General features: G+C 41.8%; 1 protein-coding gene and 1 long non-coding RNA gene across 3 annotated transcripts; one reads left to right on the top strand and one right to left on the bottom strand.

Moving 5' to 3' along the window:
* Positions 1–36,234: 36,234 nt before the first annotated feature.
* On the top strand, positions 36,235–140,291 carry SDC2 (syndecan 2). Of its 2 annotated transcripts, none has more exons than XM_037892238.2 (5): positions 36,235–36,714; positions 118,947–119,058; positions 134,384–134,517; positions 137,438–137,582; positions 139,083–140,291. In XM_037892238.2, exons 1-5 carry the CDS (start codon positions 36,655–36,657, stop codon positions 139,244–139,246), a joined length of 615 nt encoding a protein of 204 aa, XP_037748166.1. In that variant the 5' UTR covers positions 36,235–36,654; the 3' UTR covers positions 139,247–140,291. The 2 variants fall into 2 exon arrangements, with proteins under 2 accessions (XP_037748166.1, XP_037748165.1); XM_037892237.2 differs by lacking the exon at positions 36,235–36,714 and adding an exon at positions 36,778–37,177.
* Positions 94,883–98,880, bottom strand: LOC122464426. Its single transcript, XR_006288424.1, has 3 exons — positions 98,864–98,880; positions 96,392–96,502; positions 94,883–94,905 (listed from the first exon to the last, which is right to left on the bottom strand). It is a non-coding gene; the product is annotated as an uncharacterized LOC122464426 (long non-coding RNA).
* Positions 140,292–144,179: the final 3,888 nt, after the last annotated feature.

Raw genomic sequence — 144,179 nt, 5'->3', positions numbered from 1 at the left:
TTAGTGGCCCCTAGTTCTTGTGGTCCGAGAAAGGATTAAATAAGACTTCCTTATTTATTTTTTCCACACCAGTCATGATTTTATAGACCTCTATCATATCCCCCCTTAGTTGTCTCTTTTCCAAGCTGAAAAGTCCAAATCTTATTAATCTCTCCTCATATGGAAGTCATTCCATATCCCTAATCATTTTTGTTGCCCTTTTCTGAACCTTTTCCAATTCCAGTATATCTTTTTTGAGATGGGGCAACCACATCTGCATGCAGTATTCAAGATGTGGGCTTAGCATGGATTTATATAGAGGCAATATGGTATTTTCTGTCTTATCTATCCCTTTCTTAATGATTCCCAACATTCTGTTTGCTTTTTTGACTGCTGCTGCACATTGAGTGGATGTTTTCAAAGAACTATCCACAATGACTCCAAGATCTCTTTCTTGAGTGGTAACAGCCAATTTAGACCCTATCATTTTATATGTATAGTTGGTATTATGTTTTCCAATGTGCATTACTTTGCATTTATCAACATTAAATTTCATCTGCCTTTTTGTTGTCCAGTCACCCGGTTTTGAGAGATCCTTTTGTAGCTCTTCGCAGTCTGCCTGGGACTTAACTATCTTGAACAATTTTGTATCATATGCAAATTTTGCCACCTCACTGTTTACGCCGTTTTCCAGATCATTTATGAATATGTTGAATAGTTTCGGTCCCAATACAGACCTCCGGGGGACAGCACTATTTACCTCTCTCCATTCTGAAAACTGACCATTTAATCCTACCCTTTGTTTCCTATCTTTTAAGCAGTTACCAGTCCATGAGAGGACCTTCCCTCTTATCCCATGACAGCTGTAGACAGATCACTAAAAAGAAAGTGAGGTCAAGAAGAGCTGATGGGAATTCACTATGCTATGTTGCCAGCTGATTCAGAGAATAGCACTAGAGTCTGTTTTCTGAAGAAGCTACTGGTATACCAGAGGGTTCCCTATTATGGTCTGCAGAAAACTTGTTAGTGAACTGATCCCATGGTGCTGTTTCTCCTTCCTTGTTTCCAGTTGCTACATTGCATTAGAAGAGAGCTGAAAATACATAAATATTTCCTAATATTACTCTTCCATGTAAGTAATTGCAGTAGCTGCTAGTGGAATTCTACTGGACTGCCAATTAGAGGGAAAGTGATCCATTGGGCAATCTCTCTAGCAAGATATAGTCCACTCTATGAAAAGCTTTGAGAACCCCTAAGTATTCAACAAGCCTGCTCTGTTGGGTTAAGGTTAAATTAGCCTCATCCTCTAGGAAGGGAAAAATGAAACCCCCAAATGAGGTCACTAACAATAAACAAACTAAACTGGAAAGGTACAGTGTTAATTTCAAGTAATAAAAATATTAATTTCACAGTACGATGCTAAAATTGTTGTGTAATGTACAGAATCTCTCTAAATCACAGAAAAGTCAAATTAGGCTTCATTGCATCTGAAAACCCACCACCCATTTCACATGATGTAATTAGTGAAACAACTCTGGGCAAGTGGCAAGGCATGTTTAAGTAAACAACTAGAACAATGCAGTCTCAAAGATTTCTGGCTTGTAGGGCGGGGAATTGCCTAAATAGAGTGTAACTTTTAAAGTGAAAAAATATATTTGGCATGACTTGTGGGGAAGCAGGAACTGAGAATTGTAGCTAATCAAGCATTTTTATGATTATTTGGCTAGACTCCGGAGAAGAAGGAAAATTTATGTAACTTAGTAGAGCAAAGACCAGCATATGGAGACTAAGAATAAAATCATTGAATTTAGTCTAGAAGTAAGCACAATAGAAATCAGGCAAGTAACCTAAAGGTGATTATGGGTAAAATAATACCAGATCCATTGGTCCAAGTTTTGCAAGCAATCGAAAAACAACAACAGGGCTTTTTAGGTATGTATGGGAAGAGGTTCTACTATATAGGCTTGGCTAGAATTTCTGACACTACAGGAGATACTGTGAGCTAGATCCTCACTGGAGTAAATCGTCATATAGTTCCATTGACTAGCTGTGGCACTGGCTCTGCATATTGTGACGGGGCAAGGCCAGATGGCTATAGAAAAGTAGTGGGAGATAGATATATTAGCTCCAGGCTAAACAAATCTCTGGTACCAGGATAAGTTAAACGGAAGCTGCTCCAGATCAATTAAAACACCTGGGGCCAATTAAGAACTTTCCAGAAGGCAGGGAGAATGCTAGGTTGATTGGGACACCTGAAGCCAATCAGGGACTGGCTGAAACTAGTTAAAAGCCTCCCAGTTAGTCAGGTGGGGGTGGATGTCAGGAGCTGTGGGAGGAAGTTGCGCTGTTGGAGAGACCGAGCAGTACACACCATATCAGGCACAAGGAAGGAGGCCCTGAGGTAAGCGTGAAGTGGAGTTTGAGGAAGTGGGGGCTGCTGTGGGGAAGTAGCCCAGGAAATTGTACGTGTCATGTTTCTAAAAGGTCAGCTACCATAGCTAATACTATTAGGGTCCCTGGGCTGGAGCCCAGAGTAGAGGGCGGGCCCTGGCTCCCCCCTTTGCCCTCCCCCTGATTAATCACTGAGACTGGGAGACAACAGAGACTGTGCAAAGGAGGATAGCTTCTCCTCACCTCCCTTGCTGGCTTATGATGAAAATGGCTCAGTAGACTGTGACCCTTGTCTCTCTAGAGATAAGGGTTATGTGGAGGGTCACAGTGAGCCTCTGAGGCTAGCAAAATCTGCCAGGAAATGCAGGACCCATGGAGACAAGGACAGAGCTTTGTCACAATATGTACAACTTTGGTCACTTTGTTTTCAAAAAGAAAATTGCATAGATTGAAAAGATGCAGCAAATGACCATGGAGGATTTGCAACTACATACCTGGGATTATTAGCCAGACTTGGCCTATAATTCTAATACATTTCATAGAGGTTTAGAAGATAAGCAAAAGGAAACCATGAATTCCTGACAATGGGTGGATTGTCATTTTACTTATTCAAAAATGAAAGGTCAAAGACTGAAGTTAAAAAGGGAAGTAAACTAGAAATCAGTCAGGGGGACTGCATCAATATATTTGTGGTGCTATTCCATCTTTGACTGCATGTAACTTTCATGAATGTTAGAGATGCTAGGGCTGATTCTCCTCTCATGAACACCAATTTTACAGTTGCTTGCAATGGATTTATTCCTGATTTACAACAGTGTAACGGAGAACAGAATCTGGCTCACGAACACAAAGACTTATAGAAGTGCTGCATGTTCAAAATGCTTAGTTAATACACACGTATCTCTGGGAGAAGAGTTCTAAGAGAGGTTGAAATATAGAACAACTGCTGAAAATAATATGAGCAAGTAGTATAAATCAGTCCAAGAGAGGGGCTGCTGTATTACTTTTCAAGAAAATATGAACTGCCACTACGTAGATTTTTGGGGATTACAGAGAAAGAATAACAGGTTTCAGAGTAGCAGCTGTGCATAGTGTGTTTTCACTTCTGTTATAATACTAAATAATAATGCTTACATTCAATGAAAGGCTCTCAAAGCACTTCAGGAACATTAATGAATTAATATCAGTGATCTCTCTAGGAGGTTCCACAGTAGCAGTATTGCCATTTTATGGATAAGAAACTGTGGCACAAAGAAATTCAGTGACTTGCTTAAGGTCACACTGCACATCATTGTCAGTGCAGGTAATTTAACCCCCAGCTCTTATTCCTAGTTCTCGACTTTAACCATTAGAACGTGCTTCCTGCTTTGTAACAAATGGAATGGGACAAATTCTGTTCTCTTATACCCATGCAAACCAACTGAATTCAGGAGAGTTACTGAATGGCAAGTGAGAGCAGATCTTGTCTCCATGACATTATAAAACGTTCCCTCCCTCCTCCCTAAAAGGCTCTTGTTGATACTGTGATGGAAGTCAGCTGGTTCTAACCTACATTAAACCCCTGTTTAATTCATCATGGTCTATTAGACTGAAGTAGAAGAGTCCTACAAGGAAAGTGGTGGATGAATTGTCACCTTAGACAATTGAGCTAGACTAGAAAAAACTCGGGTTATCAAGCGATTAAAAAATTAATTGTGCGATTAATCGCACTGTTAAACAATAATAAAATACCATTTATTTAAATATTTTTGCATGGTTTTTCTACATTTTCAAATATATTGATTTCAATTACAACATAGAATACAAAGTGTCGAGTGCTCACTTTATATTTATTTCTGATTACAAATATTTGCACTGTAAAAACCAAAAGAAATAGTATTTTTCAATTCACCTAATACAAGTACTGTAGTGCAATCCCTTTATCATGAAAGTTGAACTTACAAATGTAGAATTATGTATAAAAAATAACTGCATTCAAAAAGAAAACAATGTAAAATTTTAGAGCCTACAAGTCCACTCAGTCCTACTTCTTGTTCAGCCAATCGCTCAGACAAACAAGTTTGTTTACATTTGCAGGAGATAGTGCTGCCTGCTTCTTGTTCACAATGTCAGCTGAAAGTGAGAATAGGCATTCACATGGCACTGTTGCAGCCGATGTCATAACATATTTACATGCCAGAAGTGCTAAAGATTCATATATCCCTTCATGCTTCAACCATCATTCCAGAGGACATGTGTCCATGCTGATGATGGGTTCTGCTCAATAATGATCCAAAGCTGTGCAGACTGATGCATGTTCATTTTCAACATCTGAGTTAGGTGCCACTAGCAGAAGGTTCACAAAAAGAAAAGGAGTACTTGTGGCAACAGGAGAGTGGGTTTGTGGGCGGGGGGGGAGAAAACCTGGATTTGTGCTGGAAATGGCCCACCTTGATTATCATACACATTGTAAGGAGAGTGATCACTTTAGATAAGCTATTACCAACAGGAGAGTGGGTTTGTTTGCGGGGGGAAGGGGGAGAAAACCTGGATTTGTGCTGGAAATGGCCCACCTTGATTATCATACACATTGTAAGGAGAGTGATCACTTTACATAAGCTATTACCAGCAGGAGAGTGGGGTGGGGGGAGAGAAAACCTTTTGTAGTGATAAACACCCATTTTTTCATGATTTGTGTGTATAAAAACATCTTCTGTATTTTCCACAGTATGCATCCGATGAAGTGAGCTGTAGCTCATGAAAGCTTATGCTCAAATAAATTGGTTAGTCGCTAAGGTGCCACAAGTACTCCTTTTCTTTTTGCGAATACAGACTAACACGGCTGCTACTCTGAAACCAGCAGAAGGTTTGATTTTCTTTTTTGGTGGTTCGGGTTCTGTAGTTTCCGCATTGGAGTGTTGCTCTTTTAAGACTTCTGAAAGCATGCTCCACAACTCATCCCTCTCAGATTTTGGAAGGCACTTCAGATTCTTAAACCTTGGGTCAAGTGCTGTAGCTATCTTTAGAAATCTCACATTGGTACCTTCTTTGCATTTTGCCAAATCTGCAGCGAAAATGTTCTTAAAATGAACAACGTGCTGAGTCATCATCTGAGACTGCTATAACATGCAATATATGGCAGAATGTGGGTAAAACAGAGCAGGGGACATACAATTCTCCCCCAAGGAGTTCAGTCACAAATTTAATTAACGCATTATTTTTTAAACGAGCATCATCAACGTGGAAGCATGTCCTCTGGAATGGTGGCCAAAGCATGAAGGGGCACACAAATGTTTAGCATATCTGGCACGTAAATACCTTGAAATGCCGGCTACACAAGTGCCATGCAAACACCTGTTCTCACTTTCTGGAAACATTGTAAATAAGAAGTGGGCAGCATTTTCTCCCATAAATGTAAACAAATTTGTTTGGCTGAGCGAGAAGTAGGACTGAATGGATTTGTAGGCTTTAAAGTTTTGCATTGTTTTTGAGTGCAGTTATGTAACAAAAAAAACTCAACATTTGTAAATTGCACTTTCACGATAAAGAGATTGCACTACAGTACTTGTATGAGGGAAATTGAAAAATACTATTTCTTTTGATTTATCACTTTTACAGTGCAAATATTTGCAATTAAAAATAATATAAAGTGACCACTGAACACTTGTATTCTGTGTTGTAATAGAAATCAAAACATGCATAAATATTTAATAGACTACCAATTGAAATTTATTGTTTAACAGTGCAATTAAAATTGAGATTCATGGTTTTAATCGTGATTAATTTTTTTTTAGTTAATCACATGAGTTAATCGACAGCCCTAGAAAAAACAGTGGAAAACATATAAATGGGAAGAATCCAGGACTTGCAGAAGTAGAGGTATTATTCAGAGAATGTGTACTTCACTGTGCACTTCCATAACTGAATTGTCTGGTATCAGTATCCCTCTTTTTGGAAATATAGTGTGGATAAATATTCCTTATTTCCTTTCAGGGCTTTTGCTGATGGTAATAGCCTGGTTTTAAATGGGATAATACATTTTCCCTCTTATTATCTAAGATCTTCAGAGCACCATAGATTCATGAATTAAGGCAGAAGGAGTAATTTGATCCTATCACGCTGTCTAAATATTATTTGATCTGGAACACAGACATTAAGAAACTCCAAGAAATAAAAATGCAGCTTTTTGACTTGGTATGGCTAGAACTACTGGTTGTTAACAGCAGTAAATTAAGGGCTCCTTCAGAGAATTGACACTGTCATTGGTTATGTTAAACGTTTTTCAGACTATGCACAAGGTTGCAAAATATATTTTCATAGCGAAAGCATAGTATTTGCACAAGGTTAATATTTTCTCTGTGTCTTTGTATGTACTACAGAGACTCACAAAAAGTTGCTAAATAGTAAAAGAACCCTAGATGTTTGAATAAAAGCACTGTGTTTGATTTGCTATATCTCTGTGGGATTATATTATTGGATTTGGACAACTGCTTGTTGTCCAAAGTTTCCTGAATTTTAGCACTAACGTTTCTTTTAAACAAAAGTGCATTGGTTGTTCTGTGCTATTTTCTACTGGGTTTTCTCTTTTTAAAATACTTCAATCATCTAATCAGGGAGCAGAAACCACAAAACAGGAATAAGGAATAGTGGATGAAGCAAACAACTTGTGAACAGCTAATCTATAATCTGAAAAATATTTGCCCAAACAATTCAGTGAACACATATGAATAGCAAATACATTTTAACAAAATCAGCATTGGTTTGTGAATGATCCAAAAATAAGGCTAAATACTAACCAATATATTAAGGCTAGTTGTAGTATATGGCATTATATACAAGCCAAATTATTTCACCTAGAAAATAATAATTGGTAATGACCCCTTTATTTTGGTTGCCTAACACCTCTCTTTGTAAAAGACTCTTGATATCTTTTTCTGAGAAGCTCTAACACCTCCATTGTACCCAGAGTGACAAATCCCATGCCTGCAGTCCAGAGCAGTTCTGGTGGTGTCTTTCCATGTGGAACAAAGGTTGCCCATAATAAAGATGACTGCCACTACCATTGTTTTCAGTGTGACTGAAGTCAGGTTCTCTGCAGCGAAGACAGCTCGCCCTGATCTTTGATTAGGGGTCTGGCCAGGAAACTATGAAGACGCAGGAATGAGGCCTCGGGAAGGCAACTGAGACAGGTACAGGAGGGATACTGAGGGCTTGTAAGAGAGATGGAATTCAGGGTTAGGCTGGAGAGGGTGCTGGGGATTCAACCCACTTAAGTGGTTCAATGGAACTACTCATAAGAGTAAATTATTTGCACAAGTAAGGGTTGGAGCTTCAAGACAAACTTCAGACTATGGAAACCTCTCCTTTGTTCATCAATATGTTTTATGTACTGTCTGTTAAAAATACAAGTTAGGAGGGCTTGAACAGAAGGGATGTGGAGCTTCTGAATATATGTTTTTCATCAAACACTGTATGCCAGAAATAGACTTTTTTCCTTGTTGGTTTCCACTTTTTATAAGAAAATAAAGTTTAAGTGATTGCTGAAGACAAAGTATAGTGAATGGTACAAGACTAGGATATTGTGTGGAAGGTAAATGGCAGGTCTGGCTTGAAAAACAGCATAAATGTGGACTGCGTAGTACCTTAGGGATCTGAAAAAGTACAATCAATGTCCACACATCACATACTTTCCACTTTCCCAACGGAAAAAAAAGTGCTATTTTCTCTTTGAAATCCTTGGAAAGTCTGCTAAAACACATTTCCTAACCCTGTGTGAACAAGTGTGATTTTTATAATCTTGGTGTTTGCTGTGAGTTGCATTACAAACCTCCATATACTTTCACTTGGAAAAAGGCTTGTGATTCAAATGCATCAAATAGCTAAATACAAATATTATTTACTTTTCTGATTAGATTAACAGCAATTCATTTCAAGTGCTTGCGAAATCAAGAACATCTCATTAATGCACTGAATAGCTACATAGAGTGCATAGTTTTAGGACCTTGAGAAACTGGTCTCTAGCAACCATGTTAATTTGGGTACAAGAAGAAGAGTGTGTATAAAAGACTCAGGAAATTGGATCTTCCATGAGGGGAAAAAAACATATTGTATGGAAAAGAGGTACTTGGGTATTAAATATTTCATTGTTTTAAATTTTTAAATGGCCAGATGTTCCCATGAAGCATATTGTACGTAGTCCTAAATTAAACTCTTCACTATAAGGTGTTTAATAGAGTGACCAAACTACCCTGAGGCAATAGGATAAAAACTTCACATACCCCTTTGGAATTAACAGTGCAGCAAGTTCCTGTAATCTCCTGACTCAGTATGTGGAAAGAGCTCACACAAATTACTCAGTGAACACATTTACAGTGTGTCACTTTTGGTTTTGTCAGTCTGTGCAAATGTTTGGCAAACCCAGTTTTTTGAAAATGTATTTCTAGTAGAAAGTACTGTTTACAAAACTACATTTCCCATCTCTTTCTGTCATTTTCCCTCACCTGCTTTGCTTGACATGACTGTAACATCGGTATAGTTCTATGACCACGAAGAAATAAATGCAAAAGACCTTTGGTTTTATATAGCACCTTGAATGTGAAAGGTATCTCAAACAGCTTTGCAAACCTATCGGATGCCAGTAGCAGAGTGACTCTGTAGTGCAGGTAAATAGCACCCATTATTACATGTTTCACCTTGTTTTACTGAGAGGGTACGTCTTTACTACCGAAAAAGGTGTCTGCTCAAACTGGCATCGAACTCAAGCTGCTAATCTCAGTTAAAAGCTGAGTTGCTGTGTCTTTACTGCAATGTTATCCTGAGTTAGTTAACCTGAGTTGAGAACACGTTTATTTTTTGTCTCACTGAAGACATACCCAGAAAAGGAATCTTGACCATATTACTGGGATTAGGAATTGACTATTCTTTCAGTAGTGCCATGGGATTGAATTTTGACCTGGAGAGCTACACAGAGACCTCAGCCTATAACCTCATTTTATGCAAAGAATCTACCTAAGTAACTGTCAGTGCAACTGCTTACCAGCACTAAGTTGTAGTGTGAGCACAGGGTGTAAGCTCGAAGCCAGGTGTGACACTTGATTTTTAGTTGACAAGACAGCTAACAATTAAGCCAGTCTTCAGTAATTTCCTGTAGTTGAACCAATCCAGGGGTCCTCTGTGACTGGGTATGTACCCTACACAGGCCCTGAATGGGCTAATGGGGGCCTGAGAGGCCTTTTATGCTACTTGGCTGCAGCTGGAGGATGGGCTAAACTTAACTGGGGAAGGAGCTGGGAGCTTACTATAAAGGCAGACTATCTGTAGTGGAAAGTTGCTGCAGGGAGGGGAAGAAGGAATTCTATGCTCACTGCCTGGGACTAGGGCAGTTGTGAGACAAAAGCCTTGGGGCAGAGTGCGGCTGGGATCCTTGCCTGAGTAGAAAAGGCTGGCGAATGGCTAGGGCAGAGACAGTGGCTAGCTGAGGAGTGAGCTGCTCTACATGCAGCATTGCCAACCCCAAATGCTCAAAAATCATGAGGCAGGCTCACCAAAAACCATGGGATTGGCTTTAAAATCATGAGATTATGTAAAAGTAATAGATTTGGTGTTCTCTTTATTTGCCTTCTGCTTTTTGAGCTTTTAGGGTGCACTGGGGTCACATTTTGAAGCTTTCTCGACAGCCACAAGGGCTACAGAAACTTACATTTTCTTTAAGAAACGAAGGTTGAAATCATCCCATATCCACATGACTCCAGGAGTTGGGGCTTTAAGGAAAAGAAAAATAATTCTCATGAGACTCATGAAAGTTGGCAACACTGTAACATGCCATGACTGGCAAGGCAGCAGCGCTCCCACAGTGTGGCCACTCTTCTCCATCCTTAAACGCATTTCCCACCCCCCTCCTTTTATCATTTAGGGCCAGATTTATGAATGTCACGAAGCTTGTTCTCTGCTCCAGTGCCAGTGGAATCTGTCCCTAAAGCCAGTGTAAGTGGCTCAAGCATGATTACCCGAGTGCTCCTTCAGTGATGTGGAGCCATTGTAAGCCACGTATGCCACTCCCCCTCCATGCTGCTGACAAAGGGGGGGCATGGCTGGAGGAAAGGGGACTGGCTTCAGACACCACTGAACTGTAGCAGCAGTGGTTGGGGCCCCTTGGGGTCATTATAGCTGGTGTAAGTAAAAGCAGCCTTTAGATTGCTCCAGCCCTAAGCAGAGGGACCAGACCTGCATGGCAGCAGCACCAGGAATGGCAGCAAAGTGTAAAAGTGGTCTTAAAATGATGGTTGCATGTGCATTCCTGAACTGCACATGGACCCCCCCCCCGCTGCTGTCTGAGAGGGGAACGGGGAGGGGTTAGGCACCTCTATGGCCCTTTCCCTGACCCCAGCAGGGTCTGTGCTGGAGCGTGGGGGTGGACATCAATGGCCCTGGCCTTCTATGAATCCCTTTATTTGGGGTGGGCCCTGCATTCATTTCCATGGAAGGACAAACTGCATCTTCTCCAATGGGATGCTATGGGGAATCCCTTGCAGGAGGATCCTCACAGAGATCTCTCCCTGGGAGCGCCCTCCAGCAGACTTTACCAAGGAGAGAGTGATCTGTGCCAGGATCGCACCATGAGCATCTAGTCCAAGTCCACAGAAGTTCCTGACTTTCGGAATTACTATCAGACCACTGTCCTGATTATTAGTTTATTGAGCAACTTCTCCAAGCTAATGTGTGATTAAGCTCCCCAATGTAATGCTGTGGCCAAAAGAGCTAATGAGATTCTAGGATGCATAAACATAGGAATCTCGAGTGGTTGTCTTACCTCTGTAACTGGCATGGGTGCAATCACTGCTGGAATACTGTGTCCAGGTCTGGTGCCCACAAATTCAAGAAGGATGTTGATCAGTTGGACAGGATTCACAAAAGAATCATGAGATTGATTAAAGGCTTAGAAAACGTGCCTTATAGTGAGACTCACGGAGCTCAATCTATTTAGCTTATCAAAGAGAAGGCTAAGGGATGACTTGATTACAGTCTATAAATATCTACACAGGGAACCAATATTTAATCATGGGCTCTTCAATCTACTAGACAAAGATGTAACATGATCCAAGGGCTGGAAGATGAAATGAGGCAAATTCAGGATGCAAATAAGGGGTACATTTTTGACAGCCACAGTAACTAACCATTGGAACAATTTACCAAGGGTGATGGTGGATTCTTCATCACTGACCATCTTTAAATCAAGAGTGGATGTTTTTCTAAGAGATGCTCTAGGAATTATTTGGGGGGAAGTTCAATAGCCTGTGTTATACAGGAGGTTGGACTAGATGATCACAATGTTCCCTTCTGGGTTTGGAATATGCTGAAATATTACTTATTTTATTAGGATAGTTATTGCCAGGCTGCTGTAGACTGGAACTTCAACCCACTAGGTCATAACTTTGATGAAAATCCTATAATCCATTCTACCTCTTCCCCCCCGCCCCACTTCCTGCCCAGCACTCTTAGAATGTTTGCAGCCCATTTGGGATTAATCTCAGAACCCCATTAAAAAGACCTACTGCCTATCAGGTATGTTTTTGCCATCTGGTACATCTTACTAATTCTTCAAAGAGCAGGTCTTGACTTGAAATATATAACTTTTGAAGTATAGTACATAAAATGCTTTGGAGCAGTTTCACCAGGGGATTCATATACTTGACTTGTAATTTTTCACTTTTTATTATTTAATTTTTTTATTGTGACCGTAAAAACTTGTAAATTCATACAACCAGTGATAGTTTACAGGCAATGTTACATCATTCACAGTACATAGAAAGCATTCATTCCACAACAGCAGGTTCAGACAGATGGCGTGAGGCCCAACCACAAAGACCATATTTTCATATTATTATGCACCCTGGCAAGAGCAATTCACAGGCTGTCACAATATCAATAGCACAGTAACAAAGGCAACCAAACACACTTTACAGTATCTAGCCAGTATGTGAATGTGAGTGCGTGGAATGTAGTTACATTCCATCTTTACAGAAAGAGAGACGGCTTTCCTGTTTGTTCACAGATTTCCTTGGGGAACGACAAATCTTATGGTGTTAGAGGTTTTATGAATCCCTTAAACTTTATTTGGGAGTGAGTGAGTCACAGGTGTGGGGGTCACAAAACTCAGTGGGGTTCACCAACTTTTCCCCCTGTAATTTTAACGCAATGCTCTTTTCTCGATGGTAATTCAAATTTAAGACAACCATGTTTTCTAGAAAAAGGGAATCCTCCCTCAACAACTCATCTGGCCTACCCATATAAAGGCCATCTATAGCAAGTCAGTTGGTATAAACTGGGGTAGCCAACATACATCACTGAGGAACTGGTCCAATGTACTTACTGTTTTATTAGCACTTTCTTTACCCCCACGCTGCTTCTTTTTTTTGAGGGAAGAGTGGGCCTCAGTTTCCCTACCCCAAAGGTTCTGTGGCAGGGAGGGTGAGTTCTGGGACAGTGTGGTGATCCTTCTAAGAAGTCAATAATTATAGCAAAATCAGGTGAGCATCTCCCAGGTTGCAATGCCACTCACTTAAATTTGGCCCAGCCGCCCCTCCGTTGGGGGCTCACAGCGGCTCACAGTCCTGCACTCATTAAAGTTAATGGCAACTTCTATTATCTTCACGGGTTGCAGGGTCAGAGCCCTTTATTTAGCTAAAGGCTCATTAACAATGGAGATGGTGGCATCCATATATCATAACCTGAGCAGGAGATTGATGGGATGTAACATTTATTATTAGCACTCAAATGTGGCCTTCTCGCTATTGTGAGTTGAAAACCCCTGTCCTATAGTCCCCTTGCAGCAGGGTGGTGTAAGCCTCAGGGAAAGGAGCAAAAACTATGGAACACAGCACAGGGCTGAAAGCCTGTTATGTGGTCACTCTGGGTGTTCATCTGGACTCTTTGTTACTGTAAAAAGGGGCATCACTGAAAGGTGACCAGGCTGGAGGGCTACAATGTGGAAGATGCTGACTGCAGTAGAATTAAAACAGCAATCAACAGATTAGTGGGGACCCCTGCAATGCACTGACCTAGAACCATGGGGAGCCATGCTGATGTGGGCAACTGATTAAAGTGATCTCCTGTTTGCTATTCCATTCCCAATATCTGTAAAATGGGGGTATTAATGTTTCTCCATTTTTGCAAAGTGTTTTGAGGCTGTTTGATGTAAGTTCTACAGGTACAAAGTAGTAATATTAATACACATACTGAATTATATTGTCACCAGGTAAAAACACTGACATGCAGAAAATCAAATTTAATTTCTTGTCAACATTCGTTCTGATTTTTGTAATGTTTTAGCCATGAGGAAAAATAAGAGTCTTGAGAACCCAGTCAAGTGCAATGAACTGAGATTCTCTGGTTCCCCAGTTGAGTGGAGGTAAATCCCTAAATACCTCTCAAAAGAAACCAGTCTTAGAGCTGAAGCTATTCCGAACCTTTGCAAGTATGGGACTGTATGTTGGAAACAGTGCTCTTCTTCTACTCCTACAGAGAGTTCCATGTTCTCCCTGGCTGGTGGAAAATGTCACTGTTGCCTAGTTCTTTGGTGCCCTATCTAAGTGGGCTGGGGATATCAGTCCAGTTCCCAGTAAGAATGCATCTATCTCACAAAAATCATAATTGCTGGCCATTTTGGCAGTGCCACCATAGACTGGGGACTAAATGAGTATGTAGTTAAAATGGCTGTGTATTTATATCATGATCAACCTCCGTACTTCCCTGCATACCTCCATGCTTAACATCACAAAGAGAAAATTCAGTGTTTTAAGCAGATAACACATCAAATGATGGACTTAGCAAACACTGAAATGAATCCCCTGGAATATGAAGTAATATTCAGAATATCCTTAATATGGGCTCTTGTAGGGTCCAATGAATGTGCATGATTTCTTGAAACAGATAAAAATATTTGAATCCTTCAGGAAGGGAGATTCTGGAAACTGTAATAATTTATTTGGTTGAGTGTTCCTAGAAAAGTGGCTGTGTGAGCGAATAAGGGATTGAACTATGGCAGATGGTGCTATTCTGGAGAAGAAATTAGGTCTTAATACAGATTGTAATAGTGTGAACCAGATGCTCATCTCACACTTTATCTTTGAAAAGACTTGGGAGTATGCCAAGCAGATCCATGTATGCATCATGCATCTGGAAAAAACATACAGCTTGATCCTGAGAGGCTTATTAAGGGAGGAGTAGCTTTTGCAAGCCACTGAGCTCTTAATTAAAAAAGAGAAACCTGTTAAGATGTGACACTCTGTCAGGAGCTCCCTTTTGTCATTTACGTGGATGGAGAAACATTCCCAGCAGAGCAAGGGCTGCAGTAATCTAGGTGTCTAGTATAGTATCTAGTATAGACAAGATAAATTGACCGCTGAGCGCTCTCCGGTACTCCATCAGAACGAGAAGCGTAAGTGGAGTCGACAGGAGAGCGTCAGCTGTCAACTTACCGCAATGAAGACACCACAGTAAGTATATCTAAGTACGTCGACTTCAGCTATGCTATTCATGTAGCTGAAGTTGCATATTTTAGATCGACCCCATGCGGTAGTGTAGACAAGCCCCTACTGTCTCAGCTTCCACCACAATAGACGAGGGAGCCACCAGGTATAATATTTTACTCCTTGCAAATGGTACAAAATCACCAGTTCTACTGCATGGTCTCACCTGATGCAGCTAGCACCCTCCCCGTGACTATCTTAGGCACTTATGTGGCCCCCATTCCATAGAATATGAGCACCACGCAATCTCCAGTGAAATGTGTGAGGCTGGGAAGTGCTATTTATCCCCATGTTACACATGGGGAACTGTGGCACAGACTAAAGCCCCGATCATCCAAGGTATTGAGGTGCTAAACTTCCATTGAAATCAGTGGAAGTCAGGAGCTTAAATACCTTTGAGGTTTTGGAGCCACGTGACTTACCCAGGGCACTTTTGGCAAAGCAGGGAACTGAATGCCAGTCTCGCAAGACTTAGGTGAGTGCCCTAATCATTGGCCCATCCTTACAAGCCTTCTGGCACCTTTAAAAAGTAGTTTAAAAAAAAATCTTTTAACCATCTCAGGCCTGATTCTCCTTTTCAGTGAAGTTTGTGCAGTTACTTACACCAGTGCAATGGAGGTGTAACTGCTGTCCCATTCTGATGTGGTAGCATTTTACACCCACTTTGCCCTGCATGCTTTCTGCATGCTTGCTGCCTGGGGAGCACAGTTTGAGGCACCATCTTGCACCCAATTCTCTTGCATACCCATGCTAAAGACAGGGATTCTCTGGCCCATACTCTGTTCATTTGTGTCTCTATGATTGTAATTAATTATTGTAGTTGAGCTTTTTTCCCTTTTCATGTAGTCAATGAGAACTTGATTCTAATGACGTTCTCTGGGTTTAATATTGTTTTACCTAATAAAACAGGGGGTGCGTGTGAGAGAGAGTCCGAGACCGTGTCTATTCATAGCATATGCAGCTGTAAAAATGTCAGAGGGTCAAAATATTGGAAACACACTATGCAGGGCAATGTTGGCACAATACTAGAGTCAATATCCTAAGAACATGTTTACAAACACAAAAAGGCCCTAGGTGGAGGTGCTTCCTATGAGTCTCATCTGAGGTGATAATTGGCTGGTGTAAAAATGTTATTTGCTCAGTATGCTAAAGTCCAGTGCAATCTGAATAGTCTGTTGTGCTCGTCATTTGCAGACAATTAATTTTGACCTTGTTTATCTAAAATAATTATTGACATAGAAATTATTAAGCTAGATTTTTTTCACAAGATTGAAAAAGCTTTACCCATCTTGCTGGGTTTCATTGCCCATTGTTAAGTCAGCAGTCAGACACCGCTGGATTGTGTCTGAGTATATGGATTCCTCTGAGGGAGAGTCAGAGCTTCCCTGTTGTTCTCCCTCTGTAACTTCTCTGACCTTTATTCAGTCCCTGATCTCCTGGCCTCCCATCCTGATTTGCCATTTTCAAACTACCTCATGAAACAAATATATTAAGTGCATGTAAGACTACATGACTGCTATGAACCTGTGCTTTGGAGACCACATCACTGTAATCCTATGGGGTATGAAGCTATCAAGCGGTGATGATGCCTTTTGTTTTGTGTGTACTACACCTTTATATTTCTAGGTACTATCTGTGTGGGTAGAATTCAGCAGCCATTTTTATTACCAGAGATCTGGGTGGACTGTTAGAGGAGGCAGGGGTTTTGCCTAAACACAAAAGCTGCACCAGTTTCACTAAAATAAATGTTTAAATCCATCTTATTAAATGGTGCGAACACTGTCTGGAGACACTTAAACTGGTTTACAGGTGGCTTATATTGATCGATTTCAACTAAATTGGACTAAAACTCTAGCATGGGTAGTGGCAAAGGCCTAACAATAGAATTGTTAAATGTTGAAGATTAGCTGTCTAATGACACAGAAGTGGCTGCTGCCCCAGGGCAAACCAGTTTGGCAAGTCTGAATTCAGGGGGAGGTTACCTTGGCAACTGTCAGGTGGCAAAGGTCCATGATAACCTGGGGAGGCTGATCAGGATGTCACCTGACAAAGGAAACTGGAAGTTATAAAAGGGCGGGAGCTGCTCAGGGGCCATTTTTCTGTAGCTGAAGAGGAAACATAGAATCATAGAATCATAGAATATCAGGGTTGGAAGGGACCTCAGGAGGTCATCTAGTCCAACCTCCTGCTCAAAGCAGGACCAATCCCCAATCAAATCATCCCAGCCAGGGCTTTGTCAAGCCTGACCTTAAAAACTTCCAAAGAAGATGATTCTACCACCTCCCTAGGTAACGCATTCCAGTGTTTCACCACCCTCCTAGTGAAAAAGTTTTTCCTAATATCCAACCTAAACCTCCCCCACTGCAACTTGAGACCATTACTCCTTGTCCTATCCTCTTCTACCACTAGAACCATCCTCTCTGGAACCACCTCTCAGGTAGTTGAAAGCAGCTATCAAATCCCCCCTCATTCTTCTCTTCCGCAGACTAAACAATCCCAGTTCCCTCAGCCTTTCCTCATAAGTCATGTTTTCCAGAACCCTAATCGTTTTTGTTGCCCTTCGCTGGACTCTCTCCAATTTATCCACATTTTTCTTGTAGTGTGGGGCCCAAAACTGGACACAGTACTCCAGATGAGGCCTCACCAATGTCGAATAGAGGGGAACGATCACGTCCCTTGATCTGCTCGCTATGCCCCTACTTATACATCCCAAAATGCCATTGGCCTTCTTGGCAACAAGGGCACACTGCTGACTCATATCCAGCTTCTAGTCCACTGTCACCCCTAGGTCCTTTTCCGCAAAACTGCTGCCTAGCCATTCGGTCCCTAGTCTGTAGCTGTGCATTGGGTTCTTCCGTCCTAAGTACAGGACCCTGCACTTATCCTTACTGAACCTCATCAGGTTTCTTTTGGCCCAATCCTCCAATTTGTCTAGGTCCCTCTGTATCCTATCCCTGCCCTCCAGCGTATCTACCACTCCTACCAGTTTAGCATCATCCGCAAATTTGCTGAGGGTGCAATCCACACCATCCTCCAGATCATTTATGAAGATATTGAACAAAACCGGCCCCAGGACCGACCCCTGGGGCACTCCACTTGACACCGGCTGCCAACTAGACATGGAGCCATTGATCACTACCCGTTGAGCCCGACAATCTAGCCAACTTTCTACCCACCTTATAGTGCATTCATCCAGCCCATACTTCTTTAACTTGCTGACAAGAATACTGTGGGAGACCGTGTCAAAAGCTTTGCTAAAGTCAAGAAACAATACATCCACTGCTTTCCCTTCATCCACAGAATCAGTAATCTCATCATAGAAGACGATTAGATTAGTCAGGCATGACCTACCCTTGGTGAATCCATGCTGACTGTTCCTGATCACTTTCCTCTCGTGTAAGTGCTTCAGGATTGATTCCTTGAGGACCTGCTCCATGATTTTTCCGGGGACTGAGGTGAGGCTGACTGGCCTGTAGTTCCCAGGATCCTCCTTCTTCCCTTTTTTAAAGATTGGCACTACAATGAGGAGATGAGGGAGAAGCAGCCCAGCATGTGGGACCCTCCCTGCCTACCTACCTGAACCCAGATGCCATGCCCAGGGGAAGGGCAAGCCAGCATGAAGAGAAATATTTGTAGGGTTTTTTATTATTTGTGTAGATCTGTGTAATCTCATGTAATTAAGAGCAAATAATGTATTAAACTGGGCAAAGCGACTGTGTGTGTTATATGCTTTACAACTAACACATGCCTCCTGTCACCTAGAAGGCTCACACCTCCAGTGGGAGTCTGGCAGAGCGTATCTTTAAGCTACTAGATCTCGGGGCCTAAGGCAGGTAGGCTGAGGGGCTCCATTTCTGTGCAGGTGAAACAGACTAAGGCTATGTCTACACTCGAGAGCTTACAATGGCACAGCTGCATTGGTACAGCTATGCTGCTGTAAGCTCTCTAGTGTAGCCACTCTATGCGGACAAGAGAGAGCTCTCCCATTGACATAATTAATCCACCCCACAATGAGCAGCAGCAGCAGCTATGTCAGGGGGCGAAGCTCTCCCTCCAACGTAGCACTGTCCACACCAGTGCTTATGTCAGTGTAACTTATGTTGCTCAGGGGGGTGGTTTATTCACCCACCTGAGCGACATACGTTATACCAACATAAATAGTAGTGTAGACATAGCCTAAGAGTCGATGCCTAGGAAATGTGCCAGAGAGGCCAAAGAAGGAAACCATGCTGCAGCTTGCTGAGACAGGAAGCTTAAAACCCCAAGGATTATAGGCTTGTATTCTCCTCACAGCAGTCTGGAGAGTGCTCAAGCAGAGCTGTGACAACTGGTGTATATAAAAGATTGATTTACAAACTGACTTGAATTAAGTCTATTGTGTGGAGACAAGGCCCACCCTTGGAAGAGACATGGGCACTCTCAGAGAGACTATATATTTATGTCATCTTGTTTTGTTCTCTGAATCTAAAATAAAAGTTTTTCTCCTTTTTCAAATATGTAAGAGCCTTTTCCATGGCTTCCCAGACACTTTTCAATAGAATGGAGGCTAAGCAATTATAACCTAGGTAGGAATTACCTCCTTGGGCAAACTATATTTAGAGGTGTCACTGAAAGCCATTAAAAGCACTTAAGTCAATGACCTATATGAGTCATGCTGAAACTTCTGCTCTGCTAAATTCTCCTTCTGGAAGCAGAAACTAATGCTTTAAAATTTTTGTCTCCTTTTACAGAAAAGAATGGGGGGGGGGAAATGTCATATCACATTAGTTTAGAAATTAGGATGAGAAGTGTAGAATTTATTGAATTGCAGCTACAGAAGCCATTTATATATAGGTGGGATGTTAAAATTCCAGCTCTCATGTTCTATTGCCAGGGTGCCAAGGCTGCTATTGCAGAGCTAACTTGAGTATTGTGAAGAGTCCCATGGGATCACTAATGACCACAAATGGTTGGGATCTCAGTCTTAAGTGCCACCTGAAAGATAGCACATCATGGAATCCCCTAGCAAAATGGGGACATTGGTTCATTCCTGACCCAGAAGAGGAGAGATGCTACCTTGAACTCAGAAAAGTGGTCTGTCAGTTTCTGGTTTTTTTTAAACAAGAAAAACAAATTAATCCCTCAACTACCTATGACTAATTGTTAGCATGGGAAAGAATCAACCTATTACAGTATGTGAATTAAAAATGTTTGGAACTAACAAGACACAATGTTCTTCACTGCTTATTCATGCTAGTTTTTGTTGCCTACCTTTTCCATCCCTGAGTTCATATGATGTCTATCAAATTGTGAACTCCACAGAGCAGGACAGTGTCTTTTTACTGGTTCATAAAGTACCTAGCACATTTTATGATGAATAAATAAAATAATATAAATATTAACGGTTTTCTCAGGTATTTAAAAATGTTGCTTGTAACTTTCAGTTTACTTTGCTCTGTGTTCTATTGAAGCAGTCTGCAGCTCTGTTCAGTGTCTATGCCACCATTTTAATATAACATTGGTAGGTAGCTATGCATGTAAGTAACATTACTTGCAGATACAATCCCATTGATGGCAATGGAACACCTCGTGTGAACACATGGGTGAGTGTTTGCACGATTAGGCCCTTAGCAATAAACACTGCTTTGTGTGATGACATTTATGACAATGCTTATCACCCAATCTGAAGAAAGAGGGGGAGGAAGAAAGAACACCATTTCGTCTTTTAAGTTGCAGGAGACCTTTCCCGCTCCATCACATGTCACTCTTTTTTATTTATTTATTTATTTATAATTCCCACACTACTATCCTCCCATTTCCTTCCGCTACTACAAAGCTCTTCAAAGATCAAAGTCATCATTGGCCATGAGTTTGCACAGCATTTCTATTCTGACACTGGATGGGGGCCAGCTGGCATCTGTTAAAACCATCATCAGAATATGCTTAATTAATGCTCCCAATTCAGCAGTTTAATAAAACACTGGAACTGACATGATGCTGACTGGCTGATGCCCAGTGACGGGACACTGCAAAAGTGCAGCCATGACTTTGACGTTAGCAGCTGTTTTAATTTTTCCACTGTTAATCTCCCTATTGTCCATTTAAAGATGCCCTTGTACACACAATGAAAATAAACTTTTGACAATTTCTCTCTTCATTTATTATTAAAAAATCACACAGAATGCCCTATACATTTACATGGTGCTTTACAAGCAAATAACAAGACATGTTCCCTTCCCCAAATTGCTTATAGATAAATTCTGCCCTGACTTGTACCCAAACACTCCCACTGACCTCAGTGGGATCATGCATGGTGTAACTAAGGACAGAATTCATCCCTTGTAGTCTGAGGCTGCATGCAGAAAGCAACTTCTTACAGTGCAGTTAACTGGTTAGTGGTACAGCTGGCTAAAAGCACAGGTCATTGTCACACTGCAAACCTAATAATTTGCAGCCAGTGACTTAGTCCTATGCCACTTCTGCTACCGGCCTCATCTGGCACACAGTTATTTTACAGTATGGACTGGCACCCCTACCCATGTCATTGTAAAAGATCAAGTCCTTTCCCCTCCCCTAATTGTGCAGTTGGGCAACCTACAGTGTACTTTCCCATGTGCTTTGTGCCTGACCCTGGTGACTCTATCCCCCATGCATAAGCTAACCCAGAGGGCTTACATAGCTTGATGAGGTCTTGACAGTGGTGACTCACCAGTCAACCACATCTGAACAATGGAGAAGCAAAGACATGGTTTGGGTGGAAGATCAAGACTGCTGCTGGAGTCACATGATGAGCTCTTTCCTTTGAACTCATTTTTCTGCAATGACTACCACAAGTAGAACATTCAAAAGATGGGGGGGGGGAGGGGAGGCAGACAAGCAACACATTATCCATGTAAATTAATTGATTGACTATATAATTAGATCAGGGTAGCCAGCATTGTAGTTAGTTGTTTCTGGGCAGTCCCTCCTGGGCTTGGAGTACCAGAATTGTAGCCAACTACCGCGTAGCTCCTTATTTTTGGTTCTCAGTGTTGTAACTGATGTACAATTAGCAAGGAAAGGATGAGTGCTCAGTGGACAAGCAGAAGACAACTCAGGCTGCAAGGAGGCTGCATGGAATCGTAGAAAGATTGGGCTGGAAGGGACCTCGAGAGATCAGCTAGTGCAGTTCCCTGCGCTGAGGTAGGACCAGGGGTGAAAGTAAGTCAAGTGACTTACCAGTACGCTAGGGCCAGCTCTGGCCCCTGGAAGGGGCGGGGCCTAGCACGGAAGGGGCGGGACTGAGGGGGTCAGAGCCAGCCCCAGCCTACCCTGTAAGGTAAGTGCCCCTGCCCTCCACCGGGGTAGCAGCAGCAGCAGCCCGGGGCTCCAGGGGCTATTTAAAGGGCCGGGGCTCCCCTGCTTCTACCACCCCAGTCCTTTAAATAGCCCCCAGAGCCCTGGGGAAGCAGCGGGGCTCCAGCAGCTATTTAAAGGGCCAGGGCGGTAGAAGCTGGGGAGCCCCGGGCCCTTTAAATAGCCGCCGGAGCCCCACAGCCACTACCCCAGGGCTCCAGCAGCGGGGCTCTGGAGGCAATTTAAAGGACCTGGGGCTCCAGCCACTGCTGGGAGCCCCAGTCCCTTTAAGTTGCCCCCTGGGGAAGCCAGGCTGCCCCAGTACGGTGCACCGGCTCTTGCTGGTACGCCGTACCAGGGCATACTGGCTTACTTTCACCTCTGGGTGGGACCAAGTAAACCTAGACCATCACTGACGGGTGTTTGTGGAATTCCCGTCATTGGAGGTTTAAGAACAGGTTAGACAATCTCCCTTGGAAGCCTATTCCAGTGCTTAAGTACCCTAATATTTAACCTAAATCTCCCTTGTTGAAGATTAAGCCCATAACTTCTTGTCCTACCAGCAGTGGACATGGAGAACAATTGATCACCATCCTCTTTATAACAGCCTTAACATATTTGAAGATTGTTATAAGGTCCTCCCTCAGTCTTTTTTCTCAAGACTAAACATGACCAGGGTTTTGTTTTGTTTTAACCTTTCCTTTAGGTCAGGTTTTCTAAACCTCTTTAGAATTTGAGCTGTAGCTCACTTCAGCTTATGCTCAAATAAATTGGTTAGTCTCTAAGGTGCCACAAGTCCTCCTTTTCCTTTTGCGGATACAGACTAACACGGCTGCTACTCTGAAACCTTTAGAATTTTTGTTGCTCTCTTCTGGGCCCCCTCTAATTTGTCCACATCTTTCTTATCAGATCTGGACGCAGTACTCCAGCCTAACCCAGTGCTGACTAGAGCATGACAATTACTTCCCCTGTCTCACATACAACACTCCTGTTAATACACCTCAGAACAATATTAGCCTTTTTTTTTGCCACTGCATCACATTGTTGACTCCTGTTCAATTTGTGATCCACTATAACCTTGAGACCCTATTCAGCGGTACTACTGCCTACGTAGATATTCCCCATTTTGTAGCTGTGCATTGACTTTTTTTTGTTCGTAGTGTAGAACTTTGCACACCTTTATTGAATTTCATCATGACCATCTCCAATGTGTCAAGATCTTTTTGAATTCTAATCTTGTCTGCCAAAGTGCTATCAACCCCTCCCCACTTGTCATCTGCAAATTTTATAGGCATACTCTCCGCTCCATTATAAAAAGTCATTAATGTAAGTATTGAATAGTACCAGACCCAGGAAAAAACATTTTATATTCAAAACTTTGAGTAATTTTCATGGTCACCCTTGCCCCCCAGTGATTTCTCTGATATTCTCTCTTGTGTATTACTCAGCCTTCCATGCCCTGGGGATGGGTGTAATGATGAGAAAATTTCTAGAGGCTCTTTAGCATTGGTTTGAATAAGCATCAAAGCTTCAAACGCTTGGTGAATCCTATCCAAACTTCTGGGATCTGCAAAACTGGGAAAGAAATATTGTAAGAATATGGGTGAAATCCTGGTTTCATTACAGATCAATGGGACTTCAGTGGAGCCAACATTTCATTTTCATGCCAGAATTTTTTTGCAAAATTTCCAGTACTTCCTGTTGCTGATCCAATTGAAAACACTGTCCAAGAAGCTGTACTAATGGTAAATAGGTTTTTCTTCTTTGGACCCAGTCATACCTGGGATGTGAAAGGAAAGAAGAGGAGTAAAGTAAACTTTTCCAAAACTTAAAAAATGGGGTTGGCTTGGATTCAGTATGAGATGGACTAAGGTTCAGGTGATTTATTTTAGGTGATTAGTTCTGCCTCTCTGGATGTAGCGTATGGGGCTCATTCCCAGAGAAATTGGACCTTCTGAAATATAGGCTTACAGAATGCTCATCCATTTAGCTATACTTCAGTATTTGCCTTCTCTGTATTCACAAATGTGGAACTAATTCCCTGTATGATAGGGTATTTAATGAGCTTGTCTCCTGGATCCTGCAAAGAACTTAAAACCCTTATGATGGCATTTTCATTTTAGCAATTAAAGTCTTATCATTGAGCTTTTCTGAGAACAATGGGCCTGATTTTCCTCTTACACCATTTTACATCAGTGAACTGTACTGATTTCAATGGAATTACTCCTGGTCTACACAGTGAGAGGAGAATTATGACTGTAACTTCTATCACTATTTAATTATATACCTTGAACTCATTTTGTCTGTCCTTTGCTTGGAGTATTTCACATAATTAAGTAATGCCCACGTTACTGTCAGTAAAGAATTGGTCAGTGTCAGGAATGTCTTCAGCATTCTTTCATTTCAAAATGTCTGTATAGAGTGGAATTTGCTACCAGTCACTTTCTTCAACTTTGTGGTCTTGATATCATATTGTCATTGATGCTTTTCTAATGTTTATCTTCCTCTTCTGTCTTGTTGCTGATAGTGTTGGTTAAAGTCTTTCATTATCTCAAGTTTAGGTCTACAATTCTGTTTCTCAAATTTAGATGTGTAACCTGTTTATTAGTTGTCCCATCAAAACTCTACAGGTATTAAGATTTCCTCTAACTTTAAACTCAGAATTAAGAGATTAACTTTGACTATTGATGAAGGGTTCTCTCTCTTCCTTAGTATTAAAAAGAAGTTCTCAAACTATCAGGTTTGCAGGCAATGGATGCCCCTTTCCAGCAAACTCCAATTAGTTCTACCATATCTCTAAGTAGATACAGTATCTTTTTTTGTTCCCTTCTCCCCTATAGAACTCTGAGTTGATGAGTTCATTTTTCTAATACCAGAATTTTCCAAACTTTTTTACATCCGTCAACAGTTTTAGGAGTCTCTCCTCTCTTCTCTTCTTCTCTCCTCTCCTCTACCTTGCTGTGATAATTCTAGGAGCAACTAGGAGATCAGTGATCAGTTCTTTATGGCTTTCATACAACAAGAGTTTTCAGGCATATTAATAAAAGTCCTATGGGGTTATTGACAGCTGACACCTGGTTATCATCCTTATGGACTCTCCAATGGCTTTCCAAAATGCCTTATTTGGGGGGGCATGTCCACCATATATGAAGAAATCCTCCCATTTGATTTCCTTCTCTCCAGAATTTGCCCATCCTTATACCATACATCTGTGTAATTTTAACCATTGTTAAAGAACCTTAATGTAGTTTTATTAATGGTTTTTATTGAGGTATGAGGACCATTGCTCCATATATTTTCCCATTCCTTAAGTCTATGCCTATGTCAACTTTCTGTTTATGAACATAATTATTTCCTCTAAATAACAGTTAGAGATTATTTTGTATAGTGGCAGGTAAGCCTTTGTGTTTCATGGATATACTCAGTAGTTTCTCAGATTACATCAATTTTCTGCTTAGGTTTGCCTTTTCGCCGGGGTGTCTTGAAAAATGTTTCAATTGTAGGTATTAGTATCCTGGAATTTTGATGTCTTTTGCAAGTTGTTGTTTTCCATGAAGTGATCTAAATGGATGGTCTCTAAACAGTTGGCCAAATGTTGATAAACCTGTACGTTCCCAAATGTCTAAACATCTCAGGCTTATTGTGGGGTTAAAAATTCTATATTCTTTACTGTAGACCTGAGAAGTGCTAGGTATGGGCTTAGCTTTCTGAATAAATTATTCCAAATTTCTATTGTTCCTTTCATAAAAGGATGATTTATATTAATGATGACCTCTAAGATTTCTTTATCCAGGGGATCATGTGGAATTTGATTACACGACAATAACTTTGTTCTATCTCTACCCAATGCTTAATAGGGTTTGGCGTTAATCAGTACATCAAATCTCTAATCTGACTAGTTTGTAATAGTGCTAAATGATAGGTACAGCCAATCCTTACATAAGAACATACGAATGGCCATACTGGGTCAGACCAAAGGTCTATCTAGCCCAGTATCCTGTCTTCTGACAGTGGCCAATGCCAGGTGCCCCAGAGGGAATGAACAAGTGATCCATCACCTGTAGTCCGTTCCCAGCTTCTGGCAAACAGAGGCTAGGGACACCATCCCTGCCCAAACTGGCTTATAGCTATTGATGGACCTACCCTCCAGGAACTTATCTAGCTCTTTTTTGAACCCTATTATAGTCTTGGCCTTTACAACATCCTCTGGCAAGGAGTTCCACAGGTTGACTGTGTGTTGTGTGAAAATCCTTCCTTTTGCTTCATACAGTCTTTAATTACATGATCATTCTATATTTTCCTCCGGATCCCCTGCTTCATTTAGTGAATGGGTAGTTATTCAATATATATTTTTATCCTCCTCATTCAATCGGTGGACTTCAAGCCTCATTTACTGTATGCCAGCCAAACCCTGCATTGAATACAAATTAATAAATTTCCTCATGAGCAATTTTTAGGCTGTCATCACTAGAGTATTTGAGTGCTTCACAACCATGAATGCATTTATTTTCATAGTCCCTCTCTGAGGTGAGGTCATAGGTGCTGGAACTAGGGAAGCGGGGTTACAGTAGCACCCCCTGGCTTGAAGTGGTTTCCATCATATACAGAGTTTACAATTTGGTTCAATGGCTCTCAGCACCCCATTATGCAAATTGCTCCAGCACCGCTGGGTGAGGTGATATTATTATTTATGTATTTATTATTAGTAAAACTACCATCCTTCTGCTCCAATCCATGCCCCTCCACTGGATGCTGTCCACCTTCTAGCACCTGAAAGCCCCCTATCCCTGCGTTCTAACCAGACTACCTCTTCCTCCTCTCACTGCCTGGGCACCATCAGTGGAAGCACTGAGATAACAGGAGAGACAGTCTCCCTGCTCTAGTTCCTGTGCCCAGCTCCACAGCACCCCTCAGCTGCCAAGAGGAGCAGTTTCCGGTTAAAGTACTGTTCTATCCCTGCAGCTCTCGACCGAAGCATGCTCAATGAAGTTAGAATCTTTGGACAATTTAGCTGCCAAATTTTAACAAGTCTCTACTGGGGATTTATGAGCTGTGACTTTTGTTTTGTTTTGTTTTGAGAATTATAATTTAGCCAAATAAGGATGAAGTTTAACAGGGATGGCAAAAGGCACATTCCCAATGCCAGGGCCACCCTCCCTGCTGAATTTCAAATCCCTTCTCCAAAGCCTGAAGGTGTTAAAACTTCTGAAAGTGGCTGGAAGAATATACATTGTTTTGCCCATATTAATTTTTTTTCCCTAATCTCATTCTTGGTCACAGCGGATCCATTTTAGCTGAAACTCTGAAGAAAAAGAAATCAGCCTAATGAACTTTAGCCTGAATGGTTAAAGTTTGGCAAAATTAAAAGCAACTGATAATAGGGTCTTTTAATGCGAACTATCTGGCAACTTTAACTATTGGCAGCCTTATCAATTCCACCTATAATTTGTGAATCCGACACTTCTTAGAGTGAATGGGAATTACTTATGTTCATCAGGAATTGTGAATAGATAGCTCTGTTATTACTTCCATTATTGAGTTAGACCTACATTTGACTGCTGTAGCTAATTGATTTTCATTAATTTCAGCAGTGCACCTGAAAGAAAAGGTCTTTCAGCCAAGCCCTCCTGTATTTTCTTTGATGTGCTACAGGCAAACAATATCCATGATACAATCTTCCATAATAATAAGCTGAACAAACAATGTTTCATTTGTAGGGATTGTCGTGTATGAGGAGGTATGCTAATTTCTTAGCAAACATTGAGCAGTGGTTCTAAATTAAATGTTCAGACACAAAGAATTCTCTTGTATTTTAAGGGAACATTTTGTGGTTATAAAAATTAAAGCCTAATAGCATTGGTTCTACCCAGGCAGAATGGGTAAAATTTACTCTGTTTGGAAGATAAACTGAACTGATGCATTTAAGTCCTGTGGTATTGACTATCCAGTTTCATAGTCTGGAAGATAAAGTTTACTTTCTATGCTTCATGATTTTTGGTAACTATGGCCACCGGGATACTACTTTCACTATTTCTGTTTTATTTTACTAGAGTCTCCAGTGGAACACTTAGGCCCTGATTTAGCAAAACACTTACGTATGTGCTTAATTGAAATATATTTAAATGTTTTTCCTAATCAGAATGGAATTAAGCATGGTTTGCAAATAGGGGTTTTAGTGCGATCTTTGTATCTGGATTAGTGAATAGTTTTGATGCCACCCTCATTACAGGCCCAACAACTTTCTAATCTTCCTAATGCCCTGAGAATATGTATTCATGACCCTTCTGCTGCATATAGGACAGTATTTTCAAAATTTCAGTTATATCACTTGAAGCATTAGCTTCCCCAACTTTGTTCCCGGTCTAACAAAACACTTAAGTATGTGGTTTCTTTAGTCAATAGGACTATTCACATACCTAAAAGTAAATACATGATGACAAACACTTAAGCAACATCTTTGTTCTTAAGTAGACCTGAATTTGCTGATCTTCAAGGCATGCTGCCAAAACCATCTATCTGAGGAGGACTGAGGGCATGGGGCTTTGGGTTGTGGGGGTGGGATGGGATGGGCATATTCTGTTGTATTTACTAGCTGGTATGTTAATTCTCTTTGCATTTTGCAACTGGATCACCCTTCTCTACCACATCAAACACAAACTATTCATCTTCATTTAAGGTTCTTCATAGCCTAAACCCACCCTACTTTTCTCTCGTACACTACTGAGACGTTGACTCTTGCCTCTGCTCTGCCATTGATGCTGGCCTTCATAGTTTAATTTTTAAATTTCATAGGAGCACCTCTGAGTTTTCTCCCATGTTGCCCCCCTAAGCATGAGAGGAGCTCCCTGTAAAAACAAAACCACCTCATAGTCTTCCTTGAAACTCTCTTTTGCCATGATGCCTTTAAAAAAATGGACAGTTAGGCAGCTGGTCTGAAGTGACCACTGCTTTTCATGCTGTCAGGTTTTGTCTGATTGTTTCCTTGTGCCTTCCCCCCGCAGTCTGCTTATTGTATCCATCTGTTGTCTTTTTTTCCCCCTGATACTTAGGTTCAGTGATGAGCTGCCAAAATCTTAACAACTGGTTCCCTATAAAAAGTTCTGATTTAAGGGATGTGCCACAGTATGTATTTTTTGTACCAGTAGGGTTACCATACGTCTGTATTTTCCCGGGAGGAAATTTTAAAATTTAAAAATTCCTCCCGGACGGTGATTTAAGAACCAAAGAGTATGACATGTCCGGGAAAATACGGACGTATGTTAACCCTACCTAAAGTTCTTTTTTAAAAAGATGGGCCTGAAATAGAAATGAGCTCCATTTCACATGTGTGGGTCCCCACCACTCCCTGGGGGTGTGCTAGGGTGACCAGATGTCCTGATTTTGGGATCTTTTTCTTATATAGGCGTCTATTACCCCCCACCCCCGTCCTGATTTTTCACACTTGTTGTTTGGTCACCCTAGGGTGTGCACATGTGTGGGTCCCAGCTGCTTCCTGTCCCCCTCATTGGAGCAGGTGTGCGGGGTTACTGCCCTGGGAACTGCAGGGCACCAGTGGACGTAGGGCCAGTTGCAGTCAGGGGTGTGGGGCAGGGCTAGCTGGAGGCAGAAGGTGTGGGGCTGGCTGCGGGCAGGGCAGCGGGTGCGGAGCTGGCTGGAGACAGGAGGGTGCAGGGTTGGCTGGAGGCAAGGGGGTGTGGGGCTGGCTGGAGGCAGGGCAGGGGCTGACTGGAGGTACGGGCTGGATGCAGGCAGGGCATGAGGGTGTGGGGCTGGCTGGAGACAGGGGGTGTGGGGCTGGCTGGCTTTGGGCAGGGCTGCAGGGGTGTGTGGCAGGGGTTGGCTGGAGATGGGGGGTGTGGAGCTGGCTAGCTTCGGGCAGGGGGGTGCGTGCGGCAGGGGTTGGCTGGAGACCGGGCAGGGGGTGTGTGCGGCAGGGGTTGGCTGGATACAGGGCAGGGGGTGTGGCAGGGGCTGGCTGCGGGCAGGGGGTGCGGGGCTGGCTGGAGACAGGGCAGGGCAGGCGGTGCGTGCGGCAGGAGTTGGCTGCAGACAGGGCAGGGCAGGGGGTGCGGCAGGGGCTGGCTGCGGGCAGGGGGTGAGGGGCTGGCTGGAGACAGGGCAGGGGTTGCGTGCGGCAGGGGTTGGCTGGAGACAGGGCAGGGGGTGCGGCAGGGGCTGGCTGCAGCCGGGGGTGTGGGGGTGGCTGGAGGCAGGGGCTGGCTGCGGGCAGGGTGGTGGGTGCTCACGGGGAGAATGGCTCGGAGCGGCCCGAGCAGCAGGACGCAGCCCAAGCCCAGCAGAGCAGCCGGGGACCCATCAGGCAGCAACGGGAGCCCCAGGGCCAGGGGTCAGGGGAGCAGCAGCAGCACCAGGGCTCGCGTCCAGGGCCAGGCGGCAGCCCACATGGCTCCCGCAGCGCAGCGCCCCCAGCGGCCGGACGAGGAATTACATCACTTCTCCGCCGGAGCCTATCAAAGCCTTGGTGCCCCCTGCAGGGACGCAGGTTAATAACCGGTTCTAAAACTGCTTCAAAATTTAAAAACCAGTTCGTGCGAATCGGTGTGAACCGGCTCCAGCTCACCACTGCTTAGGTTTCATGCTTATAAGGAAGCCAAAAGAACATTATAGTCCTTTCAGAGTAACAGCCGTGTTAGTCTGTATTCACAAAAAGAAAAGGAGTACTTGTGGCACCTTAGAGACTAACCAATTTATTTGAGCATAAGCTTTCGTGAGCTACAGCTCACTTCATCGGTCCTTGAACACCTTTAGCGTTATTCATATGTTCACAGAGAAGGACTATTTTTGTGGTCTTATAATAAAAGCATGGGACTGGGTAAATTTCACAATGTTATACTAATTCCTGGGTTGTACTGAATTCTGTTATAATAATTCTTGGATTGTATTGAGAAGTTCCACTCACGGAGGGTCACATAACAGCAGGGGTATTTTTAATCAGTTTACTTCAGATAATTAATTACCCACATTGGCTCAAAAAAAATCATCTACTTTGTTTCTTGTCTCATACTTTATTCCTCTTTGTATAAGTTATCCAGGAGAACTTATGACCTCTTATTACTTTTAATGTGATGCCAACTCTTTTCCATTCCCAGCGGAAGTAAAGGCACCGATCATTTATACAACAAATGTTGGCTACAACCAACTACTCTGCACCGCCTCTTTTATTGCTGCTCTGAGGCTTTCAGATCTGCTCTCTATACTTCTCCAGATGCTTTCAACCTGGCATTCTCCAGCTTTTTTATAGCGATGGCTACATCTTAATAGACAGATTGCACTGTTGGCAGTTCCTTTCACATTCAGACTTGTACGGATCTCCTCCCCTCCCATTTATAATTGTATAACACACCTGTGGCAACTGCAGCAGTTGACCACATGAAAAATTAATATTAGGAGAGTACTTAGTGACTTTTTAAAGCTATATTTAAATGTGATTCAGCAGCTGAAGCTATGCCAGAACCAGGTAACCAGATAGCTGTCTGCGGAGTCCTAGCAAGTGTTACAATTTGGGAACCATTGATCTAAGTCTTTCACCAACTTCCTCCAAAGTCTTGTGTGTCTTTTCACAGTCCCACTCTTTATGCCATCTGTCTCTAACCATGACTATTCACTGAAATACAAGAGAAACCACTTTACATCCTAAAGGAAAAGTTCTTCAAGCCCATGTCTACACTATCAAACAACTGCACTTTAGCTTGGTTTAGGCAGATTAGTAGTTGCTTTGGTTGTACCATATTTTGACTGGCCAATGTGAATGATTCCAAGCCATGAATCCAGGGTTCATGGCCAAACTTTCCCCAAATTCAGGGGTTTGTTCCCCATATATATATGAGAGAGAGAGAGAGAGATCTCCACCCACCCAAACAATGAAGTTCAGATTCAGATCTTCGTAAGGGTTGGTGTATGTTTGGCTTCCAGTTTGGCCTTATCTCTAGTCTACAATCAGATTTGAAAACACCTTGCTGTAGTCTACCTGGGCTAAAGCACATTTTAAAAATGTCTTTAACATGATTTGCCCTTGTCCCTATTAGCCATCCAAACCATGTTATAATAACCTGGTTTGACCATTACCCTTGCTACGATAATACAGATGCTAAGGGGCCTAAAAGAGGAGTGGGTGAACTGTTTTTAACACAAAGGCAACACAGTGATTAATGACTGAGGTTTGGATCCCAAGTGTCCCAGGCCTGCAGCTTTTTCTTGGCAGCTCTGTTATGTTGCCTGTCTCTGGTTACTCTCCCATTGTAGTTCTTATTACACACTTCCTTTGGGTGAAAAACACTTTGTTTCTGCTTCGTGCTGGGCCTCCCTCTTGCCTCTGTCCCTATAAAATCAGGGCGACAACAGGAGCAGGTGCAGGCACAATTGGCTATGATTATGTAGCACAGCTGTTGTGGAATAGGGCCACACATATAAATGTTTTTGTTGCAATATGGATGGAGCTCTGGACAGGATAATGTTAGGCATGCTAGAAGGCAGCAAGTGACTCTCAGGACATATTTTTGCTACGCCTGTGACTCAAAAGGACTATTTCTTTTCTTTTTATTTACAGTCACTTTTACCCCCCTTTCATTTTTTTACAAAATTATATCTGCAACCTTGAGCCCCAATCCTGCAAACACTTATGCACATGTTTCACTTTATGCTTGACTTCAGTGGGATTACACGTGTGTGTAAATTTAAGCATATGCATAAATGTTTGCAGATTTGGGGCCACAAATGCTAGGTGTTAGGCCCCAAATCTGTACTAGACTCTATTGATAGACACTTGGAGCCAAGGAGGAGCCCCATTACTGCAGGGATCTGCCATGAGGAGCTCCTTGCAAGATAAAGGCCTTAGTCAACAGTAGCCTTTGTTTTGGTCTGGAGTGGATTTTAGAACAGAGTAGGTAAATCCCTGAGCAAGAAGGATTGGAACAAAAATGCAAATGAAGGTTTTTTTATGTTTAAAACATATGCACATGAAGGCTAAAATAGCCCACCATAGTAACGTTTTTTGTTTTTTTTTAAACAATACTCAGATTCCTTATGGCACTTCCTGCACATGGGTTTTCTTTCTTGCTCTTCCCTCTATGTTGTTTTTGTTTTTAATGTTGTATACTGTTTTTACCATTTAAACATAATGTACATCCATTACTAAGGAACCAGAGAAAATACCTAACAGTCCTGTACTTTAATTGTAGCTCCTCTTTCATCTTGTGCAAATCATTCAGGCCTCGATCCTGCAAGCTGATCCGTGCCGATGGACATTTGCTGCACCATCAATGGAACTCTGCGTAGGTGTATGGGTCTGGCTGTGTGGATCAGCTCGCAGGATGGGAGCCTTAAACCTTCTGCCTCACTTTCCTCAATTGTAAAGGATAATACTGACCTACCTCACAGGGTTGTTGAAATTATTAATAGTTATACCGCAGTCCAGCCAAGAACTCTGAGTGGACCCCTCCATCTGTACAGAACCCATTGGCTTCATGCAGTTGCAGGGGCCTGCCCACCCACATTACATCACCAGATCAGGGCCTTAATGTTTACCATGTTCTTTGAAGATGAAGTGATATATTATGCAATCAGTTTTTATTCAGAACTCTCCATTGATTGGTTAATGATTGTACAGCGCAAAGCTCTGAAGATGTAAAAAAAAATAAAAAAGGCCAAAGTGGATTTCAGAAGGGAGTGCTATGTAAAAAGTGATGACAAGATATGTTCTGAAAATCAGTATTTAGATGAGTATTATTACTATTATGTTCTCTCAGGATCATATCCACACACATGGAGGGGGGGCACTCAAGACAGTTGCTCTGCTCTGTTGGTATGGAAGGGAGTCGCCCACAGCCCAATTGCCTCAGTTCCTGCCACAGGGGCTCCTCTGTGGATCTATGTGTGAGGAAGGGTTAATAGGGATTTGGTGGGGGAGGGGCAGCGGTTACATTTGTACTGTGTGAACTTTTGCGCTGGTAGGGGATATGCTCGAGGAAAGCCATGAGACCAGGGAGTAGTGACTCAGTTGAACTGGGCTCCAAGACTTGATTCTTCAGGGGTTTTGTTGCAGTGTAGACACGGAACCATCCACCACAGGAACCGAGACAAGCGTTGCAGGAAATGTGGCTACTCCAACGAGACCCTGCCCCATGTCCTGTGCAGCTGCAAGCCCCACTCCAGAGCCTGGCAGCTGCGCCACAATGCCATCCAGAACCGCCTGGTGAAAGCCATTGCACCGTGCCTGGGGGAGATCACTGTGAACTGCGCCATCCCTGGTACTGACAGACAGTTGCGACCTGACGTGGTAGTCACCGATGAGGCCCAGAAAAAGATCATCCTCGTCGACGTCACGGTCTCCTTTGAGAACAGGACCCCGGCCTTCCGCGAAGCCCAAGCTCGTAAGCTGGAAAAATACTCCCCCCGGCCGACACCCTGAGAGCAAAGGGCTACGAGGTGCAGATGGATGCCCTGATCATCGGAGCCCTGGGCGCTTGGGACCCCTGCAACGAGCGTGTGCTGCGGACCTGTGGGATCGGTCGATGCTACGCATGGCTCATGCAGCGCCTCATGGTCTTGGACACCATCCGATGGTCCAGGGACGTCTACATCGAACACTTCACCGGCCACTGACAGTACCAGGAGGTGTGAGCCGATATGACATCGTGCATCCACTACGAGAAAGGGACGGAGAGACTTTTTCCATTTAACCATATGAACTGGAACCATAAACTCACTGAACATTAAATCTCACCAAATGAAGGTAAATCCATCCTCATCATCGTATCCACGCATTATACTCCACACCTGAACATAGCCATTGTATGAACAACATGCCCCCATATCTCAATGTCTGTATTTTGACCGGTTAACCTTTTACCCCCAATTGGGGATATTACAGATTATGTATTCCTAATGCCACCCGTTCCTAAACCGAACTTCGCACCCCTTGATAATCTGTACCTTATTCCCTGATAACCAGAAACTTCTATGCTTAAACTCTGTACCGTTTTCTTTTTATTTTAACATCATCTTAATAAAATTATTATACCTCAGCGTCCAAGCCATAGAGTGTGGGGAGGAGACACAGGATTTGTGGAAAACTCTGAAACCTCACTGAGCTTCCTTCTCCACCATTCTGAGTCTTTAGAGATTTTTAAGGCAGAAGGGATCATTATGATCAGATAATCTGACCTCCTGCTAATACAGGCCCCAGAATGTCAACCATTAGTTCCTGAATTAAGTCACATGGGGCAATTTGTAGAAGGGGGTGAAACCGTGTGCTTTCCCAGTTGGTATCCAAATTACATTCCATTACATTTACAGGTATCCCATTACAATTACAGGTCCATTACAGTTCATGGATACTGTCTAGTCAAAGTATGTATTCATAGGGTGCCAGGTGTTGCAATATTTATGGTGGGGCTCACTGTACTATTTGTCCTTTTTAAAGCTCAAGCTCCTGGATTTTGTATGATTACACCTGAAGCTCAGATTTCATTTTTGTTAAAGTAAATTTCTAGCCCTCAGTCATACAGAAAAGCTTGACAATCTGAACCCCAAAGAGCAAATAAAACGACCTCTAAATGCTAGTCTTCAACAATCTTGGGTTTTTTAGCCAGTCTCATGATGTTGGAATGGAGTTGGCAATACTGCATGCCATTATGTTAACATACTGTAACATGTAATGAGGGATGGGGTGAGGGAGATCATCACTCCAAACAAGGATCTGAAAGCATTAAAAAAAAGTCAGATTGCAGAGTTATAAAAAAAAAACTTTCCAAGTTTATTCTTTAATATCGGCCCAATTCTCACGCTTCAAAGCAAAAACGTGCTTAACATTTCCCCCTCGGTTGCCCCGTGGCGTTGCAAATGCTTTTCATTTGTATTAAAGGGGGCAAAAAAATAGAAGGGGGGGGCACCAAAACCAAAAGTTGCTTGGATGTGTGTAAGGAGAAAAGAGAGCTGCTGCAAATCCGCCCTCCTCCCACTGGCTGCCTGAGCTGCCAATCGGTGCTGTAATCCTGCAGGAATTTCTCCTGGGTTTAACTAGGAGTCGCACTGCTGCCTCCTCTCGCACGCAGAGGCGGAGGCAGACTCTGGACTGAGGGAGAAGGGAGCAGACAGAGACCTGCACAGAGCTCTGCTCTCCCAGCCGCTGCCTCCGCGCTCCCAAACTTTTGCTCCCTCATTTATTGATGCAGCTGAAACGGTGTCAGGGAAAATAAAATCCTCCCCGGGCTGGAGGGAGACCGACCAACTCCGCCCCGGGTCCAGTGGGGTTCCTGCCCGCAGGCAGCCAACAAGTGAGAAGCGGCGGCGCCAGAGGCGGCTGCGGGAGGGAGGGAGCGGAGCGCAGCGCCCGGGGTCCCTGCTGCTGGTGCTGCGGGCTCTGGTGGTGGCGAAGCAGCCGGGGATCGCTCGGCGGCTGGGTTTTGCCTGAAGCGGCAGCTGCCTCGCCTGCACCCCGGGAATAATGCGGAGCGCGTGGATACTGCTCACTTGTGGCTTGGTGGCCTACGTGTCCGGGGAGTCGGTAAGTTGGGTGGGAGTGGGGGACGGGGTTCCCCTGCGGGTGGCAGCACCAGCCCTGCGTGGCTTTCCTGGGAAAGCTGCAGATAAACAAGCCTGTATCCCAGCCGGGCACAGTGTAGTTTCGAGAAGGGCAGGAGTTACTTTGCCGATGTGCAGCGATTCCCCGCTGCTGTTGAGTCTTTGCCGTGACTAGACAAAGTCCTGGGGGAGAGGGAGATTGTGCAATCACACCCCTCCCCATTCTGGTGGGAGACTTTTGGTGGGGGGTGTGGAGACAGAGCAGCCTCAAGGTTGCCTTGGGGAGAAACCCGCTTCTTCCATACTGTCTCAGGAAAGGGGCGGCAGGACGAGCTGCTGCTACCTCTGCTGGGCAGGAGGCTGCCGAAGTCACTTCGATGATCTGTCCCAGGGGGTGTTTTCCCCCTTTGCGCGGGGCTGTACGTTATGATTCCGACAGACATCTGGTGGGAGCTGGAGACTTTTTTTTCTTAACAACAAAAACACAGCCTGGGCCAGCCCGTGGCGGGGAGGGGGATAGAGTGTGTGTGAGAGACTTGACTCTTCTTGGTGTGACCGTCGCACCCTAGAAGATAAAGTTTGGTGTTTTTGCGGGCTCTGCTGCCGCAGCGTTGTTGGCCGACTGGAGGCGAACGTGGTGGGACGGGGCTCAGAATTCACACAGCCTTGCACTAAAAATAAGTTTGAAAATCGTCTTGCATTTAGATTAACCTCGCTGTGTATAATGATAGGACAGTACTTTCTCTCAGAAGCTATATTTTTGGAGGTTTGTGACTTGCAAAAATTATTGCCTTCTCCTGGTTAATACATTTTGGTGGCGCGGAGAGGGGCATTTGTTGGCACAGTTAGAATGTAGAAAATATGTCTGGCTTGTGCTCTTTCCTGCTTGTTTCCCAGTCACTAACAGCTTTTCAGCTGTAGAAACCACCAGGGATTCCTCTGGGCTGTAACAATGGTGCTCAGGGCAGTGGCAGACTTTTGGTCTTTAAGTGGTTGCACTGCTGTCTCCTGCTTTTCCTCCCTCCTTCTCCCACCCAAGTAGTAGGAGTTTGGTACTCAGTTGACTCCTGTGCTCTGGTTTAAGAACGGTATGTGTTTTCTGATTTGCTCTCCAATAGCCTGTCCTGCCTCTCATTCTTTCCTCTGCAGTGAAGGGAATTGTTGCCTTACAAAATAACTCAAATCCCTGTTCCTGAAAATGCCCTTGTGAGTTGACGGATTCAGCTACAGCACTTACTTGCCCAAGAAGGCTGCATTTTGTATCTCCACTATCTACCATATGACCTAATTAAGTTATAACTTTTGAGGTAAAAGAAGACTACAAAAAATGCTCCCATGAGGCATGTTTGTGTTCTCTCCTCCCTCCCCCCTTACTTTGAGGCTAGAAGTAATGTTCTCGAGTCTGTGAAATTTGGAGTCAACATGACTCCCTGGAGGGATTTGCTTGCATTCTGTATTCCCTGTGCAGCTTTCTGTGTAACACTTGCATCACAACTACTGGGAAAAAAAAATCAATAGCTCAGAAAAGTTGAGGTCTTTTACCCTCATTTCTCTAGCACATAAAGTGATGTTGTTAATCTCAGCTTGCCTCATTTCATTTAAGGATTTTTTAAATAAAATTGAGAATTTGAGCTTGTCAGACTATTTTATACTTTGAAAAAAGAGCTTCCTAGTGCAGACCGAGTATTTACCCTTGAGAAACATTCCAGGCAATCTGGTATCTAAAATCACAGTCAGGGAAAACAAGAGCTCCTCTGTGAGAGAAACATACAAGTGGAGCCTCCTCAAAACATGGAGAGATTTAAGGATGACTCTTCCGCTGATAACGCTTTACAGATGTTTTTCTCTGAGAAGCTTAGTCTAATGTTGCTGTGTATGCTTTCAAAAATCACAAATGTATTTTCACTAACTTTGGCCCTCTAGTTAATTAAGTCAGCTGCAACGATTTGAATCCCTTGTAGGGAAAGAGTCACTTACCTTCTGTGTCTTACTTTCTTTCTCCATAAAATGGGGATAATAATACCTTACTAGCATTTGAGGCTTTTTCACTAATGCTTGTAAAGTGCTTTGAAATTCTCTGAGGGAAGGTGACTCAGGATTTTTAGGGTCTTTAACATTTCTCAATATGAAATTAAAGTACCCTGACAATTTAATTCAATTACAATGAACTGCTGCTCCACTCTGGTTAACAATCTTACTCACGTGCAATATCTTTTGAAAGTGTTTTAGATATTATTTAAATATGAACACAATAAAGGATCTCTTGTTTAGTGGTCAGCTGGTTGTTCATGAAAGCCATTTAAGGCTAATACTTTTTTAAAATAACTAAAAAATACAATCCAGCATAACTAGTGATTTTAGTTTGTATTATGAAAAATAAAAATTTGACTCAGTTCATTATAGCAAGTCTTTAATGAGGTACAGTATATTTTAATACTTTCTATTTAAATTTTACAGCTATAATTGCTTCTAGAAGTTCCATAACTGTGAAGTTCTGTGATGGTGTGGTAACCATTAAAATGCCACAGCAATTAGTAAAGTATTAAGTTTTATGTTTTGCCTTAGGACTATTGCCTTCTTCCGCTGTGAGCCATGAGGCCAGTTTGTGGGAATGTATCAGTGCTGCTTGGTTTATGGGTTAATGGAAGCGCAGCATAAAGTATCTAGGGGAGCAGTGCTGGCTGCTTGCCTTTAGTGTAGTGCCTTTGCAGCTGGAGGAAAGTTGTGAAACTATTGTATAAGTAAAGGAGGACTAATTGCTCTTTCACTGTGTTTCTAGTATCTGGCTGTAAGTATGTACTGTCCTCTCTAGTTAAGTTTTCTTAGAGCTATCTTTAGGAAAAGATAGAGGAGGATTTTATAAACATTGTTCTTAATAAAATAAAGGAATCTTGGAGATAAGAGGAATTTATATGGATGTTTAAAAGTCTATCAATTCTCAGGGGGCACTGTCAAGTAGTTGTTTGTAAGTCTTATTCTAGTAGCTTTCTGAAAAAAAAGAGACAAGAATACACAAGAACCTCTAGCATTCCTTTTTTATGGAGATAAATTTAAAAAGGAGTGATTCTGTTTGCTCTTCACAAGAAATTAACAGTATGTTTTGAATCTGTGCCCTGTGGTTTATTACAAAAAGCCCAACGATGCACATGATTAGTCTCTAGTTTTTAGTACAAAATAACACTGTACAATGATATATCAACATGAATTTAGTAATCTCTGCAGTGTGTTTTCCCTCTTTCTAGTCTGATTGCTGTGAAGTAGACATACAGCACAGACTTTGACACAGTGTGTTTCAGCCATTAAAAGGACAAATATCAGGGCAGTATCCAGTATCATTTGAAAAATATTTGACCTTTTAAGAGCTTGAATCTAAAATCTTTTCCTGTATTGACTTGTGTCCTGGTTGCCCACGAGTTTTGGGCTGTTTGGTATTGAATTGAGAAGAAGGAATGATATGGACTTTGGAGACAGATATCTGAGTGAGAGGGGAGAGGAAAAAATGAAGTAATGAGTCACATGTTAGGTTTATCTGGAGAGTGTCCATTTTCAGTAAATTTAGTTTAATCTGGGCTACTCGGAGTGTCTCACTGCATTTCTGAACAAAGGTTACTTTTAAATTTTGCTTTTCCCAATGTACATACATAGACTGTAAAGACACATTGGGTGGACCATATTTACTCCAAACCGGAGGCTGGGGTATTTACTTATAGTGTCTTGTTAAGTATCTGTTGCATGCTAACATAGTGTGTCAAAGCTGCTCCTTCTTACTTTAGCTACATTTCTGACTAGACCCATCCCAGTCCTTCATCCATGTATGTTTAACAAGGTATTTTAAATATCTGAAATTATTGAACCACTTTGATACTGGCTATGCTTTGACAGACTTATGCTGGTGTGTATTTTTAATATATTTTTAGCACCGTCATGTACTTGGAAATATTTTCATTTGTCAGAGGGTAGTTTGGGCTGAGCTAAACCTCCAGGCTTTCCTAGTTCAATACATGGTTTTTAAACTTAAAATATTGAAACCAGTTGACTATTTGGCCTTTGGTCATAAACCAATTTCCATTTTGAACATGGTAGCCATGAAGCCAGCAGTGCATCTGATTTAAAACTTGGAAGTCCTTAGGGGCTGAGACATTGTCTTTTATGTCTCTCTAAACTGTAGTCACTGAATAGATAATTATTAGAAAGTAGATGAGAGCCTAATATTCAGGGACAGATTAAGATAAACTCCTTGGTGTTTTGGGATCTGGTCCCACAATTGGATGATGCTTGGACATAGAGGCAGAGGTGTTACTGCGGCATGGCTGCCTGCTGTGGTGGGTTTGGGCTGGCTAGTTGCTTCAAATGGTGTGATGAAGATGGACTTTGACTTGCATGGATCTTCCTCGCACCACTGAAGAGCAAATCTGCCTTGTGTGGAGCTAGACCTCATAATGATGGCCATAGTGGGTCAGACCAAAGATCCATCTAGCCCATTATCCTGTCTTCTGACCGTGGCCAATGCCAGGTGCTTCAGAGGAATGAACAGAACAGGTAGTCATCAAGTGATCCATCCCTATCGCCCATTCCCAGCTTCTGACAAACAGAGGCTAGGGACACCATCCCTGCCCATCCTGGCTAGTAGCTATTGATGGACCTATCCTCCATGAATGTATCTAGTTCTTTTTTGAACTCTGCTACAGTCCTGGCCCCCACAACATCCTCCAGCAAGGAGTTCCACAGGTTAACTGTGTGTTGTGTGAAGAAATACTTCCTTTTGTTCATTTTAAACCTGCTGCCTATTAATTTCATTGGTGACCCCTAGTTCTTGTGTTATGAGAAGGAGTCAATAAGACTTCCTTATTTACTTTCTCCACACCTGTCGTGATTGTATAGATCTCTATCATAACCCCCCAGTTAGTTGTCTCTTTTCAAAGCTGAAAAGTCCGAGTCTTATTAATCTCTTCTCATATGACAGCTGTTCCATACCCCTAATCATTTTGTTGCCCTTTTCTGAACCTTTTCCAATTCCAATATATCTTTTTTGAGATGGGGCAACCACATCTTCATGCAATATTCAAGATGTGGGTGTACCATGGATTTATATAACACTTCCTGCCTTTCCCCGCAGTTATACATGTATATCACTAAAACTCAAGATGACCAAAACAAGGCCAGACTGGATAGTAGAGGTGTGGATTTTTAAAATCCCCAGCTTGTGTTTTGCATGCTGTTTTCCTGTGGTTTTTAGTGTCTCTGAACATTGGATATTTCTCACTTTTTAACAGTCCATTAAACATAAATCTAATAGCATTGCCTTTTAATGCCCTGCCTGGCTCCTGACAGATTCCTTCTTGATTAGAGATAATTTCTTTATACTGATCAGCAAGGACCTCCTCCAGCTAATTAAGAGGAGAGACATCTGAGGGATTCAAAAGACATCCATGATCCAGTCCTTCATCGGAAGAGGATTGCTACCTTAAATGTTGTGTGTAACTTGTAAAGCAGGGAATCTTGGGCATGCAGAGGAGCCTCTTAAAGGGACAAGCAGGAGACCTTAGGAACTAACTGATACATTGAATGGATTTTTTGTATGCCTCTCTCTCTTCATCACCAATTGTCTTAAAACAGCAGCAGTGGCATATGGATGGCATTTATTAATCAGATCATCCTTTCAAATTGACTTTTGCCATTCATTCACTAGTTCAAACATTTTCCTTATGGCAAAGAATTACTAGCTTTATTGAGGCTCAGACTTTGAACAAAGAGTGCTTGTCTAGTTCTGGAAAAGCACCTTTTTGTAATCCTACTAGATCTGACTGACTATATTTTTTTAACAGAGAGATGTTATTTTTTGAGAATGGAAAGCTTATTCTAGACCCCTGTAAGACATTGCTTGTATCTAAGCCATAAAGACGTCTTTTATGCTGTGCCTCTTGTCTTAACTGCAGCAAGCAATAAGTGAGCAATTTGGTCTTGGTTCAAGTCACATTACTAGAGTGGCATGACATGGTTTCCTGTTTGTAGCAAATATGGGAGAATTACTTTAGGCTGTTCTGTGAACAGATTTTGTTTAGTTGTCTTTAATTCATGCTTACAAAACAAGTGGTAATCTTTACAGATCTGGTAATTTATGCATAGATTACATTGCATGACTGATCTGAGAACATGATTTCTCTTGTTCAGATTGAAACATGATTTGAAGTCTTTTGAATAAAGAGAGTGCATTAATGACGAACCCTGTAACAATAACCATCTCTATTTTGAGTGGTTTCATTTATTTATTTTTTTGAATAGCATGGTCCTGAGAGATAATATCAAAAGATATTACAGGCAGCAACCTGAAATGTGTGTGCTCTGCAACAGCAGTGGGAAAACCATTGCACTGGAGGACATACTTATACTGGGTGAATTATTTTTGTCTGGATCTGGAGCAGTGGGTTCATTTAGAGTGAAATAATGACTAATAGTGCAGTGATGAATCTGTGGAATTTGTCCTTGTCAGGAAATAAGCTATTATAATGCCACATAAGCAATGTTTAACTCAAGTGTGAGTTGGGCATTTCATTCTAAATCCCTATTTTAGTGCTATACACAATTTACTCAAATTTCCCTTTTAGGCTAAATTGTTTCAGCCCAAAGGTGAATTTATTTTGGGAAGTTTAGATAAAATCTGTTGTTCTATCTTTTGCATTATGTGCATGAAAACAAATAAACACTCTGTACTCTCTAAAGGCGCAGCACGATTAAGTGATTTGCCCAAGATAAAACCAAAGTTCTGTGGTAGAGCCAGGAATTGAACCAAAATATCCATGAGCATTCCAATCCACTAACCACAAGTCTAGTACCATCTGTATTTTAAATATTATGTGATGTGTCAAACGTTCTTGTTGCTATTATTTCATAGTTTCATAGGTTTGTGAAAAAAATTTTCTGGAGGAGTATGTATATGATTGAGGGTTGCTTGTAGTCTTTCAGATCTTTTCGTGTATCTAATAACTATCCTTAACTTCTCACTTGCAAGACAATTCAGAAATGTTAAGCTTATGGGCTAATGTAATTTAAAAAATACTGCCAATGGATAAATTATGGGAGTTGTAGCCCTTTTCAGAGAGCATCTGGATGCTTGACCAGCCTGGCTTTAAGGGCATCGGCATCCTAAGTGAAGAATACTTTTGGTACCCTCCCCAAACCTGTATCTGCAAACGAGTCAACAAAGTGGGTCCTTCATCAGTGTAAGAACAGTTTTCCAGAGATCTTTTTCAATCTTCCTCTCCTTCCATGGGGAAACTGTTTTGTAGGTCAGTCTGCCTCCTTCTGCTGCCTGAGTTTTAGTGACGGGTAGGTGTTCAGATTTGACAGTGGTGAGCATGGTATAAATGCCTAGCTAGATGAATAGGTAACTTCTGGCTGAATGGAACACCTCAGTCGAGGTTTGTGCTGGTCTGAATGTGCTTTATCTCATCCGACTTTAAAAGCTGAGCTTGGTTGGGCTTGATCAGTATTCAGATGGGAGACTGTAGAGGCAAATTACAAGAGAGTGCTTGCAGGCCTGTGGACTGTCATTCAAAGTGTAGATTTTCCTTTTGCTCAGTTAAGCAATCCTACTCCTTTTGGATGGAGAGTTCCCTGGTTCAGAGTGTTCCGTAAATTGTTTCCAAACCATAAACATCCCCTTTCATTTAATGTCAAACCATTTTTGGTACGTTTCCATATTGTGTGATCCCACAGTCAAATATGGAGTTATAAATACATCAGTTTGATGGGTTTTTCTGGTATTTAAAAAACAAAAAATCCTTCAAAGAAGGTATAGGAAAAAATTAATTCAGTGTAATGTAAACATACCATAAGTCAGGAATCCAAAATTTAAGCTTCTCACACTAACATTAAATCTGCCACACTGCACATGCATTTTGAGGCACACATTTAGCATCATAAACAGTAATGCAAAATACTTTGTATGCCTCAATGGGCCAAGCTAACATTGCTGGGTGTACATTACACTTTGTGAATTTCCTGTGGATTAGGGACATGAAACATATTCTATGATTTTGTTGAAGTGGGAATACATATGGGTCTCTTGTATCAATGGTGAAAGTTATCAGTGTAAATTTTTGTGCAGCAAGGAGAGGAAGAGTCCAGGAATAGGATGTATGCATATAAAAAACTAGTGACATGAATAGATTGCTTACATAAAGTTGATGGTAAAAAGTTCTCCAAAAATGCAGTCGCAGCAGATAATGTGTATGGAGAATACATTTAAAAGGGGAGAGAGGGAATAGAAGAAAACATTGTCTGTCCCAAGGTAGATTAGTACAGAATGTTGGGGATGAGGTTGGGTGTTGCTGCTGCTTTATTAACTCAGTGAACGTTTTATATCTGTCTATTGTATTAAAATGCCATATGCAGCTTCCAGTCTCTGGTCTTCAGTGGGATTGTTTACAATTTCCTCAGCATGTTATTTGGTTATTTCTCAGCAATAAAGCTATGTTTTTTGACTGTAACATTGAGTGGTTTAAAATGAAGCTGCCATGTTTCTGTAGAAATGATATATTCCAGAGAGTGTTTTATATTGTTGAGTGTTGAACTGGCTGTTTGTTACACTCCCACTTGTGGCTCAAAGTTGGAAGCTGTTTTTGTTTTTAGAAATGTAGTAGATCTTTAAAGTACCACAGAAATCCCCCACAGAACATTGGAAAGACAGCTAGTTAAATAAGCCTGGAAAAAACCTGCTTTAAAAAAATTGCTTTTGGTCTTCAAAACTCTTACCTCTAGCATTCCTGGAAGTTAGAGACAGCATGAGCATCTTTCCTTTAATTCCACAAGCTAAATATACTATACACAGAGGGTAATTTCTGAGAATCTTTTTTGACATATTTTTAAAGTTTTGATTAAATTACAATATATATTAAAAAGTCCTATTTAATTGTATGTTTAAAATGTTATCCAGTCCTGTCGAGTTCATGCTTCTTCTCTTAGGGCAGGTCTACACTACTGTTTAAGTCCATCTAACTTGCATTACTTAGGGGTGTGAAAAAGACAACCCCTGATCGATACAAGTTACAGCAACCTAAGCGCTACCTACCCTGGCACTATGTCGGCAGGAGAGCCTCTCGCGGAGGTGGAGTAAGTATGCCGATGGGAGAGTGCTTTCGTGTCAGCATAGAGCATCTTCACCAGACGCACTACAGCGGTGCAGCTGTGCCAATGTAGTGCTTCTAGTGTAGACCTGCTCTAGAGTTACCCCCTTCTTCAGCATCACCTCTGCCCTTCTGAACTGTAGTGACAGGATAAGTGTTTCAATTACACACTGGTGAACATGGTATCAATGCCTAGGTATATAAATAGGTGAACCTCTGGCTAACGAAACACCTCAGAATCACGTTTAGAGTGTAGGTTCTTATGGCTGTACTCACTGCCTGGTTGATTGAAAAAGCATAACTGGACTCTGCTGGTCTGATCGCTCTGATCTAACTAGGTACATCCTGTACCTAATCTCCAACTTACTCTATAATATTTGGATCCTCCCTGGGAACTGTTGAAGACTCTGCAGGGATTGAGGTTAAAGGAGAAGCAATGAGAGCTTCATACAATGGGTACCATTTTAAAAACTAAACACGATCACCACAGTACTCCATTCACAGGACCGTGTCACCTAAGAATAGTAATGTACTAGGGTTACTGTGGGCACCTGGGTCTGTACCAGTGGAGTAGGGCTGGGTAAATCACACAGTGTGTCTTACTGGTTGTTGTTTGAGACCATTGACAATACATATTTCAAGGACAATACTGTTTTCCACAATGTAAGATACTTCTACATATGGCGTCACTAAGGCTCAGATCCTGTACTGACATGTTCATGGGCAAACCGCTGCACTTATGCCAATCTCCACTGACGTACATGAAGCTCTGCCTGTGTGAATGCCACTGTAGAATCAGGGCCTAAATGATATGTGAGATCACTCTGTTCTACACTACTGCCAAGCTGAAAATATCACTTACCCCCACAGTAATGCTCTGGGGGTATGACCATCTTTTGTTGCTGTGGTTCAAATGCAGAAAATCTTCTTGTATCCTTGGCTGCTGCTGGATTCCCAGATATCACTCTTAACTAATACTGCTGTTCTGCCCCCACCCCTCCCGTCTGGCTAGGAGATCATGATCTTTCTTTTCTGGTGATGAATATCTGTAGCTGGAAAACTGGATTATAATTTTGAATTATACTTCTCAAACTTCATCAGGAAGCTGCAATGACTGCATAGGGTCAGATTCTTGTACGCTTACTGATGGAGCACCTTATTTCATGAATAGTCCCATTCAATTCAGTGGAGTAAGTTAATGAACACAAGTGTGTCAGACCCTGGCCTTTAGTGAACGCAGCCACTCTCAGTACCTTCTTTATAAGATGTTGAAGTATCTTTTCTGAGGTTAAAGTACACTCGTGCCTGTGAACATCTTGAGCTGGTACAGTGACCATACTCTGCCACCTTCCCATCATCAGCTGGTTTTATTTTTTAAGCTCCCCATAACCACTTTGGACCTTTGTAGTCTATGGCTGTGCACATCTAACTTGGAGACTTCTTAACTTAGTACTTCTCCAGTTTTACAAGAAGAGTATTGAAACTAGGAGGACTAATTGAATGCATAAATGACTCAGTGCTCAGTATGATATTCCTTTACCACACCAACCTTCACCCTTTCTTGTAAGTGTTAGAATTTTATATATTGATATACTAGCTGTGCATGTAGTGACATTTGGTGCATGGAATCTCAAAGAAGAGTGAGAAATGGCCACTTTCAGGAAATGCTGTTTGTTCAGCCAGGAATTTGTAAAGTACATCTTTCTGCAGACTGTGGCTGTAAAGAAGGCTGGAGTTGGCACAACTACTATATGATTTAAGAGTAACACATTCCAGTTTTTGTGGTCCCTGAGATGAAACTGTTCTGAGATAGGGTTGTTCAGTAGTTTGTTTTTGTTTCCTCAGGATTTCTCTGTGGATCTGTACAGCCTAAATAAATAAATAAAAATGTAAAAGCTTTATTTCTGCTGAGTTAGCTTAATCAAGTTAGCTAACACAATTGAATTGGGAACCCAACCTAAAACCCCTACAGCTGTGTTAGCCGGTAGCGCTAGGGGATGTGCCAAAAAACAAAACAAAAACAAACCCAAAGGATGGTCGGTAACCAGTGGTAGACCTTGTATGCGTAGAAATAGCTAAAGTTCTCTTGGTGAATTTAACTGTGATTTTCCTACTTTAAAAATCAGAATTCTAAGAAATTTTAGATCTTAATTCTGAATAGCTTGACTTTGTAATGATTGTTTTTATAAAACAATTCTAATATAAATTATACTTTGCTCTAAAAACACTTTTTTCTACAATCATAATCCCTGTTAAAAACCCACCTGTTTTGTCTGTCTGTCGGTATGATTTATTTATTAACTGTTGTTGGTGTATTTGGGGCAAAGAATTAATGAAAGCTGTCCATAGCTATTCTGTGCAGACGTGCATCTCTATGCATGGATATTGGGAGGAATGAAGACCAAGGTCTATCACTTGAAGGTTAAGACTAATGGCTGTGATCCTGATCTTGTAAACGCTTGTGTATGTGCACAGGTCAGAGGGACGACTTGTTTATGTGAGGTTAAGCATGTGTGCATTTGTCGTATTGGGGTCTGTAATGCATGAGTGGAACAAGGTAATTGGAATATATGGCCTATTGTCCATACTTGTTAGTGGTTGGCATGAAGGATGAGGCTTAGTTGGGAAGATGATGTAATATATAACGTGGTGCTTTAGGTATCTGGGAACAGACCTAAATTGGGCTACTGAAGTGTGCTTTATGTGGGGATATCCTTGAAGATTACTCAGAACAGAATTTTGACACTGAATGAAGAAGGGATTCTCCAAATCCCAGTTTTTTTCACTTGATACTTTTCCAAACTGTGTGGTAAGTGAGGCAGGGATCCTGCAGAAATAATAGGATTTGATCATATAATTAAAGACTGTGCACAGGGAGCAGAGATAAGGTGACATGTGTATCTTTAATTTTGACATTTCCTGGCTTTGAACTATTTACCACAATCTTGATGTGTAGTTTTTTTTAGCGTATATAAGTATATGTAACATACATATTCTTCTCTCACATATATAGAGGGCATTTAACTAATTTTCCAGTTTTTCTGTGGTAGGTTTCACTCACTCTTTTAACTGAAATGCTGCTTCTTGAATTATGTTTTTTCCCCCTTTGTTCGAATCTGAAATAAATACTACTCTTTGATCCAGTGACTTATTCTGGGGAACTTAGAAAATAGGCCATTTAATTGTCCACAGGTGGAGAAGCAGGCAGCAATATATAATACTAGTAATAATTAGTGGTATATAAATTCACCTCTTAAACTGTTAGTTCTAATCCACTAAAAGGTATTTGATCTGAAGTCTGGTATAGTCTTCAAATGGACCCATTCAAAGCAGTCCTGACCTAGTTTTGTTGAGGAAGTGCGGAAGCCTGCCTTGTCCTGCTAATTTGTTGCAAAAGTTTTTGATGGTAGATTCTTCATTTCTTACACCCCCCGCACCCCCGCAGAGCATTTGAACAGAAGCAGCCATTACAAAGCTAGTGTTAAATATAGCATACAGCTTAACAGGAATGACCTTCAATTAAGTAGAGGCAGTCTCTTATTTTGTACTCTGCAGTTGTCAATTAGCCTTTATTATGAGAGACTTGTTTGCTTGAGACTTTTGTGAATGGAAGCTGAACCTGAAGTGTGGTACATACATGAGGAGGAGGTTTTTTAATGTTGTCATGTTGCTCTTTATTTTAATGAGTCTCTCTGAAAAATGGTAAGTGGTTAAAATAATGGTTACTTCATTTTCCACTGACGCAAAAGCACCAAATTCTGAAATGTTAATTATTTGCAGAATAGGGTCCCCTTTTCTTAGTTTTGTTGCGCATGCTTTAATTTTTTTGATTTCTTGCTAAATAATTAACAACAGATGTGATTTGATTATGTCTCTAAATATTGCTCAGTTAGGCCATGTCTAGAAAATTTTGTCTACTTTTCAACAACGGTACAGTTGAATCAGTGCCAGAGTTGGCGTAGCTCCTGTGTTTGTTTCAAGATGTTTCAAAATAAACACCAAAATCCCAGACTCCTAAACCCTGTCTAAGCTAGCATTGGTACTGTTGCTAGTAGCAGTCTAGCTGCCAGGCTGTTGGAAAATTATCACAAAATTTTCCATCATAGCCTCAGCTTTATTGTGGTGCATTGCCTTGATTTAGGAATGACCAGTAATCCACAATTTATAGTTAGTAAGGCAATATAAATACTTAATTACTGTTTACACTTTGGTGCTGCTTCACATCCAGTTCCTGTGCTCTCCCATTTTTCAAAATGTGCTTACTTAGGATACCATAATCACAAAATGCCATTGCTCTATGGTTTGGCTGTGGGGAGCTGTGAGCTGCTCCCTAGTTCTGCCAAACTAATCATTACCAGAATTCAAGGCTGCTCCTTACTGTGCCAGCTCTGCAATATTCATGGGACTGATAGGAGGGAGTTTACAGTGCCCTACCAGATACCTTAACCCTGTTTCAGAATGTCTTCAGTCTTTCTCCTCTTCCAGCTTGACGAGCATGGATATTTGATAGTGTTAAATCCTGTTAAGCAAATTTTTAATCAGAGATGGGTCCCAACCTGATTTGAACACCTTAACTCTCCATCTCTGTCCCCTCCCCTGAAAAACTTTTGGAAAACTAGTGTGCAGAGCCAGCTCTGGGTTTATCTCAACTCTTAGGATTTACTGAATAATGACTTTTGGGGGGCCAGGTGCAATGTTTTGGTAGAGATGACATTTTTCAAATGATGCACAACACATTGGGTGCCCTTCGAAATATAGTCTGACTGAACTTGACTGTGTAAAGGATAAAAACAATAACTGTGATTTCAAGGTAGAAGGCACAGTGTAAGTAAAAATTGATTAAAGCAAGAAATAGCAAGTTAAGGGTGCCTACTATTCGACACTAACCTAATTGTAAATTCACTTTAATCACAGTTACTATTGCAAGATGGAGGGGGGAGAGAAAACACAAACCCCAAACAAACGTAGAATCCCCTGCAAATTATTTTAATAACTGTGCTTCAATATTGGCAGCATGGTAGTGCAGTTTATTACTTCAGTTTTTCATTGGTTATCCTTTTTTCCATGGATTCTGCAAGGAAAAAATGACTGTTACTCTACCATGACAGCCTATATAAACATGCATGTGCACTACAGAACAAATCTAAAAAGAGAAAGATCCTGACTTTCTCTAAGTCAATTCCACACCAGTCACTAGCGTAATGTGTCTGGAACATACAGTCCTGCCACCACAGGCTTGCTGCCAAGCAATTTCACTAGGGTAGAAAGAAGAAGGGTTCTGTAGCAGAACTCTTGAAGGATTATCCTCAGCTCAGCAGCTGCTATCTGAGAGCTTGCTTATGCACACCCTGCATCATGAGCAACCTATTAACCCTCAGACCCCTCACAGACACTTACACTTACCCTTACGTGACAGTTTCTACTTTAGCTGCCTAAAAAGACACACTCTTGGAATTCAAGGGTAAAAACTGGGAGGCGCAATCCAAGATAGGATTGACACACTGCTCTAGAGGACGCATATTTGAGGAACAATCCTATTTGAGGTTCCATAGATCTTTAAGCTATAATTACATGTCTGAGCCTACGGTGCCCATTACGTGCAGTAGATTTTTAAATGCATACCATATGCCTTTATATTTTTGTTCAAATCACTTAATAGGGAATACCCCTTTAATGATTAAATGGGTGCACCCTTTGCTCTTGTGGCTTTTTTAAGTCCTTGGGAACTGAACCTGTTCACTGTGAAGCTTCAGTTGGAACGCCACAGTTGAGTAGAAAGGGTGGTGCAGCCGTAAACTCTGTTTTTGGTCACCAGCTGCTCACTGCAACAGCAAGCACAGGTAGCTGAACGCCAGCTTCCTTCAAAGAAAGGAAGATCTTCCTCCTGTTCTCCTTGGAAAGTCTATTGCGGTCAGAGAGCGGAAGAGAAAATTAGAGGAAGGAAGGCCGAACTGGAAAACTTGTGTGTGTGTGTGTGTGTGTGTGTGTGAAGGACTGAGGTATCAGGGAATGGAGGTGAGCCACCACAATCTTCCCATTCATTTTTCAGCAAGTTTAACTCTTTCAGTGTTGTCACTGTTTCTTCCTCAACCACCGGCTAACTCTGCACACGATGTAATTTGTTCCCTGTCACATCCCATGCACCATTCCCCCTCCTAGCCTAACAAGTTTTGCCAGTCAAACTTGCCAGAGCGAGAAGCTTGTAGCAGTAAGTTTAAATCAAGGCATTTTATTATCATGCATCAATGTGTTTAAAATACTTTCAGAAAGAAGGAATTCTAGACAGACTATAGTTAATATATTATCATTTTAAAATACATTAAAATAATGGAATGGTTTAGTTAATAAAACATGTTGCAAAACCAGGAAAAATCTGAGGTTCATATTTTTCTGCAGAGCCTTAACTCTGACCCTGTCAGCCTCCTTATTCATGACTACCATACTCCATCTATATTTCCAATAGTGACTTCAGATCCTTGCCTCATATTGGCCACAGACCCTTCTCCAGTCAATTTGTGGAAGACCACATGACCTCTCATTTCATTTCTGATCAAGAATGTGAAATATTCCCAAAGAGCTACTTCACAATTGAGAAATGTTATTCCTATTAGGCAGAGAGAGTGCAGGGGTACCGGATCAGAGTCAAGGTCTTAATAGACTATGAACTCCAAGTTCCCTGGCTTTCAAACATGTAGTTGTTATAAACATCCAATTTAGCCTTTTGCAGTAGCACTTAAGACAGAATGGTTGAGACACTAGATTAGAAGGTATGCTACCATGAAAGCGAGGATGCTACTTCCGGAGCTATAGTAGTGCAGAAGTTGCAACATCTGAAACGGAGCTTTTGTATCTGAGGAGTTCTGCTCTGCTAAAGGCAGGTTAGCCAGCAACAAACATTCTCTGAAGATGATTAGGAAGCCAGTTTAAAGACTGTAAAAGCAGCACCAATACTTTTATAGCAGGAAATATTTATCTCAAGCTTTTTCTAGGAATGGATGGTGAGGTGTTTTAATCCCTATGAATACAGTGTGAGTACAGTACATCGCTGCCTTTGGAAACTTTTAGTTTACTTACCATGTGATTAAATCGTCCAGTTGCAAGGCTGGCTTTTCTTGGGAGATGTTAATTTTTTCCACGGTGGGAGGAAACAAACACAAGAGAAATGAAGGGGAGAGGAGTTAAATAGGAATATTTTTCTTTCCTCTGGAATTTTTTGTTAGTTTTTAGGAATTGGCAGTAGCAGAAGAGTCTGAATGCTGAATATTTAGTAGATGATGCTGTTTTTGTTGAGTCTGAACTAAAAATGAACAGGTGGCTTGCCCCATGATGAATGTTTGCTCCAGAATTAACTCTTTATTTTTTCTAGAAGTGGAGGGACACTTTTTCTTCCAGTTCCACTTCTATTAGAAAAATAATAAAATATATGAGAGAGAGAGAGAGAGAGAGAGAGCACGCTTAGGGAAAGAAAGCTGTGATTGAGAAACTGTTGTGGTGGTTTACTGTGAAACTCTTTGTTTGATGTTCATATCATGCTTGTTTTACTGATAGTTTGGAAAAAATCCACAATAAGTAAAAGGAAATACTTTTTGGGGAAGTTGTAAAATGGGTGGTATTTCCCGAAAGAACAGAATGTCTCTCTTGGTGGCGTCATGGTCTAACAAGTAAATATGTATTTTGGTAAGGAGCCTAATGCTGAAAACAACTATTGGTCTGTCCTTAGTGTGTTCCCATAGATCTCTGATAGATCACAGATGTCATTCTGACCCATTTCCCTATAGCTGCTTTTTATTGGGTGTTTGGCAGCCTTAGAACAGAGATATATTTTAATTTTTTATTTTATCACCCTGGAAACTGAAACACACTTCGTCCACAACACGTATCAACAGTACAAGTTAGCACAGCTCTGTCAGTGGAACCCAGCATTGTTCTAATGGAACCACGTCTAGGGGTGAGAGGGCAGTTCAGTGTCCATGTCTTTTCTATCCTTGGCCTCTCTTCTGAGACTGACAACAACTGTAACAATTGCAGGGTTCATCTTGGATTGCACACTTGTGACATGGGGATGTACACCAGACTGATCAAGCATTTTAAACCTGTCTTCTCCCAAATCCAGTCAGAGGAAAACACTAGTTGAACTCTGCCATATGGTGCTAGAAGACCATGCTACTGTTAAGTGCGAGTAGTATATGGGAATAGAGGAGCGCAGTAAGAAACTTGGGTGGTGTTGGGCAAGAGGGGAAGAAGAGAGAACTAGGCAAAAGTGAGGATTTACCACGTGGGAAACAGGCCTTGGAAGTGGGTAGAGCAGTAGACGAGGGCCAGTAGCTTGACCTAAGGTGAGAATTCATGTCATAACTCTAAATTTTGATCCATTTTTTTCAGTATTTGTAGGCTGGTGCAACTAATGATCATGTTGGTTTTTTTGTGATTGATTACGAATTGGACTAAGACCTCAACTTCATACAAGACCCTGTAAAGCAAGTGGAAGTGGTGACCTGAGCTAATTCAGATGAGTAACCTAGAGATGAATTGCTTCATATCAAATTACCAGTCCCCTGAGCCATCCAAATCCTAGAAAAATAGCTTTATAATGTAAGCTGTTACTAAGGTTTAACTATAGGGTCAACAGCACTGCTGTGAAAGATGGGTACAGAGTTAATACTGGATTTTATGTAGGAGTATACAAGATATGGCACTTAAGTCACACAACCAAGTTGAGGACATATGCAAATCAGAAACTATGTGCATCAGTTATGTATGGGGTGGGCAAACTTTTGGCCCGAGGACCACATCTGGGAATAGAAATTGTATGGCGGGCCATAAATGCTCACAAAATTGGGGTTGGAGTGTGGGAGGGGGTGAGGGCTCTATGTGGGGGGGTGGGCTTTGGGGTGGGGTTGGGGATGAGGAATTTGGGGTGGAGGAGGGTGTTCTGGGCTGGGACCAAGGGGTTCAGAGGGTGGGAGGGGGATCGGGGCTGGTGTGGGAAGGGGTGCAGGCTCCCGCTGGGGGTGTGGGCTTTGGGGTGGGGTTGGGGATGAGGAGTTTGGGGTGGAGGAGGGTGCTCCAGGCTGGGATTGAGGGGTCAGAGAGGGGGAGGAGGGAGAGGGATCAGGGCTGGGGTTGGGGCATGGGGAGATGCTCGGGGGGTGCAGGCTCTGGGTGGTGCTTACCTCAAGTGGCTCCCGGAAACCGTGGCATGTCCCCTCTCTGGCTCCTACGCAGAGGCATGGCCAGGTGGCTCTGCATGCTGCCCTGTCCGCAGGCACCACCCCTGCAACTCCCGTTGGAGCACCGGAGGGGGGCCATGCCACGGCTTCTGGGAGCCACGTGGAGTGGCCCTGACCCAGCTCCCTGGCTGGAGTGCCGGAACAGGGCAAGCCCCAGACCCCGCTCCCTAGCGGGAGCTCGAGGGCCACTTAAAACAGCTGGCAGGCCAGATGCAGCCTGCGGGCCGTAGTTTGCCCACTCCTGAGTTAGATGGTAGGAGAGAACTACTTAATTTCAGTGTGAGGAATAGGGCAACAGGTTGTGCTGGATCATTAAGTTGGGGAAAGCAAAGTTTTAGCATTTAGCAAATCTGACTCCACAATGAATATATTTCTGCATAATGTACTTCTATAATAAGAGATGGAAATTAGAGTGGTGATGTAGCTGTGTTGGTCCCAGGATATTAGAGAGACAAGGTGGATGAGGTGATATCTTGGTCCAATAAAAGATATTATCTCATCCACTGTGTATCTCTTATTATAAACAGACAGGGATTAACTGCTTCAGGAAGTATTCTGTATATACTTGAGCTTACTATGAATCTATGATTTTTTTTTTTTTATACACGTGCACTTTTCAGTGAGACAATTAACAGTTTCAGGGGCTTGGACATAGTTTGGGCTATCCATTCTAAATACTTTATTGTAGTAAATATTAGCTATCAACGTTTGATAATAGTAAATGAGATTCTTCTAGGTGCAGCGTCAGTTAGGAAGCAATCTCCCTGCATAGTTTTACATAAATGAAAAATACTTCCCACCTGCTGCTTTTTGCCTGAGGTTGGAATTTTCCCTGCTTGTCACTTTGAGTTTGGATGGAGATGTGGATATCCTAGTATTCTCCCAGCAGACAGAAGCTGTGTAGCTCTTCAAGGACAAATCCTCTTAGCAGATGTGAATTCAGTTCGTTCACAGTGAGGATTGAAATGGATCATCCATTGAACTGATGAAATAATTGCTTCCCCAGATTTCAAATCCGTGAATGTATAAACTACAAAAAAAAATGGTTTAAAACTGGATTTCTGAATGTTTCGTTAAAAAAGATCTGCTTTAGGTCTAAACATTCAGAATTAATTTTTTATAGGTTTTTTTTTTTTAAGGTTTTTTTAAAAAATGTATTCAGAAATTGATTCATTTAAATTAAAGAAAATTTGATAGTAATGCAAACTGGATATTCAGTATTGTTAGTTAAACCTAATCTCAGTGGATTGGATTTATTGATCATACAGATTGCATTTTCTAGGATGACCTGAAGGCTGAGCAAGCCCCCATACAGACAGTGGGCATTTATCTGCTTTTCATGAGGGAAACCTAATGTTTACTTTACCTGACAAAACTGAAAAGGTGATTAGTTCAGTTGATCATAATGTAGTTTTGGAGTGATCCAGCTGCAAACAGAAATTGTAGCTGTGGGATTTTTAAAAAAAATAAGATTGTCTAGGACACTGTTTCAATGACTTAACCTCTGACAGTCAGATATAATACTTGGAAAACATCATGCCTGAAAGTAGGTAAAACAGATAACTGAACTTCTGTTTATAGTCTCCTTGGGCAACGATACATCATGTACTGTACCGGTGTTATCTGCTAATGTGATGTCACTGATAAAAGGAGAACCCAGGGGAGAGATCTTTAGTTGAGGTTTAATAAAGATCTCTCCTGGGTTCTCCTTTTATTTTGTAAGCCATCACTTCATTAGTAGATAAAGTTCTGCAAACCTTTTTGAAAATATACATTGTTTACTTCAGTCACACACATGTGAATGGTTTCAGAGTAGCAGCCGTGTTAGTCTGTATCCGCAAAAGGAAAAGGAGGACTTTTGGCACCTTAGAGACTAACAGATTTATTTGAGCATAAACTTTCGTGAGCTACAGCTCAATCTTATCCTTCCTATCAAAATTACATTATGATCAACTGATATTCTTTACAGTTAATCTAGTAAAAGCACAAGAAAGAAATTGGTGAGAACTACTTAAAACATGCCAGCGATATGTGGCATTTTAATATTAGTGTTACCTAAGCTAGTGGTGATATTTTTGATGGCTTCAGTTGTCTTAATGCTTACTAAATATTATATGGTTTCCGAGAGAGAAGTTTTCTCCAAGACTAAAAGGACCCACATACAGAAAACCTTATCTTGCTTTTTTATTGTTCTCTGGATGCAGAATGAAGCAAGTGGCTGTAGACCAAACTACTTTGTTTTTGTGGCTTCCAGTGAAACAAATGTATAGGAAAAAAAAACACCTTATGCCAAAGCGTGGTCTCATTTAGTAAAGCATTTGTTTATGGATGTGTTTTACCCTAGAATACTCTTTTGTCAGAATTTTTGTTGTACTGTTGTCAAAACCAGCCAGACTTTTTAAGGAGTTGTACAGATGTTGGTCTCTAACTGGCACCCCTTGTCTTACGCGAGCATATTCCCAAGGTTACCAGTACAATTTTGCTGACATTTTAAAGAGTGTGGTTTCATTCATTCATTTAAGGCAACTGTTTGCTGGTAACTTGGATGGTTGCATGAGACAGGATTTTTTGAACATAAATTTCCCTTCAAAATGAAACCAGGTTATTGGAGTTCACATTTAGAATGCAAAGAAGTATCCTTTTAAATACTTTTAGCAATTCAGGGACTTCCTGTGCTGGGCCTGATCCTGAGACTGAGCACCTGCAGCTTCCATTGCATTCCTGAAGTGTTAGAGCAAGTCCTTGGGATTTAAGGATGCTCAATCCCTCTGTTGTACTCCCTGTATGTAAGGGTACGGATAACTTGGCGCAGTGAAATCTTTCTCTCAACGTTCTCTCACCTCAACCCACTCTTTAAAATAGCTAAGAAATAACTGTTATGTATTCAAGGGGGAAAAATAAGAGAATTGTACAAGATGTAGTGTTCAGCTACTGAAAATTCAATTTGGGTTTCCTTCATCTCTACAAATCCTGTTAAACTATACAGTATAGAGCAGTTTGATCTTTATAGCTGTTACTTAAAGATTCTTCTAGTCCAGGGGTTCTCTGACTTCATTGTAGGGCGACCCCCTTCTGATAACAAAAATTACTACACGGCCCCAGGAGGGGGGATTAAAGCCTAAGCCCCGTCACGGCCCCGTGGAAGGAGGGAGGAGGGGAAGGAGGCGAGGCCAAAGCCCAAGCCCAAGGGCTTCAGCACCAGGCAGGGGGCCTGTAACCTGAGCCCTGCCACCCAGGGCTGAAGCCCTTGGACTTCAACTTCGGTCCTGGGTGATGAGGCTTGGGCTTGGGCTTTGGCCCCAGCAAGTCTGACAGCCCTGGTGACCCCATTAAAACAGGGTCGCAACCCACTTTGGGGTCCTGACCCACAGTTTGAGCACTGCTGTTCTAGTCAATTAACAACATAGAATGACTAAAGTGCTTATTATATAATGGTCACTGTTTTTCAAAAAGTCAGCACTTGCGACATAGTCGTATTTTAGATATTGCAATTATTCCCCTTTTCTGTCTCCTAAAACTTGTTTTGTAGATGTTGTGGTTTTGATGGTGACTATTGTATATTTATTAAACTTTGATCATTACAAATAATTTTGAAGAATGTAGTTATAATTTACTTAGTTCTCACTACTTTTCACCATCCAAATTTTATTTTTTTTGTAAACTGCGTCAATATGTAGCTTTGATTGTCCTTAGAATGAGGCACTACGTACAGCAAAAGTTAATAGTTAAACCAAACCACCTGTTTAAAATTGGCTACCCATTACAATTCATTCATTCCTCTCACCCTGAGGCTTGCATTTATTTTAAGTCTTTTTTGCTCTTAGAGATTACACCAGGGCTTACGTCTTCAACCGCACATGACCATATGAACACAATAAAAATAGAAAATGCATAATTCATACTGTGGTTAACATGCATTCACAGCATACAGTATATTTTAATGGTGGCTTTGGAGTATGCTGTGAACCGGTATTCAGAGCCATAGACAAAATGGAATGCATGCTATTGTTAACCCACATTCATAGCCTACACAATGATAGCCTGTAAGTCTTTCCTTATTGCAAGTGCTTTGATGGTATATTGAGGATAATACACAACACTTGACAGCGCTGTTGGGTACACATTGATGTTTCTAGATTTGAAGGCGTCAGTACTGGATCCATGTACGTGAAACGTATCCGTTAGCAGAGTGTTCAACAAAGTGAACATAAAACTTGATTATAGCAAAGGGAAATTGTTAAATAACAAAAGACTACACTGAAAACGTTTTTTTTTCTTAAATGGATTCATCTGTATAATTGATATAGGTTCTACAGAAAGTGAAGATGAATTGGAACTCGGATGTAAAGTAGTTGCATATTGGATTTTTTTTTTATAGTGGAATTTCTGGGAAGAGAGTTACTGTAGCCCTTTAAATGGGTGCATTTTGCCTCTTCCCCATCTCACATCTGGGTAGCTACTCTGGCCAGACATTCAACTACCTGAAGAGGGGTTCTAAAGAGGATAGAGCTAGGCTGTTCTCATTGGTGGCATATGACAGAACCAGGAGCAATGGTCTCAAGTTGCAGTGGGGGAGGTCTAGGTTGGATATTAGGAAACACTGTTTCACTAGGAGGGTGGTGAAGCACTGGAATGGTTACCTAGGGAGATGGTGGAATCTCCATCCTTAGGGATTTTTAAGGTCAGGCTTGACAAAGCCCTGGCTGGGATGATTTAGTTGGGGTTGGTCCTGCTTTGAGCAGGGGGTTGGATTAGATGACCTCCTGAGGTCTCCTCCAACTCTAATCTTCTATGATTGGGGGTTGACGCAAGACTCCATCCACTCTTAGCCCACTTGCTCCCTGGGGAAGTATTTGCAGAGCAGAGCAGCCTCTGCACTATAACTGGACCCAAGATCTGGGTAGGCTAATCATGTAGATGGTGGCAGGTGGGGTGGGATGTTGCTTTTCTGCTTAGCTGAGTGAGATAAGGGCACTGTCAAACTCTTGTGAATATTACAGAATTTCGTTGTAGATCTTATTTTGAATCTCGACTAGCAGGAGGCTCATGCTTTATTCATCTAGGGTGAAATCAAAATGTTTGAGAGGGGATTGATTTTTCAGTTCTATTTAATCAGTCACATAAGACTATGGAATCCTTTCTCCTCAAGTGCAAATGTTAGTTTAGTCTCTTGTCCTGTACAGCTGTTCTGAAATGTAGGGCATTTTTGGGGGGTGGAGGGGAGGGGGAATGACACACACTTCTGCTCCTTAGGTGAAAGTGGGATGAAGACATTACTGTCATATTGGTTGGTGTTTTACTTGGAGAGAGCCTGCACACCAGTGGAAACAGTCAGGAACAAAATGACCCAAGGAAAATTGAGAGAACGGAGCATGCCAAACAGCTGGAGATATAGGTACTCTAATAAAAAAAAAAAAATTACTTCCTGCAAACCTGTACTGATCGGACTTTGCTTCATATGTGTGATTTTTATCAGCAAGCAAGGAAGTAGCAAGAATCACCCAGAGGTATAGCCCCCTTCTCATGCAGAAACACACTTCACCGTATTACCCTGAGCTAAATGTCCTCAGGATATTAGTCATTCAATAGATAGGCTTATTAGAAGAATGGCAGCTCTACTCAGGAGAAATTTGCGGTTGCCATGCCCAACAGGGCACACAAATTGAGCAGCACAAGGCAAATAATATATGTGAAAAATATTTCTCTACCGGGATCCAAACAAAATCTTTCCTTTTCATTCTGCCTATGGGATGGGAATACTCTACTCAGGGAAGTGAGCCATATTCTCTGCTCAGTTACATCCATGTAAATCTCAGTGACTTCAGTGGAGTTGCATTGTTGATACAAGGAGAGAATTCAGCCCAGTATATGAAATTTCATAGTTCTAGGAGAAAGTCTTTCTTTTCATGTTCTAATCTAGTACGTGCTTTTTGTAGAACAATAATATGTCTTTAAAATATTTAACATAATTCAGGTGACTGGTATGCTAGTCTGGAAGGAATTAATGGATAAAATACCATTATCGTGCCAAAGCTCCAAATTGTAGGCTGTTAAATCTTTTAACTGAAAATGTTGCTTTCATATCTCCTTGACAAAACCCCAGGTTTTAATTGGTGATTGGGAAACAGCCTCTCACTTTAAATTGAGTAAATGTCTTTTTATTTATTTATTTATTTTTTTAAAGCTACTGTAGGTTGGATTCAGGAGCCTTTACAGGTGTAGGGGAGCACTTACTCATGAAAGTAGGCCCATTGGCTTGCTTCAGCGGAACCATTCCAGAGAATGAGTGCTTACAATGGTGAGTAAAGGCAGCACGGTTAACCCCCGTGTTAACACTAGTGTTTTGGAACCTCAAATTAAAGAGCTTCCCTGTGTCAAGAGAAGAGGACTGGCTAGATGGTGTCCCACCTAATAAGATGCCATTAAGAGTGAGTAAATATATTTTAGGGTGTATTAAGGCTAATTTACATAGTGGTTTAATTAATTCACTGCAGTAAAATGTGTATTCTCTTTAATAATAAAATATATCAGCTAGCAGGCTTGTCTGTTCCTATTAAAAAACAGCATCTTGAAAGTCTCTTTTCTGCCTGAAAAAATTCTTACCTGATATTGCTGCAAGTAACCCCTCGGATGATCATTTGACAAGTATTTTTCTCTATTTTTTCATTGTTTGCTTTGGGCACTTGACTATGTTTTCTCATAATCAGTTTCATTGTTTCACTATAGACCTTTCTGATTTGTTTGGATCTATAATGTAGCAAGAAAGGAAAGAACAACACTATAAAAACAGGTACATGCTTGTAAAACCACAGAAAGTGGCAGGGGGCCTAAGAAACAGATGAAATTGTCAATTTTTTTTCTTAGCTGACTACATTTCAAGTCGAATAGTGTCCCTTTAGCATAAGTCAGAAAGCCTACCAAGCTTAATTGTGTGGGGTTTTTTGTTTTGTTTTGTTTCACTTTCACCCTTTTGAGGTTTAAAAAGTGGTGACCTAATTATCCTGACATGGAATTCTGTTACAAAAACACTAAATTCACATAGAGCAGAAAAAATCTCCTTCTTTTGTCCAAACTTCATGTTCACTTCACAGATGTGAAGTGATTAAGGAAATTAGAATGTAGGCAATGAATCACTAGGGTTTGATTATTGTAACTTGGGGAAATACTCTGCTTGTGTGGATAATTCACTATTGAAAATGTACAAGAAACATTTGATCTCTTGTGTTTGTTGACAAACGTTTGGAAATATGTGTGGAATCTACATTTATATACTTTTCCTTAATTACTTCAGTTTAGAGAAATTAAGATTTTCTTTTTACTAATTATTTTAAAAAAAACATTTAAAACTTGAGATAGAAGAACTTGGCAGTAGTGGCTATGTTGTGCAGTAAATGGGTGAAGAGATGTACGTCCTTGCAGTAGTCTTTAAACTCAAATAATCAAATAAAATCCTACTGAAAAATTCTCTTCTTTATTGCACGTTTAATTTCCTTTCTATTTCAATCATTTCCTGGCTGGATATTTTATAATTCCGTTTAGTCAGCTTCTTTGACTCTTACTGCCCTTTTTATTTACAGTAATCACTAAGTGTAATTTTGGTACTTGCAGATTTGTCCATATCTGTTACGTGTGTGATACTTCTCGCCGTGAATAAATATCAGTCAGATTTTATTGGTTAAGTCCTAGAACTTTGTCAGTTTGCCAATGAGAAAAAGGACCAACATATGATATGGTCTGATATGGTCTGACATTTGAATTACTTGCACTTACTGAGCTAGTGTGATGTACATGTCTTTGACACAAGCTAACACACGCTCCTAAAATAAGCTCTTGAACTTCTAACAGCAAGGAATACAGCAAAAATCAAAGTAGGCCCCAATCCTGTGGTGTACAAAGCTTGGGCAGACAGCTGTGCCCAGGCAGGACTTCGTTGAGATCAGTGTGGCCCTACCTGGGCACAGCAGTCTGCCTGGGTACTGTTAGTTGCAGGGTCAGGCCTTAATGATTACGCAAACTGAGAAAATAGTTCCTCTGTAAGAGGTTGCGCCACCTAACCTTTTGAAATAATTTTAAATCAGTTTTGAAAAGTTCTACTATTGCAATGGAGAAAAAAAATCACAAAGATAACCCCCTCCTTGCACTCCTCTTGAATTGTTTCCTATTCAGTGCTTAACTTGACATTGTGATGCTCTTGGATGGCTCAAGAGCTTTCTTAATGGCAGGTAAAAACAATTTGGACTATCTTCCATAACCAAGAGTCACCACATGCAGGGGCTGTACCTGTATGAGTTGGTGGGCACTGTTCAGTTTTGTGTGTTCATATTACAAAAACATTTGGTTTTCTTGTAGGCAGAAATATTTGATTTATTAATCATAGCAAGAGAGTTTCCTACTCCTCAGAGGTAGGAGCAGAGGTCCCTTTAGATCCCATTATAGCCAGTATAGTACAAGGGAATTTGCACTGTATCACCTCGTTTTAGGGTTGTTGACCCGATACCTTTCTTGAGCCCCAAATTAATCTAAATGAATGAAGAAAATACAACAACACCGTAGGGAGTCCTCAGCTCAGTGAGTTTTGAACTCAGTGAATACCTTTTTTTTTTTTTATTTCTTCCCCCCCACTAGGACAATTTGAGCAGGACAGCTGCTGCCAGTTGACTAGATTTTACCTGTCTCCTACTTGACTGGAGAATAAACTATTTTGCTCTGCTCTGTACTGCAGGAACATTTAATGCCATTTTAACTGATAACAGAATGCACCGTAGGCAGTTGAAAAGATGACTCATACTGTAAAACAGAAGAATCCTTTCACTTTATTTTTGTGGCTTCTAATTTAATGTAGTTCCATCTATTTGTGACAAAGGGCAGCTGATAGTTTCCTAGCTGTAGCCTTTCAGTGTGAAAATCTATTTTCATGCCTTTTGTTGGGGGAGAAGAGGGAAATGAATGGTGGTGGCGGGGAATAGATTTCAAGCATGATATATAAAGAACGATAGAGTATATTTTAGTGGCCTCTCAGTGAACAAGGCAACACTTGGAAATCCAAATACCGTCTTACTTTTTTTTTAATGGCCTGTGCATTTGCGGATTTATGGACCTTAAATCTTTTGAAATTCACTCCAGTGAAAGAAAGATTTAACAGATGTTCATAAAGTGTCACTGACAGGGCGGTCCTCTAAAAAAGTCACCTTTACTCGCTGTTATTACATATTTGTATCTGAGATCCATTAATTAATCTTATTCAGAGCATTTCTGCAGTGCCCATGGATATAGTATCTGAGCACCTTGAGAGGAGAGAGATAGCAGGTCTCATCTCCATTTAGAATGCTTGATTAAAAAAAGAGTATACAGTAGAACCTCAGAGTTACGAACTGACCAGTTAACCACATACCTCATTTGGAACTGGAAGTACACAATCAGGCGGCCGCAGCAGAGACAAGTATATGTTAAAAAAAAAAAAAAGGCAAGTATAGTACAATACTGTGTTAAACGTAAACTACTAAAAAAAATAAAGGGAAAGCAGCATTTTTCTTCTGCATAGTAAAGTTTCAAAGCTGTGTTAAGTCAATATTTAGTGGTAAACTTTTGAAAGAACCACCATAAGGTTTTGTTCAGAGTTATTAACAACCTCCATTTCCGACGTGTTCGTAACTCTGAGGTTCTACTGTTTATACTACCGACCACCTGATCAGGATGGTGCAGATTGTGAAACGCTCAGGGAGGATAGGTAGGCTACAAAAGCAGAAAGCTCAATAATAATGGGTGACTTCAGCTATCGTTATATTGACTGGATAAATGTCAACTCAGGGTGTGATGTAGAGACAAAATTTCTAGATTCCATAAATTGCTGCTTTTTGGAGCAGCTAGTCCTAACACCTACAATGGGAAAGACAATTCTTGATTTAGTCCTAAGTAGACCAAAGATGAACCACTTGGTACTCGTGACCATGGCGTAATTAAACTTAAAATCCTTGTGGGGGGGATAATACCAAAAAACTTCACCAGAGTAACATTTACATTTGAAAAGGGGAACTACACAAGAATGAGGACACTTGTTAGACAGATTAAAAGGACAAGGGTTAAATGCCTGCAAAGCAGTATGGGGTCTATTTAACAACACCATAATAGAAGCTGAGACTAAATGTATACCCCAATTCAGAAAAGACAATCAGGAGGACCAAAAGAATGCCAGCATGGCTAAACAGCCGAGTAATGGAGGCTGTTAGAGGCAAAAAGGCATCCTTTAACATTTGGAAGTCAAATCCTAGTGAGGATAAGAAGGTGCACAAATTCTGGCAGGTTAAGGGTAAAAGTATAATTGAAGAGCAACTAGCTGAAGATACAAAAACTAACAGCAAAAATGATTTTAAGTACATCAAAAGCAGGAAGCGTGCTAAACAGAGTGGAGCTACTGGACAATCAACGTGCTAAAGGAGCACTCAGGGAAGACCAGGCCATTGCAGAGACACCAAATGGATTCTTTGCATCGGTCTTCATTGCAGAAGATGTGAGGGAGATTGCCACAACTCAGCTGTTCTTCTTAGGTGACAAACTTGAGGAACTGTCTCAGATTGAGTTGTCAACAGAGAAGGTTTTAGAAGGTTAATTTGATAAATTAAACTGTAAGTCACCAGGACCAGATGGTATTCACCTGGGAGTTCTGAAGGAACTCAAAGATGAAATTGCAGAATTACTAAAAGTAATAGGTAAATTATCATTGAAATCAGCCTCTGTACCAAATGACTCACGGATAGCTAATGTGACACCAATTTTAAGAAGAAGACTCCAGAGGTGATCCTGGCAATTACAGGCCATTAAGCCTAACTCCAGTAGCAGGCAAATTGGTTGAAATTCTACTAACGAACAAAATTATCAGATATATTTGAACACAATATGTTGGGAAGAGTCCACATAGCTTTTTTAAAGGGAAATTATGCCTCACCAATCTGTTAGAATTCTTTGAGAGGGTTCACAAACCTGTGGTCAAAAGTGATGCAGTGGATATAGTGTACTTGGGCTTTCAGAAAGGCTTTGACAGGGTCCCTCACCAAAGGCTCTTAAGCAAAGTAAGCAGTCATGGGACAAGAGGGAACATCCTGTCATGGATCAGTAACTGGTTAAAAGATAGGAAACAAAGGGTAGGAATAAATGGTCAGTTTTCACAATAGAGAGAGGTACATAAGAATGGCCATACTGGGTCAGACCAAAGGTCCAAGTAGCCCAGTATCCTGTCTGTCAACAGTGGTGAGTGCCAGGTGCCCCAGAGGGAATGAACCGAACAGGTCATCATCAAATGATCTGGTAAACATCTGATACCTCATCAAGGTAAACAGCAGGGTCCCCCAAAGATCTGTACTGGGACCAGTGCTGCTCAGCATATTCATAAATGATCTGGAAAAAGAGGTAAACAGTGAAGTGGCAAAATTTGCAGATAAAAAAAGTTAGATGAACTTGGATGTTGAGAAGTGTAAATTAATGCACATTGGAAAACATAATCCCAGCTACACATACATAATGAGGGGTTCTAAATTAGCTGTTACCACTCAAGAAAGATCTTGGAATCACTCTGAAAACTTCAGCTCAGTGTGCAGCAGCGGTCAAGAAGGCTATTGGGAAAGAGATAGAAAATAAGATGGAACATATCATGCTACTATATAAATCCCTGGTATGCCCACACCTTGAATACTGTGTCCAATTTTGGTCACCCCATCTCAAAGAGGATACAGTGGAACTGGAAAAAGTTAGGAGAAGGGCGACAAAGATGATGACTGGTGTATGAAATGGCTTCCATATGAGGACAGACTGAAGAGATTAGGGCTGTTCATCTCACAAAAAAGAACCAATGGGAGATGTGATAGAGGTCTATAAAATCATGAATGGTGTGAGTACAGAAGTGCTATTTATCCTTTCCCACAATACAAATAACAGGGGTCACCCGATGAAATTAATAGGCAGCAGGTTTAATATAAAGAAGAGGAAGTACTTTTTCACACAGCACACAGTCAACGTGTGGAACTCATTACCATGGGATGTTGTGGTGGCCAAAAATATGAGTTCAAAAAAGAACTAGATAAATTCATAGAGGATAGGTCCATCAATGGCTATTAGCCATGATGGTCAGGGATGCAACCCCATACTTGGGGCAACCCTAAACCTCTGACTACCAGAAATCAGGTTTGAAGAGTTGGTGAATCACCACAACTGTCCTGTATGCTTCCTCTGAAACTCTGGTGCTGGCCACTGTTGGAGACAGAATACTGGGCTAGACAGGCCACTGGTCTGACTCAGTATGGCAGTCCTTATGTTCTTAAATAAGTGCAGCATCTTGGATTCCACGCTGTGGTAGATGTGGGTAAATGTTGACTTTTTAATTACTGTCACTGCATGAAACTGGTCCAGAATTTGAATGGACACTTTTGGGGTGTGAAAAGTGTTCAGCTGATTAATTGTTAGCATGAGTGTCTCCTCATTTGTCAATACCAGTAAGAGCAGCAAGGATTATTCAGTAGGCAAGAAAAGGTAACCTTTTTAGAACACGAGAAGAGGAAGGAAGAATGAGTCAGCGGGTGGTTAAAATTTGTCTTTGGGTATCCACTTCAGACAGTGTGGAAATGCTCACTGATAGTCATTAGTGTTAAGTATGTAAACACCAGCAGCCTAGAAAGAAGCCCAATCTGGTATTTGCCTTAAATCAGCAGCAAGGAGCAGTTAACCCCCTTTAACCTTTTTTTTTTTTTTTTGGGGGGGGGGGGGGGGGGAGGAAGGCGGTTGTGTGTGTGATTGTCAACTTTTATTAAGAGTTCTGTGGAATCTTGTAGTAGAAGTATATTGAAAACATACACAAGGCTTTTCAACTTGTTCAATGTGTAGTAAAAACATACAGCATGTGTGTTACTGGGAAGCTGGGGGAACACAGTACTGTTAAACTTAAATGAATTCTGTGTTCCGCTTACAACTGCTTTATTTTCACTTTCTGTGATACTTTATAATCTAGTTTAGTTCAGTTTAGATGCTGTAAGTAGGAAGAGCACGTGTTAAAAGGAGTTAATGTATACACACCATGACTACTTGAGTAAATGTGTGAGGGAATTAAATTGCAAAGATTAATTTTTTAATTAAAATTAAATGTAGAAAACCTGGTATCTTTTGAACATCATGAATCTTTAAAAATTAAAACCTGGGCCTTGACCTCCAAAGACTAATGTATATGCTTAACTTTATGATGAATAGTCCCACTGGGACTCCGCATTGTGCAAAGACGTGCTTAACTTACACATGATCAACCCTACCATTCTCTGTATTCTATCTAAAACTGTGCACAGTGTTTTTATGATAACATTACCCAGTACCTAAATAAAAATTCATATTGTGAGTAACAAGCTGAGAATGTGAAGACATGCTCATCAGACTTATATTTTTAACAGTTCTTTAGAATCAGGAGGTTTTTACCCATCTAAGTCATCACAGATGGCACGAGTGGGGAAAAAAATTGTTGCCAATACACTTCAAAGTCCTCATTCTAGTGAGAGAAATGGGGTCAGTTTCAGGCTGTTGGCCTGTTTCAGGCCCAGGAAGATCATGCTTTCTTTGATTTACGTTCAGTTAGTGTTTTTGAGACTTTGCAGCTGCAAATGCTAGAAATGTCACTCTTTTAGAGCTCAGTCTTAAATTCTAGAGTACAGTACAGTTCCATGGCTAAGGGTTAATTCTGCGGCCACTTAAGGTCTTGGTTATTGGCCCTTTTGTTCAGCACTACCTTGGGTCAGAAAGCAGTTTATCTTATTCCCGGTACTTGGAGCCATCTGTCACCCCATCTTATCTACCTGTAATAACTCTGCCATTCTGAACATGCCATGGGCTTTCACTGTCAGTGTTAAAATTAATAAGTTAGGGAATGAGATTACAAGGCTACTTGTAGCATTCAGCGTGCTGTACAAAGTGTGTTCCTGTTGAAATAATTAAGGAGCAGTAAGACTTAGGAAAAGAATGATGTGAGCGGAGAAGGAATCCTTCAGACTTCCAGTGAAAAGATGGTCACCCACTCTAACACTTCTGAAGATGGTAATAATATGCCTAAAAGGAGGTGAAGCAATAAACTGACTTTTGCATGTGTGTTCCCTCTACAATGAATTCAATGGAGCTACACTTCACCAGCTTGGGATCTGGCATGCAGTGTCTGTAGTGATAACTGAAGAACAAAGATGAGACTGGTGTTTGCTACAGTAGGTTGGAGATGAATTAGTGACAGGCTTTAGAGAGGAAAAATTAGTGTGTAACTAGAGCATTTTTAAACTTTCTGCTGTGTTGCAAGGAAGGGGACAGGACTTTTAGCATATGTAGTAGAATATTTACATGGAGTACGTCGTAGAAAACCTAAACCTAGTGTGATGTCTTTTAAATGTGACCATTGTGAACTGTTCAGACCATTTTATGAGACATTTTCAGCTAATGTACCTGTTCATAATTGTTGCATGTAGCTGTGGGTATTGAGGTAGGGGTTCCCATCATGGATTTGTATTTTCACAGGCACTTGTGTTTAGTGCCCACTGAATTGAATTTGGTAGCTCAGACCTCAGAGCTATTGTTTCAGGCTTTCTGCAAACTCAAGCCAGCATTGCTGCACTGGTTTACACTCTGATCATGTTGTCAAAGATTTCTTGATAACCATAACAGTTAGGCTCGATTTAAACAAAATCAGCAAGCAAGCAAACAAAAGAAACAGAAGAGTTGAGGTGCTGGAAAACAAGTTTCAAGCTTGCCAGTGTCTCTTGGCTGGTCATTCTGTTCCTCCTGCCAATCTCTCACACCATTTTGGGAAGCACTGGCTTAATCCTTTGCCCAGAAAAAGTGCTGGTAGCTGAGTAGCGCTAATAAATAGTTAATAAGATATCATCAACGGTTTTACTGCTCTGATTTCTTCTGTTTGTCTGCACATCAAAAGGTGGTGCAAGGTCTTTCTCTTGGATGCATGAGCAATGAAGTTTATCCAGTTTATAGCAGTTGTCTTCGGCATAGCCATATGGCTAGTGTAATGAGTATAACCTTTTCTGTGATCACAAGGCATGGAATAAACACCTTTAAGTTGTGGAATATTGTCTCAGGCTGTGCCTGCCCTGTAATTCTCCATGCCACATAGGACCTTGCTAAGCTAGGTTACATACCTTGGTCCTGGGTGGTGGGGCATGGGCTTCAGACTCCTGAAGGGGGTACAGTAGTCTGGAAAGGTTGAGACCCACTGGCTTAGAGCACTAAAAGTGACACTAACTGGATATGTCCCCCTCATATATGGTGAAATTGCACTTTCATGTTTAAAACATAAGCACAAAAATTTATTTGATATATAAATAAATAGGAGGGCTGTTACAACATTTTAAAGAAAACATTTCAACAAAACATTTTTATGAATCTTGCTCCTCCCCCCAGCAGTTCTCCATATCAAACTGTAGCCAGATATGAATTAATATATTAGTAAATAACAGAAATTTCTGGATTTACTGTTACTTCGTTACTGAGTTACTGAGTGCTTAATACTGTGGTCTAACTGGGGCAATGGCACCCTAAGATAGACCTGTGTCTGTACATCTATTTGGTTGCCTTGAATACAGCAGTTCCCTTTACAGTTTGAGTTGTGGGAGGGGGTTGGAGCTAATGGTCTCTCCTGCTCAATCCTAATCTTTCTTGTTCCCTTTTCACCAGACACTGTATTCCACCCCAGAAATGGAGGACTGACAAAGTTTTGTAGATACACACTCTTAGTTTGTCCTTAAGCCAGTATAAGTTATGTCTCATTCCAAAGGATCCGCAAAAGAACTTTGGACTGTTCTCTCTCTCTGCTTTAAGGTCCGGCAGATGAATGTGATTAAAAACAGATCTGGCTTCTAAGAGTTTGAACCCCCCAGGTGGCTGACTTTCCATGTAATAAGGTTTTCACCATAATTTATCCTCTCAGCCAGTAGTAGCTGTGAAAGACCTTCTTTCTACAGTTGCAGGATTTTTTCTTGCAGTTGCTCACAGTCTGGTGCCAGTCCTCTTAGAATTAGCAGTTATTTCATAAAACTTTGAGATCAGAAAAACCTTTTGGGTCATCTAGTCCATCTCCTTGGCAAAAGAGGATTGCGCCCTATTATATATTTTCCAGTGTATTTTTTTTCCTTCCCCATCCAGCCCAATTTCAAAGATCTTAAAGTGGTGAGATATCTGCCACATCCCTTTGAAAGGCTGTTCCACAGATATCACCATTAGCAATTGGCTAGCATTTGCTTTAGTAAAAGATCAGCAAGTGCTTCAGATCCAAGTTACATAGCCCATTTTGGGCCCACTCTGGAAGGGTTCCCAGCACCTTACATGGTTCCTACTGAGCACATCCGCACTTGATTTTGTAGGTCTAGACCTCTTCTGAAAGTGCCTTCCCTGGGAAGGAAAGAGGGTGGTGATGTCTTGGAGTTGAAAGAAATGGAGGAGGCTTGATGGTCTGCTGTGTTCTACCTGACTTAAATGTCAACAGCGGAATTGTTTCAGCCTGATCAAGGAGGTCGTGCTTCATGAGTCTTGAAAATCTAATTTCCAGGTGGATGTTAGTACAGTTACTACACTAAGTATGTAGGCGTGTGTGATAAATATATTTTACAGCTTTTCTGGAAGAGCAGGTTAAGATATGTAAGGGGACTTCAGTTGATGTTTCAGCCTATGGACTGCCTGTTTTAAGAAACGTAAAAGCAGTTCAAACAATACCTTCTTTGAACCGTATTTAAAAGACTTTTTTTTTCATTGAAAATACAAAGTCTCCACCTGCAGGCAACTACATCCTACTTTAGAAAGGGTTCCCACAAAAGGCTTTGCTGGGGCATGCTTGCCTTACCACTGAGCGCACATAAAATAGTTATGAAAATATTTGTGATCAGAGAAATTGCAATAACTTTCAATAGTAGTAATTGACACACATTCTTAACTATATTTCTGTAACTTCGTAAGGACAGCCTACCTTCTCTACCCTTTACATATATTTCTTTCATGTGTTTTTAACTTTTCTCAGTGATTTTTCACTTGTGTGAAATATTGAATGAAAATTCCTCCTGTTTCTTGAAGCATCTTGTCTTTGTTAGGGTATAATGTTTCTTCAATTCATTAAGCTTATAAGAGTTTCTTGGTACTGAATGAAAAGAATTGTAGGTATTTCAGGAATCTATGAATAGCTATTTCATAATAAAGAGCTTATAAGGGGAGAGCATTTTTCTTGGTAATCTGAGTTTCAAGAGATGTGAATACTAAGAGCTCAGTGTTATGTGCTCTTTGCTAAAACTTGATACTCTAACTTTACCAACTATAAAGCTGTGATGTGAAAAGGTAAAAATACAGTCTTTGACAACAAGATTTAAGGTGAATGTTGAGGTTTTAAAAAAAAAAAGTTGAAAGGGATAATGCTACCAGAAATAAATGGAGACATTAAAATACCCCCCACGCCCAGCAATTTGATAACCAATTTCATTTTAGTTACTTAAACAAATATTTTGCAAAATCTATAATATGCTCTAAAGTCATTATATTTGAGCATAAGCTTTCGTGAGCTACAGCTCACTTCATCGGATGAAGCTTATGCTCAAATAAATTGGTTAGTCTCTAAGGTGCCACAAGTACTCCTTTTCTTTTTGCGAATAAAGTCATTATAGAAATTTCTAGTGAGTAGCATAAATTCGTTCTGATTTTTTAAAAAAGCAGCTAGAGTTTATTATTCTTTCGAAAACCAAAAATGTTCTCTTAAACTCATGTTTGTTCCACATAATGAATCCTTGCTGTAGCTAAGAGTTCAGTAACTTTAATGTCTTCCTTTTAGGAAGTGATATTGCTAATAGGAAGTTGTTCAGATAAGTTGGGTTATATCAACTTCTGTCATCTTCTGAACAGCTTGTGCATTTGGCAGGAATTGCTGCATTCCCTCATAATAGATTAGGCGCTCTAATAGTTTATCTTTTTAAAGGAACCACAAATGATAAGGAGAAGGAACCATAATTCTACTTTTTTATTACAGTACTTCATTATATTGTCTTTAAATCACAACGGCTTATTGTACTTCAGTTTATTTGTTTAATTTTTAAACAAAGATTCTCTTGAGCCAGGTGTTCAGTTTTACTTTAAACCTCATAATAAGGTAATTGTTAGACATTCCTGATTGGATTGTTTAACAAACACGGATTTTCACTGTACCGTGGTTAATATTTTTCTAAGGCTTATTCCTTTTATAATTTTTGTCTTCTGTTAAAATTTAGTATGCTATTACAACTTAAGGCGTCCCACTATTTTCCAATTCCACAGTTAACATCGATCACATTAGGAAAAAGTTGCGTTTTGTGGCATCAGGAAAACACAGGGTTAGGTAAAATGTAACCTTACTGGAATACGTTAAAAAGCCTAAAACTTGTTGAGACTTTATTCTCCCCTTTTCTCTCCCAAACACTGATCAATACAAGATTTTTCACAACCCAAACTGGCTGATAACAAGGGAGAAGTTTATACACACACACGTTGTAAGTGACTTACGGGTCAGATGCCCACAAGGAGGGCTTTATTACAAATACCTAGAAAAATAATCTTCAGTTAAGTGTTTCCACAAATACAGTACTCATGCTTACATCAGCAACAGATTTAGGCAACAAAATGTTAGTTTGCTTTGTTACCTTTCTGAAAATGCATCAAAATAATTTTTTATTTTTAAAGCTCAGTTTCAAAAACTTTTTAAAAGATGCCAGCCAAATAAAGGAAAGCTATTTTTTAAAAAAAAGCCATTTCCCTGCTTGTAAATAGTCATATCCATTAGAATTTACTTGATAGTAAAGATCCTATAATTAAAGGAGCTGATCCTACAAGGTGCTTGGTGCCTCTTGTAAGGTGCAGAGCACCTTCTGCTTCCACTCAAGAGTTTTGGTGAATGGGTGTGCTTGCTAAGAAGCATGTCAGATACTGGGAACCTTACAGGATGGGGCCAAAAAGTATATAACTTCGATGTGAAGCACATTTGGATGTACGCTCTCATTTACCTTTTACTAAAGCAAGTGTCTTGGTTTAAGTGCTGTGGATCCTCCTTAAAGAGACAGTACTCCTTGAAACAGTAGTATTCTAACAAACTCCTACTGTGTGAGTTTCATGCCTATATGTTAAGGGATAAAAACATTTATAGGTACACTGTGTACCATGGGTGGGCAAACTTTTTGGCCTGAGGGCCACATCTGGGTATAGAAATTGTATGGCGGGCCAAGAATGCTTAGGAAATTAACAATGGAAACATCAGTGTCACCTAAGCCAACAAGTAGTAGGCACATGGGCTTGCACATTCCAGGCTCTGATGGCGTGTGAGGTACGTTTGGGTTGTGCAGCCAGAGTAATGTGCGTGCCCTCACGCCTGTCACGCAGGTCCTGACCCCGCTCCCCCGTGGGAGTGCCAGAGCAGGGCAAGCCCCCGCTCCCACTCCCTGACAGGACCACTGGGTGAGTGGAGTGGGGTAAGCCCCCAACCCCGGCCGGAGTGCCAGAGCGGGGCAATGGAGCTTGAGGGTCTGATTAAAAGGTCTGACAGGCTGGATGTGGCCCGGGGGCCATAGTTTGCCCACCCCAGTATATACATTTTATAGATCTAAAGTTCTCTGTTTTTCAAAAAGACCAAGATGTAACTGGAAAATATGGATTCCTTTTTTTTTTTTTTTTTTTTTTTTTTAAAGGACAAAGCACTAATGTAGGCCATGGTGCACTATGCCCGGGACTTTATATTTACTCCTTTTAATTAACTCCTTTAATTTCTAACTGTTTTGCTTATAGCTTCTGTAACATGAAATTACATGGAAATTTTAGAGTTCATTCACTTTTTTAATTAGTAAAAACATTCTGATCCTTAAACCTGTGTGAGAATTTTTCACTTGTATCTTTGTGAAAACCAAAGGACAGTAAATGTATAGGTAGAAAAGAATTCTGTGTAAATGTGTAACGTATGCCTGCTGGGTGTGGTGCTCTGTCCCCTTTTAGTGGCAAGTAGCGGTTCTCAAGACAAATTTTTTTGGTGGAGAGTGCAGCCATCAACTCTTGCTGGTGGCCGCTCTCACACTTGTTCCTAAAATGCATACTTAGCTTTAGGGAAAAACCAATAAGTATGCGCACATACATGTCCAAATCATTGTAATTTATTTATGGCTAGCTAGTAAGTCTGTTGTGAAAAGTGATATTAACAACCATACAAGTATCACTTTTCACAGCAGACTTACTCAGCCCTGGCAAGCCTGGGGACAAATTAAGCCCTAGATGGGGGTGGGCCAGCGGAACCACCCGGGGGGCTAGAGCCTGAAGCCCTGCCGCTGGGGTCTGCTGCCAGGCGGCCGGAGCCTGGGACTGGAGCCCAAAGCCCCACGGCCCAAGCCAGCCCCCCAATCCCTCCCCCCCCGGGCCATCCCAGGGCTGAATCCCAAAGCCTGGGAAGGTGGGGAACTCACTGGGTGCCTGCTCCTCCAGCGTTGTGCTCCAGGTGTCTCCAGAGTGGGGCAGGGCCCAACCCCTGCTGGCAGCCACAGTAATCAACACCAAGGCGGTGCATCCAGGAGCAACAAGGAGGGGGAAGGGGCGCAACTTTGCCTCTCCTCCCCAGCCCCAGAGGCTGTGGCTGCAAGAAAAGTCCTTGGTGGCTGCATTTCAGAAATGCTGACTAGACGACCACCTAGAGATTGATGAATCTGCTACAGCCTTGGCTAGGAGCCATGTGGCTTTTAGCTCTTGCAGTGGAGGCTCATACACTAAGCTTCAGAGGTCCTAGGTTCAATCCCACCCACTGATGACCCTGGTCTGTCGGCGTTATAAATGCATATTAAGTAGCAAGCTTTAATAGCTTTACTGAGTTAAAGATACCGAGAGTCTTACATATTACTGATATAAAAGTGAACTGCATCTGTCTTAACTTAATCAACATCTGAAGACTACATAGGAATTAATATTCTGGGGACCCATTTTTCTATTTCATACGTGATATGGATAAAAGGCTACTTATTTTAAAATCCTTTTTGCCCTTTATGCCCTTTTTGCACTTTATAATCATTACAATACAGCAACAAGTCTGTTTTTAGTACAAATAAATGTAAAATGTAGTAGTTCAGTCGTGCGGTAATTCTTATACTGCTTATGCAAATCTACGGATTGTCATGGTGTACTTGGTTAGTAGGTGATGGTTTATGTTTAAGAAAAATGTCTGTGAGGTGTTTGCAAGAACTGGGAAGGAAGGAACTGGGTAACCTTTCCTGTTAAAAGAAAAGGAGTACTTGTGGCACCTTAGAGACTAACCAATTTATTTGAGCATAAGCTTTCGTGAGCTACAGCTCACTTCATCGGATGCATACTGTGGAAAGTGTAGAAGATCTTTTTATACACACAAAGCATGAAAAAATACCTACTCCCACCCCACTCTCCTGCTGGTAATAGCTTATCGAAAGTGACCATTCTCCTTACAATTTGTATGATAATCAAGTTGGGCCATTTCCAGCACAAATCCAGGGTTTAACAAGAACGTCTGGGGGGGGGGGTGTAGGAAAAAACAAGGGGAAATAGGTTACCTTGCATAATGACTTAGCCACTCCCAGTCTCTATTCAAGCCTAAGTTAATTGTATCCAATTTGCAAATGAATTCCAATTCAACAGTTTCTCGCTGGAGTCTGGATTTGAAGTTTTTTTGTTGTAATATAGCAACTTTCATGTCTGTAATCGCGTGTCCAGAGAGATTGAAGTGTTCTCCGACTGGTTTAAGAACCACTAACCCAGGAACCTATCCTTGCAACAAAGCCCGTTGCCAACTGTGCCCACATATCTATTCAGGGGACACCATCACAGGGCCTAATAACATCAGCCACACTATCAGAGGCTCGTTCACCTGCACATCCATCAATGTGATATGTGCCAGCAATGCCCCTCTGCCATGTACATTGGTCAAACTGGACAGTCTCTACGTAAAAGAATAAATGGACACAAATCAGATGTCAAGAATTATAACATTCATAAACCAGTCGGAGAACACTTCAATCTCTCTGGTCACGCGATTACAGATATGAAAGTTGCTATATTACAACAAAAAAACTTCAAATCCAGACTCCAGCGAGAAACTGTTGAATTTCTTCTGACCTCCATCTCTATATTGCCAGTATCCTGGATGATCTGCGTCTTGTGCGTGCCAGATAACCAGGCTGAATTTTATTTTTAATTCTCTGTACTTGGGTATGAAATGCCGCAAACTTGGAGGAGTATTGTTGGTTCACAATAGTCACTGAGAGTACTGCACCCCAGTACTTAGCTCTCTTCACTGGTTCCCTGTTTAATATGGGGATCAAATTCAAGATTGCAGTCCTATGAGTCTGTGATTCAAAGTCTTCCATGGAATTGGCTCATTGTTATCTTGTGTGACCATGACCTCTTATAACTGCTGCAAAAGTTAAGGTTGCAAAGTGAAGCACCCAGATATCATGAAATGGCATTCTACACCTTGACTGTCGTCTTTTGTGTATGTTTCTTATGCTTTAGGGTTTCATTATACAGTCACATACTGTTTTTTTTCCAAATACAAAATATCAGTCATTCATTTTCTATAAACTTAGATACACGCAAAGTATATTTTAATCACACAATGGATTATTGTTATCTTATTTCTATTATAGTGGCACATATGGGTCCCAACCTGTATGAAGGTTGTATAGCGCTGTGCACTATTATTGGGTAGTATAATCTATGCTAGTGTAGATATTTCTAGGGCTACCTGTTTTTAGAGGTGTAGAAATGAAAATGATTCCTGTTAATTTGCACCGCATATAAGAGCTCATTGTAAAGTACTTATAATCTAAATATGCAGTGTTGTTGTACCTGTGTTGGTCCCAGGATATTAGAGAGACAAGGTGGGTGAGGTAATATCTTTTATTGGACCAACTTCTGTTGGTCAGAAGGCAAGCTTTCAAGCTACCCCCAGCTCTTCTTGAGCATTGGCAAGGAGTCTCCCAGACAAGTGTACTTCCTGTCAAGTGCTTTTATGTATATTTTTTAATTGATTAGATTTCATGCTGACAGTGTCCCTTTTAATTGTTCATAAACACATGGTTGTTTAAATTATTTAACCAATTATTGAACATGTAGGATAAACTTCTTCAAAATTGGTTGTCATAACATGATGAGCATTGGAAAAAGAAGTTATATGATTATGCTTTGCATGATATATATGAAGGGCACAAATCGTTTTAGGCTTTACTGGTGTAGAAGTTTTATTTGTCTACATGCATTTTCTCTGTTCTTAAAAAAGGGGGTAAATCTTCGGGGGGCTGTCTTTAGTATTTTCTTTAGCATCTTGGACAGTATTCTTGAGGACTTATTGAGTGACTCCACATAATCTACTCAAAAACTTGCCCTTCCACTTCTGAGTTACTCAACATTAGAGCAAAGGTTGACACAATATCCTTAATTCGTGTGTTTACGAATGTTCTTTAAAAAGTCACCATAATGTGTGGTTTTTTTATATGATGGCATGTCAGCCTTGACTTGGAATTTACTCATTTGCAGGATTTTTTCATATTTGTCTGAGGTCTGGTAGGCAAGGTGTCTTTTAACTAGCTAGTGGCTGGTCCAGTTGTCAGAAGACCCTTTTGCTCTCTACCCTCCCCCCATATTCTCTAACTCCATAGATTCTTTCCTCAGGGTCTAACGACCAACATTTACACACAATGCAGTTCTGCCTGTGTGCATGCTGTACATAGTGGAGCCCTCTTTCCAGCAACACTTCGGGGCTGACAAGGGAGTGTATGCTCATTGTCCTGTAGCTGCTGGTGTTGCATAGGTAGATCTGTGGTGCACGAGCACAGCTGGGATCATGCTGCTTGTAAGTGGTAAAGGGCTTTCTAGGTGATTGGAAGAAGTGAGGGGAACTTAGCCTAGGGGGATTCTTGCAGGCCAATGCCAATTACAAAACCTTGTTTTATTCATTTTCCATTCATGGAGTGGGATAAAAGAAACACAGCTAATGACAAGTGAGGATATCCCATTTCTAAGAGGGCAAACACACCTCACTCTTAAGGGCTGGCATTCAGTCAACCCCTCTGTTCTCCTGTAATTGATATGTATGTAATTCTTTATGGTGTTACGTCATAGGGCATGCCTCCCCTGTAGCGCCCCTGCTGAGTCAGTGTGGTATTGTGCATGTTCCCTGTCTCAGTTTCCCTTCTCAGGAAGCCAGTGACTCCATTTTTAAGCACTCCTGACACTTGACTTTAAAGCTTGTGGCTTTCAGCGTTCCTGCCCTCTAAGCTCTGCTCCCAGTCTCCTCAGGGCTATCTTCTCAGCCTTTATGCCTCTCTCTTTATGGCAAGAGCCCCTGCATGTCTCCTGGAGTTGGGTAATTCAAATGCTAATTGTCTTAAGACTACCTCTCAGTACCCTCCTCTTGAAGCTGGGTTGCAGTTTGTCTCCTTCAGCTGGCCCCAGTTAGTCCTCAGGCTCAGGGCCTGGGGTTTGACAGCCTGCCCCTGCTTGCGTTTGCTCCCTGCTAGCTCAGGGCACCGCAGGAGCCTTCTTACCCTTTTCATTGTCTGCAGGCATCTGCCCTGCTCTGAGGAAGGAAACGGCATTTATACTGTTCCCGTACTCCCGACCAACTGGGGATGAGTTGGGAGAAAGGGGAGTATTGCCCTGCTTTCTCTGCAAGGCTCCTGGCCCCAAACCAGGGTTTCCTCCCTGTTTGTTCCCCGGGACCACTTCCTCTCTCCCAGTATCTCCCAAGTCTTTGTGTCTATAATTGGATCTTTCAGCTCTGAAAGAGCCATGCCAGGTGGAAAGGTGGACTGACCATTAGATGGTACTGTCCTTAAGGGGGAAATGGGTCTGTCACATCTTACCAAAGTTTTACATATTTATTGTCCATCAGGGATTTTGTAAGTAGTAACACAAGTAGGTAGCACCTATAAAATTATGATAATCAGCACATTCAGTTGTAGCAGATTCCTGTAGCACAACTTGATTTGATGCTTCTGACCACCAGCAAACTCCATCAGTTTCTCATTTCACATCTGTGAGATTTCTGATGTAAACTATGTTCCATGTGTTGAAGAAGTTGTTTAACTCACATTTAGAGGTCAAGCTTATTACCTTTATTGATCTCTGAAATAAGGTGACATTTCCATGGAAAAGAGAATTTTCTTCATGCAGATTTTGCATGATTGACTGGTTTATGGTTCATTGCATAATAGAAATGGGATGTTGAATTTTAATCCTTTGATTATATTTCAAGCTCTTTACATATTAGAATGATAAATTTGTTTATACAGTCCTCAGGGATTACATAACATAACATCCTTTCCTATTTAGTATAAACCTAAATAGTCTTCATTTTGTGGATTTTAATGTAGATTAAATTGCAGTATGGGCTTTATAATGCAGCTACTTTCTCTTGCCTTCCTGCCTGCATTCTTTATTTACTTTTAAAACCATGCATAAGAATTTTATTTCCTCTAGGCGCCACTTCTTGATCTTCCTAATGATTTTTTTGGGGCATTCTTTTGTGTGCTCAGAGTAGCATTCTTGGTTATTCATTGAATAGCTATATTGGATATAGCAATTGGAGGGTACATTATACTTGCTGAGAACATTACCACGAAGGAACTTTCATAGCAACCACCAAAGAGTATGTAAGTAGCAAAGTGGTAGGTAAAAAGTGTTTTTAGGTGTAGGAAACTTTTTTTTTCCCCCCAGACAGTGCTTTACCACTAATTTTTAACGTATTGAATTGGACATCTATGTGTAAGTACTTGCAGTGCAGACATCGCAGTGGTATCTGAGTGCTTGCACACTACATAGCTGAATTAGTTGCAGTGGGCATATGTGATCACACAACCACAAATGTTACCACCTTCTGTTTTTGAAGGTAATAGTTAGGAATTATACCATAATTACATCTTTTCATATTTAAAAAGCTGCCAGAGAAATGAGTGCCACTTTCCAAGTTCAGTGATGATCCAACTATAGTCTGGTTATAATATGTCATTACAGACGAACAGGGGTCAGTTACTGTGTAACCATCAATTACAAAAATAGGGGGCTGAAGCTTTTTTTTTTTTTTTTTTTTTTTTTTTTTAAAAGTACAGCTTATGTCAGCACTAGGATGCTGAGATTTCTTTTCTGTGGCCACAGTAATTGCTCCGCTTCAGATGTCAGGCTTAGTTGGATGTCTGAAGTGTACATATGCCACTATATTTCAACCCTCATATGAGACCTGACGGAATTTGTCTTTACATTTTTCACTCAATATCTTAATCTGTATTTGTGTACTTGATTATTTTGCTTAAAATTTGACTGACTATTCAATTCATTAACCATTGGTTCATATGTAGTAAAGGGCCAGGAGTGTGTTTGATGTTTGCCATTCCCTACAGCTAAAGAGGGTTCTAGACTTCTGTAGACATAATGAGGCTAAGTAAGGACTGTACAGTATTTTATTTGGATTCATAGTGAGAGTCTGTAAAAGCTCAGAGCCAGATAACCTGTGCCTGGAGTGTCAGGTTCAGAGTGGCAAGTAAAAAATATTTATAAAGTGTTTACACGAATGTGTGGTTATGTTGCAAGGAAAGTGTGCCATTTCTGTGGCAGCTATAGTGTGCTGTTGGTGTCCATGATAAATGGTCCATATTCTGATCAAACAATAGGGTAACCACCCCATTCATTTACAGACCTTCCTCATACGTCAGGCGGAAGTTATTCATTGCAATTTTAAAAATTAATTAATTTGTAAGTTTGATTTATATTAAAATTATAAACCAAGTGAGGTTTCTAAATATTAAAAGCAACAAAAATCCTTAAGCAGATCTTGATATTCTGAGCAGTCTCAAGGATAATGAATGAGAACGGGTCAGGTGAAAGAGCATAGTAACAGTACTGCTAGGGTTTTGTTTCTGTCACCTAATTTCCCCCTCCTTCCCCACAGGTTTTAATTTTAACTGATCCTGTGTAACTGAAATGGAAGTTACTGATACTCAGCAGTAGATTGTATATTTATTCAGTAATGCCTTGAGATGTCTTAAAACGCATTCTTAGATGTGTTTTCCACTTCTGCTGAAAGGAGGGAGTAAATCATGTGAACTGTAAGCAGCCCTAGGAGCATAGAAACTGGATTTCACTTGAGTCTTTTGACTGGGTTTTTATGTGTTGCACATTAGCACTAAGGACCGGCTACATTGAAGTGAATGGTGGGTTTGCCACTGATTTTTTGTCAGTAGGGCTCTAGATTATGGGGACTCTTGCGTATGTTGCTCACAAAATCCATTATCACATTGTAAGTGTATAGCCAACATCACTCCGCTATATTATATCTTCAGATACATAGTAGACAGTTGACAACCTATTAAAGTTTTTGTATTAATCTGCTCTGTAACCCACCCCATGTATAGAAGGGGAGGATGATTTATGCAGTGTTATAGTTTAGCTGGCAGAAGTTTAGCTGAGTCTGACCTCTCATAATATGGTGCCATGGCTCCTTTGGAAGCAACCTGTCCTGAGCTCTGGCATAATTCCAATGTGAGTCCCATGACTTAACTAGAACAGTGACATCCGCTTCCTAGCGTTAACCCATTTAAAGGAAAACTGGCTCTGTTTTGCTCGGCCCAGTGATACCGAAGTCCATAGAGTAAGTAGCTATTCAGGAGTAAACTGTGGTAAAATTATTTTATACTGCAGATCTATTTTTGTTGAAATGTTAGCATGTCACAAGGATAAGTGTGTCAAAATAAAAGAGAAATCATAAGTAAGCCCTTAAATCTAGAAGATGACAGTTGTAATCCCCGAGTCATTACAACTTTGAGTAAGAAGTCTGGAGAAAATTCTAAACGCCATAGCATTTCATGGTATTGTTTCAAGTTTAAAAACTACCATTGTATGGACGGCACAAGATCACAACATAATTCCCAAATTTTCATCTATCTTCTAAATGATCACTTTCAAAGCACGGCATAATGGTGCACCATAAAAATGTGTACAAGTAGCACTTGCATAAACCCAGATGTATTCATTTGAGTCATTTTGCACACAATGAGTAGTTGCATGAGCCATTGCCTGCGTAAATGAGGGGTTTTGTGGTGCATATACTACTGTATCCTGCTTGGAAAACATGACCCCAAGAGTTGATATGTGTCATCCTTAGTGTAAATGAGAAAATTGCATCTGTTTTGACTTTCCTCTAAGTAATACTAAGTGCCTACAGAAGAAGAGAAATATATGTCGTTGAAACTTCACCAGGTGTTGGCAGGGAAGCAATAGAAAGTTCAGCACAAGGACTGAATACTTCCTGGTTATAAATCAGCAATTGCAGATATTTTATTTTAAGTATTAAACACTATTTGAGGTTAAGTACTTTTATACGAGACTGGTGGAAAAGCAGCTTTTATGGTTTCGATCATTTGGTTCCCGCACTGTTGCATAGTGGCACAAATGACATCACATTTCAGCAAGAAGACGGCCTCCAGCAGCCTGGTCTAGTAGTCATAGTGGATTAAGTGTGGGAATGAGTCAGGAGACATGAGTTCTACTCCTAACTCTGTCACTGATCCATTTTATGAAGTTGGGCAAGTCATTTCCCTTTGTAGGCCAAGTTCAGAGGTGACGTACAAGGTGGTGCTAGTTTTGGATCAGTAAAGGAGTCTAAATTGATTTAACTTCAACACTGCAGGGCTAGAAAAGGGTGTAAGTTTTAAACAAGGGGATAGCCGACTTTTAATTTGTACTATTATAAACTTTTTTTTTGTTGCTTTTCTTGCTATATTGCTCAGTTTTGGCACCTCCGCATATAAAATACATGCACTGAGACTCAAATTCCCAGCAAGCTGAGTCTAACACAAAGGGAACTGGAAGAAGGTATAAGTTATGCCAGTTTAGTCATGTGGACTCTCATTTGAATTTGGCTCTTAGTTTCCCTGTCATTTAAATAGGAATACTGCAGCTTACTTTTCTACTTCAAATTAATCACTTGTAAAGTGTCATATATTATTAGTAGTAAAAATTTTAAAATGCAGTTTAGTCTTGGTAGCAAATACCTCTTACTTTGTGAAGTCTCAGAATGGCAGCGAGCAATATGAATGGAGTTTACTTTTGAACTGGATGGAGAAATCCCATTGCTCCTCACTTTTAGATCTGGGCTTTTGAAATTGTTTCTGGCTGGGGGAGGATTATGTTTCTTCCCAAGAGCATATACTGACAAAGCCCATATAATCTCTAGCCTCTTGCTGCCACACAAACTGTAAAGCAACACAAAGATCCATAAGTAGAAAACAGCTTTGAAGAAATATGGTAGCACTTCTGTAATTGTGAAACAGACAGCATTTTGTGGCTGGGTGCAAGGTGACATTTATTTCATCTTTACTTCAACTGAATTACATGTGTAATAGGAGGCAAAAATTAAATAGGTCTGTCTTCTATCTCCGTACTCAGATGCAGTATGCAAAATAGGATCTGCTTAATTTTTCAAGAGGGATGTCTTCTTTGAGTGATTGCACATGCCCATTCCACTTCAGATGTATGTGCGACCAGTGCAACAGCATCTGCACTGGGCTTGCACACACCTGAAGTGTAATGGATATGTGCCGCACATCTTGAACAACAGTTATGGAACAGGTTAGTAAGCGATTTCCCCCTCCACTGCAGAGCCATTGGAAACTGAGTTAGGACAAGTTAACCTCCAATTTGTATGTGCTCAATAGCAAGTAGATGGTTGCGGGAGGCATAGCTCAGTGGTTTGAGCATTGGCCTGCTAAACCCAGGGTTGTGAGTTCAATCCTTGAGGGGGCCATTTAGGGATCGGGGGCAAAAATTGGGGATTGGTCCTGCTTTGAGCAGGGGGTTGGACTAGATGACCTCCTGAGGTCCCTTCCAACCCTGAGCTTCTATGATTCTATGAAACTTCCTTGCTAGCATTTCATTAGAAAACTGATAAATAAAAGTAATTGTCACACAATTAGATTTCCCGTCTCTTCCAACTTAAAAAAAAAATAGCAAGTAGAGTTGGTTGGAAAACTTTCTATGACAAATGTGACTTTCATGGTGAATTTTTTTTTTTTTTTGTTTAACCAGCTTTAGTGGACAAATAATGTGGATAGAGAATTGTTCATTCTTGTTTTAAAGGCAGTCAGTCAGTGGCTTGCCCATAATACCTATTTTAGCACCCCGTTGCCATTCTATTCCATTTTTAGACCTAGACTCTGCTGGCCTATTGTGCATTACATTGTGCCACTCTCTCAGCAGTTGCTGTGAGAGTGACAGGTGGCTTCTGCTGTATTAGACTCCATAGGAGATTCAATATACCTAACCTTTTCCCTACTGCTGCACAGTATTTTGGAAGTTGAAATAACTTTCATACTGGATTCCAAGCTGGGAAGAATGTTAGACTTAAGAACGTTGCTTTCACTTTTAAAAATATAAATAAACTAATGAAGAAAAATTATTTGGGTAAAAGTTAAAGAGCAAGTTCTTACTTTGAATATTCATAGTAGATTCTGAGCAGATGGGATTGTTGACAAATTAAAGTATGTACTGCAGCTTGGTTGCATTATTCTTGGATTCAAATAAATTGTTAGCGTAATTTTTCCTGATAATTCTTTTTTTCTCAAACTAATTTTAAAAGAATGAAATAGAAGCTGGTTAAGGGTTTTAGTTACATAACCTGCTATATTTGAGCCATAACCAGTAATCTGTGCTTTGAGACCATCACATGTTTCCCTAGGGGATTGTAATGTGAGCATATGTGTGCATACACATAATTAATGGAGAAAAGAAAATGACTGCTGGGATTAGAATCAGGATCTTTATCTTTCTAAAGGGAAGGTGCTCTGCCATTAAGTTAAATGGATAACTTCAGCAAAGTTCAGCTGCAAGCATTAACTTGGACTTCAGTTTATTGAGACCATTTTTTGGTAAACGAAATGCTATTCTTTATCACCATTAAAGCCTGATGAAATAAATATTTGCACTATAAGTCTGATATAGGCTTTATTTTTTGGAAGAATAAAGTGCTTTGATAACTTCACCATATCAGAGTGTCCTTAACCTTCACTTTAAAAAAAGGTTAAGATTATTATATTGAAGCAGAAAAAAACCTCTGTGCGACTTTTTGAAAGGACCCTAACTACTCAAATGAATTTTATTTTCAGCAAAGAGTGCTTCATTTTCTCCATCCTCTTCTTGTAGGATTTGTTCTGCTTCATTCATTAATTTTCTTTTAAAGCAGGATATGGAAATGTTTCTGCAGTTTTGCAGGCAGTTGGTAGTAGTGAATTGTTATGGGCATCTGTCAAAGATGTTGGATGAATAAGTGTCTCTTGGAACATGGTAGCCAATTGTAGAATATTGCGGATATTTTTAAAAAAAAATCCGATAATATAAAGAGCATTTTATCTACACGGCTTGTGGAGACCTAACCTGCTGTGACAAGTTTAATACTCAAACATAACAAACTGATCTAACTTGTCGAGGAACTCTTAGCAAAAATCTAATTTTGTTCATTTTATCATGAGGTTGGTCTGTCTTTAACTTCTGGAAAAAAATTCTGCTAATCTCTTCTAGGTGGGGCTCTATTCCTGCCCAGCTCAAAGGATTTACTATGTTAGATATACCATGGTGCAATGGCACAATGTTAGAACCTACATAGAAGGTTAGCTTTATAAATATATATATATATATTTGGTGTATATGTATTGTATATATGTGGAATATGTGTATTTATTAATATATTTCACTTACTTGGAATTTTAGGTTTCAGTGTTCCACTCACGTTAATGCTGTCTTGCTCCCATTTGATGTTTAAGAACAAAATAATTTCAGGTTCTTAAATATACATATGCATGTGTCTACCACAAAGTAAGTGTGTGCGCGTGCGTGTGTGTGTGTGTGTTTTTTTTAAAGTCTGCTATGCAAGATATTCAATGAAACTATGTCAAGTCTAAGCTCTTGTACAGTGTCTGTTAACAGATCCCTTAGGTTACAGCCTTGAGTAGTTTGGTTTGGAACTTTCCTGGTTTTATTTGTTGTTGATCTTTGTGTAGATTCTCAGCTGAACAGGTTTACGTGTATTTCTAATAACTTCTGTTTCTTCTTTGAGTGCTTGCTCATGGCCATTCCATTATTAGGTGTGTGTGCTCCTCACATACACCGGTGCCAGAAGTTTTTCCTTCAGTAGTATCTGTAGGGGATCAGCTCTGGTGCCCCCTGAAGCGGCACGCACGTGCCTTGGTATAAGGGATGCTGCTGGCTCCCCCCACTCTCAGTTCCTTCTTGCCACCAGTGATAGTGCTGGAATGTCTGCTGCTTTGGCTAGCTTTTCGCTTTGTTCAGTGTGTCTAAGTGCTTTTTCCTGTGAAGTATTTGTATATATTTAGCAGTTACCCTTAATGATGTTCTAGTTATTTGGTCCTAGATGGGACTCTGCCTAGCTATGGGGCATGCCCTGGTCCCCAGGCTTTCAGCCATGTGATCATTCTAAGCGGCCTATGCCCATCAGCAACCCACATGTTGTTTAAGGTGTCTAGGCGAAAGACACGTAAGCGACAAGTGTCGCATCTGTAAATCGTTCAAACCCCAAACAAAAAAGGAGAGATACATCTGTCTCAGGGCACTCCTGATGGAGCTGGTGCTGACCCCGGCACTGGAGTGGAGATCTGACTGGGTCTCGAGCACTGCAGCGTTGGTGCGGAGTGCCCCACCATCGCTGCCTATGAGCCGGCACCGGTCCCTGGCCAAGAAGCCCAAGAGGACCTCAAGGGGAAGATCTCTCACTTCCCATAGGGGAAAGGAGATGGCTGGAGGAGAGCCAAGACCCATGCTGGGCGGTTCAACACCTCCGTCAGGGAGTTGGGCCCCAGCTCAAGTCAGGCGGTCTAGCCCCTCCTGTACTATGCCTGCCACACCGGACAGTGACGAGAGGCTCCGTCAACTAGAAGTCCCATCAATGCCCGAGGCCCTGCAGGCAGAGCAGAAGATCCTACACTGCCAGTGCTGTCCACACCAGCTCCGACTGTACCCAAGTCCAGGGGTAAACCAGCCTTGGGACTGTTCTGCGTGTCCACGCCTCAGCGGCATCATTTCCCATCACGGGGGACATCCCGCCAGCGCTCGTCCGCACGGAGCCATCATGCCTCGGAAGTAGGGAGGCAGGTTTAGAGAAGCCGCCTTCAGCCTCTGGACCCTGAGGACCAGCAGTGGGATTTGAGGCGAGGCTTGCCGGTAACCTGGTGCAGACATGTGGGGGCACGCGCTCCCCAGCGTGAGCATCCATCTCCAATGCCTCAGCACTGATCACACGACCAATCGGTTGAACGGATCCACTGGTCACCTGCCTGCCGGCACCTGTCACCGAGATGCAAATCCCCACGGTCGGGGAGATCCTCCTGTCGACCGGCCTGCTCTGGCTCCCGGTCCCGCTCTAGGTCCTGGCACCGGTCGAGCAGCACGAGGCGTAGCTCACTGGTCTACCAACGCCGATCACCAAAGATCCCAGAGGGCCTGTGTAAGGAACTTGTCTCGATCAAACAGGTTGAGGCACCGTGGCGATCCAGGATATTCTCGAAGATGCAGCAGACTCCGCGGCTCACACGATGATTTTGGCCATTTCCATACGGAGGGCATCCTGGCTGCTCCTCTCGGGTCTGCCGACTGAGGCTCAGCAGTCGAGGCAGGACCTCCCCTTTGACTGCCAGGCCCTGTTTGCAGAGCAGATGGACAGTAAGCTGCATGGACTGAAAGATTTCTGCACTACCCTGAAAGCTCTAGGGCTGCACATCCTTGGTCCAGTCCGTAAGCGGTTCAAACTGCAACCATCCCAGGGGCAAGGGAGCCAACCCCAGCAGGAGCTGCCCCCTAAGAAGAGTAGGGGCTACAAATGCTGCTTGAGCCACCCACCTCCACCCTCTGCCCAATCAGGCTCAACCCACAATAAGCAGGGGGGCAAGCGAGTGTTTTAAGGGTGTGCTTGAGGGCGACCTACCATACTATACCCTGGATTCGTCTTTCCCTCTGTTTTCCAACCACCTTTCTTTTTTCCCCCCTGCTTGGACCACTATAACTTCAGATCGCTGGGTCGTCAATACTGCGGCACAGGGTTACACCCTCCAGTTTCTTTCTACCCCCCTACAACTACCCTTCCCTGTCTGTCTTCAGGGCCCCCTCTCATGAGAGACTTCTTGCACAGGAGGTAGAAGGGTTGCAGCTGGGTGCAGTGGAAAAGGTTCCTTGTGAGTACAGGAACAAGAGGTTCTATTCCTGGTACTTTTTAATCCCGAAGGCTAAGGGCGGTCTATGGCCCATCCTGGACCTGCAAGAGCTCAACAAATACCTAAAGAAGCTGAAGTTCAGCATGGTCTCCTGGCCTCCATCATCCTCTCCCTGGATCCGGAAGACTGGTATGCCATCCTCGACTTGAAGGATGCATATTTCCATTTAGCAGTCTTTCAAGGTCACAGATGCTTTCTATGTTTCATGGTGGGACTCAGCCACTATCAGTTTGCGGTCCTCCCATTCGGCCTCGCAACAGCACTGAGGGTGTTCACTCAGTGCATGTCGGTAGTAGTCGCTTTCCTCAGATGTCGAGGTATCCAACTGGCTCGTCAAAGGCCGCTCAGGTCCCAAGTTCAAAGGGATGTCGTGGTGCTACAGGCCATGTGCTGATCCTTGGGCTTGCTGGTAAATGACAAAAAGTCAGTGTTCGTTCTGGTGCAGAGGATAGGGTTCATCAGAGCGGTGCTCAACTCCACTTGCGCCAGAGCGTTCCTAGTGCAGGAGAGGTTCCAGACGATGGTGGACCTCATTGCGAGAGTCTCCGCGTTCCCCCTGGCCATGGCCAGGGTTTGGCTGTGCCTGCTGGGCCACGTGGCAACATGTATGTACGTCGTCCACCATGCCAGGCTCAGGATGCGGCCCTTACAGCAGTGGCTGGTAACAGTCTATTCCCAGTCCAGAGATCACCTGGAAAAGGTTGTTACCATCCCACTGATGATACTTACCTCGCTACAATGGTAGATCAATCCTGGAAGGAGTTCCATTCAACAGCCCTTGTCACTTGATTAAGTTGATATCAGACACCTTGGACCTTTGCTGGGGAGCGCATCATGGAGGCCTCCAGACCCAGGGCATGTGGTCCCCGGAGGAGATTACGTTGCACATAAACGTCAGGGAGCTCAGAGCGGTATGCTTGGCCTGTGGAGTCTTTCTACCGCACCTGGCAGGAAAGGTGGTGAGAGTATTGATGGACAATATGACCTAGATGTTCTATGTCAACAGGCAGGGGGAGCACGCTTGTCGGCCCTCTGCCAAGCAGCACTCTGACCTGTGGGATTTCTGCACTGACCACGTGATCCAACTGGCGGCCTGTCACCTCCCCGGCATCAGGAACACACTGGCAGATAGCCTCAGCAGATCCTTTTCCTCTCACTATGAGTGGTCACTCCATCCAGAGGTAGCCTGGGCCTTCTTTCAGAGGTGGGGAACTCCCCAAGTGGACCTGTTCACCACCAGACAGAGCAGGAAATGTCATTGCTTCTGTTCCCTACAAGGCCTGGGCAAAGACTCCCTCTCAGACACCTTCCTCCTGTAATGGTCGGGGGGTCTGATGTACAGGGCCTGTGCAACCACTAGGTGAACTAGGCGGTCGCCTAGGGCGCCAAGTGGTTGGGGGCGGTGGTGGAGTGGAGGTAAGCTGGGCGGGGGGGGGGGGGGCGCGGGGAGGTCCACCTGCAGCAAGTAACGGGGGGGAGGGGGCGGCACACAGGGGAACTGCTCCCCGCCCCATCTTACCTCTGCTCCGCCTCCTCCCCTGAGCCCCGCCCCGCCCTGCTTCTGTCCCTCCCAGGCTTGCGGGCGCCAAACAGCTGATTGGCGGCACAAGCCTGGGAGGTGGGAGAAACGGCAGCGTGCTCAGGGAGGAGGCGGAGCAGAGGTGAGCTGGGGCGGGGAGCTGCCGCAGGGGGGGCTCCCCGGGCCGGTGGGGGGCAGGGGGCGACACAAGGTGGAAGTTTCGCCTAAGGCGTGAAACCTCCTTGCACCAGCCCTGCTGATGTACGCGTTCCCGCCGATCTCGCTCATCAGCAGAGCCCTGTCAAAGGTCAAGAGAGACAAGGCCCAAGTCATCATGGTCGCCCCGAGACTGCGCCAACGTTGGTTTGAAACGTTGATGGACCTGGCAGTAGCTGCTCCCTGGCCCATTCCTGACCGACCGGATCTGCTCTCGCAGGATCATGGACATCTCCTACACCCCAACTGTATACGGTGTTCTACAAGGATAAAGTTCAACTGTGACCCCCTCCAGCCTTTCTGCCAAAGGTGGTGTCTTCCTTCCATGTTAACCAGGACATCTTCCTCCCCGTGTTTTGTCCTAAGCCGCACACTACTGGGGAGGAAAGAAGGCTGCACGCCCTGGACGTTAGACATGCTCTGGTGTTTTACCTGGAGCATACCAAGCTCTTCTGCAGGTCGACCCAGCTCTTTGTTGCAACAGCGGACAGGATGAAGGGCCTTCCGGTGTCATTGCAGAGAATTTCCAGCTGGATCACCTCCTGCATCTGGACCTTTTACAAGCTGGCACAGGTCCCGCTGCCTCCGATTGTGAGAGCCCACTCGACCAGAGCTCAGGCATCCTCAGCGGCCTTCCTGGCCCACATTCCCATCCAGGACATTTGCAGAGCTTTGGCATGATCTTCAGTTCACACATTCACAGTGCACTACGCCACCACTCAGCAAGCCAGAGACAATGCTGGGTTTGGCAGAGCTGTGTTGCAAACTACACATCCGTGAATTTCTACCCGCCTCCGTTGGCACTGCCTGGGAGTCATCTAATATGGAATGGACATGAGCAAGCACGCGAAGAAGAAAAGAAAGTTACCTTTTCCATAACTGGTATTCCATAACTTCGAGATGTGTCGCTCATGTCCATTCCATGACCCGCCCTCCTTCCCCACTCTTGGAGTTTCCAGCAAGAAGGAACTGAGGTTGGGGGAAACATTTGCACACTGCTCCAGGGGGCACCAGAGCAGGTCCCCTACGGATACCACTGAGGGAAAATCTTCAGGCAACTGTGCATGTGGCGAGCACACACACCTAATATGGAATGGACATGAGCAACACATCTCAAAGAACATCAGTTATGAAACCGGTAACTGTCTTATTCTGTTTGAGTTGGTCGATTGAATAGTTTAGATCCTTGATGCTTAGGCTGGTGAAACCGTGATTGCTCATTCCATTTCGACTAGTTACACTTTGAAAAATGTAAATGATCATATTAGTCAAGCAATATAGGCAGGACATAAAACAGCTTTCTAATGCCTTCAGTGTACAATTTGTTTTTCCCTCTGGAATGTTATGAGCTAAATTCCTGATTGATATACATTTAAGGATGGCATTTTAATATCCATTGCAACAGCTTTGGACAAAAGCAGTACAGTAAATAATCCTGTGTTTTGTTTGAAAGCTCTGTTTGAAAGCTAACAAATGTAAATTACCTCCCAGATTTATGAAGCAGAGCTAGGGGAGAAAAAGAGGGCATAGGATAATCAAAACACTTGGAGAGTGTGTGTTTTTGATAAGTTTGAGTAGGGAGATGGCTTCTACCCCTCTCTCCCAGAGTGAAAGTGCTGCAGATTTAACCTGGAAAGCTGGATTGTGGGTCATTGGATTCTGAATTGTGGGTCATTGCCAGTAGTAGTAATTCTGCGGGGACACTTCAGCCTTCTGTTACCTTTGCCCAACCGTATTATGTTGGGAGTTGCACAGGTGGAACTGAAGGCATAATTTGATCTTGTAGTTAGAACTTAGTTAACAAGTCTGATACAGAAGTCAGACTAGAATCCAAGTTAACTATATTAACAGAGTAACAAGTAGTATAAACTTTACTTTTGTCACCAAAATGGGGTATGTTTCTTACTCCTCAGAGGCAACTTAATACTGCTCTTTTTGGTAAGAGGGTATCGTTTGAACATAGTCATTTTTCTGAGTAAAAGTACAATTTTAGTATTTGTTTTGAAAACAAAATATGTAGGTTTTTGCAGGCTGCAAAACCAGGGGCCTAAGCTAATTGATTGTCAGGCCTGGTCTACGCTACAAAGCTAGATTGAGGTAAAGCAGCTTATGCTGACCTAACTCTGTCAGTGTCTATACTACAGTGGTGCTCCCACTGATCTAGGTGGCCCACTATATTGTCTTAACTCCACCGCCACGAGAGGTGTAGCGCTTAGGTCGATGTAATTAGGGCGACGCAGTGTCCATGTAGACACTCTGTTACTTACATCCCCTGTTGGCAGTCAGCCACCCTCTCCCCTGGCACTGATAGCCTGAGTTGGGCTGTCAGCCGGGTGCCAGAACTACAGCTGGAGCCCTCCCGCATCACAGCGCTGACAGCCTCAGGGCTCACAGCTGGAACTGCCCCCTGCCCCAGGGCTGACAGCCCCAGCCATGAGCCCAGCAGTGGGCTCAATTTCACAAGGAGCCTACCAGCTGTGAAATTGACATTTTTGTCAGTTTTACAGCTGCAGTTATTTCACATTTGAGCTCCAGCTGTCAGCTGGGGCGGGGGGACGGGATGGGACTACAGTTGTGAGCCCTGCCTGGGGCTAAGAGCCAGAGCTGGAGACCAAATGCGAAATAATAGCACCCATGAAACTGAGAAGAATGTCAGTTTCACTGTTGATAGGCTTCCTGCTCTGAAATTGAGCCCTGTGCCTGGCTCACAGCTTGGCAGTCAGCCCCAAGGGTGACTGACACACACACACACATACTCTCGCACTCTCTCTCTCTCCTCCCCCCCCCAAGTGTTTTGATTATCCTATGCCCTCTTTTTCTCCCATAGCTCTGGAAGCGTGGGGGGTGTCCTCCAGCTGTCAGCAATGCCTCACACAGTTAAGTTAGTGGAAGCGCTCCTAGTGGGGATGTGCATCACCGACAGAGGGGGTAGTGTGGACCTGAAGCACTGCAGTAATTCCTGTGGTGGCTATAAGTCAACCTAACTTAGATTGACTTAATTTTGTAGTGTAGACAGGCTTCAGTTTGTAAGTAACCAGAAGGCTAGAATCATACACCAGCACTTTCCCTCTAGTTTTATGATTGAGCTGCACAAATCCAGGAAAGTTGCTGTGGAAAGTATGGCAGCATATGTTGGGTGCAAGCTTGTTTTTTGATACCAGGCACATTCCTCAAACTGAAGAGCTTATATTATAAAAAAAAATTTAAAACAAAACAAAGAGTAATTGTTTTAAGTGTGAGATGCAGTGCATTTTTTCCTTACCATTATGGTAGTGCATTTGCCTATTTTGTGTTTAATGCAAGTACCAGATAATGCTTTGCTTCTCTACAGTGTAAAGAATTGCCTAAAAGACAAAAATGTTCAGAGTGATAGAGAAGGCAATATGTTGGTTTAGTCATATAATTTCTTTCTAACTGAATGTTCTGTGTGATGTATTATTTACACAGAACTTTCATCCACACAGAAGTTAGACAGGATAGGTAGCTTTGATATTCAGCCATATTTCTAACCGCAATTTTGCAATGATCTGTAGAGAAGAGAAGGATTGAAAACTGTAGGCAAGAAATGAACGCCGACAGACCTCTTTCTTGTTGCCCCTTAATAGTTACCTGTTTTGTGTTGTAGTGTAAGCAGGGCTTGTGCAGTGATCTAGACAAAGCCTAACAAAGAGATTTCCTTGCTCACAGAAAGTTGACTAAAATAACTTACTAAGGATAAAAAGGCTGACCAGGTCAATAATGCTGTGAAATCCTCAATGTGTAACAGCTCCAGGAGGGTTGTAGACATCTAGGCTTTAAAAAGATTTAGTCCCTTGATCAGTTAGTGTTGATTGGCTGTGCAGAACAAACAGACCTTGCATTGGTAGTGCTGAAACACCTTTTTGTGAAATATTTTCAGATAACTTGGAGCTGGGTATATAACTACTGAATTGTTTATCCCTTCAACAGAAGCCTGAGTTTTGAACCCTGGAAAAGTTAAAGTTCTCTAATAATTATTAAATAAAATTAAGATTTGAAGTTGTTGTTTTTACTTTACACCCTAATGTACAATTGTTGAATATGCTGTCAGTTGACTTTTTTATCTGGCTAACCTTTCTTAAAGCCACAAAATACAATATAACTATCTTGAGTTTCATTAATTCAGGGAATAAACTTGAAAAAAGTGCTCACTCTTTAGTTTGGCTATACATTATTTTCTCTAAAATTAAATATAGAAACATGCTTATCAATATTTTCATTAACTCTGATTAGAAGGGACCACTCATCGTAGTTGGTAAGTAACTTTGCTATTAGCCCAATAATCTTAAATTGAATATGCCGAATTGCATTGACCTCAGCTTTCAAATTTTACTTTAATGTGTCAAAATGTTTTCCTTTGTATAATCCCAGTGAAACCAGATCTATCAGTCACTGGTAGCAGGGCAGTGCTGTGCCCCCTGGAGCTCCCTCCATTTTCTCTGCCTCCCCAGTGACAGAGGTCTTCTCTGCTGCAAAGCTTTTCAGAGGGAAATCCCAAACTTTAGTTCAAATTTCTGACTTAATGGTTTGGCTCAGTGACGTGTCCATCCAATTCCTGGCTGTGTCGCAGGGCTGTGTTTGCCATTTGGGAAGATTGTCCCCTCACCCTCTTCTTCTGAGGTGTTTGCAGCAGCCTGGCTGGAAAGGAGCCAGGCAGAATTAGAGTTGCCTGCTCCAGGGCAGGCAGCCCATCCTCCCCATCTCAATGAGGACTGTGAAGCCAAGAGGGCAGGGCGCCAGGTGGAGGATCGCACCTGCAGCCTCTGACTGTGGAGCTCAGACACCTCTTCCCGTACTGCCTCTCCTTGGGCACTTGATACAGCATGAACACTGTAATATCAGAGAGTGCAGTAAGGGGCCTTTGGGCCCAGCTCTTTTCCCCTGCTGCCACCTCTACAATCTGTGCATCCCACCCCAGGCGATCCCTACTGGTAGGCAATCTCTAGGAGAAACACAGACCCATTTGGCCCAGGTGGACCCTATACAATAGAAAGAATAGAGTCTGTGCCCATCCTACACCAAGGCACCTTCCCTGGGAATTCGGTAGGGGAGGCACTATGTCCAGCCTCTTTGAAGGCATGGGAACACTAACACTTGAAATATTTTTGGAGCAATGTCTGAATCCAATTTTGCTCCCCCCACTCCAAAGCAGGATCTTAGGAACAAAGGGGAAATAAATAAAATCAGCATGTTTTTCCCTGCTCACCTTCAGAGAGTGCAGCAAGAGAGAAAATACTCAGCTTCTGGTTTCCCTGCTTACCTTCTTGGAGTGCAGTATAGCAGATTAATGCAGAAAGCACCAAGGCAAATATTTGTGCTGGTTCCTTCGGGTGCGTGTGCCCATACAAAGAAAAAATAGGGAATTCTTCCTCTGTAGGGGAATAAAGGCAGTTATCTGAACGAGAGGCAGGAGATCAAATAATCTATATAATAAGATTCCAGGATAGTCACTCTGAAGCCTATTATGTGCAAGTGTGAAGCGATGGAACAGCTCCAAAAGCACGGTTGAGGGCTCTTTTTGTTCAGAATATCACAGCGTTGAATCATCACTGGATTTCGTGGGCTGTTACTGTCCAGTTTAAGTTCTTAGCTATTTTGACTTACAGAATTACACCTGTGTGATGTACAGTTGCAGTAAGGCAAGTGTCTATGCTCTCTAGACCATTGTTATATTAGAAGTAATTCAGCCAATCACCATCATTCCTCTGTAGCTGATTTTCATGCAACAGTGTCATTAGTTGTGTGAGGGAGACTGCACAGATTGTAGATTACTTGAGCCATCTGCCACATCCATGTGCTCAACTGCCATCTGCACAAATCAACACAGATTTCCTTGCACAACCCGACTATACACACATCAACACAGCCACTCCTACAACAACACAACCAGCATACGCAGTAACCCCCAACACACACAGTCCCTTACCACAGCACACACTCCCTCATTTGCCACCCGCACAGATTGACACAACTATCTCCGTACACCCCTTCCTACCCACAAATGAGCACAGTCCAGCAACACAGTTAGCACACACAATAACACCAGACATCACTCTGAAGGCTGTACTGTCTGTTGAGTTAGCATGAAATGATGGAAAGAGCCACAAGCATGATTGAGAGATCTTTGTTTAGAATTTCACTGGGTTCAGTCATCACTGGTATTTGTGGTCTGTTACCTTTCAGTTTTTAAGTTCTCAGCCATTTTGACTTTATGAATTACACTCATGCAACAGCATGGGCGTGTGTGTGTGTGTATTTGCGTTCTCTCACACAATACTAAAAAAAACAAAACAAAAAAATAAAGAGGATAGGCTTTTTCAGGCTGAGTGAAACTAAGTTTGGGAGGTCTGCAGCTGCCTTAGATAAGCTAATAGCTATTTATCCCTCCTTGTGTTTTCTGGGAAGATATCATAATAGAAGAATGGGGATTTCTTGCCATACTTAAAGCTCAGTATTGGCTTGTTTTCCCCAGTTATCACTGCGGATTGCTATGCCCCATCTAGTGGCCTGTTGTCCCCAGCTATCACTTTGGGTCTCTTCCTGGATTGTGGTAGTATTAATAATGGGTTTAAGGAAAATGGAAATTCACTCCTGGAAACTTCTGCTGACCAGGATTCTGAATAGAGAACACAAGCTGGAATGCATAGTGATGGGGTTCCTGGAGTATCTTGGACTTATGGTAAATACGTGCATATGATGCCAGGGAAGTCAAACGTAGGCCTAGGATTTGTCTTCAGTGTATTAGTTCAAGGGCTGGTTACACCTCGCACTGGACCTTTCAGTGTCTCTACTTCACAAAGGAGGTCTGCTGTTCCAAAAACCAGTCTTCTATCCAGCACCAGACAGGTTCAAAATAAGATACTTGGATGAAGTGATTATCACTCTAATGGAGTCGAAAAAGAAGTCAACAAATTCTACTGGCTGAAGCAAAGTCCAAGGTTCAACTAACACATTAAACAAATGAAGCACAGCCTTGAATTCCTCCAGGAAAGCTGTAATGTAAGTGTATGAGATTGTACAAAAGTTGCTTTTCTTGAACATGCCGAGAACATTATCCTACAGTGAATTGACCGTTTTGCTTGGACAAATCTCAACATTGAATGCTTCCATAGGGCAACTACCCTGATTCCATCCCCACAAGGTTATAGAGCTTGGAACCTCATCCTTGCGCCCCCCCCCCCCCCCCCAGCACTATCCCAATGACACCTGCTACAGTGGTTTAATACTTATTATCCATGGAAGTACACTCTGGTAAAGTTTTCTGATTGGAAATAGTAGTTATGAAGTTGGGAGTTTTCTCAGATGAAACCTGGTATTGTACATCTAATTCAGACAAGTACTCCTCAGAACTGTTATACCATGCGTTTCCAAAGTAAATTTAAGAAATATTCTTTCTTTTGTCAAAAATCCGATCTGCAGGAGAACTGACAATGTTGGGGCAGAGAAGTCATAGCTCTTATAAACAGATCAGCTAAGTGGCCACATAGCCATCAATACGTACATTTACGAAATGCTACGTTAGTTATCTAGTCTTCAGCCAATGCCTTTTTTTCAGTATAAGTCTTTTCCATACCTCAGCACTAGGGAAAGATTGAGGATATATATTTCCCCTTGTTTTATACGTCTAAAAGATGATCCCGCTTCCTACCTTGGAGATAGACTGCATGAAAATCCTACTGTAGCAGATCAGTGAACCTTGCATAAGAAGAATAGGTAAATTTATCATGCTTACTTCAAAATTTCCTTTCTTCTTTGAGTGTCCTCTGCATATTCCCACTGTTGGGATATGTTACGCGTGATGCCATTGAACGGTGCAGCCTTCTCCTAGTAATGCCTATTAGGGCGCTCACACGCACCCCACATTCTTTCCTTCAGCATTCAAGCACATTCTGAGGGCAGGACTATGAAAGGGGGCCCAGCAGCAGTTGCTGCGTCAGTTCCTTCAAACTGCTGACCACAAACGGATGTGCACCGCCTTTGGATTCAAGAGCCTCAGCAAGTTAGATAAGTCCCTTACTCTTTTAATAGTTAATTGTTAATAGAGTTAGTGTGAGTTTTACAATTAGTAAATTAGCGATGGCGGATCTGAAGATCAAGAAACACTGATTTAAAAGACGGTGTCATGTCAGTTTTCCCAGCATCAGGTGTGGTGATGGGCGGTGTTTGCTGGTGGGATTGTCTAGTGGTTAGGGCACTAGGTTTGCACTTTCCTTTCCTCTGTCTCTCTTGGACACTGTCCTGCCCCAGGGCAGTCTGCTGTTTTGTGGGTGTTGAATCAACCCTCCAGTCAGTTTACCAATTAGCTTTATTCCTTTCTGGGGTCACAGAATCTCAAGGAAGATATTGGCTCTTCTGCCCTCACATTGGGGCATATGGGAGGAGGAGGTATGAACTTTCATCTGTCTATTGACACCTGCAGTCTCAAGTCCAAGTTGTGGAGTTTAAAAATTCTTTACCCTCCCCTCGCTTCTCCACAGGTGCAAGGGGTCTGGAAACGGGGCGGGGGAAGTTGTGTTCTTTTGTAATGGGTGGTTTGTAGGGGAGCCCGGGGCCTCCCACTCCACCAGGCTCCGGCCCAGGGCCCTGGAAGAGGCAACACTGTCTAGCACCCAGGCACGCTTAAGGCTGCCTCCCCGGGCTACTTCCTATGACTCTCTCCCCTGCTAAAGTCTTCCAGTGCGGCACAAGTAGTAAAGAAAATGAGAGTAATTGAACCTTCAGCCCCTCTGGGCTCAGCAGGCAAGCTCTTCCTCCCTCTGGCAAGGCTTCTGCAGCACCCTTCTCCGGGAGCTCTCAGGCTAGGTCTCTCTCCTTGTCCTGTCAGCCCCTTTCTGAGCTGTTTGGCTCCCTTTTAAGCTCCACCTCCAGCTGGAAAATGCTCTGCAGGTGGGGATGGGTGGTGTCACCTGGACCCAGAGTTGCTCTTTAACCCGTGCAGTTCCAGTGTGGGCTTTATACACCCCACAACAGATGCCCATGCTTAGCACCTAAAATTCTTAGTGCAACAGGAAGGGGAGTGCTTCTCTCCTATCTGCTGGACTCCAGACGTCCTTTTGCAAGAAGTCTCATCACTTAAAACCTCCAGAGGCAAGGTTTCTGAGGCTTCTGAAAAGGGAGATAAAGTCCTGAATTGGCTCTGGGACATTCTGGTTTCTGGAAGCCTTCTGGTTCCAAACTATTGGCCTTGGCACTGAGCTCCGGATCCAAAAAGACTGAGTATTCAGTAGCAAAAGCCTTGGGCTCAGTTCCCAGAAGGTACTGATGATAAGTGAAACAAGCTTGGACAACAGACAGTCTATGCCTGAGGCCTCTGCGGAACTGGGATTTTCAGTCCCAAGAAGAAAGAAGGCAAAGACAACATCTTCTGGTGCTTGGGATCATTTCCCATTCTGGTGACCCATCGGATCCTTTGGTTTGTGAACATGAAGATCAGAGATCTTAAAAAACCAAATAAAAAAAAAAATCCCTCCCCAGAAACTATCAGTGGATCATCCACTCTGGGAGGTTCATGAGAAATAGGCAGATCTGAGTATTCTGTTGCCATAGATACCACATAATGTGGTTACGCACAGGTACATGCGGAACCACATCCCTCGAATCCTCTCAGTTCTTCACCAAGACCAGAAAAAAGATGATTGGATAAGGATTCGTCACAATGTTCTCTTCCTTGCAAAAGAAACACGAAGCTGATTTCTCACCATCAGTCCTTGGTCACGTTATCTCCACCTCCTCAGGACCCCTAGGAGAACTGTATCTCCTTGTTGCTGTTGTTGATCTCTACCTCAGCAGTATCCCCAGTTATTTCCTTGTCAGATCCCAGCTCAGATCTGCATTCAGAGGAGGAGCCGGATCCACCCATTTATCCAGAGCCTCAACTTCCTCAGGGCTTTTCTTTCGAGATGGGCTATTCTAAATACATGTATCCTCCTAACTGACATTATCTAGGAAAGTTGGCAGGAGTAGCCAACTGGCCAACTCCAGGGTTTCCAGATCAACGTCCTTCAAAAGCTACAACCTCTGTTCTGCATCGACGCAGGGATGTTTCTGTGGATCTGGGGCACTCAGATTCCTGTTCCAACAGACCTGATACCAAAAGAGGAGTCCCTTGTGCTGATACAAGACGTCTTGCATCAGGGCCAGGAATCCATAGGTTGCTCCTCTCCCAATTAAAACGTGGATGCCATCCTGAGGATTGCATCCAGTTACACAAGTTACTCATCAGAATAGTTTCTACTTTAAAACTACCTTCTGTTTCACTGGAGAAAAATCCTCATTCTATCTCTGGCATCCTTGGAAATACCTTAACATTTCTCGGCCAGTTCTGGAGGGTCTCTGTAAGCCAGAAAAATCTGAGGGACTAATCCATCTTCCTGTCAACCAACGGCTAAAAAGTTGGGTAAGCGTTATCAGATTCCATATGAGTAGTCTTCTTGTGTCCACATACTTCCTCCCTCTAATTTTCTAATAGTGGTTGTAACAATGCATCGACCAAGAATGGAATATTTGTTCCACTCCCAGTGACAAGGGTGGGAGGGGGAATTCAATTTTTTGGGAGGAAAATTAATTTCCTCATCTTCTTTAAATGTGAGGATAGCTAATTACCTAGCCTTCATGGCAGTTTCACCTGTGGGACAAGATTTCACTTTTTACCAGGAATCTCCGGATGAACACGGCGGACTGATTAATGCCCTTATTAAGGAGGTTGTAACACGATGGCTCTCCAGCCCAAGGGGCAAGCCATCGTGTATAAAACATTCAGTTCGCAAATAGTGGGAGGATGAAGGGGTGATCACTAGCAGCCAGCATGGATTTACCAAGAATAAATCATGCCAAAGCAGCTTGATTTCCTTCTTTGACAAGGCAACTGGTTTGGTGGATAGGGGGAATGCAGTGGACATAATATACTTGGACTTTAGCAAGGCTTTTGACACATCCCACATGATATTCTCGTAAGTAAGCTGGAGAAATGTGGGCTCAGTAGAACTACCATAACTGGTTAAACAACCGCAAACAAAAAGTAAACTGTTAGTAGAATGATGTCAAATTGCATAACATGCAAGTCATGAGAGGTGATAGTACCTCTTTACTTAGCGCTGGTTATGCCTTAGCTGGATTACTGTGTCCAGTTTTGGTCATCACTGTATAGAAAGAATGTAGAGAATCTGGAAAGGATTCAGAGGTGAGCAACGAAGACGATCAAAGGGATGGAATGCAAACTATATGAGCAAAGGCTGGGAGGAACTGGGTATGTTTAGTGTGGAAAAGAGGAGATTAAGGGGGGACATAATAGTGGTCTTTGGATACTTGAAAGGCTGCCTTAAAAAAACGGAGAAAAGTTGTTCTCTCTTGCCGCAGATTGTGGGACAAGAGGCAGTGGGTTCAGACTACAGCATAGCAGTTTGAGATTAAATGTCAGGAAAAACTTCCTAATGTAAGAACAGTAGGACAATAGAAGAAACTGCCGTGGGAAGTTGTGGAAGCTTCTTCACTGGAGGTTTTCAAAAAGAGGCTGGATAGCAACCTGTCTTGGATGGTTTAGACTAGTAGCTCTCAACCTTTTTAGACTACTGTACCCCTTTCAAGAATCTGATTTGTATTGCATACCTTCAAGTTACACCTCACTTAAAAACTATTTGCATACAAAATCAGACATAAAAATACAAAAGTGCCATAGCACAGTTGCTCGATTGCTCACTTTCTCATTTTTACCATATAATTATAAAATAAATCAATTGGAATATAAATATTGTATTTACATTTCAGCGTATAGTATATAGAGCAGTATAAATGAGTCATATGACATTTTGGTTTGTACCGACTTTTCTAGTGCTTTTTATGTAGTCTGTTGTAAAACTAGGCAAATATCTATATGAGTTGATGTACCCCCTGGAAGACCTCTGCGTACCCTCGGAGATACGCATACCCGTGCTTGAGAACCACTGGTTTAGACTGGATGACCCTTGTGGCCCCTTCTTACCCTGTGGTTCTATGATTCTAACCCTGATTACAGGACAAGCTACACTTGGGTTCAAGTGAGATGGTCCCAGTATAAAAAGAGCAGTAAACTGCAGCTAGAGTCTGTAGACAGTGAAGGGAGCAAGAAGCTCCTGCAGGGTCCTGAGTTAACCGGGGGGAAGGCTGAAGAATCAGGAGAGAGTTCTCCAAGCGCAGAGGCCTCGGAGAGACCTTGTCCAAGCAGGGGAGAGACTGTCAAGGTTAGCTGGGATGAAGACTCTGAGTTTGTGTTTTGTGAAGTTTTGGGTTAATCAAGCATGAGCGACTGAACTACTTGGGCCTAGAGGGCCAGAGTATGTATCAGAGGACTAATTAAATGGGACCCCTTGTGGAAATTGTTTGAACCACCTTTGAACCATGAATTCTTAGAGAGCCCCGAAGAGAGGTGCTGCAGAGTGACCTCTGACTTGCAATATTATAGACTGCGGAATGTTGCTAAGCGCATGCTGAGTGCACCTTAGATGTATCTGATACATCTTCAAAATAGATAGCTGCAGAGATAAGCCTTAGAAGACAAGTATGGTTACGCTCCTTCTCCCTTCCCCCCCAAAACAAGGTCAAAGACTGAAGACCTTCTGTTTTGAAGGGTATGAACTTCTTAGTTCTAAAATGGATGAAGACTTAGAGAAAATGAGACACGAGAAACAGCTAGATCTTTGGGTCTATTGCAGCCTTTTAAGAGGAGAATTCTTCTACCAGCCTTTAGGTAGCAATGGCAATATTGTCCATCTTATTCTTTATCTTTGGATTTCAACAAAGGCAGACAACACTACTGGCAGCAACGTCAACATCAATCCACTGCTTTTCAGCAACAATGCCCCTTTACATTCAAGATAAGACACAAGAATTCATCTTCCACTACTTCTTTACCAGCAGTTAGGCCTCAGGTTTGTTGTGACCTTTGAGAGTAACAAACCAACTTTTGAATTCTGTTTTTCTAACTATTGGAGATTGTTTTTACCCTGTTTACAGAGAGTGGCAAAAGATCACCATGTACAGATGGGTTTTTGGCACTATAAAAGATTGAGTTTGAAACCCTCCCTCCAAACTGACCTCCCCGTTCTGCCCTATTCAGGGTCCCCTCTCACGTGTCTGTGTTAAGAATGGAAATCAATTACCTACTTGAGGAGAGAGCAGTAGAAGAGGAGGTTCCAGAAAAACTCAGAAATTGGGGTTTCTGCTCCTGCTCTTTCCTAATTCCAAAGAAAGATGAAGGTCTTTGTCCAGTCCTACATCTGAGGAAGCTGTACATCTGGAAGTTTTGCTTCAGAATATAAAGCCTAGGATCCATTAACCCTCTCTTTCCTATCTAGATTGGCTTGCGCATCTCAGTCTGAAGGAAACTTACTTTCATATTTTGACAAGATCATCACACAGGAAGTATCTTTGTGTAACCATAGGGTAGGACCATTTCTGATACATGGTCCTCCCCTTTGGCCTCACTGCTACGCACCAAGTCTTTACAGAATGTCTATCCACAGTGGCAGCTTTTCTTAGAAGACAAGGGATTTTTTTCTTTCTGTATTTAGATGGTTATTCGAGTAATAAGGTCCATAGGGGCCAGTCTACCCTGGAGAAAAATGGATCATCAAGAATACAAGCATCCAGTTGATACCCAAAGATTCAACTTTATTTAGTTAGGGGAAATTACCCCATGCTCTGCAGTAGGAGAAATTTTTTTTTTCTTTATAAATTGTGTTAGCTAACCTTAATGTAGGAAAACAAAGTGGAATTAATCTGGCTGTGAGTTTTCTTGAGTGAGGGGAACTTCAGGGAATGGACTTTCCCTGTTGTTGGTGCATGCCAGCCCTGATTCTGTCACAAACTGCAAACAGATTTAAGTACCCATTGTGATGGATCTGTGGATCTTACTACTCAAAGAAAGGAAACTTTCAGGTAAACAAATTTTCCTATTGTGCTACAAATTAAGAATTAGAAATGCAAACTTTCAAAGCTGAATCTGGCATATCCTTTGACAATACACAGTTTTTACAATGACCACTGAGATTTAATCAGTATTTAATTAGTGAATTTGTTCAGCTACTCCGGCTTTATTTTTTTCCCCCACTTACGTGAAGGGATGTAACTGGGATTTTTGTAGCTGATATGTGGGTTTTTCTGTTATTTCTCTCTTTACAAAAATATCTTTTAATTTGGATTGTTTCAAGTTAGTGTAGTCTGGAAAATTGATTCGTGGTTCTTTGCATGGGGTTATTTTCTTGAAAACCATGAACCGGAAAAGAATCAATACAGGGCTTTGAAAACGGTAGATTTTTGCAGTGCCCCAGTACGATTGATTACAGCTGCTTTTGTAAGGCTTTAAAAAGAACAATCTGTATTAAAAACATCATTCTTTGGTATGAGCTTCAGCAGTTCCAAATAGGTTTCCATGGGGGCTGCCCTGTAATTTGACCACTCCAAGGGATTGTAGTAATCGCCAGTGGAGCAGGGCGGTGAGGCAGAGGAAAGGCTATTAGGTGGGGAGTTATTGGCATGCATGCCAAAGAGGTTACCCTGGCAGCTTTAATCATTCAGCCACATTCTCTAGAGCAGTAGGGAAATATAAGTGTTCTTCTGAATGATATAAAAAGGATCAGCAAAGCCAGAGGAGGGTAGAAATATTGATGCACATTACATTCAAACCCACTAACTGAAGGCAGGTATGTGCATTTGAGTTATATACAGAAAATTGCCTGCCCCTCTCCCTGGTCTCAGATGGGCACTTTGGTACTATAAAGAGATGTTAGCATCTTCATTCAGTACTTTAAAAGGTATTAAATTAGTGTCTGGGTCACATCTGCACCTTCGATTTTTTCCTGTGTGCACAAGGGCTGATCTACATTTTAAAATCTGATTAGCATTTTTGATATGTGACAACAATTTGCATGGTGTGTTTCATTCTATTTTGGGGTGAAACTCATCAGTGCTTTTTGGAAAATGTGCAGAAAATTGCTATGCTAAGTGAGGCAAATCAATCTGACGCATATTGTTGTCTTGGTAGCTGGCTGCTGAAACCGTTCAGAGTGCAACTTGTCCTTTAAAATTTCAAACTGGAGTAACACTTCGGAAACTGAATTACGGTTAATCTTTGTAAAGTAGCTTCCCTGTTCTAGCTTCTTCAAAGAGGACTGCTCATACTCCAGCCTTGTCAAAGGCACAGTTGAAGAATAAACTTTTCTCAACACTGATTGATGATGGCTTTGAATGAAAGTACTGCAGAGGCTCTGAGCATTTTAATTCCAGGATTGTTAGGGAAGCTTAATGTTAAAGTTCTGCTTTTACATGGAATGCTGTAATTGTTGTGTTGTATGCTTGGCTGAAAAGCAACCTTAGAGTTTACAAGGTAAAGGAGACAGCTAAGCTATAGTACTCAATTCTAGGCTCTGTCTGTGATTTTAAAAAAATCCTGTCAGTGCAGAATCACTAGAAGTATGAAGAAATGTATTAACATGTATTTTACATCAACAGCTCAACAATGTGATCTATTTCAGTTAATATATTGCATTGCTGTTTCCCTCTAGCACACACAGGTAATTTTTATTTTGCATAGGAAGGCTAATTGATCTTAACCTGTGGGTCTACATACCTAGCTAATAAGGGAAAAAGTGACACACACACACACCCCCACACACCCAAGCAAACCAATTAATTTCTGCCTCTTTAGCTGTTGCAAGCTTTTCAAGATTTCCCACCACAGAACGTTGAAAAACTTATAGTTGTTTTCAATAATAATAATAAAATTTTAAAAAAATATTCTGAATACTATAATCCAATCAGTTTTTATTTGCCTAGTTGTGTAGGTAGGCTGTGGGACTTTTTCCTAGAGGTTCCCCAGCTGGAAGATGAGCCCTTTCCCTGAGGTACAACAGCATTTTATAGTGGGTAATAATGGCAGACAAGCACCGAAAAAACTGGGAAGGCAAAGGTTAGCTTCTCTTGCAAATTCCACATAATTGAATGTATGTATGGAGCATCTTCTGCAACACACAGCCAGATCCATATACAGGGTCTCAGGCCAGCCAGTCAATGATTGTCAGATAGGCAAACACCAAACTGGGCATAGAGACCAGAAAGGTTATTCAATAGCTGATCAAATTTGCCTAGCTTCAGCAACTGCCAGAAGAGAACAAACATGAGAACAGCCATCAACCCGTGTATAATCTGTTACAGAGAATTAAGTCCACTTTATTCCTGAATGAGAGCATCCCTTGGGGGTTTAACATGCTTTATCTTTAGGTGCATTGATTTCACATCTTTAGCTGATTTGCCTTAAATTTCCTGAGTATTCCCATGGAGACAAGGCCTTCGAGAAGGACACTGTCTGTTCTTGAAGTCTTAGTGATGACAAATCCCATTGCTAGGATCTGTGCAGGAGAACAGAAAAACTTGTCCGTTCTTACCTGATTGCTTCCTTCCTTCTACTAGGAAGGCCCTAGGATCTCGTCCATCCTGGGCAAATTGACTTTAGAACAAGAGATCAGATTCCTGAACCGAAGTAGAGCCTGTTTGCATTCTCTTCAGCAACTTAGGCTATGTCTACACTTGCAGAGTTTTTGCTCTGTCAGTTTCAGCGGTGATAGGGAAAAGAAAAGTACTGGTTTGTGTTCTCACATACTTCCAGAGGCGTCAGAGTGTGTTTACATTTGCAGCACTTCCATCGCTGATGAACGCACTGAGGGCAGCTATCCCACAGTGCAGCTCTCTATTTTGACGATAGGTCTTGTGGGAAGGGGTGTGTGTGTGATTGCGGGGCATGTTGGGTCCCTGTCCAGCCTCCTCTCCCCAAACACTGATCAGCTCCAGTAGCTCAGCATTGCTCCAAGCAGGGGATCATTTGCTCCGTGGAATAGGGGTCAGATGATAAGTGAGCACTTGCCTAGAAAACAGGAAGGGGAGTTTCAAAGTTCTGGGGGCTTTACAGTGGGAGGGGTGGATGTCTGTTTACCTGGCATCAGAGCAGCAGAGCTGCTGGCCAGAGCGGTCACGTGTCTTCACTTGCACATCACTGCAAAAGCATTACCAGTAAGAGCTGTAAGCCTCTCGTGGAGATGGTTTTCTTTTTGCGGTGAAACTTCTGAGTTTTACCGCAAAAAGTCATTGGCAAATGTAAGGAGGAATCCGGTGGCACCTTAAAGACTAACAGATTTATATGGGCATAAGCTTTCATGAGTAAAAAACCCACTTCTTCAGATGGATGAAGTGACAATTACAGATATAGGCATAAATATATATTGGCACATGAAGAGAAGGGAGTTACCTTACAAGCAAGTGTAGACGCTCCCATGGTTTTTGCACAAAAAAAGGACTTTTTCAGCTTTAAATGGCAAGTGTAGACATGCCCTTTAAATCTAAGTGACACACAGCTTCCCTTCTAGCTGTTTTGGTTCCTTGCTATGTTGGAACACAGTAGCTTTAACAATGGAAGTTACCTCATACTGGGCAGATCGTTGGTGGTTGGAGGGGGTGCCCCTTTCTGTCTTCGATGCAGATCCAGTTCTGCTCCCAAAACTGCAAACAGGTCAAAAACCTACTTTCAGGATCTGTGAACTTTCATATGAGAAAAGCAATCGACATATAAGCATGGATAAATATTATCTCTTTAAGTCCTGTCATTATATAAGGTACTATATAGTATTTATACATTATGGGGAGATTTTCAAAGGCACAAAGGACGGTGAGGTGCCCTAATGCTCTTTTTGCCTTTGAAAAATTTCACCTTAAGTGCCTAAGATCCTTTTGTTGCTGTGTTTTTAATTTGAGCCATCAGATTGAAGAAACTTCGGTGCAGTCATGTTTTTGTTCTGTATTAATTCTGCCTTTATCAACTATACTTCTGGTTACTAAAAACAATCTGGCAACTGGTTCTATTGTTTTTTCTATATATTTCATAAAAATAAAACAGAGATACCTGTTTACACACGGTTTTGTGATCATTCAGACTGGATTTAGAGATTTGGTCCAGTTTTTATATTTCCTATCTGACTCCTACATCTTTAAGTCTTTTCCTTTTACCACCTGGAGTGGAACTGGCTTTCAGTAATTCTGTTTATTTTGGGCTCCAGAGTTTTTTTTCAGCAGCCAGAGACAGTCATACTGTTTCTTTATCTGCAGTGAGTGATTCAGGGCTCGAAGCTATAGTTTTTATGCAGCATCAGGAAGTTCTATATTAGAAACAACGAGCGTGAATAATCTTTCTGGCATACTTTCTAGACAATATAGTAACTCTGGACGAGAGAGCCAAACAAGCCTTTAGTCCAAAATACTTCTTTCAGCACCAAGGCTGCGTGCTCATTGCCACAGGCAAATACCAGAGTTACAGTTCTAGGACTGATGGACGTACAAATGCAGAGTTATTATTGTTTCATTGCTTACATAAGGAAGAGCTGCAAATGGCCTCCATTTTAAAGCACTTTTAAAATAAGCTCTTCACTCTGTTAAGTCAAAACTTCTTGTCTAATCAGAAGAACTGAGAGGCAGCCTAAAAAATTCAGTACTAGTTCGTGTCCCAGGACAGTGTTTCACTCTTTGCACAGAAATATGTAGTAGTGCTGGCACAGAAAATTAATTGGGCATTGAGAAGTTTTATTAGGGCATTTATTAGGTAAAACTGGAGGATAATAACTGCAGCAGGGGTACAGTAAGTGCAGGTGCAAGCTTCTGTATGATATGGGCAAATGTCTATTACTGTAAGACCTGTACCTGGCAAATCTTTGGCTCACTGCTATGAAAAGAATATCTTACTATGACCACAATTCTGCAGACTGTTTGTTCCCCAGAGCAGCCTTATTGTAGCTATTCCAGTGCTTGCCCAGTTATGTAGGGAGGGCGAACAGCTTGACCAAGGGACAAAAAGTGGAATCTCTGTATGGCATACTTAAATAGCTTGTTTATCTTATTAGTAAAATATTGCAATAAGAACCCAAAGATGCTTCCCTCCCGCCCCAGTCAGAATCAAAACCCCATTGTGCTAAGCACAGTGCAATACATTCCAAGATGTCCCTGGCTTAAGGAGCTTAAAATCTGTCAATACTTTATGTTCAAGTGGTACTACAAAATGTTTGGAAGATGAAGAAATGAATTCTAATTAGATTTTTGAGGGCTATTCATCCCCTTTAGAAGAGACATTTTTCAGACAGATGTCCTGGGCCTTTGTTGCCTCTGCTCTACAATGTGGAGGAGAGTGAATGCTCAATAAATGTCACTGTGTCTGGAGCAAAGATCTTAGGAGAAGATCATTTTCTGTAGTATTCCTCTCCCTTTTGCCTGAGCCAGCTACAGTGCCATCAACATTTTCAGGAAATAAAGGCATCTATATGGATAGGACGAAGTTACTTTTAAAGGACAGCACCTCATTAATGGTTCAAAATCATGCATTTGATACAAATGCAAGGTATAATCATTTGCCTAAATATGGCTAGTAAACAAAACACTTTTCTAATCAAAAGCTGCTTTGTAACTACTCATTGGATATGGATTGTGGAACTTTAGGCATTAAGGGAAGCTCCTTAAAGTGCAGGGACAGTTTTTCTGTAATGGCCTTCTTTTTCAGATGAGCATGTTCCCTGTGTCTCTCCCAAATACCAGGAAATGCACAGTACCTAAGTTTCAGTTGGCTTCACAAAATAACTTATTCTATACAAGCGTGTAGAGGACAGACCCCGATGGCCTAAAGTCTGTCGTCAGTTTTCTTTTTCTCACACACAATGACATATTTCTAACTGTACTATGACTATAATGCCTGCATCTTTCTAGTGTGTGTGACTTGGAGACTGTGACATAACATCACTTCTTCAAGCTGTTTTGACCGTGGTCATATGGGATTACATATAAAACACTTCAGTCTGTGAAGAAGAGCAACAATATATCATTAATTAATGTTGCTGCAAACTTCAAATTCTATATCCCATAGTTATACCAAAAAAGAACAGAAATTTGAGTGCAGTTTTTCCCACCATGTGTCATACTTGCTCATTGCCATAGCACTCAAAGTCCAACGTGCTTTAAATGTTCTAAGACACTAGCAGTCAAATAGAGCTGTTGCCTACCTCCAATACATGGGGAAAACTGTCTGCAACACCAGTATTGTAGAAGTGAATGTCTGTTAGGATAAGTAGGGAATGTTTTTCATTTCTAATGACTCTTTATCCTCCTTTCATCTTCTTTCTATTGCTCTGAAGAGCTTTTTTTCAAACTTTACAGCCCTAATTTTGATAAATAAGTGTTCTACAAGAGAAACAATGAACTAGAAAACCCTGTTTTTACTTTCTCTTCTTTGTATCGGGGACAGGGAGAGCATTTTTATCAAATACTTATCTGCCACAATCTGATTCCAATAAAATAAAATAATTTATTTTTATGTTTCTATTTATTTATTCCAATAAAATAATTTTTAATGATTTATAACGAACTAACAACTTTCAGATTTACAAACTCAACATGTATTTGGAACAGAACTATCTAGTACAGTGGTGGGCAATCTCTAGCCCGCTGGCCGCATGCGGCCCATCAAGGTAATCCACTCGTGGGCCGCGAGACAGTTTGTTTACATCCACGGTCCACAGTTCCCATTGGCCGGGAACAGCGAACCACGGCCACTGTGAGCTGCGGGCGGCCGCCCCTTCGGACTGTCAATGTAAACAAATGTCTCATGGCTGCAGGTTGCTCACCACTGATCTAGTACATAGATTATGTTAATCTATGGTACATTCACTAGTTTTAGATGTGTTCCAGTTTATTCAATAACCAGACTGGGCTCCAATGATCATTGGCTTGTAATGTGTTTAATTATTTAGGCCACAGGGTTTTGTAGCATATATCCTTGGAATATAAACGTAAGTGGGGGTAACAACTGATGGATGAGATCACAATCGGGATTTAATGAGCATTTTCTGTGGCTTCAGGGCTAGATTAAAGACCTGATAAAAGGAACATCCTTGCCAAGTATCGTTGCCATTTAATAGTTTTGGAAATGTTGTTGTTGCATATAAGTGACATGTCTATTGTGTAGCCTGGGATCAATGTAGGGTGCAAAGTGCACCTGTCACAAATAAGTGTCATGGATCCACAAGATCTGGGCTATGCCTCAGCTTTTAAACAGTCCCTTGGAACAGCTCTTTCAGTGTGGCAGGCCTCCAAGGGGTCCCACTTCTCCTTCAGGGTAGGACCTGCAGCCTTACCGCTTCCTAGACTGGAGTCTCTGGATTCAACCGGCTTTACTCTGTGAGCTCTACTCAGTAAGCCCAGTTGAGACAGACTCCTGGCAGAGACTTGCAGGCTCGTCAGAGACCAATGCATCCAAGCAAGTGTTTGGAGTGACACCCAACCAGTGCTTTCAAAACAGTAGGATTTATTAGTCAGCTGGAACACACAGCATTGGAAGTCCTTAGGTTAGCATTGAGAAAGAAAGGTTAAAGCATAGCCCATTCTGGTTAAGCCAGAGCAAACCACCAGCCAGGTTGTAGGGCAGTGGTTCTCAAACTTTTTTTTTCCGCGGACCACATTGAAAAATGTTGTCTGTACCGTTAGCTAACTATTGTAAAGCGCTTTGGATAAAAGTGCTATATTAAAAAAACCCTTCATAATAATTAACGTTTTTTGTGCTCTCTTGCCCCCGCTGCAGCAGCCCCTGAGCTGGGGCTGGGAAAGACTGGGCGGTCTCCCCCGCCACAGCAGCCACAGAGCTGAGGCTGGGAAGGAGGGCCATCTCTCCCCCTCAGCCGCAGCCCTGGAGCTGGGGAAAGTCGTCTCTTTCTCTGGCCGCTGCAGTCCTGCACGTCCCAAATTTCCCCCCCCCCCCACTCTTCTCACCCCACAGCCCCCTCCCACCTACCTTCTATTCCCTGCCAAGGCCACTACCTCACCTTACATGTGCGTCTTCTCCAGGGTCCAGGCACCTAATTAGTGGAGCCATGTCTGTGCAGCTCTACTAATTAGGTGAGTGGCCCTTCATTCTCTCGTGTGTGGCTGCCCAGGTGTGCACCTTAGAGGGAACCCAGACCACCTGAATGGAGCTTGAGGACCACTGATGGTCCACAGACCACAGTTTTGAGAACCTCTGCTGTAGTGGATTCCCTGTCAAGCTCTGTCTCTCTGTGAGTTCTTTAGTCAGTCCCAGATGAGAGCTGCAAACTTCTGCCAGAGCCCAAGCAACTCTATCCTCTCCTGGTCATAGCTCAGTCCTTTATTCCCCAGGCCAGCCCATGCTGTGTTCACAACCCCCCCCCCCGCCCCGCCCCCCCCCCCCGCCCCCGGCTGGTGCTTCCCACTGTTAAGTTCATTCATTAGTCATTTGAGCTTGCATTGTGTCTCGGGTCTCTGTGTTGATCTGGGTCAGTTTCAACTAATTCTTTAACAACTCTATTCATTCCACCCAGACAGTGAGGACAGATGAATGGACAGACACACAAGCGTGCACACAACTGTCTCTTAGTCTGCCCTGAGAGCAAACTTAGTCCTTCTCTCCCCCCCCACTCCACTGGATAGCAATGCAAAGTATAGAGGGAAACTGAGGTGCACATGGGATTCATAAAATCTATTACAGAAAATGTCCACTTCACAAACAAGTTATTTATTCACGCAGCTACTTCATTAATTAAGAAGATGAAGTTGGTGCAGTGAATGCACACAAGCTTTGAACTTTACTTAATACAGACAAATATAAGTGAAATAATAAAAAATGTAGGTAAGTATAAGAATAAGATAAGTACAATAAAATGGTTTTCTGGATTGTTCATACTTACTGCGTGTACTTACCACTTTATGGAGACCACTAGAAACAAAGATGGAAGTAAAATTAAGAAGAGATCACCCCCAAGAGGAAGGTGCTGGGCCAGGCTTCCTACCTGGTGGTGCTGTGTCACCATCCCAGTGTCACAGCTGGTCTTGACAACCTTTTTATACACCTCTTCCCATTCCACCCACATACATCTGGGATGATAACTGATCAAGTCAAGTCACAGCCCCGGATTCAGGTCTGGTATTCCGGGAAGTGTTACGGTTGACATTTCTGACCGCTAACCCAAACCTTTGTCAGTCCCTTTTCCAATAGTACACCAAAGCAGACAGTGAGTTCTTCTTGCAAAAAGCCCCTAAAACGCTACCATCTGTTTGTTTGTGGTTTGCCTGTTTATCACCAGATGCATTCTGAAACAAACACAAAATACATATTGCTAAATTTTATTACCTTAAGTCAAGTTCATCATTCTGTAACCTTTGGTCAAGCAACATGTCCATGCTATCATATAGCAACTGCCAGCTTCTACCAGGCCTCAGTCTAGGCCCTTGACACTTAAAGCTTAAGACCTATAGCCAGGCCTATTTTTCATACATACATTTTGGTTCTTCTACTTGCTTCTATAGCGTCAATAATTTCCATTATTTCTGTAAGCATGCTTAGCAGATAGATTATATTTTACCCAAAATTGCAAACCCTCCTTGATCAGATCAGGGGTCAACAATTGTTTCAAATATTAGCCAAGGAAATAGTTACTACAAAGGCCAAACTTTTAAAGGACTAGTGAGATTTGGATAGTACAACTCCGCAATAAGAGGCCTTCGCTACATTAAACAAAACTGTGAGGTGATTGCTGCTTCTGCACTTGACATTCATTTTGGTCACATGAAGTATCTAAGGCATATGAGCCCCTGGAAAAATTATTTTAGCTTTAAGGATAAGTTCTATTTTCGCTAAGTCTAACCTTGATGTTAGTTGCTATACTTTTTTTGCTAGGTATTGAAATTTAAAAATAATGTTTTCTGTGTTTGAATTCTGAGCATGATGCATATAACTATATAGGTAGCTATGTGATCAGAGGAAACCATTTATGTTATGGTGGTCAGGTGAGTGACCCTATCCCGCTCTGTATTTCCTCTTCCTACAGATAGCCAGTCCACTTTTGGAAAATCTGATGCACTGTGTTCCCTTGACTTGAGATACTAGGGCCCCAAGTTAACACTAGGGTAATGGCCTGCCAAAGTTTTATATTAGAGAAGAATTGTTTGAATGGGAAACAATAGCTGGATCAAGAATCTCTTTCCTCATCCAAAACAAGTTGCAGGCCCACACATCACAGAATTTGATGTAAACTAGTCGGGACTCCCTGAAACCTAAAGCTCTTCATACAGCATGTAATATTATTACGGGAAACCATTTTTTTTCTTTGCGTGAGCTGGTCCAGAACCAGTACTTACAAAAGCTTACTTGTTGTGAAGTTATTGGTGCTCATCCACAAACACTTGAATATCAAGGTGCTTATAATAGAGTCCTTGGTGAGTTAGGTGGCCCAGTGATTAGTGTACTTAGTACCCCCTTCTGGTGGGTCCTGGTCTTCTATTCAGAAGTGTGGTGGATAGGCTGTGTGAGCCCCTCCTGTCATGGGGGCAGTGGTAGGGGAGCCCAGTTCCACCCACTCCACCTCTCTGGCCGCTGAAAGTGCCTTCTGAGTTACACTCCCAGGGTCACTTTCCATCGCTGCTTTTCTCTCCTCGCTTTCAGTCCCAGATAACGTGAAGAAGAAAAACAAAAGGTAACCAAACTGTCAGCCACAGCCGCGCTCAGCAAATTGCCTTACTCCCTCAGGGAGGCTTCTCCGGTGCTCTTGTCAGGAGCCTTCAGGGCAGGTCTGTTCTCCTCCCCAGCCGCCCCACTTCTGAGCATGACTGCTCCTTTTTCAACCCAGTTGGCACGTGCTCTGAAGGGGTGGGGCTACCTGGCCCCAGTTCTGTCCTTTAACCCTGTCTGGCCTGGGGTGGGGTTTGTATACCCTGCCACAATGCTGAGTATTTATAAGGTGCTTTAGATTGGCATTTCTAGCACTAGCAGAATAAAATATAATGAAGTTAAAATTGCTGCTTAATACTATCTTGCTTTTTTCCATCTTCTCTGCATTCAGATGGTATAAAGCATTAGCTTCTAGCTGTACTAGTCCTCAAAATATTGGCAGCCAAAATATTATTCCAGGAGGTGGGGAAACCATATGGTAATTAGAAGATTTGGTTGGCAAAGCACTCAAATGTTTGAATGTTTTATATAACATTGGATGGGGTCTGCAAAATTGGGCAGGAAATCTCATCAGACTAAGCTTTTGTGATTGACTTTCAATATTTCCTGCTTCCCGTGAGACTAGAAGCATTAGCAGAACAGCTTTTCTTGCAGAATTGAACTATTTTTGCTTCTGATTTCAGCCAGAACCAGGAAATGGAGTGGGGAATAAAAAACGAAAAATAAGTTACCCACGCTTTTTCTAACATTAAAAGTTCTGGGCACGAGTTTGGGTTGTTTCTTATTTTATGCAAACCAGTTCCCATCCTCTCTAGTGTTGTGTTTGTGTTTCTCACCTGATTGTTTTGAAAAGAAACCAATTTGTATGGCAACATTTGCCATGTAATAAAGTTACAGGTAAATCTGTAAGTATTCTCAATTTGATGCTGCTGGATTTTTGTACTTTGTTTTTTTTTTTTTTAATAATATTGTGTATATTTTCTGCTGCAGGATTTGTTGCTGCTTAGTCTTAGTCATAATCATTGGCAGCACTTTCTCTTGAAATATGCTGCCACTTTTCTCTCAGATCGAAGAACGGTCTTTTATGTATGGTGGCTTCTGTCTGTGGACAGCTGGATTATCACTCAAGCTGTCCCTAGCAGGAGCCAGAACAGGCAGGACAGGCTGATGTTTTTCAAGATGCTTTGGAGTTTGGATGAGCTGAACCTTCCATTGTTTCTCATTCTCCTTTCTGCTACTCGTTCTCCATTCTGCTACTCACGCTGTCGAATGTTGTCAATCGTTACATTGTGCTGCATGGTTTTTGTATTCAATAGAGTGATATGGCTGAAAAATCAAAAAGAAAGGCATATGAAAACTGATCTGTTCCTCTTCGGCAATCATATCAGTAGCAGTATGTGTGTCTGTCTTGTGACAGAGACTCATTCCTTTATATAAAATGCAGCTTCAACTGATTCTTACACCCCCGCCCCCCCCCCCCCCCAAACACACACACGTCATCTAGGATAATGGCAGTCTGGTGACTTTCCCAGAGACATCTTGCAGCAAAGGAAGTTGTGGTTGTAGGACATACTGTTTCCTCCAACTTATACACTTGACTGGTGCAGCTTTCATTAAATGCCATTTAATTAAAGTGGCTGCTGAGAATAGGTCTTCTACAAGCCATATTTAAGCACAAATTAATTTGCAAATTCCACAGATAAAAGTTGCAATCCATGGTTCTTGTTTGAGTCCAGTACGACCCCTCTCCTCCTTCCTGGAAGAAAAGTAAGATAGCACTCTTCTAGCCTAGATCCTCCAGAAGAATTGTCACGTAGCTCTAGAGCCTCTGAACATTCATCAGAGGATATGTTTCCTCATGTAGAGTTTACCTAAATAAGCCCACCTAGTAAAAAGAATCCTGAGAAGAGCTAGATTGGCTCACATTCTCAAATTTTAGGTGCATTTTCATCTAGGAAAGAGTAGGCACAGAGGCCAAGGTTTTGATTCCTCCTACTCTAAAAGGATCTTTGTGCCATGTCAGGCTGGCCTTTGCACTTTCCTCTCGAGGCGGATTTTGATATTTTAGCTCAAACTGAAGAACAGTTTGTAACAAAGTAGGTAACCGTGCCAAAAGGGTGCTTGGTAGAGTGGAAGGGGAATCAGTTGCCAAAAGTCTCCTTAAATTAAATAAATAAAACTCCAAAATGTATGCTTCACAGTTTTCCGAAAACAGGCCTGGAAAAATTTGTACTAGAATATTAAAAGATTTTTGGCTTCCAGCAGAATAGAAAAGCACAGCAGTGTGCCTGCTTTTTGCTTTCTGTTACTCAGTAGTTCAGGAGGGATCAATCAAGTACTTTTGGACTCAAATGGCTAGATAATTATCGTTAGGCCTAAAATAAACGCCAAAAGAAAACTTTAGGGCGCAGACTGGAGCAACAGACTCTGGAATTAAACTACATGACTTAAGTTTGCATTACGCCTTTGTGCATAATACTTTCCACTGATTCACAGTGAGGTGTAATTTCAGTTTGTAATTGGCAATCAACATTTTGCTTCCTTTCTGTCTTGGCGTCTTCACAGAAGTGCTAGTAGTATTAGCAGTAAGCAACTTTTCTAAATGATCAAAAAAGCTCTTTTGCTAGCACAAACAGCTGTGATCAAAGTGGTGGAAATGTTTCACAATCTGGGGTTTATAGTCAACCTAAAAAAAGTTACTGGTACTTTGTTTCATCATCAAACCCATTTTACCACCTGATCAGTTTTGGTGAGGAGACATTACATCTAGGATTGGAAAAGATAACGAAAGTTGATGGAAGACCTCAAGAAAACTGAGACAATGGGTATTCTGATGGAGCCAGTATTTAAGAAAGACATGGTACTTAAGGAATCAGAGCCTCTTGTCTGAGCATAATTCTGTAGGCACTGTTCTCGTCTAACCACAAATATCATAATGCTCCATGAACAACACTGTCTTACTCAATATTTCTAGGTGCAATTCATCTTGCTGACTTTAACCTGTCTTTCTAACTGGAAACCTTTCTAACCTAGGGAGGTTGTGGAATCTCCATCACTGGAAGTTTTTAAGAACAGGTTAGACAGACACCTATCAGGAATGGTCTAGTTATTACGTAGTCCTGCCTTGAGTACAGGAGACTGGACTAGATGATCTATTGAGGTCCCTTCCAGTCCTACACTTCTACAATTCTGGGAATATATACAGCATACCATAGCTTTGGAAATAAGAATAAAAGTGAGGAAAACATTGCGTTATATAAGTAACTACCTTTTTAATGGTTCGTTCTTACCTATTTTCCAGAGAGCAGAGTTGACCTCTGATAAAGACCTGTATCTCGACAACAGCTCTGTTGAAGAAGCATCAGGTGTCTATCCAATTGACGACGACGATTATTCTTCTGGGTCCGGCTCAGGTAAGACGTGTCTCTTTACATTTTTTCATCTCATTGTAACGTTTTTTTCTTCTTCGGTAAGTACAAGAATGTCTGTCTGAACCTGAAAGCTATTCATCACCTTGAAATTATTGCTTTAGTTGGGAGTCCAGGGCACTTGGCTCTATACATGCATTGTGCTGAGCATCTCTCCAGATTTATCCCCTATATTTTAACTTCATGCTCTTATGCTTTTACTACTCAGTTTGTCCAATAGCTATATCATTTTACTGAATTTCCCTGTATCTTGTCTATAGCGTGCTGAGCTTTCTAGAGTTTACAAAGTAGAGATTTGGGCAGGTGTTCTCTCCCCCGTGGGCAGATTTGAATCCTAATTGGGTATCCTAATCTTTGATATTAAATGTTTGTAGCAGGATACTAGTTTAATCCAGTCTTATTTTTCTTGTACACACACACACACACACACACATTTAGATAAATGTTGTTAATAAATCTATTTACATCTTTTTAATAGAAGTCTAGATATTGCCATACAAATCTGATAGCTTTTTCTGATGTAATTTCATCAATTTAGTGGATAGAAGAAATGCAATGAATATATTTATATTTGGATATCAATTAAGGTGTTCTACATAGTGACACTCACCCAGTTTCTTTACAAGTTGATTTAAGTGTCAACTATATAAATTACATCACATGAACAGGAGACTGGTTGAAAGGCCAGCAACAGAGTGGTTATCCAAGTGGGAAATGTGTCAGGTGAGGTACCATGGAGATCAGTTTTGGGGACCCATGTCATTCATATTCTTTAGCAGAGTAAGGTCCACAAATCTGACAGTAGGTCTTCAGCCTGTTGGCTATTTTAGGGCCAGAACTCATAGTTGTCAAGCACTGGCCAAGAATTGTGCCTCTCCTGCTGAAGAGCCTGCTGGTCTTGTTCTCTTTCCAAAGCTACAGTTGAGATAGACAGGCCTTCCTGATCTAGAGCTTCTAGGATCTTTAGAAAAGAAAGTATTGGGTTCACACTAAAACAAAACCTAAATGTTACATTGGTACATTTTATCTGTTAATTTAGTTGGACCTGAACTAAACTTTTTGCCTTGCTTTTGGGGTTGAGCCGCTTAATGCCTGCTTTCCCTCTCTTCCTGAAGCACTGTGGTAGCATATGGCCGTGCTTGATCATGGCCGGCAAACAAACTAACGGAAAACCTGGTCCTCTTGAACTCTTTCCAGAGAGTAAGCATGGATAGAGCTCTACTGCTTGCATTGCTGGGGAGAAGCATCCCCTCACACAAACCTTGGCCCAGCCCAGTAGTATACGTGGTGGTGTGTGAGAGCAGCTTATATTGCCATTCGTGGTGCAGAGAGGGAAGTACATAGTAAATACACTGATTCCATGTTAGGCAGTAAACGTTCCTGGAGAATATCCATTGCTAATTCAAGATACAAATGAAATCAGATTTCCTTTTTTTACACGGATCTTCTTCCTTATCTTTCTGTTGTCCTGGTGAGTTGTAGGGTGAACTGTCAACTCTCTAGTTATATGCTTTAATACTTCTCGACAGCACTGTAGTTGAGCATAAATACAGTAAGTGGCTGTTTACCCTTTGTACCTGATCCAGACTCAGCTAAAGGAAGAACTTTGCTTAATGCAGACTTGATACTGTAGTAGCCAGTCGACCTTGAAATTTCTGCAGTTTCTTTCTTTGGTGTTCATGCTCACGGGTTGCTAGGACAGGCAACTTTTAAGAAAGAGAATATTTTAGGAAGTCTAATTTGGTTCAGTGTTTGCTTCAACCTATGACAGTATTAAAAACTGCCTCTCCTTTTCTGCCCCATTTTTGCAAGTAGAAATAATTGGGTGCATAAATAAAATGTAGATGTCTAAGTATTTGATTGCTCCTGCAAACATCTAAAATCTACTAGTGATAATTTCTCCTTATAAAGTTGCAGGTACAGACTGACAGGTCTGTTTTGAGGCCTTTTGGACAGATGTAATCAAATGTAGGCAAGGAAAGTTATATTGTATGAATTACATTTGCATTACAGAGAGACTGTGTGGCCAGAAGAGCTCTGTGTAAGCTCAAAGTGTGTCTCTTTCACCAACAGAAGATGGTCCAATAAAAGATACTATCTCACCCACCATGTCTCTCTAATATCCTGGGACCAACATGGCTTCAACAGTACTGCAAACCATTTTAATATAATATAAATATCATATAAAAATATAAATATTTTAATAAGTGCATGTGATTAAAGATAAGTAGTCCAAAAATTACAGAGAAGAAAGTAAGTACTAATACTAGAAAATATGACCCAAGGAAAGCTGCCCTGTGCTGGTTCATTATATGGGGAAAGTTTATTAGAGTCCACGTTTTACTGAAATCCTCAGTAAATGAAAAACCAGCCACTTAGCTGTGTGCACACACACACTATTATACCCGTACCTAATAATGTATCATCTGTATGTAATGTTTAAAAGACTTTAGTGAAGACCAGTCAAATGGCTGTGTGCATTGCCTGGCATGTGTCTTGCTCCCTGATTCAGCAGAGGCTAGTACTTAGGAGGGTGCTGTTTCCTCTCTTCACCCTCAGAGTGCAACAGGGCAGAACTTCAGTGCATGGTTCCCATGCTCATCTTCACAGATTGCAGCCTAGCAGATCAGTGCTGAAAGACCAGGGCATAGACATTCTGATTCCTCTGGGCATACATATACACCTTCCCCCCACCCCTTGTCCTTAGTAGACAGGTCTATGCAACCCACATCAGCGCTGGATGGGCAAGACCCTTTCCTGGACCAATAGGGGCCAAGTCCAGAAAATACCTAGTGAGCTCCAGATCAGCTAGCTCCTGAATTGCTACTTCTAAACCTGTCCTACTATGGATTCTGGTAGGGCAGCATGCTCCTCTGAAAACCACAAGGACAGATCCCCTTCAACTGATCAACCCAAGAAGAGTGGACTTCAGGGGCTGAAATGGGTACCACTGGAGGCCTGAAGGAGCACAATACTGGACTTCCAATATTGTCTTGGACACTGAATATAATTACCTCCGTTACTGACATCTCATTTGTCACCATGTGCTATAGCACCATCACATTTGGTGTTGACTACTTGGGCATTATGAACCTCTGCACCACTTATTTTAGCACGCTGTCTCTGTTTTGAGATCATACACAGTACCAAGGGATCTGCGGATTACAACAGAGTCGAAGTTGCTGTTGCTATCCATGGTGCTGAAAAGTTCTTTGAGTAGTGGCCCTATGGATACTCCACTCCGGCTGCGCATGCATGCCGTGCACCTTTAATCGGAGATTTTCAGTGGCAGTGCCTGTTCAGCCCATGCATGCACTCTACACATCCTCATGCACTGCACTAAGGTTATATAGGGCTGTGCGGATAAATTGCCCTCTGTTCCTTTTCAGCCACCTTGGCCTGAGGTGGAATATTCAGTATAACTGCTTTTGTCGGTCAAGCTTGCCTGGGCTAGTATGTTAGCATTAGAGTTTAGATTAATTTAGTGTTTTATAGTTAGTGTTAGTTTTTATAGAGCATTGTTTTTGAGGATTTTTTTTGTCCTTTCAATTCTCTATCCCCACCCCCTTCGTGGGGAAGTATGCCAAGATCACCAGGATTCAAATGTTTCTTCCTCAGCTTCCTACATCCTCAGCTTAACATTCCCTTAGACCTTCTAAAGTAAAAACTTGAGATCTCTGAAAGGGGCTCTAAGAAAAGGAACTCTGGATCACCTCGTAAAGAACCCTCACCAAAAAGACTGAAGTCTCCTCATAAGTTGACCATCTCTGAGCCTTTGGGTTCTCAGCCCAGTACCATTGAATCTCCAGGCTCCCCCGGGACTGATGGCACAGCCAAGTCTCTGGGCTCCTCTAAAAGCCATGGTTCCAGCCACACTCCGGTAGCTAAAACATCTTTGATACTGTCAGGACATGATCAAGGCATTAGAGAGGGACAGTCTGCTCTCAGCAAACCAGTACCGACAGACACACTCCAGCCTCCAGTACTCAACATAGTGGGGCCCTTGGTACCTCAGAGAGCTAAGTGGCCACCTCAGCCTACTTTTGCCTCAAAGCATACCATCTGCTTCCTCTTCCAGAGGCCTGCCTAAATAGACCTTCACCTTGATACCATTAGTTCATCTGGTACCACCGGAATGTAGGTACTTAGGGGACCTATCTGTGTCAGAGGAACTGGAGTCTCCCCTATCGAGGGGTACTAAGCCCTTTTTGGTACTGAGATCTGCACAATTACCAGAACTGCACCTTTCTCTGCTACTGCCTGATTCCCCACCACTTTCTGGTGAAGCTCTTCCTGTGGATGATGATGAGGAGCACGTCTCTCAAATATCTGACCAGGTTCTCTTGTTCACCTCTTTCTGACATCTACAAAGAAAGAGAAGATGCTTGGGGGGAGACATTATGAAGGCCTTCCTCAGTGTATGAGCAGCCATAGATGCCACCCCTTATTCCATGTGGTTCCCCTCAGTGACCATATTGTCAACAATTCTCTAGAGATTCTAGCCTCGCTTGCTGGAACTGCAGAGACTGACAGTCCCCTTCCCATCTCTTTCTCCTCAGTTACCTGAACAGTAGGAGGAAACATTCGAGGAGCTGGAGCTCAGGCTGCAGACCGATATCTCATCTGCCCCTGAAGACGCTGTCATGACTCTCCCACTCTCCCTGGCTAATGACTTTAAGCAGTTCAAGACTTGGTGAAACAGGTGGCAGATTCTTTACAGATACTCTTTGAAGAGGTCAAGGAGTCATAACACAAGCTGCTGGATATTTTACAGGCAGCATTGTCTGCTCAAGTTACCCTGTCCATTTAATGAGGCACTTTTGGATACTGCCAAGACTATCTGGCAAATTCCAGCAACGGTACCACGCACTTATCAGTGGGCTGATAAAAATACTGTATCCCAGTCAAGGATTCTGAATTATTTTCCCACCCTTCTCCTAACTTATTGGTCATTGAAGTTGCCAATGAACATGGAAGGCAGCATCACACTTAGTCAGTGCTGTATTACAAAGCCCAAAATGCCTTGACCTTTTTGGACATAAGAGCTACTCCTTAGTGACCCTGCAGTTTAGGATTGCTAATTACTAGGCTTTAATGGGATAGTATAATCACACAAACTGCTCTTAAGTTTCAGTCATTTATTGAACACCTTCTAACTGAGCATCACGAGCATTTTCAGACCATTATAGCAGAATGCTAGCTGCTCACTAGAATGTTCTTACAGGCTTCTATGGATGCTGCTGATACTGCCAGTTGTCATGCGGTGGGCATCTTTGATCCAGCTCTCTGTGTTCCCCAGGGAGATCCAAAAGTGCAGTTGAGTACCTTCCCTTTGATAGCTTGAAACTCATTGTGGCCAAGTCTCTACATACTTTGAAGGACTTCAGGGCCACCTTGAAACCTCTTGGGATCTACAGAGCTGTAAACAAACTGAGATATAGTAGATCCCAAACAGCCCAGAAATCCCCCCCCCAATCCAGCTCCCTGTGTTTCAAAGATGTACAGAGCCCCTAAGGAAAAAAACTAGATTCCAGAGAAAGAGACCAACCCCTATATCTGGCCTAACCACACAGCCTTCATCATTGTCAAAACACCAGTTTTGACAGGCTGGTCGAGGGTCTGAATTGTCTTTACTTTTTGGGCTTCCAGGTGCAACAGTTCTCCACCTTCCTTCTTGAGCAAATTACTACTGAGTCTTGGAGATTATAAAATCAGGCTACTCCATTCTTTTTACCTCCCTTTGTCCACCCCATCCATTTCCCTGTCTGTCTTCAGGGACACCTCTTACAATCACTTGTTGACACAGAAAATCAAATCCCTTCTGTGCTCAGGAGCCTTAGAATCAGCTCCTGCTCAGCACAGGGAAAGGGGTCTTACTCCAAGTATTTCCCGATCCTAAAGATGAATGGAGGGTGGAGACCTGTTTTAGAGCTAAACAATTTTATGAGAGCACAAAAGTTTAGGATGCTCACTCTTGCAGCTGTAGTCCCTTCATTGGAGCTAGGGGCTTGGTTTTCAGCCCTAGATCTGCAGGACGTGTATTTCCGTATTGTAATTCACCCAGCTCTGATATGTTTCCTTCATTTTGTGATAGGTCAGGATCAGTTCCAATACTGGGTTCTCCCATTTGGGCTTACCTCTGCTCTGAGAGTATTTTCTAACGTTTGGGCAGTGGTCACCGCCTCTTTTCGTGCAGTGGCGATAGTCTTTACATACCTCAACAATTGGCTGATGAAGGAACAGTCTCATGACCAGGTTCTTTCAACTATACTGACAGCCGTGACCCTGTTCCTCAGGCTAGGTCTCAACCTCCAAAATTGAGAAGTCTATATTGGTTCCTGTGCAGAGAATAGAATCCATAGAGGCATCCCTAGATGCTATAACAGCCAGGGCCTACCTTCCCATGGACAGGTTCATGACACTATCAGATTCTGATCTGAGGTTTCAAATGAGCCACAGACTTTCGTGAGAAAATGTCTCCAACATTTGGAGTACATGACAGCTTGCAGCTTTGTAACAAGTCATGCAAGGTTATGCCTTAATTGTTTCCATGGGTGACCAAAAACAGTCTATCTACCGAACGAATCTAGACAAAACAGTCTAGACAGACAAGTTTCATATGAAAGATTCCCTCAACTGGTGGAAGGATTCTTGCAACATCTGTGCAGGCATCCCCTTTATTCAGCCACCCCCAGCCATTACCATAACAAATGTATCTTCATTGAGCTGAAGGTGGGGGGACACATACAGGGACTCTCGCTGTTCAGAGCAGACTGTTGGCCCAGGTCTGCACATCAGCCTTATGAAGCTCAGGGCAGACAGGAATGCCTTCACTTTCTTGCTTTAATCAAGGGCAACTCTATCAAAATTATGACAGATGACACAGCTTGCATATTTTACATAAATTGACAAGAGGCAGCAATATCCCCTTCTCTTAGTGCTGAAGCCATACAGCTATGGAATTGGTGCATAGTCAATCATATCCTCATTTCGGCAAGACATTTTCTAGGCATTCAGAACATCAGTGCTGACTCTCTCCGCAGGTGATTGTCCAAGGATTATGAGTGGGAGGTGGATTCTTGGACTTTCAGCCATATATTTGTGACCTTGAGGTTTCCAGAGGTGAACCTCTTCACCACCATCACCAACAAGAAGTTTTGTTCAAGGGGTGAAAGGGCCTTCACACGCGAGAAGATGCCTTCCTCTTAACTTGGATGAAAGGACTTTTGTATACATTTCTCCCAGTGCCCCTAACATTAAAGGTGGTGAACAAGATGAGAATGGACAGACCTCAGGCTTCCTGCTCCCATAGAGTCCTGGTTGCAGATTGGGGTCCAGAGGGCTAGCAGGCTTCCTGCTGGAGCTGCAGACCCTGAAATGTTGGCAGGTTTCCAGTGGATAATCTGCTTGTGTTTTGGCAAAATTTTCATTGCATCTGTAATAGATTTGGCAACACATTTCACTACAACAACTCTAGCATTTTCCGACCAGTTCTAAAACCCACACCATGCCAAGTTTCCTTGAAGCAGCTCAAGAAGGAAACAAAGTTGACACCAAAAGATAAAGAGCTGAAAAGCCCTGGCAGCAAGAGTGGTCCATCAGCCAGTTTCAGATTAAGAATTGCTAGCTACCAAGCGCTCTTTGCGAAGTATGAGTATCTCAACTGGCAGAAAAGCTGAGTTTGCCGACAGGCTGCCTCAAGAGCCTGAGGTGTTCAAGTCCCTGATTTCTGAGGGGCAGTAGATAGCTAAAATGTGTCTGCAGGTCTCCTTAGATGCACTGTGGTTCATGGCAACCTTCATTGTCCTGAGGAGAACATCCTGGCATCAGATATCTGATTGAAGACTTCCCCTTTGAGGGTTCTGAACTTTTTTTAACTGAAAGATGGTTGACTCTCTTCACTCACTGAAGGACTCCCAGGCTATTCTGCATTCACAAGGAGTATTTATAGCAGCTCCTAGAAGGAAGCAGGGAAGACCTTCATGTTCCAGGCAGAGACTGTCCCCCCCAGTACTTTCTATCACTAGACGTCCTGCAGGCCTCCGAAGAGATGTCAATGCGTTCAAAGGAGAAGACCTCAGGCCTCTACATCAGTGATCTCTCATGCTGTGACCACTTCCAAGCACCCCTTTTGTCAGGCTGGTTGAGGGTTGTGCTACTACCAGTCTACAGAACCTTCACTTCTCCTTCCCTCCTTCCCCCCATTTGGGCACCACCTCTGTTTCTTTCAGGAAGTGTGGAATTTCATAATATCAGACTGCTGAGTTCTACAGAGTATCTGTGGGAAACTCTTTAGTTTCATACCCTCCCCTCCTGCTTCCCTGTCTCTATTCAGGGGTCCCCCTCTCACAAGAGACTTTGCTTCAAGAGGTGGAATCCCTTCTCACTTTAAGGGCAGTAGAAGAAGTTCCACTACAGTATGGGAGGGATTCCCGTACAGTTTCTATTTCAACTATTTCCTAATCCCAAAGAAAAAGGGGGATGGTGCCCTATCCTGGATTTGTGGAGACTTGATGCCTTTTTTTGTTGCTTCAGGTTCAAAATGGTAACCTTTGCCTCCATAATTACATCGTTAACACACAGGACTGGTTTGCAACTCTCAACCTGCAAGATACTTACTTCCATGTCTCTGTCCATGCTGCTCACAGGAAGTCCCTGAGATTACTGGTGGGACAAGCACATTATCACCACACAAGGTACTACCCTTTGGAGTATCAACTACATCAGGAGTTTTCATCAAATGCCTAGTAATGGTGGTAGCTCATCTCCAAAAACAAGAGCTAATAGTGTACCAATACCTCCACAATTGGCTGATTTGAGGAGAGTCACCTTAGCAAGTGGAGGTTCGGGTCATCAAATTCTCAGACTCTTCAAGTTAGGGCTGAAGATCTACACATAGAAATCTTTTTACCCCTGTAACGCTGGGCCAGTGAAGGTTAAACGGTCAGCAAGCTGGCTGACCTGTAAAGAAACCCTTAAGAACATATCAAAATGATATTGCAGTGGTTTATCAGGGCCATTTCTTGTAGATAGTCATCAAAGCCATGTTGAGTAGACTAGAATCTTTAACATGTTTGCCTGTATTGTTCGAGAATCGAAGAGTAAGTGCTAAATATGTCTTTTTACCTGCATCCTGTTAGAAATCTAATAATGTGATCTAATTAGCCTATAGATGCTAAATCCTGTTCCTGTCTTGTAATGCTTCATTACAGTATTCTATTGACTCAGAGATCAAAAGGGGATATTATTATTTATATGGAACTTGTGGTGTCAGAATATTATTGTCCTAATCTCTCCTGGAAGCTTGTAATTCCCCATAGTAAACTACTTGTGAACTGTCTTAATAGTTTGAATGGCTATTGTTAACTGTATTGTTTGAGAAAGAACCCATTGAATAGAGATCAAACTGTCGGTTCACTTTCATCAAAGCCCACATGGTGGAGTTACCTGTGAGCACCCAGCTTGCTTCAACTGTAAAGGAAGCTTTGGGCATGATCCTTTTCATCTCAGGTCATCTTAAACTTTAACAGAGAAGGTCTAAACCCTAAAAACTGAGGCCTCCAGGTGAACCCTGGATCACCCTGGAATTCTCATGGAAGAACTTTAACAAACTGTATACCTGGACTGCCTATTGGATTCTAACCTTCAGAATTGATTCCAGAAAGACTCTTACAAATCAGCAACCTCACCATCTCTGCTATGAAACTGACCTAAGGACTTTTGTATTTGTATGTATATTGATCTCTTAACCATATATAACTCGCTTTTCTTTTATTAATAAATCTTAGGTTTAGTTAATAAGGATTGGCAGAAAGTATGTATTTGGGTGAGCTCTGAAATATTCATTGATCTGGTGCGCAATGTATCTGGTCCTTTGGGATTGGTAGAAATTTAAGTATGGCGAATAAGGTTTTTACTAACCCCTCACTGTATTATACTTGGATGTTTCGATAGGTGCCAAAGGCTGGATTGCCTAAAGGGGAATGTAATTGGCTTCTGGTTTACCAGTGTGGTATTACAGAAGCTGTTTTGTTATTGGCTTGGTAAATCTAATTATAGAATAAATCACCAGTCTTGATATCGTCTGTCCTATTTCTTGCAGTCTGCCCTGAGTTGGCATTTTCAGCGTGGCTCATCCAGGCACCATGGTCACAACCCTACACATAGATTAGAGTTTATAGGGGCAGTGACAGACTCCATGACAGCCAGAGCTTACCTGTTACAAGACAGATGTAAACACATGACCGCTCTCATCTGCCAGCTGCCAAATCAACTATGCACGTTGGTGAGAATTCGCTCGAGTCTCTTTGAATGTGTGGCTTCCTGTACGTTCATCATGCAGCATGCCAGACTACATCTACGTTTTATGTAAAACTTGCTGAAGTTGGTGAACTACCAAGCGGACATCATCTCGTATGCCGTATCTATGCAAATTCCTCCCAAAGCCCTTTCCTCACTGAACTGGAAAGGAGGAGTACTATTCCCTTAATTCTCCCTACCAAGACTCTGGTGATTGATACATCCCTCCTAGAATGGGGAGCACATCCGGACCACTGTTGGATTCATTAGGGCATCAACCTTATTCCATCCCTGTCAGGTCACAGAGAATAACTTCATTCTGTTCCTTTAGTGCGCTACCCAGATGAAACCCAGGCAGACAGTGTTGTCATACTTCCTATCCATTAGAGTAGGCCGCCTGATGGCTGCTATTTCCAATCAGATGGGGGGAGGGGTAGTTGAATTTGGGAGCTTTCTCTAATAAGGCCCAGTATTGTACTGTTAATTCAGACAAGTAGTCCTCACAGGTATCCTAACATTAATTCCATAAGTAAAATCAGGAAATAGTCTTCCAGTTAAGCATGAAAGTTCACTCCTTAGGAGCACTGACAGTCTCAAAGCAAAAGAGTCATGTTTCCTGTATTGAGATCTGCTAGACAGCAACTAGGTAACCAAATTATGCATATTGACCATCCAATCTTAGTCAATGTCCCTTTCTCTTGGGAGAAGTCTACTCCCCATAGTACTAGGGAGAGAAGAAGAAGATATTTTTATATAATCTACCTTGTTTTGGGTGTCCATATTTAAAGGATGATCCTGCTTCCCACCCTGGAGGCACTCCGCTACGAAAATACCATCATAACAGATCTGCGGACTTTAGCACAAAGAAGATTATGAAAATACATCAATGCTTACCTGAAAAATTCCTTTCTTTTTCAGTAATAAGGTCCAAAAATCCAGCCTACGCTGGAGACAAATGGATCATCCAGAATAGAGATGGAAATTGATATTCGAGGATTTGGGTTTGTTGTCAGGTGGAATTTAGTAGGAATGTATTTCTCAAAGTGTATTTATCACATTCTGTAATTTAAGTAAGTAGAATTGGAATTAATTTAGCTACGGAAGTTTTCTTAACTGGAGGGACTTCCGGGGGTGGGACAGTCCCCTGCTGCCCGTGTATTACAGGCCTGATTCTGCCCTTAAGCTGCAAGAGGGCTGAAGTACTTATTGTAGTGTATCTATGGAATGTATTATTTTAAGCAGGGAAATTTTTAGGTAAGCATGGATACCTTTTCTTATTGGACGCTTTTCCCCTCTTCTTTTTCTTTACAGGATATTGTTTTCAAATATTTGACCAGTCCTTCATGAAGCCCCATATTGACAACATATTTCATGCAGTCTTTTTCAGAGGAATTGTCTATGCCTTAATTAGGGTGTTGTTTTAGAATTCCCTTAACGTTCTTTCACAGTGATGGATTTTAATATACTACATTGCAAGTTAGAATTTATTTTTTTTTTAATTCCTTCACTTTTGCTTTTCTTGAATCCAATACCCTTGTACTTAATTACTGTGTAGTATGAATCCGTTCCTTACAATGCTGAATCCAGATAGTTCTTGGTCATGGGATCCAAACTTCCCTGTGACTTTAAGGTTGTCAGTCAGTTCATCTATCTGCCAAGAAGTCATAGAATCATAGAATAACAGAGTTGGAAGGGACCTCTGGAGGCCATCTAGTCCAACCCCCTGCCCAGAGCAGGACCAATTCCAACTAAATCATCTCAGCCAGGGCTTTGTCAAGCCTGACCTTAAAAACTTCTAAGGAAGGGGATTCCACCACCTCCCTAGGTAACGCATTCCAGTGTTTCACCACCCTTCTAGTGAAAAAGTTTTTCCTAATATCCAACCTAAACCTCCCCCACTGCAACTTGAGACCATTACTCCTTGTCCTGTCATCTGCTATCACTGAGAATAGTCTAGATCCATCCTCTTTGGATCCACCTTTCAGGTAGTTAAAAGCAGCTATCAAATCCCCCCTCATTCTTCTCTTACGTAGACTAAACAATCCCAGTTCCCTCAGCCTCTCCTCATAACTCATGTGTTCCAGTCCCCTAATCATTTTTGTTGCCCTTTGCTGGACTCTCTCCAATTTCTCCACATCCTTCTTGTAGTGTGGGGCCCAAAACTGGACACACTACTCCAGATGAGGCCTCACCAATGTCGAATAGAGGGGAACGATCACGTCCCTCGATCTGCTGGCAATGCCCCTACTTATACACCCCAAAATGCCATTAGCCTTCTTGGCAACAAGGGCACACTGTTGACTCATATCCAGCTTCTCATCCACTGTCACCCCTAGATCCTTCTCTGAAGAACTGCTGCCTAGCCATTCGGTCCCTAGTCTGTAGCGGTGTATGGGATTCTTCTGTCCTAAGTGCAGGACTCTGCACTTGTCCTTGTTGAACCTCATCAGATTTCTTTTGGCCCAATCCTCTAATTTGTCTAGGTCCCTCTGTATCCTATCCCTACCCTCCAGCGTATCTACCACTCCTCCCAGTTTAGTGTCATCCGCAAACTTGCTGAGGGTGCAATCCACACCATCCTCCAGATCATTTATGAAGATATTGAACAAAACCGGCCCCAGGACCGACCCTTGGGGCACTCCGCTAGATACCGGCTGCCAACTAGACATGGAGCCATTGATCACTACCTGTTGAGCCCGACAATCTAGGCAACTTTCTATGCACCTTATAGTGCATCCATCCAGCCCATACTTCTTTAACTTGCTGACAAGAATACTGTGGGAGACCGTGTCAAAAGCTTTGCTAAAGTCGAGGAATAACACGTCCACTGCTTTCCCTTCATCCACAGAACCAGTTATCTCATCATAGAAGGCGATTAGATGAGTCAGGCATGACTTTCCCTTGGTGAATCCGTGCTGACTGTTCCTGATCGCTTTCCTCTCGTCTAAGTGCTTCAGAATTGATTCCTTGAGGACATGCTCCATGATTTTTCCGGGGACTGAGGTGAGGCTGACCGGCCTGTAGTTCCCAGGATCATCCTTCTTCCCTTTTTTAAAGATGGGCACTACATTAGCCTTTTTCCAGTCATCCGGGACTTCCCCCGATCGCCATGAGTTTTCAAAGATAATGGCCAATGGCTCTCAATCACATCCGCCAATTCCTTTAGCACTCTCGGATGCAACGCATCCGGCCCCATGGACTTGTGCACGTCCAGTTTTTCTAAATAGTCCCGAACCACTTCTTCCTTCACAGAGGGATGGCCACCTCCTCCCCATGCTGTGCTGCCCAGTGCAGTAGTCTGGGAGCTGACCTTGTTCGTGAAGACAGAGGCAAAAAAAGCATTGAGTACATTAGCTTTTTCCACATCCTCTGTCACTCTATTGCCTCCCTCATTTAGTAAGGGGCGCACACTTTCCTTGGCTTTCTTCTTATTGCCAACAAACCTGAAGAAACCCTTCTTGTTACTCTTAACATCCCTCGCTAGCTGCAACTCCAGGTGTGATTTGGCCTTCCTGATTCCATTCCTACATGCCCGAGCAATATTTATATACTCATCCCTGGTCATTTGTCCAATCTTCCACTTCTTGTAAGCCTCTTTTTTGTGTTGAAGATCAGCAAGGATTTCACTGTTAAGCCAAGCTGGTCGCCTGCCATATTTACTATTCTTTCTACACATCGGGATGGTTTGTCCCTGTAACCTCAATAAGGATTCTTTAAAATACAGCCAGCTCTCCTGGACTCCTTTCCCCCTCATGTTATTCTCCCAGGGGATCTTGCCCATCAGTTCCTTTAGGGAGTCAAAGTCTGCTTCTCTGAAGTCCAGGGTCCGTATTCTGCTGCTTTCCTTTCTTCCTTGTGTCAGGATCCTGAACTCGACCATCTCATGGTCACTGCCTCCCAGGTTCCCATCCACTTTTGCTTCCCCTACTAAATCTTTCCGGTTTGTGAGCAGCAGGTCAAGAAGAGCTCCACCCCTAGTCGGTTCCTCCAGCACTTGCACCAGGAAATTGTCCCCTACAGTTTCCAAAAACTTCCTGGATTGTCTGTGCACCGCTGTATTGCTCTCCGAGCAGATACCAGGATGATTGAAGTTGCCCATGAGAACCAGGGCGTGCGATCTAGTAGCTTCTGCGACTTGCCGGAAGAAAGCCTCGTCCACCTCATCCCCCTGGTCCGGTGGTCTATAGCAGACTCCCACCACGACATCACCCTTGTTCCAATCACATCATAATTCCCTGACTTTGCCAGGACCTCCAGTTCTCCCTGCTTGTTTCCCAGGCTTTGTGCATTTGTATATAGGCACTTGAGATAACCCGCTGATCGCCCCTTGTTCTCAGTATGAGGCAGGAACCCTCCCCTCTCACACGCTCCTGCTTGTGCTTCCTCCCGGTATCCTGCTTCCCCACTTACCTCAGGGCTTTGGTCTCCTTCCCCCGGTGAACCTAGTTTAAAGTACTCCTCACTAGGTTAGCCAGCCTGCTCGCGAAGATGCTCTTCCCTCTCTTCGTTAAGTGGAGCCCATCTCTGCCTAGCACTCCTCCTTCTTGGAACACCATCCCATGGTCGAAGAATCCAAAGCCTTCTCTCCGACACCACCTGCGTAGCCATTCATTGACTTCCACGATTCGACGATCCCTACCCCGGCCTTTTCCTTCCACGGGGAGGATGGAAGTCATTCTGGGATGACCTTTCTTCTCATTCAGACCTTTACATCTTATACTCTATATCTGTATTCTGAAAGCTCTCTTCTTTTCTTTTAAAAAAAATATTCAGAGGGTTTTAAACTCTAAAAGCCTGATAACTGACATAGAGAATGGCAGAAACATTTTGGTAACTACAGTGGATTGTAGCCGTTTATCTCAAATGTTTTGTGGCAAAGCAAGGTTGTTATGAATAATCGTGGGCAGAACACCATTTATTTTTATTGATCAGAACTCTACTACAGTCAAAATGTAATGCGTACGGATGATTTTTGTGCAGAGATTTCCTGAACATCATTGTTTTGTTTTAGGAGCGGAAGAAGATGAAGGTAACACCGTGATAGCAACGTCTAGAACGCTTCCAAAGATACCATCAATTAGTGATGCGCCTAAAGCTGAGACAACTACACTGAAAACACAGACCAAGATTCCTGCACAAACCAAGGTTTGTGGCAATTTCTTTTTACTGCAGCAGAGTAATACTTTTTACATGGTTTTAATCAAACATAATTCTGTATGTCTTAAAAGGTTATTTGAAAATATACTTGGTGAATGGTTATACCTATAATAATCATAAAAACCTTACCTAATATTACTACACTCTGTTAAATCAAATGTAGAGCTGGCCATAGAGCTTCTAATTCCAAGTATAAAGCCAGTGTACCAACTCTGGATTTCACTTCCAAGAAGAGTATCAAGACCAGGACAGCACATCTTCTCATGAACACATAGGTATATGTGAACATGAAATATAGCCTTAACCTTATTATGTCTCTGAAGGGGTTGCTAAATAAGCCATGTATTAAGCTGCCTCCCCCCACTCGCCCATAAAAAGGATAATTTTGTTTGTTTTTGTGGTACCTTTTGTGCTTTTCTCCAGGTTTCTCTTGAGGAAAATGCCATCCTTAAAATTCTAACATGGTATTTTGCAATGCTTACTATGTCATTCACCAGTTCCATTGGCACACAGATAGAAAACAATGTAGATGACAATGGTTAAAAGAATAGTTGACAGGTATTCACATCACAGAACCACTATTATAAGCGAGACACATGCTGAAAGAAGTACCAGAGATGCCAGGATTGAATGCTTATGACAAGAACTGCTCCTTCGTGCTTAGAGATGGTCTTTTAGATCAGAGACTTGTTGGCCGAGTACTATGGGGAAGTTTGTGCTGTTGCTGCCCATCCTATACATCTTCTGTGGCTGGAGAGTCTCAATATTTTCCAAACTGGCTCGTGAGTCTTGGGTGCCTAACTTGACATCTTGAAGAGGGTCTGATTTACAGAGGGCACGTGCTCTGCATATCAGACCCTTTTCAAGGTATGTCTAGACACTTTTGAGCATCTTTCCCTTTAGTTGTGAGGGCTGTCAGCCTGTCAGTTTACATAAGGACACTATCTATTATTCTTTATATAGGGGGAGGAAAAAAGTAAAATAAAATGTAAAGAAGGTCATGCAAAAATAAGGTTATTAAAACCATTTTTAATAGGTATGCTTGGGCATGCTGAATCCAGTGCTTATTAAACCATGGGGCAGAAGCTTTGAGTATGAAAGTTTCTTTCAAAAAAGAAGAGCTAATGACATATACAGCTGTTAGGAAAATGGTAAAATAACCAGTTCAATTAGTTTCTGTACATTGAAAAGATTTTGCTAATGTTTTAATAGCTTATTTCTGTGCTTGCGTGTTTTGTGTATGGACAATAAAATTTAAAAAATATTGAAAGCAATGTGGAAAATACTCTTGGAAAGAGATAATTGCACTTACTATTAAAGTATTTACATGGAGACTGCGTGATATAGAGAAAAGCAGGGAAGGGAAAGATAGCTCTGTGAAGGGGCTCAGAGAAGAGGACCAAAAGCTTGATCTTCCTTTATTGGTGTATAAGTGTGGAATAGAGAAGACTGATCTTTATATGCTGCTGTTTCAAGTTATAGATCCATTCCAAAGACAAACTAGCTGACAGACTTCTAAATCTGAGGGAAAGATTAAAATTTGCTCCCTTATCACTCAGTGAAAAAGGGGTGTCTCACAGTACCACTAATTATCAGGAGTTGAGGCTTGGTATTATTTGAATGCTCTGAAAACAAGGTCCTCTTGAATGATCTAGTCTGTCTTTCTGTATCCTTGCAGAATATTACTCATAGCTTTCTGCAGAATCACATTAGCTCAGTGGTCCATGACTAGGGCTCTTAGGTGCTATGGTAATACAAGTAATAAATATATAATAATCTTGTTTGTTGTATCAGTCTCCAGTAATGGTGACTCCATGGTCTTCTTAATGAAGTTTCATTGACCTCACTATGATAGTGATTACTAATTATTCTGTCCTCTTGCCTCATTTTAGACCTTTCCTGCTTTTGTAAAAATGTGCTTTGACTACTACTTCCTTCTTGCTAGCCTATGTAATACATGAGGGATTATCATAAAGACTCAGTCTTTTCTCTAGACTGCACAGACTCTGTTCTCTCTTCATAAATCATGTTTTCTACATCTTTCGTCACTAGTTGCCTCTTTTTAAATTCTAACTTTAAGGTGGAACCTCAAACTGCCTGTTGTATGTCAGATGTAACCTCACAGGTGTTCTACAAAGACGACTAATAATTCTTTGGTCTTGCATGTAATATCTTTGATACATTTTATTACAATATTATCACTATTATAATGCTGGGGGGGCTAGTATTTACACACCCATGATTACTTTGTTTATCAGCATATAATCATTTTATGTTTGCTAACTTTCAGTCTCTTGTTTCATACATGTGGATAATATTCTCTCTCCCCATGTAAAGCACATTCATCTATCTTTATTAAATCACACTGTATTGATTTCTGCCAAATTCTGTACTGTCTGTAAATCCTGTTGTATTTTTACTCTATCTTCCCTGCGGTTAGCTGTCCCTCCTAACTGGCTTTTCAGTGAAACTGCATTTTTGTTGCTGATTGGTTTCATCAGGATAACCTGTCCAGGAGAATGATGTCTGAGAATCAAAGCAATATAGATGCTGAATGCTGATCTCGCCGTGATGTGACCACTGAACAGATGTAGCGTTTTCATTGACTTTAGTTTTTTATGTTTAGTAATTCTGTGGGCATTTTCATCTTGTGACTTAACTCAATGCACTTTTACAGATGTAGAAAATATAGTTGCACAGATCTTATAGGTATAGGTTTCATGTTTCAACAAAATGATGACTGTATCAGTTTTATATAAATTTACTACTGCTTCTCTACTTTGTTTTTGTGTTGGAATGTGCATGTTTAGATACGATTTTCTGACTATCTAGGCTAAAGAAGTACCATTTAAAGTACAGAAATGTACATTTTTGTAATGTGATCATTGCTTTTTTGAATGTACTGTAGTCACCTGAAGAAATTGATGACAAAGAGAAAATTCACAAGACTAACTCTAACGCTAACAAAAATAAGAACGACCCAGGTGATGACGCTGATGTATTTACTGAGAAGCACTCAGAAAACCTCTTTCAGAGAACAGAAGTACTTGCAGGTAAGGAGCAGCTAGTTAAGGCCTCTTTTATCACAAGGTAATATGAAAAAAATGTATAAAATACAAAGATGCGACCTGCAGAATAATATAAACATCAAAATTCATATTGTGCCCAAGGTATTACCCTCCACCTTGCTGTGGGGTCCCTGAGGATTATATGTTTCTGCAGAGCAGCCAGTATTCCTTTGTGAAGAATTAGATGGTCTTCACCCAGAGTTATTTAATCTATAGCCTACCCTTTTGCTGATTATTTGCAAGGTATTCCATCCCCCAGAAGTTCAGTGCTTCCTCCTGGGGATTCTTAGCTTTCACAACCCAGGAAGGGAGAATTGCAATTTGAACTTGGGTTTCCATGATAACTTGTAGGGCAAAGATCTGTGCCCAACCTGCCTGACCTTCAGTCCCTTCTCCTGGCAGGCTCTATCCTTCTTGAGTGCTGTTTGGGGGACAGGGGAGATGATGTCCTGGAGGAAGCTGCAACCTCTCTTTCCACTGAGAAGCAGGGATGTCTGTGTATGGAGGGTCATCTCCATGTGTGGACCAGGGAGAGACAAGCTGGCCCCTCATTTTGTGTAGCTTATAGCAGAGCAGCACCAGATAGTGTCACACTAGTATAGCTGTACTGTTTTTCTTATAATCGGCACTGATTTCCAGGAATTTATAACCGTGAAATCCTACTAACGGTTGAAATTTGGCATCCAAACTATTCTGGAAGTGCATTTATTTTTGTGGCATATACCAAAAAGGGGATGGTGTTTGAGCCATAGAAGTGAGCTCAAGCCACAAAATTCTGGATCTGAATTTCCCTGAAGCTCAAGGGGTTTGGATAAAAGAAAACTAGCATTGACATAGCATATCCAGTGGAAATATTCATTTTGATAAGTGTAGTTTGAATTGTTAGCTTGTGCACGCTGGCAAATACATGACAAATGAAATGTCCTCATTTTTGGGCTACATGAAAGGGATACAATGTTTATCATCAAGAAATGTATTTTAGGCTTAGGTCATGGTGTAACAGACTGAAGGAGACGTGGCATGGATCAATTTCTTCCTTGGTAAAACAGAGTAGTAATCAAGAATAAATTATATGTAATTTCAGTGTTAGAAAAGTTACTTCCCTTTGTTAAAAGTAAGTTCAGAAGCAGCTAAGATTTTATGGTTATATTTGATCATGTTGTTGCTATGCTCTGGGAGCATTATTAACTTTTTGTTAACTAAAAATATTACTACTTTGAGCTGTACTTTTTAATTCCTTTAGAACTATGGGCCGTATTGTGTCTTTGACTTTTAAACAAAACAACTGAAATGTTTTTCTGTTTAAAAATCTATTTACAATGATTTCATAAAAAAGCCAATCAAGATTGTGACTTAATTGGAGCCAGTTTTTTAAATTTTAAAAGGATACAAAATATTTACTAGTTGTTTGCTATATTGGAAAACAAATTTGGAGCTACGGGTCTTATTTTGGCATATTGTGAATGTTTATTCATTTTATTGCAGCTGTTATTGCTGGTGGAGTTATTGGCTTTCTCTTCGCAATTTTCCTTATCTTGCTGTTGGTATATCGCATGAGGAAGAAGGATGAAGGCAGCTACGACCTTGGTGAACGTAAACCATCCAGTGCTGCCTATCAAAAGGCACCTACTAAGGAGTTTTATGCATAAAATTCCTACTTAGTGTCTCTATTTATGAGATCACTGAACTCTTTTAAATAAAGCTTTTGCATAGAATAATGAAGATCTTTTTTCTTTAAAGAGCCATTATGGCACCTTTATGATAAAATCCCATTGTATTTAAAACTTTTCATGTATTCCTTTAAAAAAAATGTAAAATGAAAACTTAACATTTGCCGTGTTCTGTGAATAACAGTGGTAAAGCATTATTTTATAAAACCATTGATGTTCACTGAATCATTTTTAAAACTTTATGCATAAATATAAAATAATGAAAATGATTGATTGTTTTATCCTATGGCTCAATGAAAGTTGTTTAATTTTTGTCAGCATGACTCAGATTGATCTTACAAGTTAGTTTTTATTTCATTAATTTATCTGTTTCCAAAAAATGCCTTTTTGTAGTTGTCATGGTGCAATTTGTCTTCGGATAATTCAGATAACAGTAACTTTTAGTGTAAATGTAATTTTTCAGCTATGTAAACTTTAATCTTCACTTTGTATAAATTTGTGTCCGAATATCAATTTTACACTTTGCATTGTTTCTCAATGTAACTGTAGCTTCAGTGAAATTGTAACAGCAAATTAATGTGTAAAATTGGATTATTACTACAAACTGTATAGTCATATCCTTACTAAACAAATCTTTAAGGAAGATTTGAAGTAAGCTACTGACAAGCCTAAGCAAACCCAAAGACTCTAACAGTATTCTGAGAAGTTGCTGCAGATATCTATGGCCACTGTATTTGTTAATTTCTTGCAATCTGAAGTTATAAGTAGGGGTTTAAAAATCAATTTTTGTTCTTAAAAATACATTTAAGTTGTAAACGTCTTTTAAAGCCTTTGAAGTGCCTATGATTCTATGTAACTTGTCGCAGACTGGTGTTAATGAATATATAACAGTAAAAGAAAATGTTGGTATTTTATAAGCACAGCCAGTTCTAATGGTAACTTTTGTAGTCTTACATGGATAGACATAAACTGTAATTTGGGAACATAAACACTACTGAATAAATCACGTGGCCTAATACTGAAATGTCATGGTCATATACTTTTGTACTTTTTTCATCTTATTCCTACTTGGTTATGTTTAATATCACAAATTATGTCTATTAAATCTTGTAGGATGTTATCTGGAAACCAAGACCAGAAAAAAGCTATTGATGAGGCTAATGCTTTGAACAGAGATTCAGAAGTGGCAGGGAAAACGCTCAATGTTTCTTCGTGTACATGCTTGGAACTTGCCTGTTTAATTATGAGGATTTCAGTCTTTGCATTATATTCAATGGCAGCATTGGCACAGACATAGACTTTCTGAAAATGTTAATTTCAGGTTGTAAAACTCAAAGGAGTACATACAGTTTCATTTATTATGGATATTATTCTTTATTCGTTCTTTTATTCCACCTTTGGAGGACCTCCGCTTGATTCAACTCAGACTCCAGAAGGAGAATTGAGAAGTGGAATATCTTTATATGAGAAGACAGACATGTTCCAAGTAGAAGAGAAAGGGCTCTGTTGGTTAGGATTCAAATAGCTGTGCAACCGATAGACGTATGGAGATGACAGCAGCATGCTTGCCTATGTTAGGCTCCGTCCTCAGGTCTGTTAATTTTTTCTTTTCTGATTTCTTAATTTCAAAACTAGGTGGGCAGAAGATTGAGCTGAACTACTTCTCACAAGTATATATCTTTGTATATACAATATCGGAGGTCTCCAGAGAAAAGAATCTCATGACTTCTGTTTGCTGCTGCCCCAAGTTCAGTGGTCATTTAGGAAAAATTAAAATTATTCTGCACTATAATTGTTGCTTTTTAACTGCTTACACTTCCTGGCAGATTTTCTGAAGCCATAGATCTTCACCAATTAAAACCAGGGTCAGTATTTAACAGGTATACCTCATTGCGCAATATTTAGTGAAATTCAATCAATACAATAACTGCTTGAAACAACTGTGCCAAGAAAAAGAAATTTCAGGCAAATGCTGTGCCATTGCTGTAAAATAAAATATTTGTTAAAGTGCCAAAATCAAGTCTGTCATGCCTACACTAATATTTCATTTGTATAGTCTGGCATCCACTCTTCTCCAAGCCCGTATTACTTTTGGTAGATTGAGTTTTCTTAAAGGTGCAGTGAATGCTATTTAGTTTAGTGGTAAACATTAAATGCGTGACAGGTTGTCTACTTTTTCTTCCTAAGCAGATCATTATTAAACTGCTTGAGTAACCAACCTTTCACTTCTGAATTTCAGATCCTTTGCTTTCCAGTTACTGTAAATATTGTATACAGCATTTTAGCATATATAACATAGATGTTCATTATTTCTGTTAAAATGGTTCTACACAAGTTCTCTATTATGCATATCTCAGATTTGTTTACAACCAGCAGCAATGACTATTTGAGTTCTCTTCTTTCCCCTAGACATCACCCCTTCAAACACAGCCCATAATATGCAGCGGAATTTGGAAAACTTTTAACTGTGTGGGCAGTTTAATAGAGCCCCAGACCCTCCTGAAATGTCACTTGTTTAACAAAGCAATCTGCAGTGGGAATGAAAACAACAACATTATTTATTGCCTTGAGTCACAATCTGACCTTTCCTCCTTTCCACTGCCAATGCCACACTGTGCTATTAGAACAAAATTCTAACAAAGCTCTCATCTTGATTACAAACAGTTTAGTTTTCATTCATAAATCTGGAGATCAGGCTTCTGTCAACATCTGTTTTCTAGCAATGGTATTAAAAAGGAAATTGGCATCTGTGCACAATTTCAGTCTTCTCTTAGACCGAAATTTCCAAGTGTCTTCAGTTTGCTGTCCTTTGTTCTCCTCCTGGATGTGTTCTAGCATTGGAGCCAGCACTCTGGCTCCTAATGAATGTTGCTTGGCAGCTGCTAGACTCAGATGCCAAGCTATGGAACAGTTCCCCCACCCCCACACCACCCTCTCCAGCAGTGGCATCTCTATATATGGGTTGGCTTCTTCTAAGGCCTTTTGGCTGGCCCCCACTAGTGCTTTTGTAGCAACTGTGAAACTCCTTAGCAATCTGATACAGCATTTCCTTGACTGATAAGTTATAGTACTTGTCTCAATGCAGTTTTATTGTGACTCAGTCTTGACTATAAAGACCTTGCTCCTTCTTATAGTTTTGCAGATGAAGTCCTATGTCATTAACTTAAGTGTCCATCTCATGTCATTTCTTTTATGAAAGAATATTAGTTATACTTTGAACTGTTGATATCTTGGAACCTCTGCTTCTCCATACATTTTGCCATTCCGTATTTTTAAGTTTTTCTCTTTTTGGTGAGTGTCATAGTAAAAAAAAAAAAAAAAAAAAAGTAATTGGATAAGTAACAACATGTAAAATGTTCTTCTAGTTTCAGAAAAATAACTTACCGTTTAACTACTGGTAGATATTTGATTCATGACTTTGGGTCATATCTTACCATCAGTTTTTAACAGAACTCCCATTGAAATCAATAGGGAGTTCTGCTTAAACAGAATTTTTATTTTTTAAACAAAGCTTCTGATTCTTTGGAGTGCAGAAACCATTTGTCTAAGAAAAGGAAGAATTTAGAAAAATATTCCTGTCAAATATAACCTGTTGGTATTGGAAGGATTGTGCTAGCACAGTATTGTGTATGGAAGGGCAAGTCTACACTACAAAATTAAGTCAACCTAAATTATGTTGACATACAGCAACCACAATAATTAAATCCTCACCAGGAGTGCTTGCACCAATTTAACTGTCAGTGTGAGGCATTGTGGGATGGCTTCTGAAAGGCAGCAACAGTTGATGTAAGCAGTGCACTGTCTACGCTGACACTGCGTCGACCTAACTACATTGACCTAAGTGCTACAACTCTCGCCGAGGCAGAGTTAAGTCAGTGTACTGGGCAAATTACATTGGTGGGAGCTGTGTTTTAGTGTAGATGCTGCAGAATTAGGTCAGCGTAAGCTGCCTTATATTGACCTAACTATAGTGTAGATTGGGCCTAAGAGAGCGGGAGAGTAGGGGTTGGGGAAAGAACAAGCATCTCTAAATACTAACTAGCAGTTCTGTGACAGGGAACTCTTATTCATATTATGTAGAGGTGTCCAGGGGGAATTAAGCAAACAGGAAAATTATTTTTCTTAAATTTGTAATCAGTTATATCACTTAACTCAGTTTGGTCAAGCATAGGTATTAAAACTTCCTGTAAATGCAAGTAACTTTTTTCTGTTGGTTTCAACAACAAGTAAAATGGGGACTCCAAAACTTGAATGTATTCATGCTTTACAACTTGGTTGTCCCTTCTATTTTTAAATGAACTTTCCATTAAATTAGTTTTGCTACAATTTTAACTCCCACCCATGCATTATAGGCAACTGATAGAAAACAGATTTACTGGCAAACCATGGCTGGATATTGTAGAATTAGTTTAATGGTAGCATTGTACTGCTCCAATTCTCCTCTGGCCCACGAAGCATTTTTTCAGTAAAAACAAACTGATAGGATGAGTGCCCTTTCCCCCCGTAACTGGGCAGGTCCCACGACCAGCCATGGCTCCAATAGAGACGCATTGCCCAGAACTGGAAAGGGCCCTAAGGGGCCAGAGCTGATAGTGAGGTATCTGGTTTCCTATTAATTCCTGTGGATCACCACGTTTGGGGCGAAGGCCATGAGGCCCATTCCATGGGTTGTGAGGGGTGTGGGCAGGGAGACCCTGTCCCAGCCACCCCACTTGAACAGATTCTCAGTGAGATTTCCTCAGCTGAAGAAATAATGCAGGCCTAAACAGTATCTTTTCTACATCCGCTCTGTGGGGCTGGAGAAGAAACATGTCCCCTTGCCTTGTTCCCAACCTCCCCCAGTCTCCACTCCCTCTTCCAGCATGCAGCCAGACCTGCTGAGCTCGATCCTGGAGATGTGTGCAACTGAGAT

This window comes from Chelonia mydas, chromosome 2 (assembly GCF_015237465.2).
Source record: "Chelonia mydas isolate rCheMyd1 chromosome 2, rCheMyd1.pri.v2, whole genome shotgun sequence".
Taxonomy (NCBI): Eukaryota; Metazoa; Chordata; order Testudines; family Cheloniidae; genus Chelonia; species Chelonia mydas.
This window is presented reverse-complemented; position numbering and strand designations above follow the sequence as displayed.

Excerpts from the sequence above, each read along its gene's own strand:
- SDC2 (XM_037892237.2), top strand. The coding sequence starts at position 37,109 with ATGATCTGTCCCAGGGGGTGTTTTCCCCCTTTGCGCGGGGCTGTACGT. Across the intron at positions 37,178-118,946 it reads ATGATTCCGACAGACATCTG|AGAGCAGAGTTGACCTCTGA; the intron begins GTGGGAGCTGGA and ends CCTATTTTCCAG. Across the intron at positions 119,059-134,383 it reads TTCTTCTGGGTCCGGCTCAG|GAGCGGAAGAAGATGAAGGT; the intron begins GTAAGACGTGTC and ends GTTTTGTTTTAG.